We start from the raw sequence: 116,781 nt of genomic DNA on the forward strand, positions 1-116,781 counted from the left end.
ACTGCCTTTACTGTAATATGTGCACACATCCAAGACAGTACAGCTTTCCTTATAGAGTTGCGCTCAGATGGCTGGTAGGAGTCATTGGAGCATTTGTTTTTACCAAGTGTGACTGAAGAGCTCTCGCGTAAACACACGCCAGCTCATTGCCACTGTATTATATTTCTGAATATTTTATCACATTTCTCCACAGTAAATAATAACGATGAGAATATAAATATTTGATTTGAAAATATATTTATTCTCTAGAATTACTAAAATATTTTCTATCGAGCATTCATTCCTTTGGTCCATAGTCTTCACACACTTTTGTGGTTTGGGGTCCTCTATGTGGGTCCGCTGTCTGACACGTAATCAAGATCCTTGAAGAGCCGCTAGTAAGGAAAATAAAGAGAAAAAGGACGATTATTTCCTGCCACATTCTCCGCTGCAGATCTCTCTGCCCCTTTACCCATCACATTACAATTCCTATCCCATTCCGTGACCTGGCATCACTTGTTCAAGGCGCTCTAGAGATTTGGATACCAAAATGAATTCATTCAACTTTGAGAAACACCCTACATTGGTGGTCATTCCGAGTTGTTCGCTCGCTAGCAGTTTTTAGCAGTCGTGCAAACGCTATGCCGCCGCCCTCTGGGAGTATATTTTAGCTTAGCAGAAGTGCGAACGAAAGGATCGGAGAGCGGTTACAAAAAAAAAATTGTGCAGTTTCTGAGTAGCTCCAGACCTACTCAGCGCTTGCGATCACTGCAATCTATTCAGTTCCTATTTTGACGTCACAAACACGCCCTGCGTTCGCCCAGCCACGCCTGCGTTTTTCCTGGCATGCCTGCGTTTTTTCGAACACCCCCTGAAACGGTCAGTTGACACCCAGAAACGCCCACTTCATGGCAATCACTCTGCGACCAGCAGTGCGACTGAAAAGCTTCGCTAGACCTTGTGTAAAACTGCATCGGCCGTTGTGAAAGTACGCCGTGCGTGCGCATTGCGCTGCATATGCATGCGCAGAAGTGCCTTTTTTTGCATCATCGCTGCGCTCTGAACATTTTTATCTAGCGATCAACTCGGAATGACCCCCATAGGGCCTAATTCTGAGTTGATCGCAGCAGCAAATTTGTTAGCAGTTGGGCAAAACCATGTGCACTGCAGGGGGGGGGCAGATATAACATGTGCAGAGAGAGTTATACCCCTTTTCCACTAGTGTAGCACGGGTCGCAGCCATGTCGCCTGACACGGCTGCGACCCGTGCTACAGCCCCCTGCAGACAGAGCTCACCAACCCGGCAATTGCCGGGTTGGTGACGCGCTAGTGACGCGGCAGGGGTGGCGCTGGGAGATCACATGATCTCCCAGCGCCGCCTTCCCTATGCACTGTGAACGGGAGCCGTGTCGCCTTGTCACCCCACTCGTGGAAATAGCTGGTTTCATCCAGCAAGAGGGAGCTTGTGTCATCCGGTACAAGGGAACATTTCCCACAGCCCGAACCACCTATCAGAGGGGATCCCTGAGCAGGGGGGCTTTACTGCAGGACGTCTGTGATGGGCCATGTTAGCCAGCAGTCATCACTATGTAATACTATGGACCCTGACACCCTCTTCCCCACCACCAGTGGTCAACGTAAGTTCACCACTGTCTCTGGTGCAACCCCAACTATTTCACATAACTAACGAATGCTACTTTTATTGGATGGAGAAATAAGCATATAGCAGCAATAAAGCACGTGTTCCACCAACAGGGCACTATTCACAATTTTCAGCAGTTGAAAGACAGAATTGACATATCCAATAATCAGGCCTAGCGTTATCAAGCCTTGGAGAGTGATAAATAGCACCAGCCAATCAGCTCCTAACTGCCATGTTACAGGCTGTGCTTGAAAAATGTCAGGAGCTGATTGGTTGGTACTTTATCAACCTGCAATTTGTCATTCTCCAAGGCTTGATAAATCTGGACCTCAGTTCTTCATGTATGTACAAATCTGACACCACGTTTCAGTGATTATGTGACGCAGGACACTAACAGCTCTGGACCCTCAGAATCTTTGATCAATTTCAACCACGGTAATACCTTTAGTATATGATACATCTATACAAGCCTTGCACTGATCCGTGTGCGATACTGGCGGGGAAGCTGAAACCATGGCGACAGGATATTCCAGGCTTGGCTGATCCGGATTTTCTCTTACACACTTTGAACCCACAAGGAATTCTTTACAGTTGGCAGCACTACTGGAATTCCAAATACATACAATTAATAGAGCATACATTTCACAGTCCCAGCGCAGGTATATAGCTACTCATCGCTCCCCGGCCCGCAGCGGCTGCGTGTGACGTCACGCAGCCGCTGCGGCCTGCCCCCCGTTCGGTCCGGCCACGCCTGCGTTGGCCAGACCGCGCCTACAAAATGGCGGACAAACGCAGACGCTGCCGTTCCACCCCCCCCCCCTCCTGCGCATGCCCAGCGTCCACCTCTGCCTGTCAATCAGGCAGAGGCGATCGTAGCGGCCGGACAGCCTACAGCCGTCAGGCATGCGTCGGCGCACTGCGGCACCGGTGCTTGTGCAGTTCTAACCCGATCGCACCGCTGCGATAAACTGCAGCGTGCGATCGGGTCAGAATGACCCCCCTAGACTGATAATTGTACAATTTTGCTATTATAAGCTCGCTATTTCCGTATACAGGGTCTGATACAGAAGTCTGGTGTGACGAAACACGTTGGTTTCCCTGCAGTGACCCCCTTGCCTATTTTAAAGCTAAGTCCTTACCTTTTTACCTTTTTATCTGATTTTGGATTTTGGATTTTTATTTCTATTCTTTTGAAAAAAAAAAATATGTATCTTATTTTATATGTGCTATTAAAACTGTTTGTTCAATTTTATATTTTTTGGCTTATAAATCGTAAATTTTAGCATTAGTCTTTGCACTCTCACACAACAGAAGTCGCCGGTACCCTTATCCCCCCACTATATTCTGATACAGAGATGTACAAAAATGCACTTGCTGTACGCAACAGCTGTGCAAAATTATGCAAATGCCTCTGCCATCTGGATTTGTTTTGTGATGCCCACCGGTGGCTTTGCAAATCCCATCGGCTGGATACAAAGACGCAGCATCCGTCACATATCAGTCAATGACCAAAGTCCAAGTAGCTCTATGGTTGCGCAGAACGGCAGCAGGAAGATTCCGGAGACACTGCAGTTGCATACGGGATCGCAGTCACAGCCTCAAGGCGCCTCCTAAAAGGTTGAGACACGTCTGCGTTTTTGCCGCAACTCTCCATTACCTCCCCCAAACGGTCCCTGACTGTCATTTGCTTTGCTAATAAATGCTCTCTGCTACCGTCATTGTAAGACGAGTGCGGCTCATGCACATTGCGGACTGACAATAATTGTGTACATCTCTGGATCAAGCCCTTATATAATATTGCCTAATTCACTCCATCCCCCACTCGAAATAGCACAACATTTTATCAAAACACTGTTACATAGCATACACACACAGTACCGGCTATAAATACCACTGATGATTTCCCAATAACGCAAAGTATTTCTTATGAAGTCGGCCCATAAATGCATTTTCTAATACTGTTCAATACAACCAAAGCTATATAATAATACTGAAACCAGCTCCTTGTGTATACAGATCAGTAACAGTAGGTATGCAGACCTGTAAGGTATATATAATGGTTATAGAGAAGAGCGTTAGCTTTTATTAAAGACCAACTGTATCAGCCATCAGCCAGGACACGTGTCCCCTCATTCTCTGTGTCCAGGCACGTGTGAGCACGGGGGCTGGGTGTTACCAATTTACATTTCTATTTGTATTGAGATTCAGACAACAGGACCTGCCTTTTATATACCAGATGGATACACGACCCTACACCCAGAACTGGCTCATTCACAACAAACACCAAGGTATCTGAAAGCAGCCGGTGTGTAACTGAGGCGGCTGATGTGTTCTACAATAACACAGACACATGCCCAGCATGTACCTAGTGGCTCTGCCCCGGATCCTGGATATTAGGACAGTCACATGTCCTTGCACTACTGGCATTATCTTTCTGTGATTACTGTTTATATTTGCTTTATACTATATTTCTGACTTGCTTGACCAAGTTATGCTACTTTAAAGTCCTTCTAGATCACTATCCTTCTTATAATCTTTTATTCATCACACTGAACTTTAGAGGCTCTCAAACGCGGCCCTCAAGGCACCACAACAGTCCAGGTTTTACGTATATCCATGCTTAGCCACAGGTGACTTAATTAGTACCTTAGTCAATTGGTTTTAACCATCTATGCTGGGGGTTGCGGTCAGGAATCCCCTGGGAGGGTTAGGGTTAGGCTGCGGGGAAGGGAAAGTTAGGGTTCGGTTGTGGGGAAGAAAGGGTGAGGTTACATAGGTTCTGGGGAAGTGGGGGTTAAGGGTTAGGCACCCCCTGGAAAGGTTAGGGTTAGGCTGTGGGGAAGGGAGGGCTAGGCTGTGGGGAAGGGAGGGTTTTGCTGGTTAGGCTGTGGGGGTTAAGGTTTAGGCACCCTCAGGGAGGATTAGGGTTAGGCTGCGGGGAATGGACGTTTAGGTTTCGGCTGTGGGGAGGGGGGGGGGTTAGGTTTAGGCACTACCTGGGAGGGTTAGGTTGTGGGGGGAAGGAAGGTTAGGCTGAGGGAAGGGTGGGTTAGGGTTGGGTACTACCTGGGAGGGTTAGGGTTCGGTTGTGGGGAGAAGGAAGGTTAGGGTTAGGCTGCGGGGAGGGGGGGTTAGGTTTAGGCACTACCTGGGAGGGTTAGGTTGCGGGGGGAAGGAAGGTTAGGGTTAGGCTGAGGGAAGGGTGGGTTAAGGTTAGGCACTACCTGGGAGGGTTCGGTTGTGGGGAGAAGGAAGGTTAGGGTTAGGCTGAGAGAAGGGAGGGTTAGGGGGGTAAGGGAGGAGGGTAAACATACTTAACCAACCACTGTCGGGATTCTGTGCATCGGGATGCTGGTGTCAGTCCTATGACCGCCGGCATCCCATCCGCCGCCATTTCGTATGTATTCCGTGCTGAGCCATGGATATACTTAAAACCTGGGGTGCCCAGAGGACCGCATTTGAGAACCTCTGCTTTACTCTGTTTCTGTGGAGAAGGGCAGCTTCTATCCATCAGTCACTATATGCAGGTGTATGTTTTGTACTACTGTGGTGACTTATACGATATATTCCTTTTATACATAATAAAAAAAGTTTACAGTATAGTTTACAGTATAAAAAAAAAAATACCTAAGTTTGGTAGGTGTGCAATCATCTATGAAAAGTCTACGTATGTGGCTGGTACATTCAGGATGGTGGGAGAGGAGCTAGCATAAAAAGAGAAGAAGAAAAACAGGTTATCTGACATGCAGATTTCCCCCAGATTTCCAGTCCTCCTCTTGTCCATTCTAGTCTTCACACTAGGCTGTTTTACCAGGACGTGGCGCCCTGCTCGATTTTTAAAACCAAAATGCACCCTGTCCTTTTAGCGTCACCCTACTAAAAACAGCCTGCTCCATGCTTTGCTGCCGCCATGTGAATAGCTATTCACATTAAGGGGAGAGCTTGGGGGATGCCCAGCACTCCGTAAGTGCTAGCCATGCCCTCTAGATTTGATGCCGATGGCTGACCATGCCCCCAATACCAACAGCCTCCAATAATGAGTCATACTTGCCTACTCTCCCGGATTCTGCAGGAGACACCCGGTTTCTTGGGTAGTCCCCCCTAGCCCCAGAAGAGTAGGCACCCCTCCCGCACTCTGCCCACTTCCTAGTGAAGTGGGCAGAATGTGAAGATAAATACGAAAAAAATTGTGACCTGATGGTGGGGGCGGGGCCTAATGATGCACTTATATGCTAATCGCATAATTTTAGCCCCACCTCTATGCAAATCCGGGCCAATAGAGCAATTTTTACTCCGAGGGAGGCGGGGTCTAATGACGCAAATTTCTCAGCCCTGCCCCTGTCGCCGCCCACCTGCTTCTTCTCTCTGGACATCTCCCGGAGAGGATATTTATAATGTAGGTGTGTGTGTGTGTGTGTGTGTGTGTGTGTGTGTGTGTGTGTGTGTGTGTGTGTCACCATGTATTTCCCCTCTCTAAAGAAGGGGGGCCCTTTAAATTTTTTTGCTATGGGGTTCACAAAGTTCTAGTTTTTCCCCTGGGAACATCACCTGATGGGGCAGGAGCCGGAAGACACCACTGTACCACTAGAGCTGAACATAGGTAAGTGGCCGGGACCCACTATTTTGTTTGCATTCTGGACATTTCCACATTTCATCAGTATCAACGGAGTCAAAGCAGACATGCTAAACATGTCGTCAATAGGACCATGTCAACATTATAAATGTCAACAAAACATATCACCCAACACCATAACATGTAAATACAAATAATTTTTTTAATAAAGTATATAGAATACTCACATGAAAAATAATCTTCTATAACACGACGCCGGACCTGGCCGCCTAGATCCCTGGTATCTACTACCACCGGAGAAAGGTCCTCTTCCTGATAAACACTGGGATTAATCTCTACCGTCAAATTGTTTGCTACGCAAATGTTGTGCAAAATGCAGCACGCGATAGTTATGTCGCAAACCTTTGAAGGAGAGTACAATAGCGCACCGCCGGACTTGTCTAAACAGCGGAACCGGCTCTTAAGAGCAGCGAAGGTTGTTTCAACAACACCCCTCGTTGCTGCGTGTGCGGATTGGTACCTTTTTTCAGCGGCAGTAACAGGTTCCGACATAGGCGTTAACAGCCAAATGCGGCTTCTATATCCAGTGTCACCTGGAGAAAAAAAAAAGTAAAACATGAAAAACATCCTGGTGTGATTCCAGCGTTTTAGGGCGTATATTTAAAGTGGCAATAATTTAAAAGACAAAACCAACCTTGTTTTGCTTTTTAAATTATTGCCTCCTTAAAACTACGTACTAAGGGGCTAATTCAGACCTGATCGTAGCAGCAAATTTGTTAGCAGTTGGGCAAAACCATGGGGCTAATTCAGACCTGATCGTAGATGTGCTAAAATGAGCACATCTACGATCAGCTTCCCTGACATGTGAGGGGATGCCCAGCAGAGGGCTATTCCGCCCCGCATGTCTGGCCCTACCCCGCTGCACTAGTACAAAAGCATAGCACAGCATCGCTGCTTTTGTACTTGAAAAGTAGCTCCCCACCAGCGCAGCTCCTGCATGCTGGCAGGGAGCTTCTCGACGCTGTCTGAGTCGCAGCAGTTGCATGTGATGTCACGCAGACGCCGCGGCCCGCCCCCGCAAGGTCCGGGTACGCCTGCGTTGCCCGGACCACGACCCTAAAACGGCGGCAAAATGCCGCCAGACCGCCCCCTCCCGCCTAGCGACTGCCTTTGCCTGTCAATCAGGCAGAGGCGATCGCAGGGTTGAGACGGCCGTCGGCGAAAATACTCACAGCAGCAATCAGGTCTGAATTAGGCCCCATGTGCACTGCAGGGGGGGGGGGGGGGACACAGATGTAACATATGCAGAGAGAGTTAGATTTGGGTGGGGTGTGTTCAAACTGAAATCTAAATTGCAGTGTAAAAATAAAGCAGCCAGTATATGCTCTGCACAGAAACAAAATAACCCACCCAAATCTAACACTGGAAAGATATATCTGCAGATCAATTGATCTGCAGATATATCTATGGACAGATCGGGCAGTGTGTTCAGCATACACACTGCCCGATCCGTCGGGGACTGACGTCATGAACTGGGCGGGCGTGTACACACGCCCGCCCAGTTCAGCTGTCAATCACCGCCGGCCACCGCACCATGTGTACGGGCGAGCGGCCGACCGCCCCGTACACACACAGCGACGCGCCAATATATCAGTAGATATATTGGCCGTCGGCTGTGCTGCGGGGCCGACGCGATACGTCTGTGAACGACTGAGTTCACAGACGTATCGGCCGTACACACTGGCCGACGGTCCCGCGATATATCGGCCAGTGTGTACGGGCCTTAACTCTCTCTGCACATGTTATATCTGCCTCCCCCCCTTCCCCCCTGCAGTGCACATGGTTTTGCCCAACTGCTAACAAATTTGCTGCTACGATCAGGTCTGAATTACCCCCTAAAAGTCTGGAATTGTGCCAAGAACGGGATTATAAAATATAAAAACGTTGCACTCACCAAGCAGCCAACCGTATGGGACTGATCCTTCCTCGATTTGGCGGAACAGTGCAGACTGGCGCAGAATATAAGAATCATGTGTAGATCCGGGAAACCCCACCACAACATTCAGAATTCTTTGATTGGCGTCACTCACCATCTGCACATTTAGCGAGTGAAAGTCTCTACGGTTCCGAAAACATTCCGCATTTTGCCGCGGCGTAGTGAGTGCCACATGCATGCAGTCCAATGCCCCCAAAACATTTGGCATGCCGGCAATAGAAAAAAAATCTGATTTGATCTCCCTCCACTCGCTGTCGGATTGCGGGAATTTTATAAAGTCCGTGGTGTGTTTCTTTAAAGCCGTTAGCACCTGGAACAAAGAGCGCGAAAACGTGGCCTGGGAAAAGCCGGCGATTAGGGAGACCGTTGGCTGAAAACGGCCGGATGCAAAAAAGTGCAGAGACGCGAGCAGCTTGGCCAGGCCGGGCACTGCGTGGTTCGTGGCCACACGCGGCTCCAGGTCGGGCTCCAAGATGTCATACAGCGCATAGATTGCGTGTGAGGATAGGCGGTAAAGTTTAATCACCTCTGCCTCGGGCACACCATCCAGCAATTGCCTTGTGCGATATAGACGAGGCCGCGGTACTGCGACCTGCGCCGACTCAACAGATGGAGGCATTTCCTGAGCGTCGCCATCCACTCCCTCAGACACTTCACTCATGGCTAGGACAGCCATATCCTCTCCTTCCGTTGCCATGCTTCCCCCCTGTAATTAACTAAACATGTACAGCCAGACTGTTAGTGAATGGTACCAGTCGTCAAATCCAGGAAAAAAAAAATTGTTATAAAAACCTGGAAATTTGCAATAACAATAATAAAAAAGACATAAAAACAAAGAGAACACCACTGGAAACAATGCAGTATCAGAAGCTAACTCCTGCTCCGGCTGCCAATCCCCCAGGACAAGCCGCCAGTTCCTGTTCAGCGTGGAAAGAAGTGATGTGGGATATACCATTATCATAATTCACGTGGGGGGGTCAGAAGATACCATCTACTCAGCTCTAAACAGGAAATAAAAAATATTTGAGATTGTTTAAATAACTAATAAGATTTTTATCATTAGCGGTACATTTTTTGGGGGAATAAAAATGATGAAATTGTTATTTTTATTTCCCCCCTGCAGAGATGTGAGCTAAAACAAGCGCTATAACATTCTATAACACACAATGGTGGTCATTCCGAGTTGATCGCAGCCAGCAACTTTTTGCTGCTGCTGCGATCAACTAGTACACGCCTATGGGGGAGTGTATTTCAGCTTTGCAGGGCTGCAATCGCTTGTGCAGCCCTGCTAAGCTAAAAAAAATTCAAGTAAAAGAATACTAGCCCTGGACATACTTACCCTGTGCGAAGATGCTGGAGCCGGCTTTGACGTCAGACATCCGCCCTCCGTTCTGCTGGACACGCCTGCGTTTTCTTCTCCACTCCCCGAAAACGGTCTCCAACGGTCCGGTGACGCCCAGGTACACCTTCTTTCTGTCAGTCTTCTTGCGGTCGGCTGTGCGACCGCTTTCTTTGTACACCTGGACGTAACCCGGCGACCCCTGTAGCCGGGCAACTTTGCCCACGCGCAGTGCGGCCGCCGCACATACGCATTCCGGACCCGTACGCACCGCAGCGACAAACCGCTGCGTGCGAACGGGTTGGAATGACCCCCAATATCTCCTTGCGGCCTTGCCTGCATTTGTCAGTGGCAAATATGAGTTCCAGAAGCAACATGTTGTGAAACAGTAACACACAATGAAAATATGGTCAAACTAATGTCACAGGGGGGTATTCAGCATGAAATGGTGGGGGTCATTCCGAGTTGTTCGCTCGTTGCCGATTTTCGCTATACTGCGATTAGTCGCTTACTGCACAACGGCAAGGTTCGCAGAGCGCATGCGCTTAGTTATTTTACACAAAAGTTAGGTATTTTACTCACGGCATAACGAAGCTTTTTCATCGCTGTGGTGATCTTAGTGTGATTGACAGGAAGTGGGTGTTTCTGGGCGGAAACTGGCCGTTTTATGGGAGTGTGCGGAAAAACGCAGGCGTTCGAGTTCCAAAACGCGGGAGTGTCTGGAGAAACGGGGGAGTGGCTGGGCAAACGCTGGGTGTGTTTGTGACGTCAAACCAGGAACGAAAAGGACTGAACTGGTCGCAATGGCTGAGTAAGTCTGGAGCTACTCAGAAACTGCGGGGTAATCGTTACGAGAAAATTAGCGAAGCTTTCGTTCGCAATTCTGCTATGCTAAGATACACTCCCAGTAGGCGGCGGCTTAGCGTGTGCAATGCTGCTAAAAGCAGCTAGCGAGTGAACAACTCGGTATCACCCCCGGTATTGTAATGCGATCGCATATTCCCGTTTCCCGCCGTAGGGCGCTTGTGCGGGACCCAGACTGCGCGTGCCAAGGAACTGCAATCACATCTCACTATGCGAACGCCTCTGACAGGCAACTGCGTTAACGGGGCGGAATGGGGCGGCGATGCTGCATTGTGGGGGCAGAGACTCTGCGTGTAGGTAGAAATGGGGGCGGGTTCGGGGCAGCCACGTGGCATCGCACGCGGGCGCACTGACCCAAAAAATGGCTGCCCTGCGTCTGCCTTCACAGCCTAGCTGCGGAGGCATGGGGGCTTCCACAAATCAGCGATGCAATCACAATTACATTGCGCTCGCATCGCTGCAGGGTATTTGCATGCTGGGTGGCCTTGCCCTGTGCTCGGCGGCCCCCAGCATGCGATCGCAGCCAGTTGCAGTTTTGCTGAAAACGCAGAACTGCAACTGAGGCTGAATAAGGTCCACAATGCGTTCAGTGTTTTGATTTCCAACTGTTGATTTATAATATGTTAGGTACTCATGTGAAACGAAGTCACCTGGTCGCGGTGCATGGGCCCGCATATTTGCGCAACTTCACTTATACTCCATGGGGCTAATTTAGACCTGACCGCTGCTGTGCGTTTTCGCACAGCAGCGATCAGGTCTGAACTGCGCATGCGCTGGCACCGCAGTGCACCGGCGCATGCCATACAGCCGACGACTGTCTCAGCCCTGCGATCGCCTCTGCCTGATTGACAGGCAGAGGCGTTTGCTGGGCTTGAGGGGGCGGGCCGGCGGCATTTGGGCGCCGTTTTAGGGGCTCGGTTCGGGCAACCCAGGCGCGCCCGGACCGTGCGGGGGATGGGCTGTGGCGGCTGCGTGACGACACATGCAGCCGATGTGACCAGCACAGCGACAAGTAGCTCCCTGCCAGCGCGCAGGAGCTGCGCTGCCAGGGAGTGCGACGGGGTAGGGCCTGACATGCGGGGCGGACTAGCCCTGTGCTGGGCGTCCCCCCGCATGTCTGTGTGACTGATCGTAGCTGTGCTAAATTTAGTACATCTACAATCAGGTCTGAATTAGGCCCCATGTGAATTGTGAGAGTTTATTTCAATTCTTTTTACTATCAGTGTTCTTAGTGCTAGGAGTGTGCATCAGCTTTTCTCTTCCTCCAGCATACTGTAGCATTAGAAGCCTCAGCATGACAGCACCTTTTAATGGCCCTCATTCCGAGTTGATCGCTCGCTAGCTGCTTTTAGCAGCCGTGCAAACGCTAGGCCGCCGCCCTCTGGGAGTGTATCTTAGCTTAGCAGAAGTGCGAACGAAAGATTAGCAGAACTGCACAGGAAAAATGTCATGCCGTTTCTGAGTAGCTCCAGACCTACTCCTATCTTGCGATGACTGCAGTCTGTTTACTTCCTGGTTTGATGTCACAAACACGCCCTGCGTTCGGCCAGCCACTCCCCCGTTTCTGCAGCCACTCCTGTGTTTTTGCCTGGCACGCCTGCGGTTTTTAGCACACTCCCTGAAAACGCCGAGTTGCCGCCCAGAAACACCCACTTCCTGTCAATCATACTACGAACACTCGAGCGACTGAAAAACGTTGCTCGAGCCTCTGTAAAACTGCAAACTTTTGTGTGAAAGTACTTAGCGCATGCGCGCTGTGTACCATGCGCAGATTTGCCGCTTTTTCACTTGATCGCTGCGCTGCGAAAAAGGCAGCAAGCGATCAACTCGGAATGAGGGCCAATATCTTTAGTAATAGTGTGTTCTCCCCCCTGTTGATTTATAATGTAATGCAGCTGCTGAGTAAGATAACTGGACAGTAGATGGCATGAACGCCTGGGCTAGCATTTCTTCAGCTGTAATGGTACCAAGAAGAATATATGCTATCTGGTCTATGAAGTGATTTTCAAGATGGTAGTGATGTTTTATGAGGCAAGCGCTTCCATATTTATGGGGTATATGATTTGTTTGTTTTCCAGTATGGCTGTGTTACCCTTAAAGCTTTCTATATGATTGCACGTCATGATCCAGACAGCGGGATCCCGTCCGCCATAATGCCGGTAGCGGCGCAAGCACTTGAAATCCCCTTACGGGCTTGCTGCGCTCGCCACGCTGCGGACACAGTGGCTCGCCATAGGTTGTATCCTCCCTCTATGGGTGTCGTGGACACCCACAGAGGGAGAATAGCCTGTGTCGCCGGTATTCCGACGGCGGCATTTCACCGCTAGCCGGGATCCCGGCGTCGGCACTGTGACCTACATACCTACATATACCACTAGGGCATAGTTGCTGATTTTATTTATCTTCCCTTTCCTGGAGGCAGTATTATATAACGTGTTAGGGATCTGTATAAAGTAGGGGGCAGTATAATGGTCGGTAAATAGGGTATGGGTCACTAGATCGACCACACTTAGGTCGACAGTCACTAGGTCGATCACTATTGGTCGACAGTGACTAGGTCAACACCTGAAATAGGTTTTTTTTTAAACTTTTTTTGGCGTCGTTTTCTTCGTAAAGTGATGGGGTATCTCAATTAGTGCCCCGTGTCCGCTCGCCATGCTTTGGGCAAGGTGCCTCGGTCCGCTACCACTGCGCGCGGCACAGGTTACTAATCCCAATCGTAGTCCACGTGGATCGTAAAGTATGAAAAAGTAAAAAAAAAGAAAAAAAAAGTGAAAAACTCATGTAGACCTTAATCCATGTCGACCTAGTGACCATGACGACCTAATGCATGTCGACCAATAGTGGTTGACCTAATGACTGTCGACCTAATGTCCGTATCCCGGTAAATAGTGGTAGGAGTAAGTACAGTAGTCAGTAGTGATGGGAGTCAGTATAGTGGTTGGTATATAGTGATAAGGGTCAGAATGATGTCTATAAGTAATGGTAGGAAACAGTACTATACAGTGGTAGTAGGCAGTAAGATGGTTGGTATATAGTGGTAGGGGTCAGTACAATGATCAGTATATATTTGTAGGGGCCGGGGTCAGTATAGTGGCAGTAGTCAGTATAATCATATGGTTTCTCTGACGTCCTAGTGGATGCTGGGACTTCCGTAAGGACCATGGGGAATAGCGGCTCCGCAGGAGACTGGGCACAAAAGTAAAAGCTTTAGACTAGCTGGTGTGCACTGGCTCCTCCCCCTATGACCCTCCTCCAAGCCTCAGTTAGATTTTTGTGCCCGAACGAGAAGGGTGCATGCTAGGTGGCTCTCCTGAGCTGCTTAGAAGTAAAAGTTTAAATAGGTTTTTTATTTTCAGTGAGTCCTACTGGCAACAGGCTCACTGCATCGTGGGACTAAGGGGAGAAGAAGCGAACTCACCTGCGTGCAGAGTGGATTGGGCTTCTTGGCTACTGGACATTAGCTCCAGAGGGACGATCACAGGTTCAGCCTGGATGGGTCCCGAAGCCGCGCCGCCGGCCCCCTTACAGAGCCAGAAGAGCGAAGAGGTCCGGAGAAATCGGCGGCAGAAGACGTTCCTGTCTTCAAATAAGGTAGCGCACAGCACTGCAGCTGTGCGCCATTGCTCTCAGCACACTTCACACTCCGGTCACTGAGGGTGCAGGGCGCTGGGGGGGAGCGCCCTGAGACGCAATAAAAACACTGTAAAAACCTTATATGGCTAAAGAAATGCATCACATATAGCTCCTGGGCTATATGGATGCATTTAACCCCTGCCAGTTTTCCTGAAAAAAGCGGGAGAAAAGGCCGCCGTGAAGGGGGCGGAGCCTTTCTCCTCAGCACACAAGCGCCATTTTCTTTCACAGCTCCGCTGGAAGGACGGCTCCCTGACTCTCCCCTGCACTACAGAAACAGGGTAAAACAGAGGGGGGGGGGGGGGGGCACTATTGGCAGCTAATATATAAATACAGCAGCTATAACAGGGAGTAACACTTATATAAGGTTATCCCTGTATATATATAGCGCTCTGGTGTGTGCTGGCAAACTCTCCCTCTGTCTCCCCAAAGGGCTAGTGGGGTCCTGTCCTCTATCAGAGCATTCCCTGTGTGTGTGCTGGGTGTCGGTACGATTGTGTCGACATGTATGAGGAGGAAAATGATGTGGAAGCAGAGCAATTGCCTGTGTTAGTGATGTCACCCCCTAGGGAGTCGACACCTGACTGGATGGTCGTATTTAAAGAATTACGTGACAATGTCAGCACTTTGCAAAAAACTGTTGACGACATGAGACAGCCGGCAAATCAGTTAGTGCCTGTTCAGGCGTCTCAGACAAAACGCCCGTTACCTCAGATGGTCGACACAGACCCAGACACGGATACTGAATCCAGTGTCGACGGTGAGGAGACAAACGTAATGTCCAGTAGGGCCACACGTTACATGATCACGGCAATGAAGCATTTCTGACACTACAAGTACCACAAAAAAGGGTATTATGTGGGGTGTGAAAAAACTACCAGTAGTTTTTTCTGAATCAGAGGAATTAAATGAGGTGTGTGATAAAGCGTGGGTTTCCCCCGATAAAAAACTGCTGATTTCTAACAAATTATTGGCACTATACCCTTTCCCGCCAGAGGTTAGGGCACGTTGGGAAACACCCGCTAGGGTAGATAAGGCGCTCACACGCTTATCAAAACAAGTGGCGTTACCGTCTCCTGATACGGCCGCCCTCAAGGAACCAGCTGATAGAAGGCTGGAAAATATCCTAAAAGGTATATACACACATACTGGTGTTATACTGCGACCAGCAATCGCCTCAGCCTGGATGTGCAGTGCTGGAGTGGCTTGGTCGGATTCCCTGACTGAAAATATTGATACCCTGGATAGGGACAGTATTTTATTAACTATAGAGCATTTAAAGGATGCATTACTATATATGCGAGATGCACAGAGGGATATTTGCACCCTGGCATCAAGAGTGAGTGCGATGTCCATTTCTGCCAGAAGGGCGTTATGGACGCGACAGTGGTCAGGTGATGCAGATTCCAAACGACATATGGAAGTATTGCCGTATAAAGGGGAGGAGTTATTTGGGGTCGGTCTATCAGACCTGGTGGCCACGGCAACGGCTGGAAAGTCCACCTTTTTTACCCCAGGTCACCTCTCAGCAGAAAAAGACACCGTCTTTTCAAACTCAGTCCTTTCGTTCCTATAAGAACAAGCGGGCAAAAGGCCACTCATTTCTGCCCCGGGGCAGGGGACGGGAAAAAAGACTGCACCAGGCAGCCTCTTCCCAGGAGCAGAAGCCCTCCCCCGCTTCTGCCAAGTCTTCAGCATGACGCTGGGGCTTTACAAGCGGACTCAGGCACGGTGGGGGCCCGTCTCAAAAATTTCAACGCGCAGTGGGCTCACTCGCAAGTGGACCCCTGGATCCTGCAGGTAGTATCACAGGGGTACAAATTGGAATTTGAGACGTCTCCCCCTCGCCGATTCCTGAAGTCTGCTCTTCCAACGTCTCCCTACGACAGGGAGGCAGTATTGGAAGCTATTCACAAGCTGTATTCCCAGCAGGTGATAATCAAGGTACCCCTCCTACAACAGGGAAAGGGGTATTATTCCACGCTGTTTGTGGTACCGAAGCCGGACGGCTCGGTGAGACCAATTTTAAATCTAAAATCCTTGAACACTTACATAAAAAGGTTCAAATTCAAGATGGAATCACTCAGAGCAGTGATAGCGAACCTGGAAGAAGGGGACTATATGGTATCTCTGGACATCAAAGATGCTTACGAAGAAAAGGCGTCTTAATTATCCCTTACTTGGACGATCTCCTGATAAGGGCAAGATCCAGGAAACAGTTAGAGTTCGGAGTAGCACTGTCTTAGGTAGTGCTACGTCAGCACGGGTGGATTCTAAATATCCCAAAATCACAGCTGATTCCAACAACACGTCTACTGTTCCTGGGGATGATTCTGGACACAGTCCAGAAAAAGGTGTTTCTCCCGGAGGAGAAGGCCAGGGAGTTATCCGAGCTAGTCAGGAACCTCCTAAAACCAGGCCAAGTGTCAGTGCATCAATGCACGAGAGTCCTGGGAAAAATGGTGGCTTCTTACGAAGCAATTCCATTCGGAAGATTCCATGCAAGAACTTTTCAGTGGGATCTGCTGGAAAAATGGTCCGAATCGCATCTTCAGATGCATCAGCGGATAACCCTATCTCCAAGGACAAGGGTGTCTCTCCTGTGGTGGTTACAGAGTGCTCATCTTCTAGAGGGCCGCAGATTCGGCATTCAGGATTGGATGCTGGTGACCACGGATGCCAGTCTGAGAGGCTGGGGAGCAGTCACACAGGGAAGAAATTTCCAGGGCTTGTGGTCAAGCATGGAAACGTCTCTTCACATAAATATTCTGGAACTAAGGGCCATTTACAATGCCCTAAGTCAAGCAAGGCCTCTGCTTCAGGGTCAGTCGGTATTGATCCAATCGGACAACATCACGGCAGTCACCCACGTCAACAGACAGGGCGGCACAAGAAGCAGGAGGGCAATGGCAGAAGCTGCAAGGATTCTCCGCTGGGCGGAAAATCATGTGGTGGCACTGTCAGCAGTGTTCATTCCGGGAGTGGACAACTGGGAAGCAGACTTCCTCAGCAGACACGACCTCCACCCGGGGGAGTGGGGACTTCACCCAGAAGGCTTCCAAGTGATTGTAAACCGTTGGGAAAAACCAAAGGTGGACATAATGGCGTCCCGTCTCAACAAAAAACTGGACAGATATTGCGTCAGGTCAAGGGACCCTCAGGCAATAGCGGTGGACGCTCTGGTAACACCGTGGGTGTACCAGTCGGTGTATGTGTTCCCTCCTCTGCCTCTCATACCCAAAGTACTGAGAATCATAAGAAGGAGAGGAGTAAGGACTATACTCGTGGCTCCGGATTGGCCAAGAAGAACTTGGTACCCGGAACTGCAAGAGATGCTCACGGAGGACCCGTGGCCTCTACCTCTAAGAAAGGACCTGCTCCAGCAGGGACCTTGTCTGTTCCAGGACTTACTGCAGCTGCGTTTGACGGCATGGCGGTTGAACGCCGGATCCTGATGGAAAAAGGCATTCCAGATGAAGTCATCCCTACCCTGATCAAAGCCAGGAAGGATGTAACCGCGAAACATTATCACCGCATTTGGCGAAAATATGTTGCGTGGTGTGAGGCCAAGAAGGCCCCCACAAAGGAATTTCAACTGGGTCGTTTCCTGCATTTCCTGCAAGCAGGACTGTCTATGGGCCTAAAATTAGGATCCATTAAGGTTCAGATTTCGGCCCTGTCGATCTTCTTCCAGAAAGAACTGGCTTCAGTGCCTGAAGTTCAGACGTTTGTCAAGGGGGTACTGCATATACAGCCTCCTTTTGTGCCACCAGTGGCACCTTGGGATCTCAATGTAGTTTTAGGGTTCCTAAAATCACATTGGTTTGAACCACTCACCACTGTGGAATTAAGATATCTCACATGGAAGGTGGTCATGCTGTTAGCTCTGGCGTCAGCCAGGCGTGTCTCAGAATTGGCGGCTTTGTCATATAAAAGCCCTTACCTAATTTTTCATTCAGACAGGGCAGAATTGAGGACTCGTCCTCAATTTCTCCCTAAGGTGGTTTCAGCGTTTCACATGAACCAACCTATTGTGGTGCCTGCGGCTACTAGGGACTTGGAGGACTCCAAGTTGTTGGACGTAGTCAGGGCCCTGAAAATATATGTTTCCAGGACGGCTGGAGTCAGAAAATCTGACTCGCTGTTTATCCTGCATGCACCCAACAAGCTGGGTGCTCCTGCTTCTAAGCAGACGATTGCTCGTTGGATTTGTAGTACAATTCAGCTTGCACATTCTGTGGCAGGACTGCCACAGCCAAAATCTGTTAAAGCCCATTCCACAAGGAAAGTGGGCTCATCTTGGGCGGCTGCCCGAGGGGTCTCGGCTTTACAACTTTGCCGAGCAGCTACTTGGTCAGGGGCAAACACGTTTGCAAAATTTTACAAATTCGATACCCTGGCTGAGGAGGACCTGGAGTTCTCTCATTCGGTGCTGCAGAGTCATCCGCACTCTCCCGCCCGTTTGGGAGCTTTGGTATAATCCCCATGGTCCTTACGGAAGTCCCAGCATCCACTAGGACGTCAGAGAAAATAAGAATTTACTTACCGATAATTCTATTTCTCATAGTCCGTAGTGGATGCTGGGCGCCCATCCCAAGTGCGGATTGTCTGCAATACTTGTATATAGTTATTGTTACAAAAAAATCGGGTTGTTTATTGTTGTGAGCCATCTTTTCAGAGGCTCCTACGTTTATCATACTGTTAACTGGGTTCAGATCACAGGTTGTACGGTGTGATTGGTGTGGCTGGTATGAGTCTTACCCGGGATTCAAAATCCTTCCTTATTATGTACGCTCGTCCGGGCACAGTATCCTAACTGAGGCTTGGAGGAGGGTCATAGGGGGAGGAGCCAGTGCACACCAGCTAGTCTAAAGCTTTTACTTTTGTGCCCAGTCTCCTGCGGAGCCGCTATTCCCCATGGTCCTTACGGAAGTCCCAGCATCCACTACGGACTATGAGAAATAGAATTATCGGTAAGTAAATTCTTATTTTCCGATTGATAGATCTATAGTAATACAGGGTCAGCATAGCGATGAGTATATACTGGAATTATCCAGAAGTGTGGCCAGTATATAATTGTAAGGGTCAGCAAATCTATTGGTATATGGTAGATGCTAGAATCAAGTGGGCTAAGGGACCTTTTCCGTAAGGGGGAGGAGTTAATTGGTATATAGTGGTGGTGAGGGTCGGTTTATAATGGCAGGAGTGAGTAATGGTCAGTATACAGTGGTAGGGGTCAGTATAGTGGTTGGCATATAGCAGCTGGGGTCTTTAGCATGGTGATTGGTATAAAAAAGTGACTGTAGGAATTAGGGGTGAGGCGAGGGGGAGGTAACCTTTGTCTGTCAGACAAGGTTGACGCACTGTATGACAAGGAATGCTGGGAGTTGCAGTTCCACAAGAGCTGGATAATTTCCGGCTCTTTCACGGACTCAGTGGATGAACTGTTCTCCGCGAACACAATGGCGCCGGCCTCCCCAGCGGACAGAAGCCTTCAGCAAAGTCTGCGCCCTAGTGGCCGAGCCCAGCGTTCTGACGTCATGAGCGGAAATTACGATAACAATTTGAAGTAAGATCCCGGGCCGGGAGCGCCGGTACGTGCAGGAGGTCGGGTGGTCACCGGGGAGACTGCAGGTGGGAGTCCGGGTCATGAACAGTGAGGTCGGGTCAGCTTAGAATAGATAGAATTGGTGGTGGGTCTGTATGTGTAATAGGGCGTGGGGGCAGAGCCGGATTAAGGTATTGGGGGGCCTGGGGTATTTAAGACATGGGGCCCCATATACTACCCACAAACAAAACTAAGCACACTCGTGTGTGTGTATATATAGTTTATGTATGTATGTATGTGTGTATACATATATAAACCCCCTCCTTGCAAGCCGCACATACAGTCATTTACACTGACAGCTGGGTCGGTGCAGGCTTTCAATGTGGGCGGTCGCCGGCAGCAAAGCATAGCAGTGCGATGCTGTCAGTATGATGGCTCAGCTAATGCATGCTGTTGCGGCACTGCGGATCGGTGTTTAAAATCCGATCTGTGGTGATCGGTGGAGGGGGCGGGGTGCTTACCCCCCGTGACACCCCCTTAATACGGCTCTGGGTGAGGGTACAGTGTAGTGTACTGGTAGAGGTGAGGTGAGAAATTGTATGTAATGAGTGGGGAGGGGGATTGTATAGGTGACATTAGAGGAGGGAGGAGAGTGATGTGTAGGTGACAGTAGAGGTGGGAGGAGAGAGTTGTGACGGTAGAGTTAGGAGGAGAGAGCTGTGATGGTACAGGTGGGAGGAGAGAGCTGTGACGGTAGAGGTGGGAGGAGAGTGCTGTGTAGGTGACGGTAGAGGTGGGAGGAGAGAGCTGTGTAGGTGACGGTAGAGGTGGGAGGAGAGAGCTGTGTAGGTGACGGTAGAGGTGGGAGGAGAGAGCTGTGTAGGTGACGGTAGAGGTGGGAGAAGAGAGCTGTGTAGGTGACGGTAGAGGTGGGAGGAAAGAGCTGTGTAGGTGACGGTAGAGATGGGAGAAGAGAGCTGTGTAGGTGACGGTAGAGGTGGGAGTAGAGTGATGTGTAGGTGACTGTAGAGGTGGGAAGAGAGAGCTGTGTAGGTGACGGTAGAGGTGGGAGTAGAGTGATGTGTAGGTGACTGTAGAGGTGGGAAGAGAGAGCTGTGTAGGTGACGGTAGAGGTGGGAGGAGAGAGCTGTGTAGGTGACGGTAGAGGTGGGAGGAGAGAGCTGTGTAGGTGACGGTAGAGGTGGGAGGAGAGAGCTGTGTAGGTGACGGTAGAGGTGGGAGGAGAGAGCTGTGTAGGTGACGGTAGAGGTGGGAGGAGAGAGCTGTGTAGGTGACGGTAGAGGTGGGAGGAGAGAGCTGTGTAGGTGACGGTAGAGGTGGGAGAAGAGAGCTGTGTAGGTGACGGTAGAGGTGGGAGGAAAGAGCTGTGTAGGTGACGGTAGAGGTGGGAGGAGAGAGCTGTGTAGGTGACGGTAGAGGTGGGAGAAGAGAGCTGTGTAGGTGACGGTAGAGGTGGGAGAAGGGAGTTGTGTAGGTGACGGTAGAGGTGGGAGGAGAGAGCTGTGTAGGTGACGGTAGAGGTGGGAGAAGAGAGCTGTGTAGGTGACGGTAGAGGTGGGAGAAGGGAGTTGTGTAGGTGACGGTAGAGGTGGGAGGAGAGTGATGTGTAGGTGACAGTGGCGTCAGAACGCTTTTTGGTTGGGGGGGGGCAAGATATAATTTCAGTTTGGCGCCCCTAAATATCTAAATGTCGCCCCCTCTGTTATACCTCATAACAAAAATGGAGAGAGAGATGTAGAGAGAGACATGGCGAGAGAGAGACATGGAGAGAAAGAGAGACCTGGAGACAGAGACACATGGAAAGAGAGATATGGGGAGAGAGATACATGGAGAGAAACGCATGGATGGTGAGAGAGAGAGAGAGGTATATCACCATCAGCAGAATGTGTGCCCAGGAGAGCAGTTACCTGGAGGTTTTCGGGAGGAGGTTGCAAGGTCTCTCCGGCCAGGTAGAGGTTCTGCAGGGGCTCTGGCGGGCTCTCAGGGCGTCACTCACATGTAGGCAGTGGTCCAGCAAAAATTTGGTGGGGGTAGGGGGGTGTAGGGAGGAGAAGGGGAGGATAGGCAGTGACAAGGCGGATGATGCAGGATGGTGTAAGGCGTAACTATAACTTTGTGGTTCACATAGAAAAATCTTGACAGGGCCTTCCCTGCCCCCCGCCGTTGTCACTTCAATACCCCTTAGGGGATCAAGAAAGAGAGCGAGAGAGAAAGACAAAGCAGGTATCAGGGGTAGAGAGAAAGAGAGGTGCGAGAAAGAGAGGGAGGTCAGGGAGAGAGAGAGAGAGAGGGTTTCACGGAAAAAGAGGGAATGAGCAAGAGATAGGAGCGAGAGAGAGAGGGTGTAAAGGCGGGTACACACTAGGTGACGGGGAAATGCTGGCGATCAACGATATAGTTCGTATACACTGATCGTTATCGTTCAACGATAACGATCAATGTCGTCATCGCCGGAATTCCAGGCCATGATGCTCAGCCCAACATTGACAGGTTAAGCTACATGTCAGCTCAATATTGGTGATCGCTGAACGGTGTGCGGGAGCGCGCCTCATTCATCGGTCACCGATATTGCCCACATACACACTGGACGATATAAGACTAAAAATAAACGATTAAGACTTTTATGTCGTTGTCGTTTATTTTTTAGGCTAAAATCGCCTAGTGTGTACCCCCCTTAAGGGAGAAAGAAAGTGTCAGGGACAGAGAGAGAGTGTGTGTCAGAGGGAGAGCGGGTCAGCAAGAGCGACAGACTGAGGTAGAGAGAGAGACTGTCAGGGGGAGAGACAGTGTTATGGAGTGAGGAAGAGACAGTGTCAAAAAGAGAGACCGACAGTGTCAGGGAGAGAGAGAGACAGTGCCAGCAGGGAGGGAGAGAGAGCTAGACAGCATCAGGGAGAGACATTGTCACAGAGAGAGATAGAGTGCCAGGGAGAGAGAGACAGTGTCAGGAAGAAAGTGAGGGAGAGAGAGTGTGTCAAGAAGAGAATGAGGGAGATGATGTCAAAGAGAGAGAGTGTAGGGAGGGGACAGAGAGACATTGTCAGGGAGAGAGTTGAGAGGGAGAGTGTCAGAGGGAGAGCTAGAGAGGTGGGGCAGCCCGAGACACTACCTTTACAGTCTACAGCACAGCACAGGTCTCTTATGGGGGCTGGCACTTCACGGCATTAGGCCCCGCTCCTTAAATACCCGCAAATTGCGGTACTGCCACCGGGAGCCTGCCAGGGCAGGTAGGTTAGTGGCAGAGTAGACTGTGCCAGGCTAGTCCCCCCCTCTCCCATTACATACTCCGTGGCTGCAGGCAGGGCCAGCCCGAGCCTCCTTTTTTTTGCAAGCGAAAATATATTTTGGCGCCCCTTAGTGGAATTTATAGGAGCGTGGTTTCATAGGGAAGAGACGAGGCCATAGAATAGTACCAATTCACATTACACCTTACAGCAGCATGCGCTAGTCACATTACACCTCACAGCAGCGTCCGCTAGTCACATTACACCTCACAGCGGCATCCGCTAGTCACATTACACCTCACAGCAGCGTCCGCTAGTCACAATACACCTCACAGCAGCGTCCGCTAGTCACATTACACCTCACAGCGGCATCCGCTAGTCACATTACACCTCACAACGGCGTCAGCTAGTCACATTACACACCTCACAGCGGCGTCCGCTAGTCACATTAAACACCTCACAGCGGCGTCCGCTGGTCACATTACACAGCACAGCGGCGTCCGCTAGTCACATTACACAGCACAGCGGCGTCCGCTAGTCACATTACACAGCACAGCGGCGTCCGCTAGTCACATTACACAGCACAGCGGCGTCCGCTAGTCACATTACACAGCACAGCGGCGTCCGCTAGTCACATTACACAGCACAGCGGCGTCCGCTAGTCACATTACACAGCACAGCGGCGTCCGCTAGTCACATTACACAGCACAGCGGCGTCCGCTAGTCACATTACACAGCACAGCGGCGTCCGCTAGTCACATTACACAGCACAGCGGCGTCCGCTAGTCACATTACACAGCACAGCGGCGTCCGCTAGTCACATTACACAGCACAGCGGCGTCCGCTAGTCACATTACACAGCACAGCGGCGTCCGCTAGTCACATTACACAGCACAGCGGCGTCCGCTAGTCACATTACACAGCACAGCCGCGTCCGCTAGTCACATTACACAGCACACCGTGTCCGCTAGTCACATTACACCTCACAGCAGCGTCCGCTAGTCACATTACAAAGCACAGGGGCGTCCGCTAGTCACATTACACAGCACAGCGGCGTCCGCCGCTAGTCACATTACACAGCACAGCGGCGTCCGCTAGTCACATTACACCTCACAGCGGCGTCCGCTAGTCACATTGCACCTCACAGCGGCGTCCGCTAGTCACATTACACAGCACAGCCGCGTCCGCTAGTCACATTACACCTCACAGCGGCGTCCGCTAGTCACATTACACCTCACAGCGGCGTCCGGTAGTCACATTACACAGCACAGCCGCGTCCGCTAGTCACATTACACAGCACAGCCGCGTCCGCTAGTCACCTTACACAGCACAGTGGCGTCCGCTAGTCACATTACACAGCACACCGGCGTCCGCTAGTCACATTACACAGCACAGCCGCGTCCGCTAGTCACATTACACAGCACACCGTGTCCGCTAGTCACATTACACCTCACAGCAGCGTCCGCTAGTCACATTACAAAGCACAGGGGCGTCCGCTAGTCACATTACACAGCACAGCGGCGTCCGCCGCTAGTCACATTACACAGCACAGCGGCGTCCGCTAGTCACATTACACCTCACAGCGGCGTCCGCTAGTCACATTACACCTCACAGCGGCGTCCGCTAGTCACATTGCACCTCACAGCGGCGTCCGCTAGTCACATTACACAGCACAGCCGCGTCCGCTAGTCACATTACACCTCACAGCGGCGTCCGCTAGTCACATTACACCTCACAGCGGCGTCCGCTAGTCACATTACACAGCACAGCCGCGTCCGCTAGTCACCTTACACAGCACAGCCGCGTCCGCTAGTCACCTTACACAGCACAGCGGCGTCCGCTAGTCACATTACACAGCACAGCGACGTCCGCTAGTCACATTACACAGCACAGCGGCGTCCGATAGTCACATTACACCTCACAGTGGTGTCCGCTAGTCACATTACACCTCACAGCGGCGTCCGCTAGTCACATTACACAGCACAGTCGCGTCCGCTAGTCACATTACACCTCACAGCGGCGTCCGCTAGTCACATTAGACAGCACAGTGGTGTCCGCTAGTCACATTACACCTCACAGCGGCGTCCGCTAGTCACATTACACAGCACAGTCGCGTCCGCTAGTCACATTACACAGCACAACCGCGTCCGCTAGTCACATTACACAGCACAACCGCGTCCGCTAGTCACATTACACCTCACAGCGGCCGCTAGTCACCTTACACAGCACAGCGGCGTCCGCTAGTCACATTACACAGCACAGCGGCGTCCGCTAGTCACATGGGAGAGAGAGCAGCCTGTATCCAAGGCGGGCGGCAGCGGCGCTGTACAGCGAGTGACGGTGATTCACTCACTGTCAGCAGCGGCGGGGATTTGATGAAACCCGGAATGGACAAGTTTCCGGAGCACCTGACCGGATCAGCTCCCTGCAGCGACCTCTGCGACTGGGGAGCATAAACAGTGGGTATGGGGTCACTTATTAATTATTCATTTATTCATGCATTAAAAACATTTGCCCCGTCCTATGCAGCCATATTTATATAGATAGATAGGTGCAGGACCAGCAGCTATCTCAGTGCTCCCACTCCCTCTGTCTGGGAGCAGCAGCAGGGTAGGTAGGAGGCTGTCAGCCCTGCACAGTGTCACTATGCCCGGGGGTAGCGGCAGCAGGGTAGGTAGGAGGGCTGACAGTCTTCAGGCAGTGCGGGAGCAGCAGCAGCTTCGAGCTGGCAATGATCTCTCCCTCCCCGCTGACAGCCCATCGCGGACACTCCCCTGGACACTTACTCAGCTCCCCAGCGGCAGTGCTCGATGCAGTGACCTGATCCTGTCCGGCGCTCTACGCGGACGCGGTAGTCCGCAGCGCTGGCTGCAGGGGGTTTCAAGACGGAGCCACTGTAGGAGGGGGCAGAGCCACTGTAGGGGAGGAGGTGGCACAATGGAGGTGTCCGTGACTGCCAGACGCGCTGAGGACGCCTGAGGAAGCAGGAAGTGCGGCAGCCGGCAGCAGTATTTCACCTGACCGTCTGCCGCTCCTCTGCTGCAATTGCTAGGCGCCTCGCACATTTTTGCGGGGGGCGAGCTGCCCCCTTGCCCCCCCCATTCCGACGCCCCTGGTAGGTGACAATAGAGGTGGGAGGAGAGAGCTGCGTAGGTGACTGTAGAGGTGGGAGGAGAGAGCTGCGTAGGTGACTGTAGAGGTGGGAGGAGAGAGCTGTGTAGGTGATGGTAGAGGTGGGAGGAGAGAGCTGTGTAGGTGATGGTAGAGGTGGGAGTAGAGTGATGTGTAGGTGACTGTAGAGGTGGGAGTAGAGTGATGTGTAGGTGACTGTAGAGGTGGGAGGAGAGAGCTGTGTAGGTGACGGTAGAGGTGGGAGGAGAGAGCTGTGTAGGTGACGGTAGAGGTGGGAGGAGAGAGCTGTGTAGGTGACGGTAGAGGTGGAAGAAGAGAGCTGTGTAGGTGACGGTAGAGGTGGGAGGAGAGAGCTGTGTAGGTGCCGGTAGAGGTGGGAGAAGAGAGCTGTGTAGGTGACGGTAGAGGTGGGAGGAGAGAGCTGTGTAGGTGACGGTAGAGGTGGGAGGAGAGAGCTGTGTAGGTGACGGTAGAGGTGGGAGGAGAGTGATGTGTAGGTGACTGTAGAGGTGGGAGGAGAGAGCTGTGTAGGTGATGGTAGAGGTGGGAGGAGAGAGCTGTGTAGGTGACGGTAGAGGTGGGAGTAGAGTGATGTAGAGGTGGGAAGAGAGAGCTGTGTAGGTGACGGTAGAGGTGGGAGGAGAGAGCTGTGTAGGTGACGGTAGAGATGGGAGAAGAGAGCTGTGTAGGTGACGGTAGAGGTGGGAGTAGAGTGATGTGTAGGTGACTGTAGAGGTGGGAAGAGAGAGCTGTGTAGGTGACGGTAGAGGTGGGAGGAGAGAGCTGTGTAGGTGACGGTAGAGGTGGGAGAAGAGAGCTGTGTAGGTGGGAGGAGAGTGATGTGTAGGTGACTGTAGAGGTGGGAGAAGAGTTTTATATAGGTAACGGTAAAGGTGGGGCAGAGAGCTGTGTAGGTCACGGTAGAGGTGGGAGGAGAGTGATGTGTATGTGACGGTAGAGGTGAGTGATGTGTGGGTGACTGTAGAGGTGGAGGCTGCTTATTTAATGGTGGGTAGCTGTTACCCTGTCAAGTGAAGGATAGGTATAGGGAGGAGCCCATTGCACTGTCCAGTTTGGTACTTATGATGTCAATATCTCCTGCCTCTGTGATCTAATCACACGCAGATGTCATATGAAAAGTTCTTACCGCTGTACTGTGTATGCCACAATTTGCTTCAGGTGGCCATAGCCACCATTTCTGTAATTTGAGTGTGTGCTTCTGTTGCAGAGAATGGAGGTACAGGGTCCTGACCATCCTGTGAGGATACCCCGTGGTCGCAGTAACCCACTACAGAAACGTGGTTCCAGGGATGATCTGGAGGTGTCTGTGGCATTTCCAGGGCTGGTGACAAGCGAGAGCTGCTGCCGATTCACCTGTGAGCTTCTCAAACACATCCTGCACCAGAGACACCAGCTGCCTCTGCCCTATGAACAGCTCCTCTTCTTCTGTAAGAAGCAGCAGGTAAGGGTCCAGCTGGTAAGCACCCAACCTCTTTCCTGCCGTGCCTCCCCCCCCCAACTGCCCTCTAATGCTCACTCCCCTGCTCTATGAACATTAAGAGGCAGCAGGGGAATTCTGCACCACTCTCTACTGCCCCCAATACCCTCTCCCCCCTGCCCTACAACAGCTTCTCTATAGAGGCAGCAGATGAGGTTACCCTTGTTAAGCCCCTACGTCTCCCACATACCCATGTTACCGCTTTGCCTAACCTACTCTTCTGTAAGAGGCAGCAGGTGAGCATCTCCTCCCCAGAATCCCTTCACACCCCCCCACCCTAATATGTATCTCCCCCCTCATACTGAGCTCCCCCTGCTGCTCTCATCCTGCCCTGCCAGCAGCTCTTCTTCTGTACGAGGCGGCAGGTGAGTGATCCACCTCCAATAACCACTTTCTCCAGCCAAGCCCTCCGACTGCCTCCATCATGCCCTATGAGCAGCTTCTTATCTTCTGAAAGATCCACAGGTGACTCCGTTGACATTATGCTCACCATCTACCCCCCTATTGTCCCATCAAACCCCCATCCACCTTCCTTTTCTTTGCTTGGTTTCCTTATATTATGGTCATAAAGTTCTTTTGAAGACTTTTGTCCAAGATAAAAGAACCATATCAATAAACTCCAGAAGCGAAGACCATGAAGTAAAACATCTTAAAGTATCGGATGTGAGGACCCCTCCTCGTTAATTGCTTTCTAACTAACCCCCCCCAAGCCCTCCGCTTTGTAACATATCACCCCTTTTGCTGCCAGGATTTTACCTGCTGTTCAGTTATATCTCCGCACGTGACATATTGGACCAAATTGAATGAAGTCCGATAGTTGGCCGGAGGTGCGGGTTTAAAGAGGCAATCATGTGTAATGCATGGTTTTGCCTTGTGCATGATTGCTGCTTTAAAAAATCTTCGAAATTTGGCCATGAACTCGCAACTCCGGACAACTTGGACTTCATTATATTCAGCCCATGGTCTATCTTGGCAGAACCTAATGCACTACATTTCCCATCAAGATGTCCCCGGGATGAGCATCACATTCACAAACCTAAAGAAAATATTCAGCTATGAAATCAGGTCAGTAGAATTGTGTCCAATATACAGAATATTATGCAGAATTGTTAAGTTTCTTATATATAAAAATATGGGCGGTTTCAGGGATAAAGCTTTACACCCTGGGAAGTTGGCGACAATATATTGTATTGTGCGAGACCCTCCTCCTAATTCCAGTTTCTGGATTTTGCACACACAACACACAGGTAAAATGGGAATAAAAGTCGGTACTTGCTATTCAGTAATGTATCACAGCATATAAATGTCACCCAGTGGGACTTCTATAGGACTATAATAAAACATAATGGGGCAGATGTATTAACCTGGAGACAGCATAAGGAAGTGATAAACCAGTGATATGTGCAAGGTGATAAAGGCACCAGCCAATCAGCTCCAATATGTAAATGAACAGTTAGGATCTGATTGGCTGGTGTGTTTATCACCTTGCACATATCACTGGTTTATCACTTCCTTATGCCTTCTCCAGGTTAATACATCTGCCCCAATGTTGCAAGCAGGTCTGCCAGTAAGTCTTGCCACCTTTTTCTGCTAAGTGGAACGATCTGTAAGAAGTTTCATGTGTATCCTGATGTTTGTTAATCTTCCGAGTGCCACGATTCTTTTCACAAAGCAATTGTGTAAATGCCCCTCCATGTGCACCCTGTACAAGAGGCGACTGCATCTCTGGTGAGTAATGATTCACTGTAAAGGGGCATACACACTGGTTGAAGTTTTTGACTATCGATATAATCAACCAATGATGTTCTCGATAGTCGATTTTACTTACACACTGGACGATATGAGAGTACATACATCTATATCTTCCAAATTGACTGGCATGTATCAACGATGATCGATCAACGATGAATGATTGCGGGAACATGCATCATTCATAGTTGATGCATCCACACTGAAACATATGAACGATTTATGAACGATATCATTCATATCTTTCAAGATATCGCCCAGTGAGTATGCCCCTTTGAAAGATGTCAAAGGGGGGGAGGTTCAGGGGAAATTTAAGGAAAAATTACTTCACAGAAAGGGTAGTGGATAAGTGGCATAGCCTCCCATCAGAGGTGGTAGAGGCTAAGACTGAAGAGCAATTTAAACATGCTTGGGATAGACATATGAATATCCTTACAAAGAATTAAGGTTCAAAAAGGGTTGAGATTGCCTAAAGGATAAAAAAAAGGGGCAGACTAGATGGGCCAAGTGGTTCTTATCTGCCGTCAGATTCTGTGTTTCTATGTCACCGTGTGAGCTTGAAATCCTCCGTCCTCTTCCCGGTCTGTATCCTAGATCACTGTGGGTTTTTCTTTGGATTTGAAATTGCTCTACCACACCATACTTGCTGTGCCCTATAGCTGTGGGTACATACTAGTAGCAGCTGTACCCCCAGCCATGCTGCAGTGTCAGTGATTGGAAATTGTGTCTCTGTCCCCCCCCCCCTTCCTCTTTCTGACACTTACCACTGTTGCTTCTCTCCCCAGGACGGTGAAGATATTGGAAGGCGCCCCATAAAAGCGGAAGGGTCGGATTCTCGCCAGTGCCAGCGATCCATGTCAGACTTGGCTGAATTGCTATCCCAGCTGGAGACGTTCTTCACCCTCACTGCCGTGCCGCGGGTTCTGCTGCTACTGGGGGGCACTTCGGTGAACCCAAAAGAGCTTTATGTGATTGACATGGAAGGTTTACAGCTGGGTAACGGTGATCAGAGCCTGAGTACTCGGCCCTGTCTGCGCCAGCTTTTCCATGACCTATTCTTAGCCGACCCATTCAGTGATCTGCGCTCTTCTCCTCTCATGAGCCTGGTGGTAATGGTACAGGGTCACAGAAACTGTGGTGCAGACTGGTTCCGACCCAAAATCAGCTACAAAGTGCCAACCCGGGGCCACGCGCTGACCATCAGACTATCCTGCACCAAACCACAAGCCGCCACCTACAGCAATGAGGACTATATCTGGTACCAGGCTCCCATCATACTGAAAGGGTTTCAGAACTGAGCACACTTACCGTCAGAAGCCCATTCGCTTATACCAAAAATATGTTTGGGGGGAGCAGATTCTGAACAGCTTCTCCTTTAGTGCGAGCGGCCGGACGATCAGGACACTACGTTTCCACTCAGCGGATCCTATAATGCACCTTTAACATTATATGACGTGCAATGCTGTCACTTGCTGCTTCTGTTATTCTGTAAATGACTCTGAATTAGGGAGGTATACATGTGTCACTGCCTTATCAGACACAGGGAATGCATAGGGGTAATTAATACCAGCTATAGGGTGCCGCCGTCACAATCATGGTCCGTGGTGACAATCCAGCTGCTAGTGACATAGTTTGCACGCGTTTGTACTCCGATATGAAAGGGGCAGTTTTAACTTGTTTGAAAACCATGTTCTGCCGGAGGAGGGGGGGTGTTACATGCAGACGCAGGCAAATTTCCCAGTATTCAATGGCAAATTGCGTTACTACCACTTTCATCATGGTTTGTTCAAATGCACATTCAACTTGTCAGCAGGGTTCTCTTCAAACTGTGGGACAGATGTATTAACCTGGAGAAGGCATAAGGAAGGGATAGACCGGTGATAAATGCAAGGTGATAAACACACCAGCCAATCAGCTCCCATATGTAAATTAACAGTTAGGAGCTGATTGGCTGGTGCATTTTCACCTTGCACTTAACACTGGTTTATCACTTCCTTATGCCTTCTCCAGGTTAATACATCTGCCCCTGTAAAAGATGCCCTCTCTACCTCGCACCACTCGTGGATACTAATTGCTGCTGATGTGACGCGTAACGCTCCTTTCCCGTTTCTTTATATATATTTCCTCTTGCCCAGGGAGCCATAACCCCTCTGTGTGATAGAGATCATTCTGTCTGGCTGAACGAAGGATGTTAGTAACTACAGAAATGCAGAATATATGCGGAGTGATCATATAATTATCATGTATTTTATTGTTTGCAACAAGCCACACACTTGAGGCCCAGACGTCCTCCATACCATTATTACCTGTGGGACCTTGTGTCTGGGCTGATGCCCCAGCAGAGAACTTCTCTGACTGTAGTTGTAGGAGTACCCACATCTACCAACACACCAGCACCAGCCGGATACCTCATGGGCCTAATTCAGATCTGATCGCAGCAGCAAATTTGTTAGCTAATGGGCAATACCATGCTGCACTGCAGGTGGGGCAGATGTAACATGTGCAGAGAGAGTTAGATTTGGGTGGGGTGTGTTCAAACTGAAATCTAAATTGCAGTGTAAAAATAAAGCAGACAGTATTTTCCCTGCGCAGAAACAAAATAACCCACCCAAATCTAACTCTCTCTGCACATCTTATATCTGGCCCCTCCACCTGCAGTGCGCATGGTTTTGCACATTAGCTAATAAATTTGCTGCTGCGATCAGGTCTGAATTAGGCCCCTTTTACCTGGGCTGGTGCGATAGTGTGTTATGTTTCCATTCTGCACCCGAGTCCCCTGCATGATGCCATCACCCCGCTCTGTGCATAATCTCTACAATCGTCCCAAGAGCTGAACCTTTATGTGATCTTTCCACTTTTTAATGTTAATTATGAAAGAAACCTGACGTGGAGACTTGATGTAGTAAATGCTGTTTCTGTGCTGCAGGATGCTTGAGGACGGACCTTCCACGCGTCTTTGTGCCACTTATGTTTACAAGAGGATTAAGACCTTAATACATCATATATAAATATATTTTTATACATATTTCTGACTTTTAATCACGCTATTACAGATAATTTATTTGACTTGTATACCGGTGCTTTCGTTGTGTTGGACTGTACGTTTTGTATGACTGAGACGATTCTTACCCTGCACGTCCCATTTTTAGTTTTCTGCGACAACTGAATCCTGCTTTTATCTAGAAACAGTTGTGATTTGTGATCCGCGTTTAGTTTCTGATTCTAATCATTTATTGTGTCTAAATAAAGACCAATGCTTTCCCATTGCTGGAATTAGGTTATTAAATGAAAGATCTTTTACCCCTTTAGTGTGTTGTTTGTCATTTCAGGCTAGCTGTACCTAGCTTATAGCTGTGACCCCATTCTGGCCACCCGCACTGCAGGCTCTGCTCTCCGTCAGGGCTGTAATCTGTTCTGGAAATAATATAGAAGTATTTTACTTGTGTCCTTAAAGCCTGTTATATGCACAGTGATACTGATGGGCCAAGTAATGTACGCACATGGATCTTTACGCGCACTTCCTGAAAAGTCTTTATTCTCTTACGTCCTAGAGGATGCTGGGGTCCACATTAGTAACATGGGGTATAGACGGGTCCACCAGGAGCCACTGGCACTTTAAGAGTTGAATAGTGTGGGCTGGCCCTCCCTCTATGCCCCTCTTACCAGATTCAGTTTAGAAAATGTGTCCGTTGGAGCCGGTCACAGCTAAGGGAGCTACCAGAGCTTCTTTTAGTTTTTTTTTTTAGTTTTTTTAAAGAGTGATAGGCAACAGGGAGGCTGCTGGCAACAGCCTCACTGCTACGGGGGACTAACGGGGGGAGTAGTGCCCACCCTAAGGGGTTCGAGCCACTATCTCCGCTGACAGGACACTGAGCTCCTGAGGGGAATGATGGTTCGCCGCTACAGGTGACCGCTCACCCCGCAGCATGCCGCCACCCCCTTACAAAGCCGGAAGATTCCAGTGGCGAGTGAGTCACTGGCCCCCCTTGCAAGCGGGGAGCCGGTGTGAAGATGGTGGCAACAGGGTGGGCGCTCTGCAGGCTCAGCGGTACATAGTGTGAGGGGTGCCTTGAGCCAGCGCCGTACCCTTAACTGGTCAGAAGTCTATCAGGGACCTCCGGTAACGCTGCCAGTTGAATCCTCAGGCCAGTATAAAGATATGTGGAGCGGGAAGCAGCGCCATGTTCAGGGGGCGGAGCTTCTCAGAGTGGACCCAGCAGTGTTCAGCGCCATTTTCCTGCCTGCAGATTCCTGTGAGAGACGCTAACAGGGAGAGCTGTCCCTCCAAGCAACTCCAGCGGTACCAGGGGGTTGTAGAAGGGTGGGAGGCGAGTGTACATACTGTGTAGTCTATATAAGGTACACAGTAAGCGCTAAGTAGTGGAATTTATCTAAAAAGGCGCTGGGTGTGGGTTGGCTTCAATACCTGTGGCATTCTTGGGGGGGAAACTCATTTCCCTGTGGTGTGTGTTGTGGGTGTTTGTACTGTCTCAGTCATGTCTAGAGACTCTAGGGGTCATTCTGACCCGTTCGCACGCAGCGGTTGTTCGCTGCGGTGCAAACGGGTCAGAATTGCGCACGCACACAGTTGCCCGGCGACAGACATCGCCAGGCAACGGAGCGCCCAGCGAGAAAAAAAGACGCAGCGATGGACAGAAGAAGATTGACAGCGGAGAGGCCGTTTTCGGGGAGTGATAAGAAGAACGCAGGCGTGTCCAGGCAAATGGAGGGTGGATGTCTGACGTCGGGACCGGGACCTTCATCGCTGGATCCATCGCACAGGGTAAGTAGCTGCAGGGCTGGTCTTGTTTTGTGTGAAATTTTTTAGCATAGCAGGGCTGCACAAGTGATCGCAGCCCTGCTATGCTAAAATACACTCCGCCATAGGCGGGGATTAGTTGATTGCAGCAGCAGCAAAAAGTTGCTGGCTGCGATCAACTCGGAATAACCCCCTCTGTGTCATATGCTGCAGAGGAGAATTCCTCTCAGGAGAACATTCCATGTGCACAGGATTGTACTGTCTTGTCTCAGATCCCTGTTAATGAGCCTGAGTGCTTATCCTCTCTTAAGGGTATGATTGCTCAGATCTCTACTAGAATAGCTCATACTGAGTCTGAAACTCAGGTTTTAAAATCTATGGAAGTTTGGTCAGGTTCTGTTCCTATCCCTTCAAAGTCCCCTAGCATACACCCTCAGAAACGTGCCCTTGCCCAGATTATGCAAGGTGACACGGATACAGACTCTGACACGGCAGACGGTGATGGGGATGTGCTGCGGGGGGGCGGCATTCCTTGCAAAAGGGGTGCAGTTGATGATTGAGGCCATTAGAGATGTGTTGAATATTGCTGACACAACACCTGAGCAGGTTGAGGAGGCTTACTTCACTGACAATAAGAAAGCCTCGCTAACCTTCCCTGCGTTTACAGAATTAAACGCTATTTCTCTGACGTCCTAGTGGATGCTGGGGACTCCGAAAGGACCATGGGGAATAGCGGCTCCGCAGGAGACTGGGCACAAAAGTAAAAGCTTTAGGACTACCTGGTGTGCACTGGCTCCTCCCCCTATGACCCTCCTCCAAGCCTCAGTTAGATTTTTGTGCCCGAACGAGAAGGGTGCATACTAAGGGGCTCTCCTGAGCTGCTTGGAGTAAAAGTTTAAAGTAGGTTTTTTATTTTCAGTGAGACCTGCTGGCAACAGGCTCACTGCACCAAGGGACTAAGGGGAGAAGAAGCGAACTCACCTGCTGCAGAGTGGATTGGGCTTCTTAGGCTACTGGACATTAGCTCCAGAGGGACGATCACAGGCCCAGCCATGGATGGGTCCCAGAGCCGCGCCGCCGGCCCCCTTACAGAGCCAGAAGACTGAAGAGGTCCGGAAAATCGGCGGCAGAAGACGTCCTGTCTTCAATAAGGTAGCGCACAGCACCGCAGCTGTGCGCCATTGCTCTCAGCACACTTCACACTCCGGTCACTGAGGGTGCAGGGCGCTGGGGGGGGGGCGCCCTGAGACGCAATAAAAACACCTTATATGGCAAAAAATACATCACATATAGCTCCTGGGCTATATGGATGCATTTAACCCCTGACAATTTTTCCATAAAAAAGCGGGAGAAAGGCCGCCGAGAAGGGGGCGGAGCCTATCTCCTCAGCACACTGGCGCCATTTTTTCCTCACAGCTCCGTTGGAGGAAAGCTCCCTGACTCTCCCCTGCAGTCCTGCACTACAGAAACAGGGTAAAACAAGAGAGGGGGGGGCACTAATTTGGCAGATAAATATATACAGCAGCTATATCAGGGAGAAACACTTATATAAGGTTATCCCTGTATATACATATATAGCGCTCTGGTGTGTGCTGGCAAACTCTCCCTCTGTCTCCCCAAAGGGCTAGTGGGGTCCTGTCCTCTATCAGAGCATTCCCTGTGTGTGTGCTGTGTGTCGGTACGTTGTGTCGACATGTATGAGGAGGAAAATGGTGTGGAGGCGGAGCAATTGCCTGTATTAGTGATGTCACCCCCTAGGGAGTCGACACCTGACTGGATGGTCTTATGGAAGGAATTACGTGATAGTGTTAGCACTTTACAAAAGACTGTTGACGACATGAGACAGCCGGCAAATCAGTTAATACCTGTACAGGCGTCTCAAACACCGTCAGGGGCTCTAAAGCGCCCGTTACCTCAGATGGTCGACACAGACACTGACTCCAGTGTCGACGGTGAGGAAACAAACGTATTTTCCAGTAGGGCCACACGTTACATGATCACGGCAATGAAGGAGGTTTTGAACATTTCTGATACTACAAGTACCACAAAAAAGGGTATTATGTGGGGTGTGAAAAAACTACCCGTAGTTTTTCCTGAATCAGATGAATTAAATGAGGTGTGTGATGAAGCGTGGGTTTCCCCCGATAAAAAACTGCTAATTTCTAAAAAATTATTGGCATTATACCCTTTCCCGCCAGAGGTTAGGGCGCGTTGGGAAACACCCCCTAGGGTAGATAAGGCGCTCACACGCTTATCAAAACAAGTGGCGTTACCGTCTCCTGATACGGCCGCCCTTAAGGAACCAGCTGATAGGAAGCTGGAAAATATCCTAAAAAGTATATACACACATACTGGTATTATACTGCGACCAGCAATCGCCTCAGCCTGGATGTGCAGTGCTGGGGTGGCTAGGTCGGATTCCCTGACTGAAAATATTGATACCCTGGACAGGGACAATATATTATTGACTATAGAGCATTTAAAGGATGCATTTCTATATATGCGAGATGCACAGAGGGATATTTGCACTCTGGCATCAAGAGTAAGTGCGCTGTCCATTTCTGCCAGAAGAGGGTTATGGACGCGACAGTGGTCAGGTGATGCGGATTCCAAACGAAAGTATTGCCGTATAAAGGGGAGGAGTTATTTGGGGTCGGTCTATCGGACCTGGTGGCCACGGCAACGGCTGGGAAATCCACCTTTTTACCCCAGGTCACCTCTCAGCAGAAAAAGACACCGTCTTTTCAGGCTCAGTCCTTTCGTCCCCATAAGGGCAAGCGGGCAAAAGGCCACTCATATCTGCCCCGGGGCAGAGGAAGGGGAAAAAGACTGCAGCAGACAGCCTCTTCCCACGAACAGAAGCCCTCCCCCGCTTCTGCCAAGTCCTCAGCATGACGCTGGGGCCTTACAAGCGGACTCAGGCACGGTGGGGGCCCGTCTCAAGAATTTCAGCGCGCAGTGGGCTCACTCGCAAGTGGACCCCTGGATCCTGCAGGTAGTATCTCAGGGGTACAAATTGGAATTCGAGACGTCTCCCCCTCGTCGGTTCCTGAAGTCTGCTTTACCAACGTCTCCCCCCGACAGGGAGGCAGTATTGGAAGCCATTCACAAGCTGTATTCCCAGCAGGTGATACTCAAGGTACCCCTCCTACAACAGGGAAAGGGGTATTATTCCACGCTGTTTGTGGTACCGAAGCCGGACGGCTCGGTGAGACCTATTTTAAATCTGAAATCCTTGAACACTTACATACAAAGGTTCAAATTCAAGATGGAATCACTCAGAGCAGTGATAGCGAACCTGGAAGAAGGGGACTATATGGTGTCTCTGGACATCAAGGATGCTTACCTCCATGTCCCAATTTGCCCTTCTCACCAAGGGTACCTCAGGTTTGTGGTACAGAACTGTCACTATCAGTTTCAGACGCTGCCGTTTGGATTGTCCACGGCACCCCGGGTCTTTACCAAGGTAATGGCCGAAATGATGATTCTTCTTCGAAGAAAAGGCGTCTTAATTATCCCTTACTTGGACGATCTCCTGATAAGGGCAAGGTCCAGAGAACAGTTAGAGGTCGGAGTAGCACTATCTCAAGTAGTACTACGACAGCACGGTTGGATTCAAAATATTCCAAAATCGCAGCTGATTCCGACGACACGTCTGCTGTTCCTAGGGATGATTCTGGACACAGTACAGAAAAAGGTGTTTCTCCCAGAGGAGAAAGCCAGGGAGTTATCCGACCTAGTCAGGAACCTCCTAAAACCAGGCCAAGTGTCAGTGCATCAATGCACAAAGGTCCTGGGAAAAATGGTGGCTTCTTACGAAGCGATTCCATTCGGCAGATTCCACGCAAGAACTTTTCAGTGGGATCTGCTGGACAAATGGTCCGGATCGCATCTTCAAATGCATCAGCGGATAACCCTGTCTCCAAGGACAAGGGTGTCTCTCCTGTGGTGGTTACAGAGTGCTCATCTTCTAGAGGGCCGCAGATTCTGCATTCAGGACTGGGTCCTGGTGACCACGGATGCCAGCCTGAGAGGCTGGGGAGCAGTCACACAGGGAAGAAATTTCCAGGGCTTGTGGTCAAGCATGGAAACGTCACTTCACATAAATATCCTGGAACTAAGGGCCATTTACAATGCCCTAAGTCAGGCAAGGCCTCTGCTTCAGGGTCAGCCAGTGTTGATCCAGTTGGACAACATCACGGCAGTCGCCCACGTAAACAGACAGGGCGGCACAAGAAGCAGGAGGGCAATGACGGAAGTTGCAAGGATTCTTCGCTGGGCGGAAAATCATGTGATAGCACTGTCAGCAGTGTTCATTCCGGGAGTGGACAACTGGGAAGCAGACTTCCTCAGCAGACACGACCTCCACCCGGGGGAGTGGGGACTTCACCCAGAAGTCTTCCACATGATTGTGAACCGTTGGAAAAAAACAAAGGTGGACATGATGGCGTCCCGCCTCAACAAAAAACTGGACAGATATTGCGCCAGGTCAAGGGACCCTCAGGCAATAGCTGTGGACGCTCTGATAACACCGTGGGTGTACCAGTCAGTGTATGTGTTCCCTCCTCTGCCTCTCATACCCAAGGTACTGAGAATCATAAGAAGGAGAGGAGTAAGGACTATACTCGTAGCTCCGGATTGGCCAAGAAGGACTTGGTACCCGGAACTTCAAGAGATGCTCACGGAAGACCCGTGGCCTCTACCTCTAAGAAAGGACCTGCTCCAGCAGGGACCATGTCTGTTCCAAGACTTACCGCGGCTGCGTTTGACGGCATGGCGGTTGAACGCCGGATCCTGAAGGAAAAAGGCATTCCGGATGAAGTCATCCCTACCCTGATCAAAGCCAGGAAGGATGTAACTGTGCAACATTATCACCGTATTTGGCGTAAATATGTTGCGTGGTGTGAGGCCAGGAAGGCCCCTACAGAGGAATTTCAACTGGGTCGTTTCCTGCATTTCCTGCAAACAGGACTGTCTATGGGCCTAAAATTAGGGTCCATTAAGGTTCAAATTTCGGCCCTGTCAATATTCTTCCAAAAAGAACTAGCTTCAGTTCCTGAAGTTCAGACGTTTGTCAAGGGAGTACTGCATATACAGCCTCCTTTTGTGCCTCCAGTGGCACCTTGGGATCTCAATGTAGTTTTGGGGTTCCTAAAATCACATTGGTTTGAACCACTCACCACTGTGGACTTGAAATATCTCACATGGAAAGTGGTAATGCTGTTAGCCCTGGCTTCAGCCAGGCGTGTTTCAGAATTGGCGGCTTTATCCTATAAAAGCCCTTACCTAATTTTTCATACGGACAGGGCAGAATTGAGGACTCGTCCTCAATTTCTCCCTAAGGTGGTTTCAGCATTTCACTTAAACCAGCCTATTGTGGTGCCTGCGGCTACTAGGGACTTGGAGGATTCCAAGTTAATGGACGTAGTCAGGGCCCTGAAAATATATGTTTCCAGGACGGCTGGAGTCAGAAAATCTGACTCGCTGTTTATCCTGTATGCACCCAACAAGCTGGGTGCTCCTGCTTCTAAGCAGACTATTGCTCGTTGGATTTGTAGTACAATTCAGCTTGCACATTCTGTGGCAGGCCTGCCACAGCCAAAATCTGTTAAAGCCCATTCCACAAGGAAAGTGGGCTCATCTTGGGCGGCTGCCCGAGGGGTCTCGGCTTTACAACTTTGCCGAGCAGCTACTTGGTCAGGGGCAAACACGTTTGCTAAATTCTACAAATTTGATACCCTGGCTGAGGAGGACCTGGAGTTCTCTCATTCGGTGCTGCAGAGTCATCCGCACTCTCCCGCCCGTTTGGGAGCTTTGGTATAATCCCCATGGTCCTTTCGGAGTCCCCAGCATCCACTAGGACGTCAGAGAAAATAAGAATTTACTTACCGATAATTCTATTTCTCATAGTCCGTAGTGGATGCTGGGCGCCCATCCCAAGTGCGGATTGTCTGCAATACTTGTACATAATTATTGTTACAAAAATCGGGTTATTATTGTTGTGAGCCATCTTTTCAGAGGCTCCTCTGTTATCATGCTGTTAACTGGGTTCAGATCACAAGTTGTACGGTGTGATTGGTGTGGCTGGTATGAGTCTTACCCGGGATTCAAAATCCTTCCTTATTGTGTACGCTCGTCCGGGCACAGTATCCTAACTGAGGCTTGGAGGAGGGTCATAGGGGGAGCAGCCAGTGCACACCAGGTAGTCCTAAAGCTTTTACTTTTGTGCCCAGTCTCCTGCGGAGCCGCTATTCCCCATGGTCCTTTCGGAGTCCCCAGCATCCACTACGGACTATGAGAAATAGAATTATCGGTAAGTAAATTCTTATTATTTGGAAAATCCTGGGAAAACCCAGAGAAAAAATTCCAGATCCCAAGAAAGGTTCTGGTTGCTTTCCCCTTCCTGGTCGAGGATAGAAAGAAATGGGAAACCCCACCCATAGTTGACTCATCTGTTTCCAGACTGTCAAAGAAGGTGGTTTTGCCTGTGCCTGGATCTACCACGTTAAAAGAACCGGCTGATTGTAAGATTGACACTACGCTCATATCCATATACACGTTTGCTAAGTTCTACAAGTTCGATACTTTGGCCTCTGAGGACATAAAGTTTGGTCAATCAGTTCTGCAGGAGCCTCCGCGCTCTCCCTCCAGTTCTGGGAACTTTGGTACATCCCCATGGTACTAATGTGGACCCCAGCATCCTCTAGGACGTAAGAGAAAATAGGATTTTAATATATCTGTAGAGGATCCTGGGCGCCCACCCAGCGCTTCGTGATCCTGCAGTGGTTGCTTAGTTCAGTACTGCTTTGTTCTTGGTTAAGTACTGTTTTGTTACTTGGTTAAGTAATATTGTTCAGCCGTTGCTGAGTTTTCAAGCTAGTTAGCTTGGTTTGCCTTGTATGTGTGAGGTGGTGTGAATCTCGCCACTATCTGTGTAAAATCCTTCTCTCGAAGTTGTCCGTCTCCTCGGGCACAGTTTCTAGACTGAGTCAGGTAGGAGGGGCATAGAGGGAGGAGCCAGCCCACACTATTCAACTCTTAAAGTGCCAATGGCTCCTGGTGGACCTGCCTATACCCCATGGTACTAATGTGGACCCCAGCATCCTCTACGGACTACGAGAAAAGGATTTACCGGTAGGTAATTAAAATCCTATTTTCTGCTGTGATATTCACTGCCCATGTCATAAGCAGCCCTGTAATCACACATTATTCCTCTCCTGTTATACTCTGGGGGTCATTCCTAGATGATCGCTCACTAGCAGTTTTTAGCAGCCGTGCAAACGCATAGTCGCCGCCCACGGCGGAGTGTATTTTCGCTTTGCAGGAGTGCGAATGCCTGTGCAGCAGAGTGCCTGCAAACATATTTCGTGCAAAACAAGACCAGACCTGTAGTTACTTATCATGTGCGATGATTGCTGCGACGAGTGACACTGTAATGATGTCAGATACCCACCCAGAAAACGCCTGGCCACGCCTGCGTTTTTCCAAACACTCCCAGAAAACGGTCAGTTGACACCCAGAAACGCCCTCTTCCTGTCAATCTCCTTGCGTTCGGCTGTGCGATTGGAATCGTCGCAAGAACCAGTGCAAAACCACAAAAGACTTTGTACCCGTATGAGGCGCGTGCACATTGTGGTGCATACGCATGCGCAGATTAGCCATTTTTTTGACTGAACGCTACGCTGCGAACAACGGCAGCTAGCGATCAGCTCGGAATGACCCCCTCTGTTCTGTAGATGGCCCTGCTTTCACTTTATAACTCTCAATCTGTGGCTGCCTGCTGTTTCCAGCAGCTTGAAACCATGGCCCTCATTCCGAGTTGTTCGCTCGGTATTTTTCATCGCATCGCAGTGAAAATCCGCTTAGTACGCATGCGCAATGTTCGCACTGCGACTGCGCCAAGTAACTTTACTATGAAGAAAGTATTTTTACTCACGGCTTTTTCTTCGCTCCGGCGATCGTAATGTGATTGACAGGAAATGGGTGTTACTGGGCGGAAACACGGCGTTTCAGGGGCGTGTGGCTGAAAACGCTACCGTTTCCGGAAAAAACGCAGGAGTGGCCGGAGAAACGGTGGGAGTGCCTGGGCGAACGCTGGGTGTGTTTGTGACGTCAACCAGGAACGACAAGCACTGAAATGATCGCACAGGCAGAGTAAGTCTGGAGCTACTCTGAAACTGCTAAGTAGTTAGTAATCGCATTATTGCGAATACATCGGTCGCAATTTTAAGAAGCTAAGATTCACTCCCAGTAGGCGGCGGCTTAGCGTGTGTAACTCTGCTAAATTCGCCTTGCGACCGATCAACTCGGAATGAGGGCCCATGTTCACACTGCAGGCTGGACTCTGGTTTAGCCCGGAACGTTCCTTTGCCTGCGCTTGGAGATAATATCATCCCCAATTGCCGGTGATCCAGCTCTCTGCAGCGTGACCTGGATCGGAAATCCTGGGTTGCGCCTTCACGTTGAAGACTAAGACTACCTTGGTCAGTCCCCAGTTCGAATTCTTGGGGCACTGAACTCTGTAGTTCCTTTCACACCAAGCCAGGACCTGGGTTGCCCCAGCAATGTTCTGGGACAGAGTCTTGGTGTGAAAGAGATATAACATCTCTTATCCCCTTATATACTCTGTGTGGCTGGGCAAGCCTGCTCCTTCAACTGTATAACTGTTACGTTCCGCTGCCTTCGTGCCCTCATGATGTCATATACAGTATACAGCCTCTGTCACATGCAGCCCTGTAATCACACATTACTCATCTCCTGATACACTCTGTGCTGTAGGGAACCCTGCTCCTCCTACTTTATAACTCTCAATCTGTAGCTTCCTGCTGTTTCCATTCCCCCTCCTCCCATATCTATGCCCCTGTCACATGCAGCCCTTTCCTCAAGAACGCATCACTCATCTCCTGATATACTCTGTGCTGCTGCTTTGTCCACTATATACCTTTCAGTCTGTGGCTTCCTGCTGCCTCCATTCCTCTCCTCACATCATGTCACTGCCCCTGTCACATGCAGCCCTGTCCTCAATAACACATCACTCATCTCCTCCTGATAGGCTATGTGCCTCCATAAATGTTAACTCAACAATCCACGCTACACCACAAGCTGTCTGCCTAGGTGTCATCCTTGACTCCGAACTGTCCTTTGTTCCACAGATTCAATCTGTCTCTAAATCATGTTACATGCATCTAAAAAACATAAAATACGACCGTACCTTACACAAGACACTGCAAAAACTCTAATACATGCTCTCATTGGGGTCAGTTTACTAAGGTGGGAGTTTTTTTTAGAACTGGTGAGGTTGCCCATAGCAACCAATCAGATTCTATTATCTTCTAGAAGCAGCTAGATAAATGTTAAGTAGAATCTGATTGGTTGCTATGGGCAACATCACCAGTGCTAAAAAACTTCCACCTTAGTAAATTTACCCCTCTGTCTCCCCCATTGATTATTGCAATAGTCTCCTCACTGGTCTTCCCAAGAAAAGACTCACCACTACAATCCAATCTGAATGCAGCTGCCAGGCTAATCTTCCTAGCAAGGCATTCATCGTCTGCTGACCCTCTCTGTCAGTCCCTCCAATGGCTGCCCATATTTTACCATATTCAAGGTAAAATAAATCTACTCATATAAAACTATTAACCAAACTGCACCAATATATATCTCTTTGCTCATCTCAAAATATCTCCCAACTCGACCTCTTCGCTTTGCACAAATTCTGCGTTTCTCATCTGCAGGGATTACTTCCTCCCATTCACAATTGCAGGACTTTCTTCTGTCAGCACCCACCCTATGGAATGACCTTCCACGCATGATAAGGATCTTCTCTAGCCTCCAAACTTTCAAGCGTTCCCTTAAAATTCACCTCTTCATCAAATTCCTGAACTGCCCACATAACCTTCAGAAGCTCTCATATCTAATTACATCCCAGCAGGACTGTCTTTGCATTCTGGTGGGACCGCTATGCTATAGATGTAGACCTGAAGTGCCTATCCTTGTGTATCCTTCCTATTCCCCTATAGATTGTAAGCTTGTGAGCAGGGCCTTCCTACCGCTATGTGTGTCTGTTATTACCCAGTTTGTCTTATCACTTGTTTCCAATTGTAAAGTGCAACGGAATATGCTGCGCTATATAAGTAACTGTAAATAAATAATTACGGCCTAATTAAGCTAATTAGAAATGTCCAATTGATTAATTAGTCCCTAGGGGGTCCTGCGGCCAGGTTCCCAGAGCAAGTCCTTGTGACTTTTCCTAAAATAAGTGATTTTAGGAAGAATCAGACTTACCCGAGGTGCGAGAAAAGGAGATTTATGGTAAGACCTTACCCTTGTTAAATCTCTTTCTGCGAGGCACACTGGATTCCACAGGAAATAACATCAGGGTGTAGAGTAGGATCTTGATCCGGAGGCACCAACAGCTAAAGCTTTGACCTTCTTCCCATGATGCATAGTGCTGCCTCCTCTATAACCCCCGCCTCCGTGCACAGGAGCTCAGTTTGTTAACCAGTCCAATGCAGTAGCAGGTAAGAGAGACGACAACAGTTAGTAGCCACAGACATCACATTCTCACGACAGGAGAAGGTATCAGCGGTTAATGCCATACCAACCCAAAGAAGCTAAGTGCGTCAGGGTGGGCGCCCTGTGGAATCCAGTGTACCTTGCAGAAAGAGATTTAACAAGGGTAAGTTCTTACCATAAATCTCCTTTTCTGCAGTGGGGTACACTGTATTCCACAGGGAATAACATCGGGGATGTCCTAAAGCAGTTCCTCATGGGAGGGAACGCACTGCAGCAGGCACAAGAACCCGGCGTCCAAAGGAAGCATCCTGGGAGGCGGAAGTATCAAAGGCATAGAACCTTATGAACGTGTTCACTGAGGACCACGTAGCCGCCTTGCACAATTGTTCCAGGGTAGCAACACGGCGGGCTGCCCAAGAGGGTCCAACAGACAGAGTAAAATGGGCTTTGATAGTAGCAGGAGCTGGAAGATCAGCCTGTACGTAAGCTTGTGCAATCACCATTCTAATCCATCTGGCCAGGGTCTACTTATTTGCAGGCCAGCCACATTTGTGAAAACCAAACAGTACAAAGAGAGAATCAGACTTCCGAATGGAGGCAGTTCTCTTCACATAGATATGGAGAGCCCATACCACATCCAAAGACCGCTCTTTGGAGAACAAATCGAGAGAGTTAAGGGCCGGAACCACAATCTCTTGGTTAAGGTGGAACGAAGACACCACCTTAGGAAGATAACCAGGGCACGTTCGAAGAACTGCCCGGTCATGGTGAAAAATCAGAAAGGGAGACTTACAGGATAAGGCACCCAAGTCTGAAACCCGTCTAGCCGAAGCAATAGCTAGCAAAAACAAGACCTTAAGTGTAAGCCACTTGAGGTCCACAGTCTCAAGAGGTTAAAACGGAGCCTCTTGTAGGGCATTCAGCACAACCAACAAATCCCAAGGAGCCACAGGAGGCACGCAGGGAGGTTGAATCCGTAGAACACCCTGAGTGAACGTGTGAACATAAGGAAGAGTCACAATTTTTCTCTGAAACCACACCGAAAGGCAGAAACATGTACCTTGAGGGAGGCCAGACGAAGGCCTGAGTCAAGGCCTCGTTGCAGAAAGGCCAAAAGATTGGCAGTACTGAACTTGAACGCATTGCAATTCCTATCGGCACACCAGGTGAAATAGGAATTCCAGACCCTATGATAAATCCGAGCAGAAGGCAGTTTACGGGCCTTCAACATCGTTTGAATGACCGCCTCAGAAAAACCTTTGGCCCTCAGGACGGAAGCTTCAAGAGCCACACCGTCAAAGCCAGTCAGGCCAAGTCCTGGTAGATACAGGGGCCCTTAACGGGGAGGTCTGGGCGCTGTGGAAGCAGAAGAGGACGCTCTAACGAGAGACCCTGGAGGTCTGACAACCAATGCCGTCTGGGCCACGCAGGAGCGATCAGAAGTTGGATTCCTTCTTCTTGCTTGAACTTCCTTATTACCCTGGGCAGGACTGACACCGGAGGGAACATGTACGGCAGCCGAAAGTTCCATGGAATTGCCAGTGCATCCATGAACGCTGCTTGAGGATCCCTTGTCCTTGATCCGAAGGCCGGAATTTTGTGATTGTGTCGAGACGCCATCAGGTCTACATCTGGTAGGCCCCACTTGTCCACTAGCAGTTGAAATACTTCTGGATGAAGGCTCCACTCTCCGGCGTGTACGTCCTGACGACTGAGGAAGTCCGCTTCCCAGTTGAGGACTCCCGGAATGAACACTGCCGATATGGCTGGCAAATGGTGTTCCGCCCATTGAAGAATCTTTGACACTTCCATCATTGCCATGCGGCTTCGAGTGCCGCCTTGCTGATTTATGTACGCCACTGTGGTGGCGTTGTCTGACTGTACCTGGACAAGCTTGTTCCCTGTTCCGTACCAGAGGCAGGGCGAGTGTCAGCGCATTGAACACCGCCTGCAGTTCCAGAACATTTATCGAGAGGCGAGACTCCTCCCAGGTTCAACGACCCTGGAAGGAGTGCTGCTCCAACACCGCTCCTCAACCCCTCAGACTGGCGTTCATCGTCAGAAGGACCCAGTTGGAGATCCAGAAGGGACAGCCCCTGCTCAGCTGCTGGTCCTGGAGCCACCAGGTCAGTGACAGACGGACCTCCGGAGACAAAGAGTTCATTTGAGACCTGATCCGGTGATGCAGGCCATCCCACTTGGCAAGAACCAGTTTCTGTAGGGGGCGGGAATGAAATTGAGCATACTCTACCATGTCGAAAGCCGATATCATGAGGCCCAGTACTTACAGTGTATCGACACTCGTGGACGAGACAGGAAGCATCGTATTCTGTCCTGAAGGTTCAGGACTTTCTCCTGGGACAAAAACAACCACCGGTTGTGAGTGTCTAACACTGCTCCCAGGTGCAACATGCTCTGAGCAGGGACCAGGGATGATTTCTTCCAGTTGATGAGCCACCCGTGGGCTTTCAGAAACTGGACCGTCAGTTCCAGATGACGGAGGAGAACTTCTGGCGAGTTGGTCGGGATCAGCAAATCGTCCAGATACGGCAGGATCCTGATACCCTGACGGCGTAGTACAGCCGTCATCACCGCCATGACTTTGGTGAAAACTCACAGAGCTGTCGTTAGTCCAAAGGGCAAGGCCCGGAATTGATAATGGAGGTTGCCAATAGCAAACCGCAGATATTGCTGGTGTGACATGGCAATAGGAATATGCAGGTAAGCATCCTGTATATCCAGGGATACCATATAATCCCCTGGCTCCAAAGCCAGAACAATAGAGCGGAGAGTCTCCATACGGAATTTGGATACCCGCACCAATTTGTTCAAAGACTTGAGGTTGAGAATGGGCCAGGAGGACCCATTCGGCTTCGGGACTAGGAGCAGCGTGGAATAGTACCCCCTGCCCCTCTGAGACAGGGGCACTGGTACTACCACTCCAGTGTCCAGGAGGGATCGTACCACCACTTGCAGAGCGTTTGCCTTTGTCAGATCTGAAGGGATGTCTGTTGAGCAAAACCGACGAGGGGGACGTTTCTTGAAGGAGATGGCGTACCCTTGAGTGACGACTTCCCGTACCCAGGCGTCCTAAGTAGTCTTTAACCACGCCTGAGCAAACCCTAGAAGTCGGACTCCCACTCTGGGGTCCCCCAGAGGGAGGCCCGCCCCATCATGCGTCCGGCTTCTCAGATTTGGAAGCGGGCTGACGGGCGGACCAGGCTCGTTTAGGCTTGGGCTTACCGGGCTTAGAAGTGCAAGGCTGTTTTGAGTACGCCTGACGCTTCGCTTTAACTGGAGGCCTGTAGGAACGAAAGGAAGTACTTTTAGCCTTTGACGTTGAATGAGCAGTACTAGGTAGACCTGCAGTCTTAGCCAAGTCAGCAACAATTTGTTTGAGATCTTCCCCAAACAAAATGTTTCCCTTAAACGGGAGAACCTCCAGAGTTTTCTTAGAGTCCATGTCCACAGACCAGGACCGTAGCCAGAGAATCCGATGAGCCAGAATGGACATAGTAGCCGCTTTGGCAGCCAGGACATCAGCATCGGAGGCCGCCTCCTGAATGTATTGAGAAGCCGTAACAATACAGGAGAGGCATTGTTTCGCATTGTCAGGAAAGTTGAACGGTAGTTCCTCCTCCACCTCCTGAACCCAGGCCGTAATGGCCTCGGCAGCCCAAGAGGCCGCAATAGTGGGTCTATGCGCTGCTCCTGCCAAAGTATAAATAGACTTCAAGCAGCCCTCGACACGTTTATCCGTCGGTTCCGTCAGAGAAGTGATGGTAGTGACCGGCAGAGCAGAGGATACCACCATCTGTGCGACATGTGAGTCCACTGGAGGCGGTGTTTCCCAATTTTTAGTCAGCTCTGCAGAGAGAGGATAGTGAGCAAGTATCTTCTTAAGAGGTGTAAACTTTTTTCCCGGATTTTCCCAGGATTCCTGATGTATGTCCACTAGGTGGTCAGAATGAGGTAAAACTAGTTTGGTCACCTTCTGACGCTTGAACCTATCAGGTTTCTTAGAGGCATCCTGAGGATTGGTATCGTCAGTAATCTGAAGAATCAGCCTGATGGCCTCCAGGAGATCAGGCACATCCACTTGAGAAACCGATTCCGCATCAGAAACATCTGTATCAGTGTCTGCGGGATCAGTATATGTGCCATCTTCGTCAGAAGATGTATCCGGCGCAGGAGTGGACTGAGAGGAAACAAGGGCCCGCTTAGAGGGCCCCTTGGCCTTAGGCGGGCGAGGGTCAGTTTTCTGTTTTGCCATAGACTGATGAAATTGCTATAACTGAGAGGACAGAGCATCTGCCCACGGTCGGTTAATGGCAGGGACAAAATGTGGCTGCAGGGGCACAGGTGGTCCCATAGGGGGCGTGCTATTAGCCACCAGCTTACTCAGCAAGGCAGAGAAAGTAGCCCAAGGTAGGTCCTTATGGGCCCCCGTTGCTACAATCTGACTGGGGGGCAAGGAACACCCAGTACTGGACCTCTCAGCTGCAATATTAGCCTCTAGTGGGTCCGTGACGTCAGCACCGCGCACTGCGGGATCGGTCCCCGAACCGTCACCCTGCGTAGCCAACATGATATGGCGGCTATGCCCAGAGCAACACAGTACAAGAAATGCAGAAATTACCCCACAAGATTCACTGTGCAATGTAAAACACAAACAGAGGATCCAAGGGGTATGCGGTGACTGGAACACACAGGTAAAAATACTATTTCAGTATATCATGTGAAACGCCTATATTACACTAAAAACCCTGACGCACTTAGTCCCCCAGGGTATAGAATATAGGGATAGCAGTAGGAGTGGGATACACAGAATAGATATATCACACAGCAGCTATATGCACACACACGCAGTCACATGTACAATGCAGAAATAATGACATGCAATAAACTGCACTGGACTAGCAATACTAAGTAATAACCAGTAAAGCTATATACTGTATGTGTAGAGATATAACAATGCACAGTAAAGACTAGATGTATATCACAGGGGAACTTGTACAAAATAACCCTGACACAATGCACTATTTCTTAACTAATACTGCCAAAATACATGTAGAATACTTTAGTGTCCTGTAAATGCACAGCGCTGAAGAACATGCAGTCCCAGAACAGCTTCAGCATGTAGTTATGGCGCCAAGCTGCAGCAGGGAGTGAGAAAGAGAGAGAGTGTATGCAGCTCCAGGGTGGGAACACTTATGTAAAATGGCGCCCGGAGCTGGGGGAGGGGCTACAGGCTGGAGCACATTCCCTTTGCTGGGCTTCCACCACCAGGTACTGCGGGCCGCATAAAATGGGTTAATAACCGACCTGTGCCCTGCCCTGGTGGTCTAGTGGGGTACCTGTACTAACACAGTATCCACGCCAGCGTGCGCGCGGCCCACCTCATATGGACCGTGCCAGATCGCGTTTTGCGCCGAGTCCCGCCTGGGGGACCCTCTTACCTCCTCCCTGTACGCGTCCACGCGATCCTGGAGAGCTGCGGCGAAGTGTGTGCGTGCCTGACAGAAACCAGAGCCTCCGCCGCAAGTACCCGGCAACCAGGGAGCGGGAGTATGCGGCGCCACTGGGGGAGGTGATGGAGCAGCAGCCAGCGATGTCAAACTGACATCCAACACTGGCTGCTGCCCTTGAAGTTTTCTTTCTTCAAAGAAAAAGCTCTTTTCAGGGCTGCCAGGAGGAGCCCTGCTGTTGGGATGCCTGCTAGTGCAGACACCAACTAGAAACTGAGCTCCTGTGCACGGAGGGTTATAGAGGAGGCAGCGCTATGCATCCTGGGAAGAAGGTCAAAGCTTTAGCTGTTGGTGCCTCCGGATCAAGATCCTACTCTACACCCCAATGTTATTCCCTGTGGAATACAGTGTACCCCGCTGCAGAAAAAAAACGCAGTGATTTTCAGTCCAGCAATTGAATGCTAAAACCCCGCAGCTGCAGGAAAAATCAAGTGCCAACGTTTTGTTTTTTTTTACATTCCAGACTGCACTTGTATTCCCCATTATATAACTCTCAGTTTGTGGCTTCCTGATGGCTCCATTCCCCTCCTATCATGTCACTGACCCTGTCACATGCAGCCCTGTCCTCACTGACACATCACTCATCACCCATCTGCTGATATACTCTGTGCTGCTGTGGACCCTGCTCCTAACTCTATATAATCTCAGTCTTTGGCTTCCAGTTGTCTCCATTCCCCTCCTCATATTATGTCACTGCCTCTGTCACATGCAGCTCTGTCTTCACTAACACATCATTCATCTGATATACTCTATGCTGCTGGGGGACCCTGCTCCTTTCACTATATAACTGGGATAGGCAGGACCAAGCTGCCAGATCAAATACCTGTACAGCCAACATGATCATCGCTAATAAGATCAGGCTAAAAACATCAGGCTAAAGGTGTGAATCTATTGAGCACCTATTACTTGTTTATATATTGGTTCATCCCATAAAATGGCTCCCACCACTGTGTGTAGGTGACTGAGGAACTTTATGCTTCTAAATCTGGATCAGCATATCTCACCCATCACCTCGTATTCATGCTACTTGTTTTGCAAGTGTGCAAGGCCTCATTCCACCACGCATCGGAATCTGTCAGACCTGAATACTGCGCTACCGTAACCTAATCCAGCATCACGCTCCCCTCACTGCGCACAGCGTCCCTCCTACCGGTAGCTTCACCTCCACTTTGTGTCAGGAAATCCTACCAGCCGCATCTTCTGCTATTTATGGATAAATCCTCATCAATTATTAATCAGCTTATTCTCTCCCTGGCGTCTTCTCAGTGTAGTGTTAATTCTGATGTTTTCTCAGAGTCATGAAGACATAATATACTGCATAGAGGTCATATGTATACAATATATACATAGCATAATGCTGTACAAAAGTAATGCTACAGTATATACAGTACTACAAATAGATACATGTATAACAATACTGTACAGGGATACAATACATACTGTACATAACAATACAGAAATAATACTGTATATTATTAATAGGTAACCATACTGTATAACTATAACTTACAGGGGTCGGAGCGGAGGGAAAGTGTGGAGCACCGCGGCAAGACCGGGAGCCGGGCATTACACAAGATATGGCCACACATATCAGGGCTACAATCAGAAATTATGGGTCCCGGAACTGACAAAGGAGGCAGAACCCACCCAGGAGGCGAAATAGACTGTGGTAACCCCCCCCCCCCCCCCCCCCCCCCACACACACACACACGATCCGACTCCCCCAACAACGCATGCGCAGTAGCACAGCTGGGGGAAGGGGAGGGGCAAAGTCATTAGTAATATGCCAGTTAAGAAAAATCTCCAAGATCTTCACCCAGCCACTTCAGCCTCGTGCCCCGCATTTATGCAGCTCCAGCCCGCAATGTCTCTCTAGCTCCAGACAGCCCCCCTTCTGTCTCTCCAGCCAGCCAGCCCCCCCCTTATAACTCTCCAGTCAGCTCCCCTCCTGTGTCTCCAGCTAGCCAGCCCCCACTTCTGTCTCTAGCCAGTCCCTCTTCTGTGTCTCATGCCAGCCCTCTTCTGTGTTTCATGCCAGCCCACTTATGTGTCTCCAGCCAGCTTCCCTTCTGTGTCTTCAGCCAGCCCCCCTTCTGTTTCTCTAGCCAGCCCTCTTCTCTGTCTCATGCCAGCCCCCTTCTATGTTTCATGCCAGCCCACTTCTGTGTCTCATTCCAGTCCCATTTCTGTGTCTCACACCAGCCCTGTATCTCCAGCCAACTCCCCTTCTGTGTCTCATGTCAGCCCTCTTCTGTGTCTCATGCCAGTCTCTCTTCTGTGTCGCCAACCAGCTCCCCTTCTGTGTCTTAAAAGGCAGGACCCCCACTCCCACCCCAGAGGTGAAGTGGACTATGGTGCCCCCCAGGCAAAATAGACTGTGGTGCACCCCCCATCCCCCGACAACACATGGGCAGTAGCACAGCTGAAGGAGGGGGGGGGGGGTGTAATACACCAGTAATCGTGCCAGTTAAGAGAAATCTCCAGAATCTGCCCCCCAGCCACTTCAGCCTCATCCCCTGCATTCCTGCAGCTCCAGCCCCTCAGTGTCACTCTAGTTTCAGACAGCCCCTCTTCCGTCTCTCTAGCCATCCCCCATTCTGTGTCTTCAGCCAGCCCCTCTTCCGTCTCTCCAGCCAGTCCCCATTCTGTGTCTTCAGGCAGCCCCTTTTCTGTGTCTTTAGCCCCTCACCTTCTGTGTCTCCAGCCAGCCCCCCTTCCCCCATGACTCTCCAGTCGGCAGTGTCGGATCGGACATAGGGCTCACTGGGAAGATCCCTGGTGGGCTGATGTGAACGTGGGCCCTGTTTTGTTGACATGTGAGGGTTGGTGCTGCCGCCATAGGGGCCATTCAGACCTCATCGCTGCTGTGCATTTTTGCACAGCGGGCGATCAGGTCTGAATGCACATGCCAGAGATGCGATCGGCATCTCAGCCCAGCGATCACCTCTGCCTGATTGACAGACAGAGGCGTTCACTGGGCGGGCTGCTGTGTGACGTCACAAGCAGCCGCTGCGACCTGGGATGCGGCGAAAAGTCGCCTACCAGCGCAGCAATGCTGCACAGGTCGGGACTTACTCGCCAGGTGCAATAGCATCACCGCTGTGTGGCGGGGGAGGGCCAGACATGCGGGGTAGACTAGCCCTGTGCAGGGCGTCCCCCTGCATGTCAGGGTGGCCGATCGTAGCCATGCAAACTTTTGCACGGCTACGATCAGGTCTGAATTAGCTACATGGTTACTTGGGGGGGTATTCAATTAGCGGCGATAACGGACTTTTCGCTCGAAAAAAATGACTTTTCCCGCAAAACGCAATTACAGCCTATTCAATTTTCCGGGAAAATTTATCGGTGATAATTTTTTCTCAAATTTCACTTCACCTACTCTGAGCAGGTGAAAAGTTGGGAGAAGTCACTATTTTAATGTAAAAATGTTTGGATATGGTACAGAACCCCTGGGACACACGCCTTAATGACTAATTAGGCACGTTTAAGTTTTTAATTATTTTTAATTGGCCAATAATGACATGTCATTTTTGGGATGAAAAAGAACAAGGTGTGGGACAGGTATATTGGGGTGCAACAATTTTCACGTGAAACCCGTTTGGAATTGAATTGGTCGATAAATGGGAGCGCGCATACTCACGAAAAGCCGTTTTCGCTGCAATTTTTGGCCGACTGCCGCAGAAAAAAATTTTGCTCGAGAAATTGCTGCGAATTTGCGGATACTTGAATACCCCACATCGGTATACCTCTGGTGCTGCCCATGTGAGGCCACTTCTACAATTTTTTTACAGGGCCACTTTTAGTTCCCTATCCACCCCTGCCAAGTCAGGGCCCCCTTCTGTCTACAGCCAGCTCCATTTCTGTGTCTCACGCCAGTCCCTGTTCTGTGTCCCATCCGACTCAGCCCCTAATTGATTTTTATCATTTATTATTCGATATCTACATATAATATATACACATACATTGTAGTATTTGCATCTAATTAATGATAGTATATTGTCAAAGTCAACCAGTAAACGCGGGAAGAGAGAGTGGGCGTAACAGAAGCGGAGATCAGTCCAGTGGGCTCCTCCCTCTTTTGCCATGGTAACTGACTGCGGCTGTACTCAGGTTGCCATGGAGATTGTAAACAGTCCGGAGATCTAGCAGGTGAGAGAGGAAGAGGCTCCAGACACCACTGACCTGTGTTGTGTGTTCATTGCTGTCATGCTACATGTATCACGTGACGTCTACAGCTGTTTATTATATTGTGTGATATTCCTAGCTGTGTGTTACATAGTCTCTGTGTGTACAGTTATAATGTGGTCAGTGTAAGTGTGATGAGGTCATTGAGAGGTGTGTTATTCCCCGCTGTGTGTTACACTGTGTACAGTAGTCCCTAGGAGAGTTTAATAAGGTATTCTATTCTAGGTGTGTATTACGCTGTGTATAGGTCTCTGAGTGAGTTTGTACAGTATATTGTGGTCAGTGTATGTGTTAAGGTGTGATTTTGTCAGCTTTGTGTTACATTGTGTACAGTAGCTAGGTGAGTATGTACAGTTTTATTGTGGTCAGTGTGAGTGTGATGAGGTGTGATATTTCCTGCTATGTATTACACTGTGTACAGTCTCTGGGTGAGTGTGTACAGTTATATTGTGGTCAGTGTGAGTGTGATGAGGTGTGATATTCCCAGCTATGTATTACACTGCATAGTCTCTGGGTGAGTGTGTACAGTTATATTGTGGTCAGTGTGAGTGTGATGAGGTGTGATATTCCTAGCTATGTATTACACTGTGTATAGCCTCTGGGTGAGTGTGTACAGTTATATTGTGGTCAGTGTGAGTGTGTCGAGGTGTGATATTTCCAGCTATTTATTACACTGTGTGTAGTCTCTGTGTGAGTGTATACAGTTATATTGTGGTCAGTGTGAGTGTGATGAGGTGTGATATTCCTAGCTATGTATTACACTGTGCATAGTCTCTGGGTGAGTGTGTACAGTTATATTGTGGTCAGTGTGAGTGTGACGAGGTGTGATATTTCCAGCTGTGTATTACGCTGTGTACAGTCTCTGGGTGAGTGTGTACAGTTATATTGTGGTCAGTGTGAGTGTGACGAGGTGTGATATTCCTAGCTATGTATTACACTGTGCATAGTCTCTGGGTGAGTGTGTACAGTTATATTGTGGTCAGTGTGAGTGTGATGAGGTGTGATATTCCCAGCTATGTATTACACTGTGTACAGTCTCTGGGTGAGTGTGTACAGTTATATTGTGGTCAGTGTGAGTGTGATGAGGTGTGATATTCCCAGCTATGTATTACACTGTGTATAGTCTCTGGGTGAGTATGTACAGTTATATTGTGGTCAGTGTGAGTGTGATGAGGCGTGATATTCCCAGCTATGTTTTACACTGTGCATAGTCTCTGGGTGAGTGTGTACAGTTATATTGTGGTCAGTGTGAGTGTGATGAGGTGTGATATTCCCAGCTATGTATTACACTGTGTATAGTCTCTGGGTGAGTGTGTACAGTTATATTGTGGTCAGTGTGAGTGTGATGAGGTGTGATATTCCCAGCTATGTATTACACTGTGCATAGTCTCTGGGTGAGTGTGTACAGTTATATTGTGGTCAGTGTGATTGTGACGAGGTGTGATATTTCCAGCTGTGTATTACGCTGTGTACAGTCTCTGGGTGAGTGGGAACAGTTATATTGTGGTCAGTGTGAGTGTGACGAGGTGTGATATTCCCAGCTATTTATTACACTGTGTGTAGTCTCTGTGTGAGTGTATACAGTTATATTGTGGTCATTGTGAGTGATGAGGTGTGATAATCCCAGCTATGTATTACACTGTGTACAGCCTCTGGGTGAGTGTGTACAGTTATATTGTGGTCAGTGTGAGTGTGATGAGGTGTGATATTTCCAGCTATTTATTACACTGTGTGTAGTCTCTGTGTGAGTGTATACAGTTATATTGTGGTCAGTGTGAGTGTGATGAGGTGTGATATTCCCAGCTATGTATTACACTGTGCATAGTCTCTGGGTGAGTGTGTACAGTTATATTGTGGTCAGTGTGAGTGATGAGGTGTGATAATCCCAGCTATGTATTACACTGTGTACAGCCTCTGGGTGAGTGTGTACAGTTATATTGTGGTCAGTGTGAGTGTGATGAGGTGTGATATTCCCAGCTATGTACGTCTTACACTGTGTATAGTCTCTGGGTGAGTGTGTACAGTTATATTGTGGTCAGTGTGAGTGTGATGAGGTGTGATATTCCCAGCTATGTACGTCTTACACTGTGTATAGCCTCTGGGTGAGTGTGTACAGTTATATTGTGGTCAGTGTGAGTGTGATGAGGTGTGATATTCCCAGCTATGTATTACACTGTGTATAGTCTCTGGGTGAGTGTGTACAGTTATATTGTGGTCAGTGTGAGTGTGATGAGGTATGATATTCCCAGCTATGTATTACACTGTGTACAGCAGTGGTTCTCAAACTGGGGTGTAGTATGGTATGCCGGCGGCCGGGGCTCCCGGCGACCAGCATACCGGTGCCGGATGCCCGACTGCCGGCATACTGACAGCGTGGCGAGCGTAAATGAGCCCCTTGCGGGCTCACTGCGCTCGCCACGCTGCGGGCACGGTGGCGCGCTACGCGCACCACGCTATTTTCTCTGACGTCCTAGTGGATGCTGGGTACTCCGTAAGGACCATTGGGAATAGACGGGCTCCGCAGGAGACTGGGCACTCTAAAAGAAAGATTAGGTACTATCTGGTGTGCACTGGCTCCTTACCTCTATGCCCCTCCTCCAGACCTCAGTTAGAATCTGTGCCCGGCTCGAGCTGGTTGCACACTAGGGGCTCTCCTGAGCTTCTAGTAAAGAAAGTATTTGTTAGGTTTTTTATTTTCAGTGAGATCTGCTGGCAACAGACTCACTGCTATGAGGGACTTAGGGGAGAGAAGCGAACCTACCTGCTTGCAGCTAGCTTGAGCTTCTAGGCTACTGGACACCATTAGCTCCAGAGGGATCGAACACAGGCCCAGCCTCGGTCGTCCGGTCCCGGAGCCGCGCCGCCGTCCCCCTTGCAGAGCCAGAAGCAAGAAGAACGTCCTGGAAATCGGCGGCTGAAGACTCCGGTCTTCATTAAGGTAGCGCACAGCACTGCAGCTGTGCGCCATTGCTCCCTATGCACACCACATACTCCGGTCACTGATGGGTGCAGGGCGCTGGGGGGGGGGGGGGGGCGCCCTGGGCTGCAATTAGAGTACCTTAAATTGGCAAAAAGCACATAATATAGTCTAATAAACTATATATGTGCAAAAATCCCCTGCCATAATATTAATATAAGAGCAGGAGAAGCCCGCCGAAAAAGGGGCGGGGCTATCTCCCTCAGCACACTGGCGCCATTTTCTCTTCACAGCTCCGCTGGAAGACAGCTCCCCAGGCTCTCCCCTGCAGTTTCCAGGCTCAAAGGGTAAAAAAGAGAGGGGGGGCACTAAATTTAGGCGCAAAACTGTATTGTAAAGCAGCTATAGGGAAAAATCACTTGGTGTTAGTGTAAATCCCTGATTATATAGCGCTGTGGTGTGTGCTGGCATACTCTCTCTCTGTCTCCCCAAAGGACTTGGTGGGGTCCTGTCCTCAGTCAGAGCATTCCCTGTGTGTGTGCGGTGTGTCGGTACGGCTGTGTCGACATGTGTGATGAGGAGGCTTATGTGGAGGCGGAGCAGGTGCCGATAAGTGTGATGTCACCCCCTGCGGGGCCGACACCAGAGTGGGTGGATATGTGGAAGGTATTAACCGACAGTGTCAACTCCTTACATAAAAGGCTGGATGACGTAACAGCCGTGGGACAGCCGGCTTCTCAGCCCGTGCCTGCCCAGGCGTCTCAAAGACCATCAAGGGCTCACAAACGCCCGCTACCTCAGATGGCAGACACAGATGTCGACACGGAGTCTGCTCCAGTGTCGACGAGGATGAGACATATACACAATCCACAAGGGGCATCCGTTGCATGATTACGGCAATGAAAAATGTGTTACACATTTCCGACATTAACCCAGGTACCACTAAAAAGGGTATTATGTTTGGGGAGAAAAAGCAACCAGTGTTTTTTCCCCCATCTGATGAGTTGAATGAAGTGTGTGAAGAAGCGTGGGGTTCCCTCGATAAGAAATTGGTAATTTCTAAAAAGTTACTGATGGCGTACCCTTTCCCGCCAGAGGATAGGTCACGTTGGGAGATATCTCCTAGGGTGGATAAGGCGCTCACACGCTTGTCAAAAAAGGTGGCACTGCCGTCTCAGGATACGGCCGCCTTGAAGGAGCCTGCTGATAGAAAGCAGGAGGCTATCCTGAAGTCTGTATATACACACTCAGGTACTATACTGAGACCTGCAATTGCTTCAGCATGGATGTGTAGTGCTGCTGCAGCGTGGTCTGATACCCTGTCAGATAATATTGATATCCTCGACAGGGATACTATTTTGCTAACCATAGAGCATATTAAAGACGTTGTCTTATATATGAGGGATGCACAGAGGGATATTTGCCGGCTGGCTTCTAGAATTAATGCAATGTCCATTTCTGCCAGGAGGGTATTATGGACCCGGCAGTGGACAGGTGATGCTGATTCTAAAAGGCACATGGAGGTTTTGCCTTATAAGGGTGAGGAATTGTTTGGGGATGGTCTCTCGGACCTCGTATCCACAGCAACAGCTGGGAAATCGACATTTTTACCTCAGGCTCCCTCACAACCTAAGAAAGCACCGTACTATCAGGTACAGTCCTTTCGGCCTCAGAAAGGCAAGCGGATCAAAGGTGCTTCCTTTCTGCCCAGAGGCAGGGGGAGAGGGAAAAAGCTGCACCAGACAGCCGGTTCCCAGGAACAAAAATCCTCCCCTGCTTCTACTGAGTCCACCGCATGACGCTGGGGCTCCACAGACGGAGCCAGGTGCGGTGGGGGCGCGTCTCAGGAATTTCAGCGACCAGTGGGTTCGCTCACAGGTGGATCTCTGGGTTCTACAAGTGGTATCTCAGGGATACAAGCTGGAATTCGAGGTGTCTCCCCCTTGCCGTTACCTCAGATCAGCCTTGCCAGCTACTCCCCAGGACAGGGAGGTAGTACTGGCGGCAATTCACAAGCTGTACCTCCAGCAGGTGATAATAAAAGTTCCCCTCCTTCAACAGGGACGGGGTTACTATTCCACAATGTTTGTGGTACCGAAACCAGACGGTTCGGTGAGACCCATTCTAAATTTGAAATACTTGAACACTTATATAAGGAAGTTCAAGTTCAAAATGGAATCGCTCATGGCGGTTATTGCAAGCCTGGAAGAGGGGGATTACATGGTATCACTGGACATCATGGATGCTTACCTACATGTCCCCATTTACCCACCTCACCAGGAGTACCTCAAGGTTGTGGTACAGACCTGCCATTACCAATTCCAGACGTTGCCGTTTGGTCTGTCCACGGCACCGAGGGTGTGTTCCAAGGTAATGGCCAAAATAATGATGCTCCTTCGAAAGAAGGGAGTTATAATTATCCCGTACTTGGACGATCTCCTTATAAAGGCGAGGTCCAAGGAGCAGTCGTTGATCGGAGTAGCACTATCTCAGGAAGTGCTACAACAGCACGGCTGGATTCTGAATATCCCAAAGTCGCAGCTGGTTCCTACGACGCGTCTGCTGATATAGGGCATGTTTCTGGACACAGAACAGAAGAAGGTTTTTCTCCCGGAGGAGAAGGCCAAGGAGTCGTCATCTCTGGTCAGAGACCTCCTGAAACCAAAACAGGTGTCGGTGCATCATTGCACGCGAGTCCTGGAAAAGATGGTAGCTTCTTACGAAGCAATTCCCTTCGGCAGGTTCCATGCAAGGAACTTTCAGTGGGACCTGTTAGACAAGTGAGGATCGCATCTTCAGATGCATCGGCTGATCACCCTGTCCCCGAGGGCCAGGGTGTCTCTGCTGTGGTGGCTGCAGAGTGCTCATCTTCTCGAGGGCCGCAGATTCGGTGGACTGGGTCCTGGTGACCGCGGATGCAAGCCTCCGAGGTTGGGGAGCAGTCACTCAGGGAAGAAATTTCCAAGGACAATGGTCGAGTCAGGAGACTTTCCTACACATAAATATTCTGGACCTAAGGGCCATTTACAATGCCCTAAGACAAGCAGAACCCCTGCTTCAAAACCAGCCGGTGCTGACTCAGTCAGACAACATCACGGCTGTCCCCCATATAAACCGACAAGGCGGCACAAGAAGCAGGATGGCGTTGGCAGAAGCCACAAGGATTCTCCGATGGGCGGAGTATCACGTGCTAACACTGTCAGCAGTGTTCATTCCGGGTGTGGAGAACTAGGAAGCAGACTTCCTCAGCAGGCACGACCTCCACCCGGGAGAGTGGGGACTTCATCCAGAAGTCTTCACGCAGATTGTGAACCGTTGGGAACGGCCACAGGTGGACATGATGGCGTCCCGCCTCAACAAAAAGCTAAAAAAGTATTGCGCCAGGTCAAGAGACCCTCCGGCGATAGCTGTGGACGCACTAGTGACACCGTGGGTGTACCAGTAGGTTTATGTGTTCCCTCCTCTTCCTCTCATACCCAAGGTACTGAGGATAGTAAGTAAGAGAGGAGTAAGAACTATACTCGTAGTTCTGGATTGGCCAAGAAGAACTTGGTACCCAGAACTACAAGAAATGATCTCGGAGGACCCATGGCCTCTGTCTCTCAGACAGGACCTGTTACTGCAGGGGCCCTGTCTGTTCCAAGACTTACCGCGGCTGCGTTTGAAGGCTTGGCGGTTGAACGCCGGATCCTAACGGAAAAGGGTGTTCCAGATGAAGTGATTCCTACGCTGTTAAAGGCTTGAAAAGACGCTGCCTGAAGTTCAGACGTTGTTAAGGGAGGGCTGCATATTCAGCCCCCTTTTGTGCCTCCAGTGGCACCTTGGGATCTCAACGTAGTGTTGGTTTTCCTAAAATCACATTGTTTTGAGCCACTTCAGAACGTGGAGTTGGAGTATCTGACGTGGAAAGTGGTCATATCTATTTGGCCTTGGCTTCGGCTAGGCGTGTGTCAGAATTGGCGGCTTTGTCATGTGAAAGCCCTTATCTGATCTTCCATAGGGACAGGGCAGAATTGAGGATTCGTCCCCAATTTCTCCCTAAGGTGGTATCAGCGTTTCATTTGAACCAACCTATTGTGGTGCCTGCGGCTACTCGGGACTTGGAGGCCTCCAAGTTGCTGGATGTAGTCCGGGCCCTGAAAATGTATGTTTCCAGGACGGCTAGAGTCAAAAATACTGACTCGCTGTTATCCTGCATGCACCCAACAAGCTGGGTGCTCCTGCTTCTAAAGCAGACTATTGCTCGCTGGATCTGTAGCACGATTCAACTTGCACATTCTGCGGCTGGACTGCCGCATCCTAAATCAGTAAAAGCCCATTCCACGAGGAAGGGGGCTCTTCTTGGGCGGCTGCCCAAGGGGTCTCTGCATTACGACTTGGCCGAGCTGCTACCTGGTCGGGGTCAAACACGTTTGCAAAATTCTACAAGTTTGATACCCTGGCTGAGGAGGACCTTGAGTTTGCTCATGCGGTGCTGCAGAGTCATCCGCACTCTCCTGCCCGTTTGGGAGCTTTGGTATAATCCCCATGGTCCTTACGGAGTACCCAGCATCCACTAGGACGTCAGAGAAAATAAGAATTTACTCACCGGTAATTCTATTTCTCGTAGTCCGTAGTGGATGCTGGGAGCCCGTCCCAAGTGCGGACTCTCTGCAATACGTGTATATAGTTATTGCTTAACTAAAGGGTTTTGTTATGAGCCATCTGTTAATGAGGCTCATTTGTTGTTCATACTGTTAACTGGGTATAGTTATCACGAGTTGTACGGTGTGATTGGTGTGGCTGGTATGAGTCTTACCCTGGATTCCAAATCCTTTCCTTGTAGTGTCAGCTCTTCCGGGCACAGTTTCCCTAACTGAGGTCTGGAGGAGGGGCATAGAGGGAGGAGCCAGTGCACACCAGATAGTACCTAATCTTTCTTTTAGAGTGCCCAGTCTCCTGCGGAGCCCGTCTATTCCCCATGGTCCTTACGGAGTACCCAGCATCCACTACGGACTACGAGAAATAGAATTACCGGTGAGTAAATTCTTATTTATTCTCCCTCCAGGGGGGTCGTGGACCCCCACGAGGGAGATAAACTGTCGGTATGCCGGTTGTCGGGATCCCGGCGCTGGTATACTGTGAGCCGGGATCCCGACAGTCGGCAACCTGAAGACCACCCCTCAAACTGTGGGGGTGATTCAGACCTGATCGTAGCAGTATTCAGACACACAGGGGGACGCCCAGCAGAGGGCTAGTCCGCCCCGCATTTGTCAGGTCCTGCCCCATTGCACAAGTACAAAAGCATCACACAGTGGCGATGCATTTGTACTGGTAGAGTAGCTCCTCACCAGCGCAGCTCCTGCGCGCTGGCAGGGAGCTGTTCGTCGCTGTGAGGGTTTCAGCGGCTACGTGTGACATCACGCAGCTGCCGCGGCCTGCCCCCCAAACGGTCCAGGCACGCCTACGTTGCCCGGACCGCGCCCCCTAAACGGCGGGCAAACACCGCCAGCCCGCGCCCTCCCACCCATCGACCGCCTCTGCCTGTCAATCAGGCAGAGGCAATCGCAAGGCTAAGACAGCCGTCGGCTGTCTGTCATTCGCCGGCACACTGCGGTACCGGCGCATGCGTAGTTCAGACCTGATTGCTGCTGTGCGAACATGCAGAGCAGCGATCAGGTCTGAAGTAGCCCCTGTGTGCAGTGGCACCCTGGGGTGCCTCAGGACACTTGCAGGGGTGCCCTGGGTTAATGGTCTAGGACCAATCAAAAATTTTATGGTCAATATAATAGGCAAAACCAGTGCTGGTGGCTGCCAACCATAAAATAATATGTGAACAAACAGAAGCAAATCGTGTCCCTCACCACACAGTAGGATAACATATAAACACAAATTTCTAAATTTCTCAATAAGAAACTTTTGGCCAAGGGGTGCCCTGACAAAAATTCTGATATTCTAGGGTGCCGTGATTAAAAAAGTTTGAGATCCACTGGTGTACAGTGTACAGGTAAGTGTGTTCCCTAATATAGGCCCTCATTCCGAGTTGATCGCTCGCTAGCTACTTTTAGCAGCCGTGCAACAGCAGCAAACACATTTCTCTTACGTCCCAGAGGATGCTGGAGTCCATTTTAGTACCATGGGGTATAGATGGTTCCGCAGGAGCCCTCGGCACTTTAAGACTTTTCAACAGTGTGAACTGGCTCCTCCCTTTATGCCCCTCCTCCAGACCTCAGTTTAGAAAATGTGCCCTGGAGACTGGATGCACACTAGTGGAGCTCTACAGAGCTTTGCTGGAAAAATACTTTCTTAGGTTTTTTATTTTACAGGGAAGCTGCTGACAACAGTTTCCCTGCTTCGTGGGACTTAGGGGGGGAAGTAGGAACCAACTTCTCAATTAGTTAATGGTTCTACTTCCGCTGACAGGACACCATTAGCTCCTGAAGGGTACTGAACACTGCCCAAGCCTGGCCAGCGTTCACTCCCACAGCACTGCCGCCACTCCCTAACAGAGCCAGAAGGCTGGTGAGTATATTACCGGAGTCCTGCGCGCTCTGAGGGCATGTTTTAAAACCTTACTCTCACTGGCAAAAACATTGCTGAGGCTGAAGGGTGGGGCTTCTCAGACATCCCAGAAAACTCACTGGGCGCCATTTTCTCCTGCAGAAACTCCAGTGTGAAACTCCTGAATGCTGTTTCTCCTCATGACAACGCTGATACAAGTACACAGTGTTATAGAAGGGGCAGAGAGTGTTCATTATAATTAGGTCTGCATACCTCCCAACATGACCCTCTCCAGGAGGGACAGAATGCTCTGCTCCTGGACTTCCCTCTTAAATTATGATTGCCATCACCTGTGCTGTAACTCCTTTCTTATCCACTAACCAGTTCAACACAGGTGATGGCAATCCTAAATTAAGAGAAAAGTCCAGAAGCAGAGCCTTCTGTCCCTCCTGGAGAGGGTCATGTTGGGAGGTATGGGTCTGTGGGCCTATTATTGGTATATGCGCTGTAAGTGGGTATTATTTCCACAATTCACAATAAGGCGCAGTGTGTGGACTCGCAGATCCCTCTGTGTCTCTCTGACAGACTTTAGTGTGGGTCTGTACCCAATAGCTCCCCTGTGTGATAGGGGTGTGTGTGTAACATGTCAGACATTGGGGAGGGTTCTTCCCAGGAAGAACCTATTTTAGATACACAAGAGGGTAATGTGGTGGCCTTTCCCTCTCAGAATGAGCCGGAGTGGGTGAGAATGTTGCAAAAGAATATGTCAATGCTGGCAAAGAAATTCTCTGAGTCTAAATATTGGAGGCAGTCTGTGGAGGATGCACTGTTTACTGACCCCTCCATATCATCCACTCGGGTCCCATCCAGTTCCCAGAAAAGGTCTCTGGCCCAGATAATGCAAGGGGACACAGACACAGATTCCGACTATGACGTCGACACTTGGGATTTGAGAGGGGTAGACCCCAAATTAGCCAAAAGCATACAATGTATGATAGTTGCTATAAAGGAAGTGTTGGAGTTTCCTGAAACAACACTGGTCCCTGAGGAAAAGGATTATTTTAAATTAAATAAAAAGCAGGTTGTGACTTTTCCTCCTTCAAAGGATTTGAATGCGTTCTTTGAAGAATCCTGGGCTAACCCAGAGAAGAAATTTACCCTTCCCAGAAGGATATGTGTAGCGTACCCTTTCCCTGAGGAAGACAGGCACAAATGGGAGACTCCCCCAATGATAGACACCTCAGTTTCTCGGCTGTCTAAGAAAATTATTTTGCCTGCCCCTGGTTCAGCCTCATTAAAAGATCCAGCTGACCGTAAATTAGAAACAACCCTGAAATCCATATATACGGCTAACGGAACAGTGCTCAGGCCCACCATTGCTTGTGCGTGGGTGGGTAACGCTGTGGAAAAATGGTCTGACAACTTGCTTGTTAACACAGACACAGTTGACAGGGATGAAATAGTAATAACTCTCGGCCATATCAAAGATGCTGCAGGTTACTTAGTTGAAGCTATGAAGGATATTGGGTTACTGAGTTCAAGATCCTCTGCTATGGCGATTTCAGCCCACAGGGCGCTGTGGATCCGCCAATGGAATGCTGATGCGGAATAAAAAAAGAACATTGAGGCGCTTCCTTACAATGGAGAAGCCCTCTTTGGAGACAAGCTGGATGCCATGATTTCAACAACTACATCAGGCAAGTCAGCATTTCTGCCTTCCGCAGCTGCTCCACCTAGAAAAGGATTTCATTCTCATACGATGCAATCCTTTCGGCCCAACAAGTCCAAAAAGGCAAAGGGTACCCCCTTCTTTGCAGGAAGATGTCGAGGAAGGGGTAAAAAATCTACAACACCATCAGGCTCGCAGGAGCAGAAGTCAACACCTAATTCTGCTAAAACCTCAGCATGACGCTGGGACTCCCCTGCGGGTGTACGATTGGGTGGGGGCACGTCTACTGTCTTTCAGCCAGGTCTGGGTTCACTCAGATCTGGATCCTTGGGTATTGCAGATAGTATCCCAAGGGTATAAATTGGAATTTCAGGACCTTCCCCCATGCCGATTTTTCAAATCAGCCTTACCAGCTTCTGTTCAGGACAGAGCAAAAGTGCTGAACGCAATACAGAAATGATGTCAAGACAATGTAATTTCCTTAGTTCCTGTGTCACAACAGGAAAAAGGGTTTTATTCAAGCCCGTTTGTAGCGCCGAGACCGGATGCTCGGTCAGACCGATTTTAAACCTAAAGACTCTGAACCTTTATTTCAAAAGGTTCAAATTCAAGATGGAATCCCTGAGAGCGGTGATCTCCAGCTTGGAGGAAAAGGAATTTCTGGTATCGATAGACATCAAAGATGCTTATTTACATGTTCCCATCTACCCGCCGCATCAGGCATACCTGAGCTTTGCGGTGCGGGACTGCCACTACCAGTTCCAAACATTGCCTTTCGGGCTCCACGGCTCCAAGAATATTCACCAAGGTGATGGCGGAGATGATGGTTCTTCTTCGCAAGAAAGGAGTCAATGTCATCCCATACTTGGACGATCTCCTCATAAAAGCGAGATCCAGGGAGAAACTAATGCAGAACATTGCACTTTCCCTGACGGTGCTTCAACAGCACGGTTGGATCATAAACCTTCCAAAATCACAATTGGAACCCACAATGAGGTTATAATTTCTGGGAATGATATTGGACACGGAAGCACAGACGATGGTCAAGTCAAGTAGTACTCCTTCACATAAACATTCTGGAATTGAGAGCTGTGTACAACAGCCTTCATCAAGCGGCACACCTTCTTCAAGGTCGTCCCATACAGATCCAGTCAGACAATGTAACGGCAGTAGCTTACATAAACCGCCAGGGCGGAACAAAAAGCAGAGCGGCAATGGCAGAGGTGACAAAGATACTCCTCTGGGCAGAAAGACATGCAAAAGCTCTGTCGGCAATTTTCATTACGGGAGTGGACAACTGGGAAGCAGACTTCCTCAGCAGACACAATCTCCATCCAGGAGAATGGGGCCTCCACCCAGAAGTCTTTGCAGAGGTAGCAGATTGTTGGGGTGTTCCTCAAGTAGATATGATGTCATCACATCTCAACAGGAAGCTTCAGAAATATTGTTCCAGGTCAAGAGACCCACAAGCAATAGCAGTGGATGCACTGGTGACCCAGTGCGTGTTTCAGTCGGTGTATCTGTTCCCTCCACTTCCAATAATACCAAAAGTTCTCAAGATCATCAGAAGAACAAGGGTTCGAGCAATTCTCATTGCTCCAGACTGGCCAAGGAGGGCTTGGTATCCAGATCTTCAGGAGTTATTACTGGAAGATTCTCAGCCTCTTCCTCTTCGTGAGGACCTGCTTCAGCAGGGGCCGTTTGTTTATCAAGACTTACCGCGGCTGTGTTTGACGGCATGGCTGTTGAGCGCCAAATCCTAGCCCGTAAGGGTATTACCACTGAAGTCATTCCCACACTTATTCTGGCCAGGAAAGGGGTAACGTCCAAACATTACCACCGTATTTGGAGAAAATATGTATCTTGGTGTGAAATCAAGAAGGCTCCTGCGGTGGAGTTTAAATTAGGACGTCCTCTCCTATTTCTACAGGCGGGTGTGGATGCTGGCTTGAGAATAGGGTCTATCAAGGTCCAAATTTCGGCCTTGTCCATTTTCTTTTAGAAACAGTTGGCTTCCCTTCCTGAGGTCCAGACGTTCATGAAGGGGGTCCTGCACATCCAACCTCCTTTTGTGCCTCCTGCGGCGCCATGGGATCTTAATGTGGTGTTGCAGTTCCTTAAATCGGACTGGTTTGAGCCTCTACAAGAGGTAGAGTTGAAGTTTCTCACTTGGAAAGTGGTCATGCTGTTGGCCTTGGCCTCAGGCAGACGAGTGTCTGAATTAGGGGCTCTGTCACACAAGAGTCCTTATTTGATTTTTCATGAAGATAGAGCTGAACTGCGGATGCGTCAGCATTTTCTTCCAAAGGTTGTGTATTATTTCCATATCAACCAACCTGTGGTGGTGCCAGTGGCTTCTGACACCTCAGCCGTTTCAAAAGTCCTTGGATGTCGTCAGAGTGTTGAGGACTTATGTTGCAAGAATGGTTCGGATAAGGAAAACAGAATCTTTGTTTGTCCTCTATGACCCCAACAAGATTGGGGGTCCTGCTTCTAAGCAGATTATTGCGCGCTGGATCAGAGGTACCATTCAGCACGCTTATTCCACGGCAGGATTGCTGTTACCAAGTTCGGTAAAGGCCCACTCTACAAGGAAAGTGGGTTCTTCCTGGGCAGCTGCCCGGGGTGTCTTGGCGTTGCAAATTTGCCGAGCAGCTACTTGGTCAGGGGCAAACATGTTTGCTAAGTTTTACAGGTTTGACACCTTGGCTGCTGACGACCTTCAGTTTGGTCAGTCAGTTCTACAGGAACATTAGCACTTTCCTGCCCGTACTGGGAGCTTTGGTACATCCCCATGGTACTAAAATGGACCCCAGCATCCTCTAGGTCGTAAGAGAAAACAGGATTTTAATTACCTACTGGTAAATCCTTTTCTCGTAGTCCGTAGAGGATACTGGGCGCCCGCCCAGTGCTCATTTTTCCTGCAGAATTACGTTTTATCTTTTTACACAGGTTCTCATGTGTTAAGATGTTCACAGCTGTTGCTGTTGTGTTATGCATGCACGTTAGCATGGGTTATGTTGAAAGCCATGTTAGGCGGCATGTTTTGTATGGTGTGAGCTGGTGTGAATCTCGCCACTAGTTTAATGTAAATTCTTCTCTCGAAGTTGTCCGTCTCCTCGGGCACAGTTCCTATACTGAGGTCTGGAGGAGGGGCATAGAGGGAGGATCCAGTTCACACTGTTGAAAAGTCTTAAAGTGCCGGAGGCTCCTGCGGAACCGTCTATACCCCATGGTACTAAAATGGACCCCAGCATTCTCTACGGACTACAAGAAAAGGATTTACCAGTAGGTAATTAAAATCCTATTTCTGCTGCGGGGTACACTGGGCTCCACAAGGATTGGACAATGGGGTGTAGAGTAGGATCTTGATCCGAGGCACCAACAGGCTCAAAGCTTTGACTGTTCCCAGAATGCACAGCGCCGCCTCCTATATCACCCCGCCTCCCAGCACAGGAGCTCAGTTTTGTAAGTTGGTGCTGCAGTAAGCAGGCACTGAACAGAGGGGCTGCTCCAAGCAGCCCTAAGAAAAGCTTTTTATGAGGTAAAAAGTGAAGACTTCAAGGGCAGCAGCGGTGGTAAATGTCTTGTGACATTCACTGCTGCAGCTCCAGCTCTCCCCAGCGGCGCTGTACACTCCCGAGCCCTGGTTGCCGGGTACCTACAGCGGAGGCTCCGGTTTTCTTCACGTTAGACACACACGGCTGGGGCTCTCCAGGATTGCGTGGCCGCACTTTGGGAGGTGGTAAGTGGGTCCCACTTGCGGGACCCGGTCTTTATCGCGTTCCGGCGCAGTCAGTGGGAGGCGGGCCGCGCACGCTGGTGGTGGACACTGTGGCAGTACAGGCGATTCCACTAGATCACCAAGGCATGGGCGCAGGTCAGGTTTTCTCTCTAAACCAATTCTTATATCGCCCACAGTACCCCGTGGTTTTGCCAGCAGAGGGGATAAGGCTTAGACCTGAAGCCCTTCCCCCAGCCCCAGGGCGCCATTTCTAGCAAGTGTTCCCGCCCTGGAGCTGCATATCTGTCTTTTCCTCACTCCCTGTCAGTGTCTGCGGCGCCATTATCCCTCAGCTCATTGTTCCTGGGACTGCTTGGGCAAATCCTCCTATGTAAAGCCGCCTGGTTGTCAGCGCTGTGACTTTACATGACACTTAAGTATGCCTTTTTAGTCAGTGTTAGTTAAGAAAGAGTGCACTTAGTCAGGGTTTTATAGTACAATTACCCTGTGATATACATCCAGTTCTTACTGTGTACTGTTATATCTATTGTTATATAGCTGTGTAAGCTAGTCCAGTGCAGTATTATTGTCAGTAATAACCTCTGCATTGTACAAACTGTGACTTTCTGCGTGTGCATTTGAATGCTGAGTGGTGTCCATTTCGTGTCTTTCACTCAACCTGCTATCCCTATTTCTCTGACGTCCTAAGTGGATGCTGGGACTCCGTAAGGACCATGGGGAATAGCGGCTCCGCAGGAGACTGGGCACAACTAAAAGAAAGCTTTAGACTACTGGTGTGCACTGGCTCCTCCCACCATGACCCTCCTCCAGACCTCAGTTAGAATCTTGTGCCCGGCTGAGCTGGATGCACACTAGGGGCTCTCCTGAGCTCCTAGAAAGAAAGTATATATTAGGTTTTTTATTTTACAGTGAGATCTGCTGGCAACAGACTCACTGCAGCGAGGGACTAAGGGGAGAAGAAGCGAACCTACCTAACTGGTGGTAGTTTGGGCTTCTTAGGCTACTGGACACCATTAGCTCCAGAGGGATCGACCGCAGGACCCGACCTTGGTGTTCGTTCCCGGAGCCGCGCCGCCGGCCCCCTTACAGAGCCAGAAGCAAGAAGTGTTCCGGAAAATCGGCGGCAGAAGACTTCAGTCTTCAACAAGGTAGCGCACAGCACTGCAGCTGTGCGCCATTGCTCCTCATGCACACCTCACACTCCGGTCACTGATGGGTGTAGGGCGGGGGGGGGCGCCCTGAGGGCAATATAAGACACCTTGGCTGGCAAATCTACACCATATATAGTCAGGAAGGCTATATAGGTGTAAATATACCCCTGCCAGAATTCCAGAAAAAGCGGGAGAAGTCCGCCGGAAAAGGGGCGGGGCTATCTCCCTCAGCACACTGGCGCCATTTTTCCCTCACAGCTCCGCTGGAAGGACGCTCCCTGGCTCTCCCCTGCATTGTGACAAGCTACATAAGGGTAAAAAAGAGAGGGGGGGGCACTAAATTTAGGCGCAGTATATAATATAAGCAGCTATAAGGGAAAAACACTCATTATAGTGGGATCCCTGTGTTATATAGCGCTCTGGTGTGTGCTGGCATACTCTCTCTCTGTCTCCCCAAAGGGCTTTGTGGGGTCCTGTCCTCTGTCAGAGCATTCCCTGTGTGTTTGCGGTGTGTCGGTACGGCTGTGTCGACATGTTTGATGAGGAGGCGTATGTGGAGGCGGAGCAAGTGCCGATAAATGTGATGTCACCCCCTGCGGGGTCGACACCTGAGTGGATGGTTCTGTGGAAGGAATTACGCGACAGTGTCGATTCCTTGCATAAAAGGTTTGACGACATACCAAATATGGGACAGCCGGCTTCTCAGCCTGTGCCTGCCCAGGCATCTCAAAAGCCATCAGGGGCTCTAAAATGCCCGCTACCTCAGATGGCAGACACAGATGTCGACACGGATACTGACTCCAGTGTCGACGACGATGAGACAAATGTAACTTCCAATAGGGCCACACGTTACATGATTGAGGCAATGAAAAATGTGTTGCACATTTCTGATGTTACCCCAGGTACCACAAAAAAGGGTATTATGTTTGGAGAGAAAAAACTACCAGTTGTTTTTCCTCCATCTGAGGAATTAAATGAAGTGTGTGAAGAAGCGTGGGCTTCCCCCGATAAGAAAATGGTAATTTCTAAGAGGTTACTAATGGCGTACCCTTTCCCGCCAGAGGATAGGTCACGTTGGGAAACATCCCCTAGGGTGGATAAAGCGCTCACACGCTTGTCAAAGAAGGTGGCACTACCGTCTCCGGATACGGCCGCCCTGAAGGAATCTGCTGATAGAAAGGAGGAGGCTATCCTGAAGTCTATATATACACACACAGGTGTTATATTGAGACCAGCTATTGCGTCAGCATGGAGGTGCAGTGCTGCAGCTGCGTGGTCAGATTCCCTGTCGGAAAATATTGATACCCTAGACAGGGACACTATATTGCTAACCGTAGAGCATATTAAAGACGCACTCTTATACATGAGGGATGCACAGAGGGATATTTGCCGGCTGGCATCAAAAATAAGTGCAATGTCCATTTCTGCCAGGAGAGGGTTATGGACTCGGCAGTGGACTGGAGATGCAGATTCTAAAAGGCACATGGAAGTTTTGCCTTATAAGGGTGAGGAGTTGTTCGGGGATGGTCTCTCGGACCTCGTTTCCACAGCAACAGCTGGGAAGTCAGCATTTTTACCCCATATCCCCTCACAGCCAAAGAAAGCACAGTATTATCAGGTACAGTCCTTTCGGCCCAATAAGGGCAAGCGGGCTAGAGGTGCGTCCTTTCTGCCCAGAGGCAGAGGTAGAGGGAAAAAGCTGCAGCATACAGCCAGTTCCCAGGAGCAAAAGTCCTCCCCCGCTTCCTCTAAGTCCACAGCATGACGCTGGGGCTCCACAGGCGGAGCCGGGTACGGTGGGGGCCCGTCTCAAAAATTTCAGCGATTAGTGGGCTCGCTCACGGGTGGATCCCTGGATCTTTCAAGTAGTATCTCAGGGGTACAAGCTGGAATTCGAGACGTCTCCCCCCCGCCATTTCCTCAAATCTGCCTTGCCAACAACTCCCTTAGACAGGGAGGCAGTGTTAGAGGCAATTCACAAGCTGTATTCCCAGCAGGTGATAGTAAAGGTGCCCCTACTTCAACAAGGACGGGGTTACTATTCCACAATGTTTGTGGTACCGAAACCGGACGGTTCGGTGAGACCCATTTTAAATTTGAAATCCTTGAACACTAATATAAAAAAATTCAAGTTCAAGATGGAATCGCTCAGGGCGGTTATTGCAAGCCTGGACGAGGGGGATTACATGGTATCACTGGACATCAAGGATGCTTACCTGCATGTCCCCATTTACCATCCTCACCAGGAGTACCTCAGATTTGTGGTACAGGATTGTCATTACCAATTCCAGACGTTGCCGTTCGGTCTATCCACGGCTCCGAGGGTATTTACCAAGGTAATGGCCGAAATGATGATACTCCTTCAAAAGAAGGGAGTTTTAATTATCCCGTACTTGAACGATCTCCTGATAAAGGCGAGGTCCAGGGAGCAGTTGTTGGTCGGGGTAGCACTATCTCAGGAGGTGCTACAACAGCACGGCTGGATTCTAAATATTCCAAAGTCACAGCTGGTCCCTACGACACGTCTACTGTTCCTGGGGATGGTTCTGGACACAGAACAGAAAAAAGTGTTTCTCCCGGAGGAGAAGGCCAAGGAGCTGTCATCTCTAGTCAGAGGCCTCCTAAAACCAAGACAGGTGTCGGTGCATCACTGCACGCGGATCTTGGGAAAGATGGTAGCTTCCTACGAAGCAATTCCATTCGTCAGGTTCCATGCGAGAACCTTTCAGTGGGACCTGTTGGACAAGTGGTCAGGATCGCATCTTCAGATGCATCGTCGGATAACCCTGTCTCCAAGGACCAGGGTGTCTCTGCTGTGGTGGCTGAAAAGTGCTCATCTTCAAGAGGGCCGAAGATTCGGCATACAGGACTGGGTCCTGGTGACCACGGATGCCAGCCTTCGAGGCTGGGGGGCAGTCACACAGGGAAGAAACTTCCAAGGACTATGGTCGAGTCAGGAGACTTCCCTACACATAAATGTTCTGGAACTGAGGGCCATTTACAATGCCCTAAGTCAGGCAAAACCCCTGCTTCAAAACCAGCCGGTACTGATCCAGTCAGACAACATCACGGCGGTCGCCCATGTAAACCGACAGGGCGGCACGAGAAGCAGGACGGCGATGGCAGAAGCCACAAGGATTCTCCGATGGGCGGAAAATCACGTGTTAGCACTGTCAGCAGTGTTCATTCCGGGAGTGGACAACTGGGAAGCAGACTTCCTCAGCAGGCACGACCTCCACCCGGGAGAGTGGGGACTTCATCCAGAAGTCTTCCAACTGATTGTAAACCGTTGGGAAAGGCCACAGGTGGACATGATGGCGTCCCGCCTAAACAAAAAGCTAGAAAGATATTGCGCCAGGTCGAGAGACCCGCAGGCGATAGCTGTGGACGCTCTAGTGACACCGTGGGTGTACCGGTCGGTTTATGTGTTCCCTCCTCTTCCTCTCATACCAAAGGTACTGAGGATAATAAGGAGAAGAGGAGTAAGAACTATACTCATTGTTCCGGATTGGCCAAGAAGAGCTTGGTACCCGGAACTTCAAGAGATGATGTCAGAGGACCCATTGCCTCTGCCGCTCAGACAGGACCTGCTGCAGCAGGGGCCCTGTCTGTTCCAAGACTTACCGCGGCTGCGTTTGCCGGCATGGCGGTTGAACACCGGATCCTGAAGGAAAAGGGCATTCCGGAGGAAGTCATTCCTACGCTGATTAAAGCTAGGAAAGAAGTAACCGCAAACCATTATCACCGCATATGGCGAAAATATGTTGCGTGGTGTGAGGCCAGGAAGGCCCCAACGGAGGAATTTCAGCTGGGCCGTTTCCTGCACTTCCTACAGTCAGGGGTGACTATGGGCCTAAAATTGGGTTCCATTAAGGTCCAGATTTCGGCTCTATCGATTTTCTTCCAGAAAGAACTGGCTTCACTACCTGAAGTTCAAACTTTTGTTAAGGGAGTGCTGCATATTCAGCCCCCTTTTGTGCCTCCTGTGGCACCTTGGGATCTCAACGTGGTGTTGGATTTCCTAAAGTCACATTGGTTTGAGCCACTTAAAACCGTGGAATTGAAGTATCTCACGTGGAAAGTGGTCATGTTGTTGGCCTTGGCTTCGGCCAGGCGTGTATCAGAATTGGCGGCTTTGTCATGTAAAAGCCCTTATCTGATTTTCCATATGGATAGGGCAGAATTGAGGACTCGTCCCCAATTTCTCCCTAAGGTGGTATCAGCCTTTCATCTGAACCAACCTATCGTGGTGCCTGCGGCTACTAAAGACTTGGAGGCTTCCAAGTTGTTGGACGTAGTCAGGGCCCTGAAAATTTATGTTTCCAGGACTGCGGGAGTCAGAAAGACTGACTCGCTATTTATCCTGTATGCGCCCAACAAGTTGGGTGCACCTGCTTCAAAGCAGACTATTGCTCGCTGGATCTGTAGTACGATTCAGCTTGCACATTCTGCGGCTGGACTGCCGCATCCTAAATCAGTGAAAGCCCATTCCACGAGGAAGGTGGGCTCTTCTTGGGCGGCTGCCCGAGGGGTCTCGGCTCTACAACTTTGCCGAGCAGCTACTTGGTCGGGGTCAAACACGTTTGCTAAATTCTACAAGTTTGACACCCTGGCTGAGGAGGACCTAGAGTTTGCCCATTCGGTGCTGCAGAGTCATCCGCACTCTCCCGCCCGTTTGGGAGCTTTGGTATAATCCCCATGGTCCTTACGGAGTCCCAGCATCCACTTAGGACGTCAGAGAAAATAAGAATTTACTCACCGGTAATTCTATTTCTCGTAGTCCGTAGTGGATGCTGGGCGCCCATCCCAAGTGCGGATTGTCTGCAATACTTGTATATAGTTATTGCCTAACTAAAGGGTTATTGTTGAGCCATCTGTTGAGAGGCTCAGTTGTTATCATACTGTTAACTGGGTATTGTATCACGAGTTATACGGTGTGATTGGTGTGGCTGGTATGAGTCTTACCCGGGATTCAAAATCCTTCCTTATTGTGTCAGCTCTTCCGGGCACAGTATCCTAACTGAGGTCTGGAGGAGGGTCATGGTGGGAGGAGCCAGTGCACACCAGTAGTGTAAAGCTTTCTTTTAGTTGTGCCCAGTCTCCTGCGGAGCCGCTATTCCCCATGGTCCTTACGGAGTCCCAGCATCCACTACGGACTACGAGAAATGGAATTACCGGTGAGTAAATTCTTATTATTCCATAACCTGAGGGGGCTTGGTGCGTCAGGTGTTATCTAATATAGGATTTTCACAAAGATATACTGTATTACGTATTTTTCTCTGTGATTTAGTCACCATATCTCTCCTTTATCTCTGCTAGTGCTGACTACACTGCGCAGGGGTTCGGGTTTAGAGGTATAGTGCTGCTGATAATTGTACTGTGTTAACCTCATACTGCAAGTTATATCATGTCTGCTTCTGAGGGTAACGGTTCTGGGGCTGAACACACTGCTGGTGTTGCTGACGCCACGGGGCGATATGAGGAGAATATAGCAGCTGTGGGCTCTGGTTCTGGGGGCTCCTTGCCCCCCAGTGGGACTGTGGCAACGGAGGCACATACTGACCCACCGTGTGCCGCTTTTTCCACGCTTCTGCATACGCTAGTTCATAAACTAACTCCCCCTATGGGACCCCCAATGCCGGTACAAACGTATGTGGTCCCTGCAGCTAACCCGCCGTGGGCGGACAATTTATCTGCTCAATTAAAGAGGTTGAACCAGTCCTTGACTACTAAAAAGTCTGAACAAGAGGTCCTCTAAGCGAGCGCTTCTCTCCTCACAATCCACTGCTGTCACTGACACCTCGTCTGATGAAGACGGCACATATACTGACCCCTCAGGTTCTGACTCAGATACAGCTGATGGGGAGGGTAGTTCACATGTGGATGTTCCTGATCTTTTGGAGGCTATTAAGTTAATTCTGCAGATTACGGATGATCCTGAACCATCCGTCCCTCCTAAGAAACCAGATAGGTTCAAGCGTCAGAAGGTGGTTAAGTAAGTTTTACCTCACTCTGACCACCTAGTGGATATACGTCAGAAACCCTGGGAAAACCCGGGTACGAAGTTTGTGCCTCAAAAGAAGATGCTGGCTCGCTATCCCCTCGCGTCTAAAAATGGGGACTCACATGTGGCTAGGATGGTGGTTTCCTCAGCTCTATCTGTCACTACCGTCACGTCTCTAAAAGAGCCTACGGATAAACGTGTGGAGGGTTGTCTGAAAGCGATTTACACCCTCACGGGTGCTGCACAAAGGCCCACTATTGCAGCTACCTGAACTGCAGAGGCTATTGAAGCATGGGCCTTGGAGTTAGAAGCTGAAATCTCTTCTGACCATGCGAGACAATGCTTGTCATATATTGTCACATCTTCTCGATATATTAAAGAGGCGGCTTCTGTTGCCGGTATCCTAGCAGCCAAGGCCTCTACTACGTCAGTCCTGGCTCGCCGGATATTGTGGCTGAGATCCTGGTCTGTTGGTCTGGACTGTAGAAAAACCCTGGAGCTACTCCCTTTCAAGGGAGATATTCTGTTTGGGGAGGACTTAAATAAGATTGTGGCTGACTTGGCTACTGCCAAAACTGCCTGTCTGCCTAATACCGCTCCTTCTGTGTCGAAGGTTAAAGGTACGTCCTTTCGCCCCTTTCGTCCTTCAGGTAAAGCAAAAGGTCAGGCGTACCATAAGCAGGCCCGCACTTCCAAACCTGGTAAGCCGAAGCCCAAAAGAGCCTGGGCAGCCCGTCAGCCAGCTGCCAAGACCGATAAGCCTGCCTCATGACGGGGCGGGCCTCCCCCTGGGGGATCCCAGGGTGGGGGCCGGCTTCTAGGGTATGAAGACCACTTCAGATGCCTGGGTACGGGAAGTCGTCACTCGAGGTTACGCCATAGCCTTCAAATACCGACCCCCTCATTGATTTTGCCAGAAAGACGTCCCTTTGGACCAGACAAAGGCAAAAACTCTACACTCGGTGGTACAGACCCTCCTGGATACAGGAGTCGTCGTACAGGTGCCTCTTGCTCGGAGGGGCCGGGGGTACTATTCTCCGCTGTTTCTGGTCCCGAAACCGAATGGGTCCTCCCGGCCCATTCTCAACCTCAAGGCATTGAACAGGTTTGTGAAGGTTTCCAAGTTCCGTATGGAAACCCTTCGCTCTATAGTTCTGGCCTTGGAACCTGGGGACTACATGGTCTCCTTGGACATACAGGATGTTACCTGCATATTCCTATAGCAGTGTCACATCAACAATACCTGAGGTTCGCTATTGGCAACCTACATTATCAGTTTCGGGCGTTACCTTTTGGTTTAACAACGGCTCCGCAAGTCTTCACCAAAGTTATGGCGGTGATGACGGTGGTACTCCGCCGTCAAGGGGTCAGGATACTGACGTATCTGGACGACTTGTTAATCCTGCCAAATTCCCCAGATCTTCTCCTGCGTCATCTGGATATGACAGTCCGGTTTCTACAAGCCCACGGGTGGCTCATCAACTGGAAGAAATCCTCCATGGTCCCTGCTTAGAGCATGGTGCACCTGGGAGCGTTGTTGGACACTCACAACCAGAGGTTGTTCTTATCTCAGGAGAAAGTCCGGAAGATTCAGGACTGGATTCGTTGCTTCCTTTCTCGTCCGCAAGTGTCGATACATTCGGCAATGCAGGTGCTGGGCCTAATGGTATCAGCATTCGACATGGTGGAGTATGCTCAATTCCATTCTCGACCCCTCCAGAGGCTGATTCTAGCCAAGTGGGACGGCCTGCCTCACCGGATCAGATCTCAAATGATCTTTTTGACTCCGGAGGTCCGTCTGTCGCTACACTGGTGGCTCCGGGACCAACAATTGTGCAGGGGTCCTGTTGACGACAGATGCCAGTCTAAGAGGTTGGGGCGCGGTGCTGGAGCAACACTCCCTTCAGGGTCGGTGGACCAAGGAGGAATCTCTCCTCTCGATCAACATTCTGGAATTGCGGGCGGTCTTCAATGCGTTGAACCTAGCCCAGCATTTAATACAGAACCATCCTGTTCAAGTACAGTCGGACAACGCCACCACAGTGGCTTACACAAAGCATCAAGGCGGCACTCGAAGCCGTTTGGTAATGAAGGAAGTCTCACGGATTCAACGTTGGGCGGAACGCCATCTACCGGCCATATCGGCAATATTCATTCCGGGAGTCCTGAATTGGGAAGCGGACTTTCTCAGTCGTCAGGACGTGCATGCCGGCGAGTGGGGCCTCCATCCAGAAGTGTTTCAACTCCTCGTGGAAAAGTGGGGTCTTCCAGACGTGGATCTGATGGCGTCTCGACACAATCACAAGGTTCCGGTCTTCGGAGCAAGGACAAGGGATCCGCAAGCAGCATTCGTGGATGCGCTGGCGGTGGCGTGGAGGTTTTGGCTGCAGTATGTGTTCCCTCCGGTGTCACTCCTGCCCAGGGTAATTCGGAAGTTCAAGCAAGAAAAAGGAATTCTGCTTCTCATAGCTCCAGCGTGGCCCAGACGGCACTGGTTCTCAGACCTGCAGGGCCTATCGTCAGAGCGTCCAATTCCACTTCCACAACGCCCAGACCTCCTCGTTCAGGGCCCCTGTGTCTACCAGGACCTAGCCCGGCTGTCTTTGACGGCGTGGCTCTTAAAGCTTCCGTCTTGAGGGCTAAGGGTTTTTCTGAAGAGGTCATTAAAACTATGTTGCGGGCCCGGAAACCGGCTTCTGCTCGGATTTACCATAGGGTCTGGCATTCCTACTTTGTTTGGTGCGCATCTAACAATTATGACGCTTCCAAGTTTAGTACAGCTAAGCTTTTGGCTTTTCTGCAGCAAGGCCTAGAGTTGGGCCTGCGTGTGGCCTCCCTAAAGGTTCATATTTCTGCCTTGTCGGTGTGGTTTCAGAGAAAAATTGCGACTTTGCCTGATGTTCATACTTTCACTCAGGGTGTGTTGCGTATCCAACCTCCCTATATCCCGCCTGTGGCTCCTTGGGACTTGTCGGTGGTTTTGGAGGTGTTGCAGGAGCCTCCGTTTGAACCCCTCGGTTCAGCTGACCTTAAGTGGCTTTCCCTTAAGGTGGTGTTCTTGCTGGCTATTGCCTCTGCTAGAAGAGTGTCGGATCTGGGTGCCTTGTCTTGTAGTTCCCCATATCTGATTTTTCACCGTGATCGGGCGGTTCTTAGGACTCGTCCCGGATATTTACCTAAGGTGGTTTCTTCGTTTCACCTTAATCAGGAGATTGTGGTTCCGGCCTTTGTCTCTCCTGATTTATCTCCCAAAGAGCGGTCTTTGGATGTGGTACGGGCTCTCCGTATCTATGTGAAGAGAACTGCTTCTATCCGAAAATCTGATTCTCTCTTTGTTTTGTTTGGATTTCACAAACGTGGCTGGCCTGCTCACAAGCAGACCCTGATGGATTAGAATGGTGATTGCACATGCTTATGTGAAGGCTGGTCTCTCTGCTCCTGTTCACATTAAGGCCTATTCTACTCGGTCTGTTGGACCTTCTTGGGGGGCCCAACGTGGTGCGACCCTTGAACAATTGTGCAAGGCGGCTACGTGGTCTTCCGTGAACACGTTCATAAGGTTCTATGCCTTCGATACTGCCGCTTCCCAGGATGCTTCCTTTGGACACCGGGTTCTTGTGCCCGCTACAGTGCGTCCCCTCCCATAAGGAACTGCTTTAGGACATCCCCATTGTCCAATCCTTGTGGAGCCCAGTGTACCCCGCAGCAGAAAACGAGTTTTATGGTAAGAACTTACCTTTGTTAAAACTCTTTCTGCGAGGTACACTGGGCTCCACAAGGCGCCCACCCTGACGCACTTAGCTTCTTTGGGTTGGTATGGCATAAGCCGCTGACACTTCTCTTGTCGTGAGAGTGTGGTGTATGTGGCTACTAACTGTTGTCGTCTCTTTTCCTGCTACTGCATTGGGCTGGTTAACTAAAAACTGAGCTCCTGTGCTGGGAGGCGGGTGATATAGGAGGCGGCGCTGTGCATTCTGGGAACAGTCAAAGCTTTGAGCCTGTTGGTGCCTCGGATCAAGATCCTACTCTACACCCCATTGTCCAATCCTTGTGGAGCCCAGTGTACCTTGCAGAAAGAGTTTTAACAAAGGTAAGTTCTTACCATAAAACTCGTTTTTTGTGCAGAACAAGACCAGCCCTGTAGTTACTTATTCTGTGCGATGATTGCTGCGATGGATGACACAGTAATGACATCAGATACCCAACCAGCAAACGCCCGGCCACGCCTGCATTTTTCCAAACACTCCCAGAAAACGGCCAGTTGCCACCCAGAAACTCCCACTTCCTGTCAATCTACCTGCGTTCGCCAGTGAGACTGAAAGTGTCGCTAGAACCTGTGCAAAACCACGATGCTCTTTGTACCCGTACGCCGCACGTGCGCATTGCGGTGCATACGCATGCGCAGTTTTACAGTTTTTTTAACTGATCGCTACGCAACGAACAGCGGCAGCTAGCGATCATCTCGGAATGAGGACCATAGTCATTAGCGTGATATCAGATTTTTGAATGACGTCATATTTAACCTGTTTGTTCTTTATATGAATTCTGACCATACTACAAATCTCTTTTCCCAGGAATGTTCTCCTGAGTATCACAGGCGCTGATTTCTCCTCACAATGCCAGAAGGTGCAGCTACAGCAACTGACAAGGTTTCGGTCCCGCCACCGTTACCTGTCCAGCACAGAAATGCAGCAGCCGACCTGAGGAAGATGCGTCGAATCATTACTGAGGATTACAGCTGGTCCCTGGCCTTAATCCCGCTGCTCAGCGACTTGTGCCTACAACACATTGTCAGGAACTTTGAGCGTAAGTCCTCTGGCTCCACAGCTCTGTCATATATGTTGTTTGTGTTATAAAATAAACCTATATGCAGCTGTTTTATGAATCTGGGTTTGACACAAAGTGCCTGCAAGTGCGGGTGTCCGTGGCAGCCAGATTTACTACCATATGCTAATGTCAGTATCCGTATGGCTTCATGCACACAGATCTTTTCCATGCAGTCGCACAATAGCACTCGGATCTTTTCCATGTACTCGCACAATAGCGCACAGATCTTTTCCATGCAGTCGCACAATAGCACACAGATCTTTTCCATGTACTCGCACAATAGCGCACAGATCTTTTCCATGTACTCGCACAATAGCGCACAGATCTTTTCCATGCAGTCGCACAATAGCACACAGATCTTTTCCATGCACTCGCACAATAGCGCACAGATCTGTTCCATGCACTCGCACAATAGCGCACAGATCTGTTCCATGCACTCGCACAATATCGCACAGATCTTTTCCATGCACTCGCACAATAGCGCACAGATCTTTTCCATGTACTCGCACAATATCACACAGATCTTTTCCATGCAGTCGCACAATAGCGCACAGATCTTTTCCATGCACTCGCACAATATCACACAGATCTTTTCCATGCAGTCGCACAATAGCGCACAGATCTTTTCCATGTACTCGCACAATATCGCACAGATCTTTTCCATGTACTCGCACAATATCGCACAGATCTTTTCCATGTACTCGCACAATATCGCACAGATCTTTTCCATGTACTCGCACAATATCGCACAGATCTTTTCCATGTACTCGCACAATATCGCACAGATCTTTTCCATGCACTCGCACTATAGCGTACAGATCTTTTCCATGCACTCGCACAATATCGCACAGATCTTTTCCATGCACTCGCACAATAGCGCACAGATCTTTTCCATGCACTCGCACAATATCGCACAGATCTTTTCCATGCAGTCGCACTATAGCACACTGATCTTTTCCATGCACTCGCACAATAGCGCAAAGATCTTTTCCATGCACTCGCACAATATCGCACAGATCTTTTCCATGCACTCGCACAATAGCGCAAAGATCTTTTCCATGCACTCGCACAATATCGCACAGATCTTTTCCATGCACTCGCACAATAGCGCAAAGATCTTTTCCATGCATTCGCACTATATCGCACAGATCTTTTCCATGCACTCGCACTATAGCGCACAGATCTTTTCCATGCACTCGCACATAGCGCACAGATCTTTTCCATGCACTCGCACAATAGCACAAAGATCTTTTCCATGCACTCGCACTATATCGCACAGATCTTTTCCATGCACTCGCACAATATCGCACAGATCTTTTCCATGCACTCGCACTATAGCGCAAAGATCTTTTCCATGTACTCGCACAATATCACACAGATCTTTTCCATGCATTCGCACTATATCGCACAGATCTTTTCCATGCACTCGCACTATAGCGCACAGATCTTTTCCATGCACTCGCACAATAGCGTACAGATCATTTCCATGTACTCGCACAATAGCGCACAGATCTTTTCCATGCACTCGCACAATAGCGCAAAGATCTTTTCCATGCACTCGCACAATAGCGCACAGATCTTTTCCATGCACTCGCACTATAGCGCACAGATCTTTTCCATGCACTCGCACAATAGCGCACAGATCTTTTCCATGCACTCGCACAATAGCGCAAAGATCTTTTCCATGCACTCGCACTATAGCGCAAAGATCTTTTCCATGCACTCGCACAATAGCGCAAAGATCTTTTCCATGCATTCGCACAATATCGCACAAATCTTTTCCATGCACTCGCACTATATCGCACAGATCTTTTCCATGCACTCGCACAATAGCGCAAAGATCTTTTCCATGCATTCGCACTATATCGCACAGATCTTTTCCATGCACTCGCACTATATCGCACAGATCTTTTCCATGCACTCGCACAATAGCGTACAGATCATTTCCATGTACTCGCACAATAGCGCACAGATCTTTTCCATGCACTCGCACAATAGCGCAAAGATCTTTTCCATGCATTCGCACAATATCGCACAGATCTTTTCCATGCACTCGCACAATAGCGCAAAGATCTTTTCCATGCACTCGCACTATAGCGCACAGATCTTTTCCATGTACTCGCACACTAGCGTACAGATCATTTCCATGCACTCGCACAATAGCGCACAGATCATTTCCATGTACTCGCACAATATCGCACAGATCTTTTCCATGCACTCGCACAATAGCGCAAAGATCTTTTCCATGCATTCGCACAATATCGCACAGATCTTTTCCATGCACTCGCACTATAGCGTACAGATCTTTTCCATGCACTCGCACAATAGCGCACAGATCTTTTCCATGCACTCGCACAATAGCGCACAGATCTTTTCCATGCACTCGCACAATAGCGCACAGATCTTTTCCATGCACTCGCACTATAGCGCACAGATCTTTTCCATGCACTCGCACAATAGCGCACAGATCTTTTCCATGCACTCGCACTATAGCGCAAAGATCTTTTCCATGCACTCGCACAATAGCGCAAAGATCTTTTCCATGCATTCGCACAATATCGCACAGATCTTTTCCATGCACTCGCACTATATCGCACAGATCTTTTCCATGCACTCGCACAATAGCGCACAGATCTTTTCCATGCACTCGCACAATAGCGCAAAGATCTTTTCCATGCACTCGCACTATAGCGCAAAGATCTTTTCCATGCACTCGCACAATAGCGCAAAGATCTTTTCCATGCATTCGCACAATATCGCACAGATCTTTTCCATGCACTCGCACAATAGCGCAAAGATCTTTTCCATGCACTCGCACTATATCGCACAGATCTTTTCCATGCACTCGCACTATATCGCACAGATCTTTTCCATGCACTCGCACAATAGCGCAAAGATCTTTTCCATGCATTCGCACTATATCGCACAGATCTTTTCCATGCACTCGCACTATATCGCACAGATCTTTTCCATGCACTCGCACAATAGCGTACAGATCTTTTCCATGCACTCGCACAATAGCGCAAAGATCTTTTCCATGCATTCGCACAATATCGCACAGATCTTTTCCATGCACTCGCACAATAGCGCAAAGATCTTTTCCATGCACTCGCACTATAGCGCACAGATCTTTTCCATGTACTCGCACACTAGCGTACAGATCATTTCCATGCACTCGCACAATAGCGCACAGATCATTTCCATGTACTCGCACAATATCGCACAGATCTTTTCCATGCACTCGCACAATAGCGCAAAGATCTTTTCCATGCATTCGCACAATAGCGCACAGATCTTTTCCATGCACTCGCACAATAGCGCACAGATCTTTTCCATGCACTCGCATAATATTGCACAGATCTTTTCCATGCACTCGCACAATAGCACACTGATCTTTTCCATGTACTCGCACAATAGCGCACAGATCTTTTCCATGCACTCGCACAATAGCGCACAGATCTTTTCCATGCACTCGCACTATAGCGCACAGATCTTTTCCATGCACTCGCACAATAGCGCAAAGATCTTTTCCATGCATTCGCACAATATCGCACAGATCTTTTCCATGCACTCGCACAATAGCGCAAAGATCTTTTCCATGCACTCGCACTATAGCGCACAGATCTTTTCCATGTACTCGCACACTAGCGTACAGATCATTTCCATGCACTCGCACAATAGCGCACAGATCATTTCCATGTACTCGCACAATATCGCACAGATCTTTTCCATGCACTCGCACAATAGCGCAAAGATCTTTTCCATGCATTCGCACAATAGCGCACAGATCTTTTCCATGCAGTCGCACAATAGCGCACAGATCTTTTCCATGCACTCGCATAATATTGCACAGATCTTTTCCATGCACTCGCACAATAGCACACTGATCTTTTCCATGTACTCGCACAATAGCGCACAGATCTTTTCCATGCACTCGCACAATAGCGCACAGATCTTTTCCATGCACTCGCACAATAGCGCACAGATCTTTTCCATGCACTCGCACTATAGCGCACAGATCTTTTCCATGCACTCGCACAATATCGCACAGATCTTTTCCATGCACTCGCACTATAGCGCACAGATCTTTTCCATGCAGTCGCACAATATCGCACAGATCTTTTCCATGCACTCGCACTATAGCGCACAGATCTTTTCCATGCACTCACACAATATCGCACAGATCTTTTCCATGCACTCGCACAATATCGCACAGATCTTTTCCATGCACTCACACAATATCGCACAGATCTTTTCCATGCACTCGCACAATAGCGCACAGATCTTTTCCATGCACTCGCACAATAGCACACAGATCTTTTCCATGCAGTCGCACAATATCGCACAGATCTTTTCCATGCACTCACACAATATCGCACAGATCTTTTCCATGCACTCGCACAATAGCGCACAGATCTTTTCCATGCACTCGCACAATAGCACACTGATCTTTTCCATGCACTCGCACAATAGCGCACAGATCTTTTCCATGCAGTCGCACAATATCGCACAGATCTTTTCCATGCACTCGCACAATAGCGCACAGATCTTTTCCATGCACTCGCACAATAGCGCACAGATCTTTTCCATGCAGTCGCACAATAGCGCACAGATCTTTTCCATGCACTCGCACAATAGCGCACAGATCTTTTCCATGCACTCGCATAATATTGCACAGATCTTTTCCATGCACTCGCACAATAGCACACTGATCTTTTCCATGTACTCGCATAATATCGCACAGATCTTTTCCATGCACTCGCACAATAGCGCACAGATCTTTTCCATGCACTCGCACAATAGCGCACAGATCTTTTCCATGCAGTCGCACAATAGCGCACAGATCTTTTCCATGTACTCGCACAATATCGCACAGATCTTTTCCATGCACTCGCACAATAGCGCACAGATCTTTTCCATGCACTCGCACAATAGCGCACAGATCTTTTCCATGCAGTCGCACAATAGCGCACAGATCTTTTCCATGCACTCGCACAATATCGCACAGATCTTTTCCATGCACTCGCATAATATCGCACAGATCTTTTCCATGCACTCGCACAATAGCACACAGATCTTTTCCATGCAGTCGCACAATATCGCACAGATCTTTTCCATGCACTCGCACAATAGCGCACAGATCTTTTCCATGCACTCGCACAATATCGCACAGATCTTTTCCATGCACTCGCACTATATCGCACAGATCTTTTCCATGCACTCGCACAATAGCGCAAAGATCTTTTCCATGCATTCGCACTATATCGCACAGATCTTTTCCATGCACTCGCACTATATCGCACAGATCTTTTCCATGCACTCGCACAATAGCGTACAGATCTTTTCCATGCACTCGCACAATAGCGCAAAGATCTTTTCCATGCATTCGCACAATATCGCACAGATCTTTTCCATGCACTCGCACAATAGCGCAAAGATCTTTTCCATGCACTCGCACTATAGCGCACAGATCTTTTCCATGTACTCGCACACTAGCGTACAGATCATTTCCATGTACTCGCACAATAGCGCACAGATCATTTCCATGTACTCGCACAATATCGCACAGATCTTTTCCATGCACTCGCACAATAGCGCAAAGATCTTTTCCATGCATTCGCACAATAGCGCACAGATCTTTTCCATGCACTCGCACAATAGCGCACAGATCTTTTCCATGCACTCGCATAATATTGCACAGATCTTTTCCATGCACTCGCACAATAGCACACTGATCTTTTCCATGTACTCGCACAATAGCGCACAGATCTTTTCCATGCACTCGCACAATAGCGCACAGATCTTTTCCATGCACTCGCACTATAGCGCACAGATCTTTTCCATGCACTCGCACAATAGCGCAAAGATCTTTTCCATGCATTCGCACAATATCGCACAGATCTTTTCCATGCACTCGCACAATAGCGCAAAGATCTTTTCCATGCACTCGCACTATAGCGCACAGATCTTTTCCATGTACTCGCACACTAGCGTACAGATCATTTCCATGCACTCGCACAATAGCGCACAGATCATTTCCATGTACTCGCACAATATCGCACAGATCTTTTCCATGCACTCGCACAATAGCGCAAAGATCTTTTCCATGCATTCGCACAATAGCGCACAGATCTTTTCCATGCACTCGCACAATAGCGCACAGATCTTTTCCATGCACTCGCATAATATTGCACAGATCTTTTCCATGCACTCGCACAATAGCACACTGATCTTTTCCATGTACTCGCACAATAGCGCACAGATCTTTTCCATGCACTCGCACAATAGCGCACAGATCTTTTCCATGCACTCGCACAATAGCGCACAGATCTTTTCCATGCACTCGCACTATAGCGCACAGATCTTTTCCATGCACTCGCACAATATCGCACAGATCTTTTCCATGCACTCGCACTATAGCGCACAGATCTTTTCCATGCAGTCGCACAATATCGCACAGATCTTTTCCATGCACTCGCACTATAGCGCACAGATCTTTTCCATGCACTCACACAATATCGCACAGATCTTTTCCATGCACTCGCACAATATCGCACAGATCTTTTCCATGCACTCACACAATATCGCACAGATCTTTTCCATGCACTCGCACAATAGCGCACAGATCTTTTTCCATGCACTCGCACAATAGCACACAGATCTTTTCCATGCAGTCGCACAATATCGCACAGATCTTTTCCATGCACTCACACAATATCGCACAGATCTTTTCCATGCACTCGCACAATAGCGCACAGATCTTTTCCATGCACTCGCACAATAGCACACTGATCTTTTCCATGCACTCGCACAATAGCGCACAGATCTTTTCCATGCAGTCGCACAATATCGCACAGATCTTTTCCATGCACTCGCACAATAGCGCACAGATCTTTTCCATGCACTCGCACAATAGCGCACAGATCTTTTCCATGCAGTCGCACAATAGCGCACAGATCTTTTCCATGCACTCGCACAATAGCGCACAGATCTTTTCCATGCACTCGCATAATATTGCACAGATCTTTTCCATGCACTCGCACAATAGCACACTGATCTTTTCCATGTACTCGCATAATATCGCACATATCTTTTCCATGCACTCGCACAATAGCGCACAGATCTTTTCCATGCACTCGCACAATAGCGCACAGATCTTTTCCATGCAGTCGCACAATAGCGCACAGATCTTTTCCATGTACTCGCACAATATCGCACAGATCTTTTCCATGCACTCGCACAATAGCGCACAGATCTTTTCCATGCACTCGCACAATAGCGCACAGATCTTTTCCATGCAGTCGCACAATAGCGCACAGATCTTTTCCATGCACTCGCACAATATCGCACAGATCTTTTCCATGCACTCGCATAATATCGCACAGATCTTTTCCATGCACTCGCACAATAGCACACAGATCTTTTCCATGCAGTCGCACAATATCGCACAGATCTTTTCCATGCACTCGCACAATAGCGCACAGATCTTTTCCATGCACTCGCACAATAGCGCACAGATCTTTTCCATGCACTCGCACAATATCGCACAGATCTTTTCCATGCACTCGCACTATAGCGCACAGATCTTTTCCATGCAGTCGCACAATATCGCACAGATCTTTTCCATGCACTCGCACTATAGCGCACAGATCTTTTCCATGCACTCACACAATATCGCACAGATCTTTTCCATGCACTCGCACAATATCGCACAGATCTTTTCCATGCACTCACACAATATCGCACAGATCTTTTCCATGCACTCGCACAATAGCGCACAGATCTTTTCCATGCACTCGCACAATAGCACACAGATCTTTTCCATGCACTCGCACAATAGCGCACAGATCTTTTCCATGCACTCGCACAATAGCGCACAGATCTTTTCCATGCAGTCGCACAATATCGCTCAGATCTTTTCCATGCACTCGCACTATAGCGCACAGATCTTTTCCATGCACTCGCACAATAGCGCAAAGATCTTTTCCATGCACTCGCACTATAGCGCACAGATCTTTTCCATGTACTCGCACAATATCGCACAGATCTTTTCCATGCACTCGCATAATATCGCACAGATCTTTTCCATGCAGTCGCACAATATCGCACAGATCTTTTCCATGCACTCGCACTATAGCGCACAGATCTTTTCCATGTACTCGCACAATATCGCACAGATCTTTTCCATGCAGTCGCACAATATCGCACAGATCTTTTCCATGCACTCGCACAATAGCGCACAGATCTTTTCCATGCACTCGCACAATAGCGCACATATCTTTTCCATGCACTCGCACAATAGCGCACAGATCTTTTCCATGCACTCGCACAATAGCACACAGATCTTTTCCATGCACTCGCACAATAGCGCACAGATCTTTTCCATGCACTCGCACAATAGCGCACAGATCTTTTCCATGCAGTCGCACAATAGCGCACTGATCTTTTCCATGCACTCGCACTATAGCGCACAGATCTTTTCCATGCACTCGCACAATAGCGCAAAGATCTTTTCCATGCACTCGCACTATAGCGCACAGATCTTTTCCATGTACTCGCACAATATCGCACAGATCTTTTCCATGCACTCGCATAATATCGCACAGATCTTTTCCATGCACTCACATAATAGCGCAAAGATCTTTTCCATGCACTCGCACTATAGCGCACAGATCTTTTCCATGTACTCGCACAATATCGCACAGATCTTTTCCATGCACTCGCACAATAGCACACAGATCTTTTCCATGCACTCGCACAATAGCGCACAGATCTTTTCCATGCACTCGCACAATAGCACACAGATCTTTTCCATGCACTCGCACAATAGCACACAGATCTTTTCCATGCACTCGCACAATAGCGCACAGATCTTTTCCATGCAGTCGCACAATAGCGCACAGATCTTTTCCATGCACTCGCACAATAGCACACAGATCTTTTCCATGCACTCGCACAATAGCGCACAGATCTTTTCCATGCAGTCGCACAATAGCGCACAGATCTTTTCCATGCACTCGCACTATAGCGCACAGATCTTTTCCATGCACTCGCACAATAGCGCAAAGATCTTTTCCATGCACTCGCACTATAGCGCACAGATCTTTTCCATGCACTCGCACAATAGCACACAGATCTTTTCCATGCAGTCGCACAATAGCGCACAGATCTTTTCCATGTACTCGCACAATATCGCACAGATCTTTTCCATGCACTCGCACAATATCGCACAGATCTTTTCCATGCACTCGCACAATATCGCACAGATCTTTTCCATGCACTCGCATAATATTGCACAGATCTTTTCCATGCACTCGCACAATATCACACAGATCTTTTCCATGCACTCGCACAATAGCACACAGATCTTTTCCATGCACTCGCACTATAGCGCACAGATCTTTTCCATGTACTCGCACAATATCGCACAGATCTTTTCCATGCACTCGCACAATAGCGCAAAGATCTTTTCCATGCACTCGCACTATAGCGCACAGATCTTTTCCATGTACTCGCACAATATCGCACAGATCTTTTCCATGCACTCGCACAATAGCACACAGATCTTTTCCATGCACTCGCACAATAGCGCACAGATCTTTTCCATGCACTCGCACAATAACACACAGATCTTTTCCATGCACTCGCACAATAGCACACAGATCTTTTCCATGCACTCGCACAATAGCGCACAGATCTTTTCCATGCAGTCGCACAATAGCGCACAGATCTTTTCCATGCACTCGCACAATAGCACACAGATCTTTTCCATGCACTCGCACAATAGCGCACAGATCTTTTCCATGCAGTCGCACAATAGCGCACAGATCTTTTCCATGCACTCGCACAATAGTGTAAAGATCTTTTCCATGTACTCGCACACTAGCGTACAGATCATTTCCATGCTCTCGCACAATATCACACAGATCTTTTCCATGCACTCGCACAATAGCGCACAGATCTTTTCCATGTACTCGCACAATAGCGTACAGATCATTTCCATGCTCTCGCACAATATCACACAGATCTTTTCCATGCACTCGCACAACAGCGCACAGATCTTTTCCATGCACTCGCACAATAGCACACAGATCTTTTCCATGCACTCGCACAATAGCGCACAGATCTTTTCCATGCAGTCGCACAATAGCGCACAGATCTTTTCCATGCACTCGCACTATAGCGCACAGATCTTTTCCATGCACTCGCACAATAGCGCAAAGATCTTTTCCATGCACTCGCACTATAGCGCACAGATCTTTTCCATGCACTCGCACAATATCGCACAGATCTTTTCCATGCACTCGCACAATATCGCACAGATCTTTTCCATGCACTCGCACAATAGCGCACAGATCTTTTCCATGCAGTCGCACAATATCACACAGATTTTTCCATGCACTCGCACAATAGCACACTGATCTTTTCCATGCATTCGCACAATAGCGCACAGATCTTTTCCATGTACTCGCACAATATCGCACAGATCTTTTCCATGCACTCGCACAATAGTGTAAAGATCTTTTCCATGCACTCGCACAATAGCGCACAGATCTTTTCCATGCACTCGCACTATAGCGCACAGATCTTTTCCATGCATTCGCACAATATCACACAAATCTTTTCCATGTACTCGCACAATATCGCACAGATCTTTTCCATGCACTCGCACAATATCGCACAGATCTTTTCCATGCACTCGCACAATATCGCACAGATCTTTTCCATGTACTCGCACAATAGTGTAAAGATCTTTTCCATGCACTCGCACAATAGCGCACAGATCTTTTCCATGCACTCGCACTATAGCACACTGATCTTTTCCATGCACTCGCACAATAGCGCACAGATCTTTTCCATGCACTCGCACAATAGCGCACAGATCTTTTCCATGTACTCGCACACTAGCGTACAGATCATTTCCATGTACTCGCACAATATCGCACAGATCATTTCCATGTACTCGCACACTAGCGTACAGATCATTTCCATGTACTCGCACAATAGCGCACAGATCTTTTCCATGTACTCGCACACTAGCGTACAGATCATTTCCATGTACTCGCACAATAGCGCACAGATCTTTTCCATGTACTCGCACACTAGCGTACAGATCATTTTCATGCTCTCGCACAATATCACACAGATCTTTTCCATGCACTCGCACAATAGCGCACAGATCTTTTCCATGTACTCGCACAATAGCGTACAGATCATTTCCATGCTCTCGCACAATATCACACAGATCTTTTCCATGCACTCGCATAATATTGCACAGATCTTTTCCATGCACTCGCACAATAGCGCACAGATCTTTTCCATGCACTCGCACAATATCGCACAGATCTTTTCCATGCACTCGCACAATAGCACACTGATCTTTTCCATGCACTCGCACAATAGCGTACAGATCTTTTCCATGCACTCGCACAATATCGCACAGATCTTTTCCATGCACTCGCACAATAGCACACTGATCTTTTCCATGCACTCGCACAATAGCGTACAGATCATTTCCATGCTCTCGCACAATATCACACAGATCTTTTCCATGCACTCGCACAATATCACACAGATCTTTTCCATGCACTCGCACAATAGCGCACAGATCTTTTCCATGCACTCGCACAATATCGCACAGATCTTTTCCATGCACTCGCACAATATCGCACAGATCTTTTCCATGCACTCGCATAATATTGCACAGATCTTTTCCATGCACTCGCACAATAGCACACAGATCTTTTCCATGTACTCGCACAATATCGCACAGATCTTTTCCATGCACTCGCATAATATTGCACAGATCTTTTCCATGCACTCGCACAATAGCGCACAGATCTTTTCCATGCACTCGCACAATATCGCACAGATCTTTTCCATGCACTCGCACAATATCGCACAGATCTTTTCCATGCACTCGCATAATATTGCACAGATCTTTTCCATGCACTCGCACAATAGCACACAGATCTTTTCCATGTACTCGCACAATATCGCACAGATCTTTTTCATGCACTCGCATAATATTGCACAGATCTTTTCCATGCACTCACACAATAGCGCACAGATCTTTTCCATGCACTCGCACAATAGCGTACAGATCTTTTCCATGCACTCGCACTATAGCACACTGATCTTTTCCATGCACTCGCACAATAGCGCACAGATCTTTTCCATGCACTCGCACTATAGCACACTGATCTTTTCCATGCACTCGCACAATATCGCACAGATCTTTTCCATGTACTCGCACACTAGCGCACAGATCTTTTTCATGCACTCGCATAATATTGCACAGATCTTTTCCATGCACTCGCACAATAGCGCACAGATCTTTTCCATGTACTCGCACTATAGCACACTGATCTTTTCCATGCTCTCGCACAATAGCGCACTGATCTTTTCCATGCTCTCGCACAATAGCGCACAGATCTTTTCCATGCTCTCGCACAATAGCGCACAGATCTTTTCAATTCACTCACATAATAGCGCACAGATCTTTTCCATGCACTCGCACTATAGCACACTGATCTTTTCCATGCACTCGCACAATATCGCACAGATCTTTTCCATGCACTCGCACAATAGCGCACAGATCTTTCTCTGACGTCCTAGTGGATGCTGGGGACTCCGTCAGGACCATGGGGATTAGCGGCTCCGCAGGAGACAGGGCACAAAAATAAAGCTTTAGGATCAGGTGGTGTGCACTGGCTCCTCCCCCTATGACCCTCCTCCAAGCCTCAGTTAGGTTTTTGTGCCCGTCCGAGCAGGGTGCAATCTAGGTGGCTCTCCTAAAGAGCTGCTTAGAAAAAGTTTTTAGGTTTTTTATTTTACAGTGAGTCCTGCTGGCAACAGGCTCACTGCATCGAGGGACTTAGGGGAGAAGAAGTGAACTCACCTGCGTGCAGGATGGATTGGCTTCTTAGGCTACTGGACACCATTAGCTCCAGAGGGATCGAACACAGGCCCAGCCATGGAGTCCGGTCCCGGAGCCGCGCCGCCGACCCCCTTGCAGATGCCGAAAAGTGAAGAGGTCCAGAAACCGGCGGCAGAAGACTATTCAGTCTTCATGAGGTAGCGCACAGCACTGCAGCTGTGCGCCATTGTTGTCACACACTTCACACCAGCGGTCACGGAGGGTGCAGGGTGCTGCGGGGGGCGCCCTGGGCAGCAATGAGAATACCTTGTTCTGGCTAAAAAATACATCACATATAGCCCCTGGGGCTATATGGATGTATTTAACCCCTGCCAGGTCTCACAAACACCGGAGAAGAGCCCGCCGAAATAGGGGGCGGGGCCTATCTCCTCAGCACACAGCGCCATTTTCCTGCTCAGCTCCGCTGCGAGGAAGGCTCCCAGGACTCTCCCCTGCACTGCACTACAGAAACAGGGTAAAACAGAGAGGGGGGGGCACTTTTTTGGTGTTTTTTGATATATTAAGCTGCTATAAGGGAGACAACACTTCTATAGGGTTGTTCCTATATATTTATAGCGCTTGGGTGTGTGCTGACAAACTCTCCCTCTGTCTCCCCAAAGGGCTAGTGGGGTCCTGTCTTCGATAAGAGCATTCCCTGTGTGTCTGCTGTGTGTCGGTACGTGTGTGTCGACATGTATGAGGACGATGTTGGTGTGGAGGCGGAGCAATTGCCGGTAATGGTGATGTCACCCCCTAGGGAGTCGACACCGGAATGGATGGCTTTGTTTATGGAATTACGTGATAATGTCAGCACATTACAAAAATCAGTTGACGACATGAGACGGCCGGCAAACCAGTTAGTACCTGTTAAGGCGTCTCAGACACCGTCAGGGGCTGTAAAACGCCCTTTACCTCAGTCGGTCGACACAGACCCAGACACGGACACCGAATCTAGTGTCGACGGTGAAGAAACAAACGTATTTTCCAGTAGGGCCACACGTTATATGATCACGGCAATGAAGGAGGCTTTGCATATCTCTGATACTGCATGTACCACAAAAAGGGGTATTATGTGGGGTCTGAAAAAACTACCTGTAGTTTTTCCTGAATCAGACGAATTGAATGAAGTGTGTGATGAAGCGTGGGTTAACCCCGATAGAAAACTGCTAATTTCAAAGAAGTTATTGGCATTATATCCTTTCCCGCCAGAGGTTAGGGCGCGCTGGGAAACACCCCCTAGGGTGGATAAGGCGCTCACACGCTTATCAAAACAAGTGGCGTTACCGTCTCCTGAAACGGCCGCCCTCAAGGATCCAGCGGAAGGCTGGAAACTACCCTGAAAAGTATATACACTCATACTGGTGTTATACTGCGACCAGCCATCGCCTCTGCATGGATGTGCAGTGCTGGGGTGGTTTGGTCGGATTCCCTGACTGAAAATATTGATACCCTAGATAGGGACAGTATTTTATTGACTTTAGAGCAATTAAAGGATGCTTTTCTTTATATGCGAGATGCTCAGAGGGATATTTGCACTCTGGCATCGAGAGTAAGTGCGATGTCCATATCTGCCAGAAGAAGTTTATGGACGCGACAATGGTCAGGTGATGCGGATTCCAAACGGCATATGGAAGTATTGCCGTATAAGGGGGAGGAATTATTTGGGGTCGGTCTATCGGATTTGGTGGCCACGGCAACAGCCGGGAAATCCACCTTTTTACCTCAGGTCCCCTCCCAACAGAAAAAGACACCGTCTTTTCAGCCGCAGTCCTTTCGTTCCTATAGGAACAAGCGGGCGAAAGGACAGTCATATTTGCCCCGAGGCAAAGGAAAGGGTAAGAGAGTGCACCAAGCAGCTTCTTCCCAGGAGCAGAAGCCCCCCCCGGCTTCTGCAAAGCCCTCAGCATGACGTTGGGGCTTTACAAGCGGACTCAGGGGCGGTGGGGGGTCGACTCAAGAATTTCAGCGCACAGTGGGCTCACTCACAGGTGGACCCCTGGATCTTGCAGATAGTATCTCAGGGTTACAGGTTGGAATTCGAGAAGTCTCCCCCTCGCCGGTTCCTAAAGTCTGCTCTGCCAACGTCTCCCTCAGACAGGGCGACGGTATTGGAAGCCATTCACAAGCTGTATTCTCAGCAGGTGATAGTCAAGGTACCCCTCCTACAACAGGGAAAGGGGTATTATTCCACACTATTTGTGGTACCGAAGCCGGACGGCTCGGTAAGACCTATTCTAAATCTGAAATCTTTGAACCTGTACATACAAAAATTCAAGTTCAAGATGGAGTCACTCAGAGCAGTGATAGCGAATCTGGAAGAAGGGGACTTTATGGTGTCCCTGGACATCAAGGATGCTTACCTGCATGTCCCAATTTGCCCTTCACATCAAGGGTACCTCAGGTTCGTGGTGCAAAACTGTCATTATCAGTTTCAGACGCTGCCGTTTGGATTGTCCACGGCACCTCGGGTCTTTACCAAGGTAATGGCCGAAATGATGTTTCTTCTGCGAAGAAAAGGCGTATTAATTATCCCTTACATGGACGATCTCCTGATAAGGGCAAGGTCCAGAGAACAGCTGGGGGACGTAGTAGCACTAACCCAAGTAGTGCTGCAACAGCACGGGTGGATTCTGAATTTTCCAAAATCTCAATTGACCCCGACGACACGTCTGCTGTTCCTGGGAATGATTCTGGACACGGTTCAGAAAAAGGTGTTTCTTCCGGAGGAGAAAGCCAGGGAGTTATCCGAACTTGTCAGGAACCTCCTAAAACCAGGGAAAGTGTCTGTGCATCAATGCACAAGAGTCCTGGGAAAGATGGTGGCTTCTTACGAAGCGATTCCATTCGGCAGATTCCACGCACGAACTTTTCAGTGGGATCTGCTGGACAAATGGTCCGGATCGCATCTGCAGATGCATCAGCGGATAACCTTATCGCCACGGACAAGGGTGTCTCTTCTGTGGTGGTTGCAGAGTGCTCATCTGTTAGAGGGCCGCAGATTCGGCATACAGGACTGGGTCCTGGTGACCACGGATGCCAGTCTGAGAGGCTGGAGAGCGGTCACACAGGGAAGAAACTTCCAGGGAGTATGGTCAAGCCTGGAGATGTCTCTTCACATAAATATACTGGAGCTAAGAGCGATTTACAATGCTCTAAGCCTGGCAAAACCCCTGCTTCAGGGTCAGCCGGTGTTGATCCAGTCGGAAAACATCACGGCAGTCGCCCACGTAAACAGACAGGGCGGCACAAGAAGCAGGAGAGCAATGGCAGAAGCTGCAAGGATTCTTCGCTGGGCGGAAGATCATGTGATAGCACTGTCAGCAGTGTTCATTCCGGGAGTGGACAACTGGGAAGCAGACTTCCTCAGCAGACACGATCTACACCCGGGAGAGTGGGGACTTCATCCAGAAGTCTTCCACATGATTGTGAACCGTTGGGAAAAACCAAAGGTGGATATGATGGCATCTCGCCTCAACAAAAAACTGGACAGGTATTGCGCCAGGTCAAGAGACCCTCAGGCAATAGCTGTGGACGCTCTGGTAACACCGTGGGTGTTCCAGTCAGTGTATGTGTTTCCTCCTCTGCCTCTCATACCAAAAGTACTGAGAATTATACGGCAAAGGGGAGTAAGAACGATACTCGTGGCTCCGGATTGGCCAAGAAGAACTTGGTACCCGGAACTTCAGGAGATGCTCACGGAAGAGCCGTGGCCTCTACCTCTAAGACGGGACCTGCTTCAGCAGGGACCGTGTCTATTCCAAGACTTACCGCGGCTGCGTTTGACGGCATGGCGGTTGAACGCCGAATTCTAAGGGAAAAAGGCATTCCGGAAGAGGTCATTCCTACACTGGTAAAAGCCAGGAAGGAGGTGACTGCACAACATTATCACCGCATTTGGAGAAAATATGTTGCGTGGTGTGAGGCCAGGAAGGCCCCCACGGAGGAATTTCAATTGGGTCGATTCCTACATTTCCTGCAAACAGGATTGTCTATGGGCCTCAAATTGGGGTCCATTAAGGTTCAAATTTCGGCCCTGTCGATTTTCTTCCAGAAAGAATTGGCTTCAGTTCCTGAAGTCCAGACTTTTGTAAAAGGAGTACTACATATACAGCCCCCGGTTGTGCCCCCAGTGGCTCCGTGGGACCTTAATGTAGTTTTGGATTTTCTCAAATCCCATTGGTTTGAGCCACTCAAATCGGTGGATTTGAAATATCTTACATGGAAAGTAACCATGCTACTGGCCCTGGCTTCAGCCAGGAGAGTGTCAGAATTGGCGGCTTTATCGTATAAAAGCCCATATCTGATTTTCCATTCGGACAGGGCAGAACTGCGGACGCGTCCTCAGTTTCTGCCTAAGGTGGTGTCAGCGTTTCACCTGAACCAGCCTATTGTGGTGCCTGCGGCTACTAGCGATTTGGAGGATTCCAAGTTGCTGGACGTTGTCAGGGCATTGAAAATATATATTTCAAGGACGGCTGGAGTCAGAAAATCTGACTCGCTGTTTATACTGTATGCACCCAACAAGCTGGGTGCTCCTGCTTCTAAGCAGACGATTGCTCGTTGGATTTGTAGCACAATTCAACTTGCACATTCTGTGGCAGGCCTGCCACAGCCTAAATCTGTCAAGGCCATTCCACAAGGAAGGTGGGCTCATCCTGGGCGGCTGCCCGAGGGGTCTCGGCATTACAACTCTGCCGAGCAGCTACGTGGTCGGGGGAGAACACGTTTGTAAAATTCTACAAATTTGATACCCTGGCTAAAGAGGACCTGGAGTTCTCTCATTCGGTGCTGCAGAGTCATCCGCACTCTCCCGCCCGTTTGGGAGCTTTGGTATAATCCCCATGGTCCTGACGGAGTCCCCAGCATCCACTAGGACGTCAGAGAAAATAAGATTTTACTTACCGATAAATCTATTTCTCGTAGTCCGTAGTGGATGCTGGGCGCCCATCCCAAGTGCGGATTGTCTGCAATACTTGTACATAGTTATTGTTACAAAAAAATCGGGTTGTTATTGTTGTGAGCCGTCTGTTCAGAGGCTCCTACGTTTGTCATACTGTTAACTGGGTTCAGATCACAAGTTGTACGGTGTGATTGGTGTGGCTGGTATGAGTCTTACCCGGGATTCAAAATCCTTCCTTATTGTGTACGCTCGTCCGGGCACAGTATCCTAACTGAGGCTTGGAGGAGGGTCATAGGGGGAGGAGCCAGTGCACACCACCTGATCCTAAAGCTTTATTTTTGTGCCCTGTCTCCTGCGGAGCCGCTAATCCCCATGGTCCTGACGGAGTCCCCAGCATCCACTACGGACTACGAGAAATAGATTTATCGGTAAGTAAAATCTTATTTTTCCATGCACTCGCACAATAGCGCACAGATCTTTTCCATGCACTCGCACTATAGCACACTGATCTTTTCCATTCACTCGCACAATAGCGCACAGATCTTTTCCATGTACTCGCACACTAGCGTACAGATCTTTTTCATGCACTCGCACAATATCGCACAGATCTTTTCCATGCTCTCGCACAATATCGCACAGATCTTTTCAATTCACTCACATAATAGCGCACAGATCTTTTCCATGCACTCGCACAATAGCGCACAGATCTTTTCCATGTACTCGCACAATATCGCACAGATCTTTTCCATGCACTCGCACAATAGCGCACAGATCTTTTCCATGTACTCGCACACTAGCGTACAGATCTTTTTCATGCACTCGCACAATATCGCACAGATCTTTTCCATGTACTCGCACAATATCACACAGATCATTTCCATGCTCTCGCACAATATCACACAGATCTTTTCCATGCACTCGCACAATAGCGCACAGATCTTTTCCATGCACTCGCACAATAGCGCACAGATCTTTTCCATGCACTCGCACTATAGCACACTGATCTTTTCCATGCACTCGCACTATAGCACACTGATCTTTTCCATGCACTCGCACTATAGCACACTGATCTTTTCCATGCACTCGCACAATAGCGCACAGATCTTTTCCATGCACTCGCACAATAGCGCACAGATCTTTTCCATGTACTCGCACAATAGCGCACAGATCTTTTCCATGCACTCGCATAATATTGCACAGATCTTTTCCATGCACTCGCACTATAGCACACTGATCTTTTCCATGCTCTCGCACAATAGCGCACTGATCTTTTCCATGCACTCGCACAATATCGCACAGATCTTTTCCATGTACTCGCACACTAGCGTACAGATCTTTTTCATGCACTCGCATAATATTGCACAGATCTTTTCCATGCACTCGCACAATAGCGCACAGATCTTTTCCATGCTCTCGCACAATAGCGCACAGATCTTTTCCATGCACTCGCACAATAGCGCACAGATCTTTTCCATGCACTCTCACTATAGCACACTGATCTTTTCCATGCACTCGCACAATAGCGCACAGATCTTTTCCATGTACTCGCACACTAGCGTACAGATCATTTCCATGCTCTCGCACAATAGCGCACAGATCTTTTCAATTCACTCACATAATAGCGCACAGATCTTTTCCATGCACTCGCACTATAGCACACTGATCTTTTCCATGCACTCGCACAATATCGCACAGATCTTTTCCATGCACTCGCACAATAGCGCACAGATCTTTTCCATGCACTCGCACAATAGCGCACAGATCTTTTCCATGCACTCGCACTATAGCACACTGATCTTTTCCATGCACTCGCACAATAGCGCACAGATCTTTTCCATGTACTCGCACAATATCGCACAGATCTTTTCCATGCACTCGCACAATATTGCACAGATCTTTTCCATGCACTCGCATAATATTGCACAGATCTTTTCCATGCACTCGCACAATAGCACACTGATCTTTTCCATGCACTCGCACAATATCGCACAGATCTTTTCCATGCACTCGCACAATATCGCACAGATCTTTTCCATGCACTCGCACAATATCGCACAGATCTTTTCCATGCACTCGCATAATATTGCACAGATCTTTTCCATGCACTCGCACAATAGCACACTGATCTTTTCCATGCACTCGCACAATATCGCACAGATCTTTTTCATGCACTCGCATAATATTGCACAGATCTTTTCCATGCACTCGCACAATAGCGCACAGATCTTTTCCATGTACTCGCACACTAGCGTACAGATCTTTTTCATGCACTCGCACTATAGCACACAGATCTTTTTCCATGCACTCGCACAATAGCACACTGATCTTTTCCATGCACTCGCACAATATCGCACAGATCTTTTCCATGTACTCGCACACTAGCGTACAGATCTTTTTCATGCACTCGCATAATATTGCACAGATCTTTTCCATGCTCTCGCACAATAGCGCACAGATCTTTTCCATGCACTCGCACTATAGCACACTGATCTTTTCCATGCACTCGCACAATAGCGCACAGATCTTTTCCATGCACTCGCACAATAGCGCACAGATCTTTTCCATGCACTCTCACTATAGCACACTGATCTTTTCCATGCACTCGCACTATAGCACACTGATCTTTTCCATGCACTCGCACAATAGCACACTGATCTTTTCCATGCACTCGCACAATAGCGCACAGATCTTTTCCATGTACTCGCACACTAGCGTACAGATCATTTCCATGCTCTCGCACAATAGCGCACAGATCTTTTCCATGCACTCGCACTATAGCACACTGATCTTTTCCATGCACTCGCACAATAGCGCACAGATCTTTTCCATGCACTCGCACAATAGCGTACAGATCTTTTCCATGCACTCGCACTATAGCACACTGATCTTTTCCATGCACTCGCACAATATCGCACAGATCTTTTCCATGCACTCGCACAATAGCGCACAGATCTTTTCCATGCACTCGCACAATAGCGCACAGATCTTTTCCATGCACTCGCACAATAGCGCACAGATCTTTTCCATGCACTCGCACAATAGCACACTGATCTTTTCCATGCACTCGCACACTATCGCACAGATCTTTTCCATGCACTCGCACTATAGCACACTGATCTTTTCCATGCACTCGCACAATAGCGCACAGATCTTTTCCATGTACTCGCACACTAGCGTACAGATCATTTCCATGCACTCGCACAATATCGCACAGATCTTTTCAATTCACTCACATAATATTGCACAGATCTTTTCCATGCACTCGCACAATAGCACACTGACCTTTTCCATGCACTCGCACAATATCGCACAGATCTTTTCCATGTACTCGCACACTAGCGTACAGATCTTTTTCATGCACTCGCATAATATTGCACAGATCTTTTTCATGCACTCGCACAATAGCGCACAGATCTTTTCCATGTACTCGCACACTAGCGTACAGATCATTTCCATGCTCTCGCACAATATCGCACAGATCTTTTCAATTCACTCACATAATAGCGCACAGATCTTTTCCATGCACTCGCACTATAGCACACTGATCTTTTCCATGCACTCGCACAATAGCGCACAGATCTTTTCCATGTACTCGCACAATATCGCACAGATCTTTTCCATGTACTCGCACAATAGCGCACAGATCTTTTCCATGCACTCGCACAATATCGCACAGATCTTTTCCATGCACTCGCACAATATATCGCACAGATCTTTTCCATGCACTCGCATAATATTGCACAGATCTTTTCCATGCACTCGCACAATAGCACACTGATCTTTTCCATGCACTCGCACAATATCGCACAGATCTTTTCCATGTACTCGCACACTAGCGTACAGATCTTTTTCATGCACTCGCATAATATTGCACAGATCTTTTTCATGCACTCGCATAATATTGCACAGATCTTTTCCATGCACTCGCACAATAGCGCACAGATCTTTTCCATGCACTCGCACAATAGCGCACAGATCTTTTCCATGCACTCTCACTATAGCACACTGATCTTTTCCATGCAATCGCACAATAGCGCACAGATCTTTTCCATGTACTCGCACACTAGCGTACAGATCTTTTTCATGCACTCGCACAATATCGCACAGATCTTTTCCATGCACTCGCACAATAGCGCACAGATCTTTTCCATGCACTCGCACAATAGCGCACAGATCTTTTCCATGCACTCTCACTATAGCGCACAGATATTTTCCGTGTACTCGCACAATAGCGCACAGATCTTTTCAATTCACTCACATAATAGCGCACAGATCTTTTCCATGCACTCGCACTATAGCACACTGATCTTTTCCATGTACTCGCACAATAGCGCACAGATCTTTTCCATGCACTCGCACAATAGCGCACAGATCTTTTCCATGTACTCGCACAATATCGCACAGATCTTTTCCATGCACTCGCACAATATCGCACAGATCTTTTCCATGCACTCGCACAATATCGCACAGATCTTTTACATGCACTCGCATAATATTGCACAGATCTTTTCCATGCACTCGCACAATAGCGCACAGATCTTTTCCATGTACTCGCACACTAGCGTACAGATCTTTTTCATGCACTCGCACAATAGCGCACAGATCTTTTCCATGCACTCGCACAATAGCGCACAGATCTTTTCCATGCACTCGCACTATAGCACACTGATCTTTTCCATGCACTCGCACAATAGCGCACAGATCTTTTCCATGCACTCGCACAATAGCGCACAGATCTTTTCCATGCACTCGCACAGTAGCGCACAGATCTTTTCCATGCACTTGCACAATAGCCACCCAGATATACCCACTTCGTGGACGGAGAGATCCGGCCACGCATGGCGTGAACCGGCCTCTGTGTTATCCTCCATCATGGTGTGTATGCATGGTGAGCAGTCTGAAATAACTTATTGCACGTGTAGAAGTGCGTGTTAATAGAAGCAGAGATGTTGCTCATAGCAACCAATCAGATTCTACTTATTTATCTAGCACCTTCTAGAAAGTAATAGCTAGAATCAGATTTTTTGCTATAGGCAACAGCTATTGTCCACTTTAGTAAATTTATCTCATAGTGTGGCTGGGGATCCAGTCTGAAGTGACTCATGTCGACCTTTTGACCTGTCGACCTAGAAAATGTCGACCTTCAAACCCTGTCGACCTAGTGACTGTCGACTTATAGTGGTCGACCTAAACATTGTCGACCCAGACACTGTAGATCTAATGATCCACACCCGGCTGGCTGATACTTATTATTGGTCTGTGAGAGGGCACAGCAGCTAGTGACCAGGGGAATGACGAGTCCCTAGTGCTAGTCATAGATAACATGTGCAGTGGGTAGCATTATGGGGGTCATTCTGAGTTGATCGCAGCAGGATTTCTGTTAGCAGATGGGCAAAACCATGTGCACTGCATGGGAGGCAGATATAACATGTGCAGAGAGAGTTACATTTGGGTGGGGTGAGTTCTATCTGCAATCTAAATTGCAGTGTAAAAATAAAGCAGCCAGTATTTACCCTGCACAGAAACAAAATAACCCACTCAAATCTAACTCTCTCTGCACATGTTATATCTGCCCCCCCTGCAGTGCACATGGGAGGTCATTCAGAGTTGTTCGCTCGCAAGCGGATTTTAGCAGATTTGCTCATGCTAAGCCGCCGCCTACTGGGAGTGAATCTTAGCATCTTAAAATTGCGAACGATGTATTCGCAATATTGCGATTACACACCTCGTAGCAGTTTCTGAGTAGCTTCAGACTTACTCGGCATCTGCGATCAGTTCAGTGCTTGTCGTTCCTGGTTTGACGTCACAAACACACCCAGCGTTCGCCCAGACACTCCTCCGTTTCTCCGGCCACTCCTGCGTTTTTTCCGGAAACGGTAGCGTTTTTTCCCACACGCCCATAAAACGGCCTGTTTCCGCCCAGTAACACCCATTTCCTGTCAATCACATTACGATCGCCAGAACGATGAAAAAGCCGTGAGTAAAATTCCTAACTGCATAGCAAATTTACTTGGCGCAGTCGCAGTGCGAACATTGCGCATGCGCATTAAGCGGAAAATCGCTGCGATGCGAAGATTTTTACCGAGCGAACAACTCGGAATGAGGGCCATGGTTTTGCCCAACTGCTAAAAAATTTCCTGCTGCGATCAACTTGGAATTACCCCCCATATACAGTATATAGTGACATAGTGGTTAGCATTGTATATAAGGAGACACATTAGATCTCATTATGGTGGTCATTTCCGAGTTGATCGCTCGCTAGCAGTTTGTAGCAGCCGTGCAAACGCTAAGCCGCCGCCCTCTGGGAGTGTATTTTAGCTTAGCAGAAGTGCGAACGGAAGGATCGCAGAGCGGCTACAAAGTTTTTTTGTGCAGTTTCAGAGTAGCTTCAGACCTACTCAGCGCTTGCGATCACTTCAGACTGTTCAGTTCCTGTTTTGACGTCACGAACACGCCCTGCGTTCGCCCAGCCACGTCTGCGTTTTTCCTGGCAAGTGCAATGCCCTTGTTCATTTAGTTGAGCCAGGGACGGACTGGGGCAACCAAAAAGGTGGTGTAGTTACTGCTCACAGGGGTGTGCCACGAGTAATGGGGTTCTGGCCTAGCGATACAGCCCCGTCTGTCTATGTGAGGCGGAACGAGCAGAGCGTTGGGAGGTAGGTGGAGCTGCTTGGCCAGCCCCTTTCTAATAGAGCCAGGCAGCCAAGCAGAGTGCCGAGAGGCTGAGCTGCTTGGCCAGCCGGGTCTCTCTCAGCAGCCCATTGGCCCTCCTGGTAATTGGCAGAAGTGCCAGATGGACATCCCGGCCCTCAGTTGTATGATTATTTGTTACAGCACATGCTGGGTCCTGCGGCACAAGTGTTACCCTGAGTGTACATACAAAGCTGCTATTGCTCAGACAGTATCAGAAATCGGATGGCAAAGCGATGAGCAGTGACTGGGAGGTGGCCAGAAGTGAATGCAAAAGTAGTCCATCTCATGGGCGTGTCGGAGCAAGCGGCTGCTTACTCAGGTGCACAGCTGCTTCCACAGAGGCCAAGTTGAGACGAAGAAATTGGCCTGCCTTAAGGGCCCTACTCACTGGCCGACCCAACGCCGAGCTGCCCGACGGCGGATACGGCCGACGAGCGACCCGGCGGCGGGGGGGGGCAGTGACGGGGGGAGTGAAGTTTCTTCACTCCCCCCGTCACGCGGCTGCATTGAAGTGCAGGCAAATATGGACGAGATCGTCCATATTGGCCTGCATGCACAGCCGACGGGAGACCAGCGATGAACGAGCGCGGGGCCGCGCATCGTTCATCGCTGGAGTCTCCACACTGAAAGATATAAACGAGTTCTCGTTCATTTATGAACGAGATCGTTCATATCTTTCAAAAATTCGGCCAGTGTGTAGGGCCCTATAGGGATGCTGCAACCGATGGTGCACTGAATGTGGCGTGGCACGTATCACCGGCGGTGTCACAGTACGCACAGGTGCAGAAAGTGGGAGCCTCAGTGCTTACACATTCAGCTACACGCTTGTACACAAGGGGGAGGCTGATAGTGGCATCTGCATGTTATCGCTGCTGCAACTCTGCCAACAGATGCCAGAACGGATGCAGCAAGGTCCATCACTGAATCAGGCCCATTAGGTAGAGGAATAATAATTGTAGCCGCTTCAGTGTAAAGTCTGTGTTGTCAGTGTAAAACTGAAGCATTATCGCTCAGAAATGCTTGGAAGTACAGCTGGATGTCTGCCTAGGCGGAGCGTGATTGGGCATCTTTATGTAAAGCAACAATTGTGACTATGACGCACTGTGCAGTCAGATCTGCTCCTTATATCAGGGGCACACTCATTGCATTACCCAATGTTGTCCTAGTATGTAGTGCAATGTGCCCTCATAAGTACTCTCTGCCATTTAAACGTAATATATACTTTTATATCATGAATTCCTACATGGTGGACACAAGCTTATGTATCCAACCAATAGTTGTCACACATCCAGCCATGGATTTCCCTTTGAAGGCCCGCAGCTGGGTGCCACCTTCTGTCACTGAAGGATTAAATGTATTAAATTAAATTCAGTATTTACCTTTCAGTGAATTCTACCATAAATGCGTCATGTTCTGGGTATAAGTCCATATGTTTATGCCCCACAGATAACCCTATTCTGGAAAAATTGCTTCCAAAGCACAAATCCAAGGTTCTGGACCTAATCTCCACCTCGCTACCCCTCCAAGTGACTGTCAACCTCATCACCTACGAGGATTACTGGAGACGTTGCTGCTCAGAGCGCTGGCCAGTCTGCGACATCTCCCAATATGGGTCCAGTTGGAAGAGGCTGTTCTTTGAGCGACACCTGGAGAACCTCATTGAGCGCTTTATTCCAGATGTGACAGATACAGGACCCATCTGTGAGATTGCAGAATTTAGCAAGGACTATATAAAGAAACTGGAGATTCGACAGCTGCTGCCACCTGTGAAGTTGGAGAAGAAAAAGGATGATGAAGTCGATGAGATTTCGGATTCAGAAAGCGATACTGGTGGGGAACTGCCGTCCATGGACCACTTTGATCTAAACCTAGTTGCCTCTTCTCTGTCTGGCTTGGAAGAGCTACACCTTGTGTATGGGGTGAAAGGCTGCGGCATGAACTTTGAGTGGAACCTCTTCAGGTTCACAAAACGGGACTGCTCTTTGCTCGCCAACACATTCAAGACATTCAGGAATCTGAAGGTAAATGATCAGGAAAGATAGGCTTACTTCACTTTCTGTAGAATAAATTGTCCATTACTGGCAAAAAGGTCCGATTCACCCACAGGAAGGGGGATGCAAACCAGATAGTCTGATATTTCATGTTCTCTCATTTCTTTTTTTTTTTTCAAAAATGTTTTTATTGTAAATTGTACAGTTCGTGATAACAAAAGGTAACATTATCATCCATTGTACACCTTTTCATACATTTTCCACCATTGATATGACAATATGTATATACAAAGTGATTTTTATGAGGTAAAGGTATATCATTGACATCAAAGGTCCAAAACAAAAACAAAAACAAAAACAAACCCCAAGTCATGTTTAACTTGTACATTCTCCTGATGGGTTTTGTTGCGACTTAATGGCATACAATAGATAATTGCAACTCAAGGTCTAGTTAAATTGAAGTGGAAAAAAAAAAAACAGGGAGAGAAGGAAAGAAGGGAGAGAGGGCAAAGAGAGAGAAGAAGAGTAGGGGGAAGGGGGGGGGGGGGGGGGGGGTAAAGCCACACGCGTCCAAGTCCTCCGTGGTCCCTCAACTCAAAGTGACCGGTGGATCATGCATGAATAATCTAGTCTCATACCAGACAGTCATGCGAAAACATTTATGTATTTGTTGTCTAGTTTCGATGGGTAAAGTGTCTATGTAACTTTCCCATACTGCAAAGAAGTTTCCCAGTTGGGAGTCTTTATGTAATGTGGTTTCAGTCCACTCAAGTTTAAATATTTGAAATAATTTTTCTTTAAACATGGTGAGGGACGGGGGTGTGGGAGAGATCCATTGCTGTAATATGCATTTTCTGGCTACCGAAGAAACAAACAGCAATAATTTCTTGCAACCCACTGAAATTTTTGGAGTGTTAGGCAGAAATCCAAGAATTGCCCATTCTGGGGTCAATAATAGAAAGTTCACCAGGTGTTCAACTGCAAATTGTCTTATCGTCATCCAGAAACGCTGAATCATGGGACATTCCCACAGACAATGGTATAAGGTTGCTTGAGGGCATGCACATTTATGGCAAACAGATGTAGTACTCATGCCAATTAAATTGCAACGATGGGGAGATAGGTACCCTCTATAGAATATTTTAAAAAACATGTCCTTGTAGGATGTTGCTGAAATGGTTTTAATAGAGTATAATAGAGTTTTCAAAATGTCCTCTTCCTTCAAGTTGGGGAAATGTGCTAGCCATTTTGTAATACCCGTTTGAAATTCACCAGTGTGATAAGGCAGCCGTAATATTTTGTAAAAGTAAGCTATGGCCTTTGTGGAATAGCTCACATTTAGGAAGGCATCATCAAGCGAATTACACCAGTCTCCCGCACTCAGAAATGTAAGCACTTTATTAGTGTAATGTTGTGCCTGGAGAAAGGCCAAATTGCACACTGGTAGAAAGTCATAACGAGATTTTGCTTGTGCGTAAGTAAGAGGTTTTTTTGTGTCCAAATTTGTAAGGTGTCTGACTGAGCGTATTCCCTGTTCCTGCCACGATCTAAATGGTTGCGTTGCTAAACCATGCTGGAAGCTTGCGTTACCTAAAAAGGGAAGATGCAAAGAATATAGAGTGTGAAGTTTAGCTTTATTACGTATTGTGTGCCATGTTGACCATGTCGACATGAGTAAGGGATTGTCTAGTATGTGGGTAGGAATCTCATGTTTGGGTAGGTGTAAAAAGCAGGTCAAGTCTAGGTTGGAAAGAAACTGTTTTTCAAGTGTACAATTTGCATATTGATCTCTCCCATGGAGCCAGTCTTTAATATATCGACATGTGGCCGCCTGATTATACAATTTAATATTGGGGAAGTTTATTCCACCCTCTTCTCTAGTCTTTTGTAGTATTTTTAGGCTGATCCTTGGTCTTTTCTTGGACCAGATGAATTTTCTGAACAATTCCACAATTTTTTTTCCATCAGATAAAGTGAGTATGAGTGGGAGAACTTGCAGCGGGTATAATAATTTTGGGAAAGTGATGAGTTTGATTAAATTGGCTCTTCCTAAGTATGAAAGCTGAAGGTGCTGCCACCCTTCTAGTTCTGCTTCAATTTGTATAATAAGTGGGGTTATGTTTGCATAGTATAAGTTGTGAATGTTTTTGGTTAGATGTATCCCCAGGTATTGTATCTGAGAAGAGGTCCACTGCAATCCTCCAAGAGAATTAGGTGGTGTATAAGGATGATTGCCTAGAGCCATTGCCTTTGACTTAGATAAATTAATCCGAAATCCCGAAAGTGAGCCAAAATAATTGAGTTTATTAAACAAAGGTTCCAAACTCACTTCAGGGTTAGAGACAAAAAGTATTAAATCATCGGCAAAGGCCTGTAATTTTAATTCCTGATTTCCAATTTTTGCCCCCCTAAAGGTTGACCACTGTTGTAGGTGACGTAACAAAGGATCCAACGCCAGGTTGAACAGCAAGGGTGACAGTGGGCAACCCTGACGTGTCCCCCGCTGCATTTGTAACGGTTTGCCGAGGAGGCCATTGATCAACAATCTAGTGCTGGGTTCTAAGTAAAAATACTTAATCATCTCCACAAAGAGATTTCCAAAGCCTCTACATTCCAATACTTTGAATAAATATTCCCATAAAACTTTGTCAAAGGCCTTTTCGGTGTCTAAACTCAATATTATAGTTGAAGAAGTCATGTTTGCTGCTGAGGATGCTAATACCGCTATGGCTGAGCGAATCCCCAAGACCGAGTGACGACCTGATGTGAAGCCTAATTGATGTGGGGTTAGGAGAGTTGGCATTAAATTTTGTAGCCTGGTAGACAATATTCTAGTCAAAATCTTGTAGTCTTGATTTAATAATGCGATAGGTCTGTACGAATCTATAAGAGAAACATCTTTTCCTGGCTTAGGTATCAGTATTGTTATGGCCTCATTGAATGACGGGTAAGAAACCTTATCATTAAAGATTTGGTGGAATAAAGTAGAAAGTGTTGGGACTATTTCGGTTTTTAACAGTTTATAATAATTTGCGTTTAAACCGTCCGGACCTGGTGCTTTGTTTAATTTTAGGGAATCGATGGCGGCAAGAATTTCCCGTTCTGTGATTGAGTCATTAAGGCCTTCCCTTTGTTCTGTCGTTAATTTAGGTAACCCAACTGTTTCTAAAAAGTCATCTATGTTCTTTTGATTGGGCTCACTAGTTTTATATATGTCAGAATAATACGATTCTAGTAAGTTTAGTATGTCTGGGTGAGAAGTAACAGGTATTCCAGAACTCTGGTCTAATAATTTAGTTATGTAACATTTTTTCTTTTGCTGTTTTGCCATAAAGGCCAGAAGTCAACCAGATTTGCCACCCCAGCGATAGTATTGATTTTTCCTATATTCAGTTTTAAGTTTTGCTTCTTGCAACAGAAAGGCTTCTAGTATGCCCTTCTCTTGTAGATATGTGGATTTGTTTTCCTCTGTCTCAGTGAGCAAGTATTGTTGATGTGAGTGTCGTAGTCTTTCAGTAAGAGAGTGCAATTGTTCTTTTTTGTCTTTGTTACGTTTAGCAACATATGATATAATATGCCCTCGCATTACTGCTTTCGAGGCTTCCCAAAATAAGACTATATTGTCCCAGTGTTGTATGTTGTCATCGACATAAGCCTGCCAATTATTTCTGAGATATTTTTGGAAGTCTTCATTTTGCGACAAGTACATTGGGAAGCGCCATAGTTTAGATGTATGGTGAGGATTTCTCCTCTCTATATCACATAGAATCGGGGCATGGTCTGAAATTATAATATTATCTATAAAAGTGCGGGTAATCCGTGTGTACAAGGATTCATCTAGTAGAATATAGTCCAATCTCGTAAAGGTGTCGTGAACTCGTGAGTGATATGTATACTCTCTGCTAGAGCCATTTTGGAGTCTCCATACATCCACCAAAGAATGTTGAGAACATAAAAGAGAAATGCCTTCTTTGTTGTGAGGAGACAAATTCACTAGAGATTTAGAATGGTCTAGGGCAGCATCATGGAGTGAATTCATGTCACCTCCAACAACCAAGTTAGGTGTGGCATGGTGCATTAACAAATTAGATATCGTTTGAAAGAATGTAAAATTAGGTGAGTTTGGTGCATAGATGTTAAGTAGTGTAAATTGTTCACCGTGTAGTAGTACATTTAGCATGAGGTATCTGCCTTCTGAGTCAGCAATAGTATGTTCTCTCATTTCTTATCATTTGTTCACAGGTCTTCAAACTTAACAAAAGTAAAGTTGATGATGACAGAGCACGTGTTCTGATCAAAAGTTTACTGGACCACCCATCCCTGGTCCACCTGGACCTTTCCCACAACCAGATCTCAGACAGAGGTGCCCGTGCAGTTGGTAAATTGCTGAACCAAAGTCAACTCCAGATTCTAACCCTGTGCAACAACAACGTGCGTTCGCATGGAGCTCAGGCCATTGCTTATGCCCTGTCCAGGAACAACACCCTCAGCACTCTGAACCTCAGGCTCAACCACATTGGGGATGAGGGCGGACAAGCTCTATTAAATGCTCTGTTGCAGAACACAAGCCTTGTAAATCTTCATCTGGGGAGCAATGAGCTGTCTGAACCAACAGTGACCGTTCTCTCGCAGGTTCTCTCTCAGAATACATCTCTAAGGAGCATCAGCCTCACCTGCAACCGCATCGGCCTGGTATGGTCCTGATTCTCCCTCTCTCTATGACATGGCTTACGCAGCTTGAAGATTTCTGTCACTAGTGCAGTTAGAGTAATGTGAGGTCAAACAGGCAGGCTTTCAGGAAGGATAATGCAATGTTACTCTGAGGATAGTTTATATATCAGCAATAGAGCACATGCAATGTCTGTAAATGCTTGTAACCCAAGAGATCTGCAACCCCTTTGATTGAGTAATTAGTCCTTGTAAGGGCATATTGTTTGAATACTGTTTGGACTTTTCCTTTTGCATCATATAGCATAGACATGCATTAGGTCGACAGGGTCAAAAGTTCGATAGGGTCAAAAGGTCAACATGACAATGGTCAGGTGTGTCATGTTTTAAAAAAAAAATTAAAAAAATCAGCCCATTTTTTTATACTTTACCATCCACGTGGACTTTGGGAATAGTAACCTGTGCTGAGCGCGGCCGGGCACCATGCCTGAATTTCGATTGCGATGCCATGCTTGTGGCAGAAAAGTGACAAAACCCCCCCAAAAAAAGTAAAATTGTGTCTATCTTTTTTTGTGTGTGTGTCGACCATTTCCATGTCGATCTTTAGACCTTGTTGGCCCTGTCAACCTTTTCTACTGTCTACCTATTTTATGTCGACCTTTTGACCCTGTCGACCTAATGCATGTCTACCATTAGTGGTCGACCTATTGAAGGTAGACATTTTTAGTGTAGATGTAATAATCCACAACCAACACATGATGCAGTACCAGTATCAGCCACTCAGTTTATAGTGGCGCTGTTTGGCATTACAGCTCACAGGGAACCACTGGTATTCTCTTACCTCCAGAGAAGAGAAGACCTCTGTCTTTATTGTACTCAGAGCTTCAGACATATAGCATGCCCTAAGGATGTTTTATAAATGGATCAGTTAGAATGGCCTGGAATCATTTACACAAGTTAAATGTTCAGTAAGTTGAGTTTCCTAATGGTCCACCATACTTTCTGATGTGCACAATTACAAACTGATATAACACATCTGGTGGCAGCTATATTACTTAATAGCAGATATCAGCTTGTTATTTAAACAGAACTGTTTGTGAAAGAGTTGATAAATTGAGGATTGTCATAGTGATAATACAAAGGTTAGAGACTTCTGGTTTAGGTCATAAGAGTTTCATGTATCATGTGGTGTTACATGTATGTACTGGATTTAGGTGCATGGAGCACTGTGTCATAATAACAACACATGTAGCATGTGCATTATATGTGAGACCCATTTAAATGCCTTACAATGGGGGGTCATTCCGAGTTGTTCACTCGTTACCGATTTTCGCAACGGAGCGATTAAGGCAAAAATGCGCAAGTATTTTAGCACAAAACTTAGTAGATTTACTCACGCCCGAACGAAGAATTTTCATCGTTGAAGTGATCGGAGTGTGATTGACAGGAAGTGGGTGTATCTGGGCGGAAACTGACCGTTTTCTGGGAGTGTGCGGAAAAACGCAGGCATGGCAGGATAAAAACGCGGGAGTGTCTGGAGAAACGGGGGAGTGTCTGGCCGAACGCAGGGCGTGTTTGTGGCATCATACCAGGAACGAAACGGGCTGAGCTGATCGCAGTGTAGGAGTAAGTCTCGAGCTACTCAGAAACTGCTAAGAATTTTCTATTCGCAATTCTGCTAATCTTTCGTTCGCTATTCTGCTAAGCTAAGATACACTCTCAGAGGGCGGCGGCCTAGCGTGTGCAATGCAGCTAAAATCTGCTAGCGAGCGAACAACTCGGAATGACCCCCAATATTAGGCCTCTTTCTGACATTTTTTTTAATGTGAAATGTTGTCCCGATGTGATGTGTTGTCCTAGGTTATGGTGTCAGTCTGTGTCCTACTATTCATGTTGTCTCATTTGTCATGTGACCCGTGCCCTTCCAAGTCACATGGTTTTAGCTGTCCTGTGGCCTCCTAAATTATTTGTCATGTGACCTCTATCATTTGGTACCTTTGTGACTGCTACTGTCTGGTGTCGTACGTTACATGGTCTCATTTTCTTTATGACACCTGTGTTCTAATTCGTGTGGTCTCCTTTGTCATGAGAAACGTGTCCTCCTAGGTCATGGGTGCTCACTTGTCATGTGTCTTTTGTCCTCAGGATGGTGGGAAGCAGCTTTTGGAAGGCATGTCACTAAACAAGACCATGTTGGAATTTGATCTGAGACTCACAGATGTGGGGCAGGAGAGTGAATTCTTCATTAACCAGGTTCTGAGGGACAATCAGGAGCATGCCCGGTTCCAGGCACAGCAAACACAAGTATCCACATGATGACCTATAAGCAGTAAATGATCTACCTGTTACCTTGTACCCAATACTTCAAAAGTCACAAATAAAGACCATTTATGCAATATTACTCACTGAGGCCCTTTATCACCTTACCAGATAATACAGAAGGAGGCTTTCATCCCTGGGAGATTGGATTAACCTGGAGCAGATAGATCAGATAGGAATAAAGGGATGGACACAAGAAACGTCACGTAGATGGATCATAGTGGGTAATAACCATTGTCATAGAAGCCGGTATGATTACAGTCAGATATAAATCAGCGGGTGGTCTTCACTTTGCCGGCGGTTGGGCTCCCGGCGACCAGCATACCGGCGCCGGAATCCCGACCGCCGACATACCGACAGATTTTCTCCCTCTTGGGGGTCCACGACCCCCCTGGTGGGAGAATAGATAGTGTGGCACCCGCAGCGAGCCCACAAGGGGCTCATTTGCGCTCGCCCAGCTGTCGGTATGCTGGCGGTTGGGATTCCGGCGCCAGTATGCTGGTCGCCGGGAGTCCGACCGTCGGCAACACATACTACACCCAACTCAGTATCCTTCAAAAACCTGAATAATGGATATTGGGCCACATTCGCTGACTGCGACAGTGTGGATGCATTGTCATTATGGGTTTAGTATGAAATTCCTGCAATCAAAATAATGACGGTCAAAATCCTGTCAACAATTGACCAACAGTCAATATACAGACGTGGTCAAAATGCCGACAAGGTCAAAATACAGTACTGACATTTAAAATACTGACAAGGTCAAAATACTGAAATTTAAAATGTCGACAAGTCAAAAAGTCGACACATGTTTTTCATTGGGCTTTTTTTGTGTGTGTATGTCGATAGTGCGCTCGGCACACTATTATATTCCCCCTCCAGGGCCACTGGGATGGTAAAGTATGAACAAGTCTGTTTCAATTAAAAAATCATGTCGACTTTTTGACCTGTCGACATTTAAATGTCAGTATTTTGACCTTGTCGGTATTGTGACCGTGTTGGGATTTTGACCATGTCGGGATATTGACCGTCGGTCAATGGTTGTCGGGATTTTGATTGTAGGTACATTGGCCGCATCCCGTCAGTATGGCTGTATCTTTGTCATATGGGGGGTCATTCTGGCCCGTTCGCACGCTGCGGTTCATCGCAGCGGTGCGAACGGGGCAGTTCTGAGCATGCGCGGTGGACGCAATGCACAGGCGCATCATTGCTCAGCAGCGGCAAACGAAGAAAGCAGTCGCAGCGCGGATCGCAAGAAGATTGACAGCCGGGAGGTGGATCGGGGCGTCTACTCACCGTTTTCCGGGCGTGGAGATCAGAACGCAGGCGTGTTGAGGCGTTTGGAGGACGGATGTCTGACGTCAATTCCGGAACCTTCATCGCTGGATTAATCGCACAGGGTAAGTAACTGCAGGGCTGGTCTTCTTTTACACAAAACTTTTTTAGCATAGCTGGGCTGCACAAGCGATCGCAGCCCTACTATGCTAAAATACACTCCCCCATAGGCGGCGTCAGGTTGATCGCTTGAGCAGCAAAAAGTTGCTACGTGCGATCAACTCGGAATGACCCCCATTATGTATGTGCTGCATTGCAGCCCCCGGATTCCCACCATAGAGGTGTATTAACAACACAGTTCCACACATGCATTGTCCGTGATTCGTCTGTGAGTTTATTACACAGATGTCATTTACAATCTTCAATATTACAACCAAAAGGCAACATTGTGGTAAAAGCTATATACATATATATTTATAATAAATAAATAAGTACAGAAAGACATAAAAAATATCCATAAAACATAGATTAAAACTGAATGTGCAGTGCAGATACTAGAGTGTTGACCCCTGCTGGCCTGGATGAACCGTGGGGGGTCACATGATATTGAGAATGGAAGAGAGATAGGGATGGGGGTGTTTCTTGATGAGATTATTGCCATATAGGGCAGGAATATAATATAGTGTCCACACTACCTGGCTGTTGTGCCCAGATTCAGTATAATCCCATATCCCCAAGGTGTTGTACCATACAGGCAGAGAGCCGTTACCATACCAGAGGTGAGCTGCTCAGGCTCTGACTGACACTGCTGGGCACAGACTGACCACATTGCTGAATGTCTGACACGTGACAGGTCTGTGATGGCCCCGCTACATGATCCCCCAAGTGAATGAGTCCAAAGAGTTACTATGGGTTCTTCAAGTGCAGGTCCCAGAGCTGGTTTCTAGTCTGTTCCCTGTGTGAGGAATTGTTTTCAGTGGACCGTGCTCCACATACTGTAGGGGTCTGTTTACAATGTAATATCTGCCCAGCCAA

General features: G+C 48.7%; 3 protein-coding genes across 17 annotated transcripts; 2 read left to right on the forward strand and 1 right to left on the reverse strand.

Annotated features, from left to right (window-relative positions):
* Positions 1-249: 249 nt before the first annotated feature.
* Positions 250-9,104, reverse strand: LOC134910585 (putative nuclease HARBI1). Of its 6 annotated transcripts, none has more exons than XR_010176241.1 (5): positions 8,149-9,104; positions 6,715-6,787; positions 5,249-5,325; positions 2,064-2,221; positions 250-374 (listed from the first exon to the last, which is right to left on the reverse strand). XR_010176241.1 is itself a non-coding variant. In XM_063918798.1 (4 exons), exons 1-4 carry the CDS (start codon positions 8,885-8,887, stop codon positions 355-357), a joined length of 993 nt encoding a protein of 330 aa, XP_063774868.1. In that variant the 5' UTR covers positions 8,888-9,104; the 3' UTR covers positions 250-354. The 6 variants fall into 6 exon arrangements, 1 of the variants encoding a protein (XP_063774868.1); XR_010176240.1 differs by having other exon boundaries at positions 2,064-2,224; XR_010176239.1 differs by having other exon boundaries at positions 6,422-6,787.
* A 388-nt stretch (positions 9,105-9,492) lies between these two features.
* On the forward strand, positions 9,493-32,501 carry MAD2L1BP (MAD2L1 binding protein). Of its 6 annotated transcripts, none has more exons than XM_063918804.1 (3): positions 9,493-9,650; positions 27,183-27,416; positions 29,987-32,501. In XM_063918804.1, exons 2-3 carry the CDS (start codon positions 27,186-27,188, stop codon positions 30,497-30,499), a joined length of 744 nt encoding a protein of 247 aa, XP_063774874.1. In that variant the 5' UTR covers positions 9,493-9,650; positions 27,183-27,185; the 3' UTR covers positions 30,500-32,501. The 6 variants fall into 6 exon arrangements, with proteins under 6 accessions (XP_063774874.1, XP_063774870.1, XP_063774872.1 ...); XM_063918800.1 differs by lacking the exon at positions 9,493-9,650 and adding an exon at positions 19,362-19,690; XM_063918802.1 differs by lacking the exon at positions 9,493-9,650 and adding an exon at positions 19,365-19,623.
* Positions 32,502-54,053: 21,552 nt separating this feature from the next.
* On the forward strand, positions 54,054-114,553 carry TCTE1 (t-complex-associated-testis-expressed 1). Of its 5 annotated transcripts, none has more exons than XM_063918805.1 (5): positions 54,054-54,152; positions 80,729-80,960; positions 106,940-107,514; positions 111,727-112,176; positions 114,298-114,553. In XM_063918805.1, the coding sequence occupies exons 2-5, from the start codon at positions 80,771-80,773 to the stop codon at positions 114,466-114,468; spliced, it is 1,386 nt and encodes a 461-aa protein (XP_063774875.1). In that variant the 5' UTR covers positions 54,054-54,152; positions 80,729-80,770; the 3' UTR covers positions 114,469-114,553. The 5 variants fall into 5 exon arrangements, with proteins under 5 accessions (XP_063774875.1, XP_063774876.1, XP_063774879.1 ...); XM_063918806.1 differs by lacking the exon at positions 54,054-54,152 and adding an exon at positions 54,154-54,218; XM_063918809.1 differs by lacking the exon at positions 54,054-54,152 and adding an exon at positions 54,169-54,192.
* Positions 114,554-116,781: the final 2,228 nt, after the last annotated feature.

The sequence above is a fragment of the Pseudophryne corroboree genome, chromosome 4, assembly GCF_028390025.1.
Source record: "Pseudophryne corroboree isolate aPseCor3 chromosome 4, aPseCor3.hap2, whole genome shotgun sequence".
NCBI lineage: Eukaryota > Metazoa > Chordata > Amphibia > Anura > Myobatrachidae > Pseudophryne > Pseudophryne corroboree.

What these genes read in the sequence shown, in the direction of transcription:
- LOC134910585 (XM_063918798.1), bottom strand. Translation starts at nt 8,887, where the DNA reads ATGGCAACGGAAGGAGAGGATATGGCTGTCCTAGCCATGAGTGAAGTG. An exon ending in GTTACTGCCGCTGAAAAAAG is followed by an intron (nt 2,225 to 6,714) that starts GTACCAATCCGC and finishes TTGGAATTCCAG; the next exon opens with TAGTGCTGCCAACTGTAAAG. An exon ending in AGATGTATCATATACTAAAG is followed by an intron (nt 375 to 2,063) that starts GTATTACCGTGG and finishes TTTCCTTACTAG; the next exon opens with CGGCTCTTCAAGGATCTTGA.
- MAD2L1BP (XM_063918799.1), top strand. Translation starts at nt 21,395, where the DNA reads ATGGAAAGAGAGATATGGGGAGAGAGATACATGGAGAGAAACGCATGG. An exon ending in TGGAGAGAAACGCATGGATG is followed by an intron (nt 21,446 to 27,182) that starts GTGAGAGAGAGA and finishes CTTCTGTTGCAG; the next exon opens with AGAATGGAGGTACAGGGTCC. An exon ending in TCTTCTGTAAGAAGCAGCAG is followed by an intron (nt 27,417 to 29,986) that starts GTAAGGGTCCAG and finishes TTCTCTCCCCAG; the next exon opens with GACGGTGAAGATATTGGAAG.
- TCTE1 (XM_063918805.1), top strand. Translation starts at nt 80,771, where the DNA reads ATGCCAGAAGGTGCAGCTACAGCAACTGACAAGGTTTCGGTCCCGCCA. An exon ending in CATTGTCAGGAACTTTGAGC is followed by an intron (nt 80,961 to 106,939) that starts GTAAGTCCTCTG and finishes TATGCCCCACAG; the next exon opens with ATAACCCTATTCTGGAAAAA. An exon ending in CCTGCAACCGCATCGGCCTG is followed by an intron (nt 112,177 to 114,297) that starts GTATGGTCCTGA and finishes TTTTGTCCTCAG; the next exon opens with GATGGTGGGAAGCAGCTTTT.